This window comes from Colossoma macropomum, unplaced genomic scaffold, assembly GCF_904425465.1.
Source record: "Colossoma macropomum unplaced genomic scaffold, Colossoma_macropomum, whole genome shotgun sequence".
In the NCBI taxonomy this organism is placed as follows: Eukaryota; Metazoa; Chordata; class Actinopteri; order Characiformes; family Serrasalmidae; genus Colossoma; species Colossoma macropomum.
This window is the reverse complement of record NW_023494798.1, coordinates 2,097,290-2,204,402: the sequence shown is the minus strand read 5'-3', so window position 1 is coordinate 2,204,402 and position 107,113 is coordinate 2,097,290. Positions and strand designations below refer to the sequence as shown.

Genomic DNA, 107,113 nt, shown 5'->3' with positions numbered 1-107,113 from the left:
CGTTCTCCAAGATTAGAGATTCCTTTAATGTGTGAAAAAGCATTTTATTTTTCTTTATATAAACAATTTCATGAGAAAGTTATAGATGCATAATTACTGGGGGAAGAATGTGCAGCAGTTAGCCAGGAGTGTGATCATTTGAGAGGAATGGATTTATTTAAAAACAGTCTTTCTACATATCCTTTAATGACACAAACACATGCTACAGATGTTTCATTGCTGCTTTCGTGCTCATCTGACTTACTGATGTGTTGTTTCATGGAAAGATGCAGAGCTTTTATCTTTACAGGCAAAATTACAGGATTCTACAGTAGATAGGAAAACATGAGGGCCTGTTTTTCATCAGCAAACCCTGTCTTAGCTGACTGTACCAGATGCATGTCTCCATTGGAGAGTGTCGTAATTAGCCGCAGGTCGTTCTCCTCCGGACACCCCTCCAGACCACAGGTGGACATCCTTCCAGCAGCAACAGGTGAGCAACAGGCAGGCTAATGGTGGGTACTAGAGGTCTGCACTCCTGCGGATTCCACGACTCAACACAATAACCTGCGGCATGGGACTTATTTTGCTTGCGGCATTGGGCGGAAATCAGATCCCCTCAGGCGGGAGCGGGCAGAAGCACGCATATAAAGAAATCCTGCAAATTAATGAATAGCCTAAATAAAGTAGAATGATCAGTAAATCATACATAAACAACATAACAGTAAAACGGTTAAAATAAAAGTCATTCAGAGCAACCCGATCACATCCTGACCAACACGCAGATTCTTATAGGCCTGATTCCCACATGCTGCGTCTGCGCGACGTGAGTGACGCTGAAAGTCTTGCTTTTCATTTCGGTGTCCATGTTAAGTGGTCAGCGCTTTCAGACAGGCTGTGCATGCGAAGCAGCAGAGTCCTAAACTCCACGCTGAAGCCCCAGGGTGTTTAGAGAATAGACCTGGGGCAGATTTTCCCAAGTCATGCAGCTAAATACACTGAAATAAGACATGGAAATCAATGTAAATTAATCAGAAGACCATATAAAAACTTAAAAAGGCGATTTTTTATGTAATTCATGACGAAATTCTACTTAAACATTCTGTGCCGCAGACAGATTCCCAGTTGGTCTGCAGGCTTGAAACTTTTGCCTAATCACAAGTCAGAATGCTGTTGAGGGTAAACAAATATGCTGTGCACATTCATAAATTATATTTCTATTGAGTAGAGTGACTGGTGTGGCCATTTGTCCATCTGGAGAAAGGAATGTCTGTGTGACTTCCTTACTACACAAATGCTATATGTCGGAAAGGCCGGCGTGTCCGAGCTGTAGCGCTGGCCGCTTTACTCCCGCCACACAGAGGCAGCATGTGTGAATCAGGCGTTAGAGGGAAGAGCCTTCAGTCCGACGGCCACAGCTGCCCAGCAACACACCAAAAATCAGCACTCTGTGGTTTAATTCCTGCTCTCTGTTTACTGGGAATAAATGGCGTTTGGTGAAGTTACTCACAGTGAGCCTGATGACCACGACTGCCGTGTTAATTCAACAGAGGATAACGTATTTGTGATTAGACTGTGTCAGATATATTGCACCGGTGGGAGCAGGAAAAATTGTTTTGGTTGCGGGTGGGAGCGGGAGAAATGATTCCGATTTTCTGCAGGAGTGGGATGAAATCTCACGGGAGCGGGCGGGAGCAGGACTGAAAAAACAGTCCCACGCAGACCTCTAGTGGGCGCTCTTTTTTTCTTAGCTTTTCCCAGTGTACCTCAGCAGTCCTCAGGCTGTCAAATAAGATGTGCTATTTGTTTTATACTATAGTTAGTTCTGACAGAACAATCTGATTGAGAAGTGTTCTACTCGTGCTCTAATTTCTGATAACAACAACTGAACCATTACCAAAGTCCTTATAGGAAAATCTTCGCTCGACAGCCATCTTTGCAACATCACCAGGCAGATATTTCCAGCCCTATGAGACCAGACTTCTCTCTCTTTGACTGCCAAGAGGCCTATAAACTCGAAACTGAAGGTCAAATTACCATTTCAAAAACATTTGAAATCACTGATAAAATTTGACAAAAACTGTGTTTCCGCAAAGCTCAAAAACAAGGGGGGCTTTCGCTCCTCGCAGCATCACCAGCAAGCTGGCTAGTTCTTTTTTCCTCAAGAGTGAGGCTTTCCCCGTAAACAGACGCCATGTTAAGCGTTACAAGCTCGCCCCTTCATATTTCAACCAGTGACCGTCTCCTCGTCCTTTATAATGTCTCTGATCATATCTGACCAGTGGTTGCTAAGTTAGCTTAGCAGCTAACCATTACTAATTTCAACTTTAGCACATAAACAGAAAATGAAAAGATAAGATACCTTTATAAGATAATTTGTCAGATTGTGAAGAAGAGTGTGACAGCAGGCTGAACCTGTCGTTACCCCTAAGGAAACTTTTTGGCCAGCACCTGTAGCAGAACAACTAAACACACTGGAATTAGCCAGAAATGAACAGGTTATGCTTCAGCCAACAAGATGAGCTGTGAAATGCTTTATAGACTGACTGGACAGGAAAAGGAAAAAAATATATTCTTTATTTTTAATGTAAATCAATAGAACCAGACTTTTTTCCAAGTAATTTCTTTTGTTCCATTCATCGTGAAATGTACACACAATGTAAAGGGCAACAGGCCTTTTCAAATTGTGTGAAAAAATTGTGTGAAAAAAGCGACAAAAAAGGATATATATATATATTTACTGGTGGTTTTAGATTTGAGTACAATTTTGGTGGTTTTTGGGTACCATTTTTAAATACCAACTATATTTGTGTTGTAGACATGGTGACCCCTGGTTCCTGTCACCACCACTATAAAGAAATCTGAGACTCTACAATCAACCATTACACCTCATAGACTGAATTATTCAGAAATTTTGAAAAACTGGTGGACCTCCCCTTTTGGTAAATTGAGGCAGTTCAGGCTTAAGTTGATTTGCAGTTTATTTTGCCTGATACATTTGCCTGCCTTTTACCTACACCCACCACATACAGTCATATGCAAAAGTTTGGGTCAAATGCAAAAGTTTGGGCGTTTCTGGTCAAATAACGTGTTGATTTTCAGAATCTGCACAATTTAATACACAATTACTGTCTATTTAATGAATTCAACATATAAAACCTAAAATGTGACCTGTGCAAAGGTTATAGCACATCCTGGTCTGTCAAACTGAGCAAATAAGTAGAAATTGTGCAGCATAATCTCCAGACAAAGGCCACATTTTAGTTCCTCTAGGTATTGCATTGCTCTTGCCCTGCCAACCCGTTCATCAACGAAAAGGGACCACCATTGGACCACCGCTGACCAGATAACATTTGGATGGTGGAGTTTCTACACACTGTGTTCACTCACTTGACACTTTATTAGAAAACCCCTCCCTTGTAGCTCCACCCTGCTGGTGTACACTTAGAGACTGTAGCCCATCTGCTGATGCACAGTCCTCTAGGCCTTCATCAGTGGTCAGTTTCTGACCACAGTCTCAAGGATGGTTGTTTTTTCTTATTATTTTCCATCCTTTTGTTAATTTTTCTTACATGATTGAAAAGTAACAGCAAAAAGTAGTCAATGAATCTGCAAAGTTTAATCTCAGAATATTGGAATAATATTGGACACACTTTTAGAAATAAAGCTACAGTTCAGGTACATTTTTCATTCATCAAGGAACAGACAATGGAAATGTTCCCTTTAAGGTACAACAGCAGTTTTAAGGTCTGATTGTGAACCTTAAATAAGTGTTTCCAGGTGAAAAGTTCGTATTTGTACCTTTTCATAACCAAATGTTTTAAACAGAACAGTAAAATAAAGTCCTGGAGACGAGACGGGGTGTGTGGAGTCAGTACAGCTTAGAACATATCATTCAGTGGATTATGGTTCAGTTATGTTCCCTGACTAAAGGTACTGAGATGGACCCTTGAGGGGACCACCCCAGTGACGGTCTCGTACCTTTCTTTCTGAGAGTGCAGACCTGCCTTAGATTCGACTGTGCAGCCGTCAGTCCGGTGTATGTGAAACTCCAGCCCTGCCTAATGTCTGTCATCAGTACAGTTTAATTAATATCGCTTAGCCACGGAAACTGTCACGCGATGCTAAATGCTGCTGTCAAAGTGCCGTAGCTCTAATCCAGCAAATCCCATGATAGCGGCACTGGAAAAACCCTGGGGCCAATTCTGACTCCTTGTGAAGGATGAAAACACGTACACAGACTGAAGACAAGGTGAAGTACTTGTGAAAGCAAGCAGGAGTCAATCAGTGGTGGTGTTCATTTTCTTCACCACTACTTTTATAGACACGTCACATTATTGTTCTCCCCAAAAGTCTGAGGCCGCTACCAAAACTGTTTTTACTTACGTGGTTGTGAAAAATGAACCTATTGTTCAAAAATATATGAGACAAAACTTTACTTTAATGACAAATCAAACACTAAACCTCAACACCATTGAGGATCTTCATAGGGCTGGGCGATACGATCATATTTATTGTTGACGTGGTAAATTACATCACGGCTGGAGTGGTGGAAAGCGCCACCACTGGACACTGGAGCAGTGGAAACACATTCTGTAGAGTGACGAATCAGCTTCTCTATCTGTCGGTCTGATGGACGAGTCTGGGTTTGGCGAATTCCTAGAAGAACGTTGCCTGCCTGACTACATTGTGCCAGCTGTGAAGTTTGGTGGAGGAGGGATGATGATATGGGGTTGTTTTTCAGGCCTCTTAGTTCCAGTGAAGGGGAATCTTAATGCTTCAGCAAATGGAGACCTTTTGGACAACTGTATGCTTCTAACTTTGTGGGAACAGTTTGGGGAAGAACCTTTTCTGTTCCAGCTTTACTGAGCCCCAGTGCACAAAGCAAGGTCCATAAAGGCCTGACTGGGTGAGTTTGGTGTGGAAGAACTTGACTGGCCCTCACAGAACCCTGACCTCAACCCCATCCAACACCTATAGAAAGCTTTCCAGAAGAGTGGAAGCTGTTACAGCTGCAAAGGGGGACCAACTCCATATTAATGCCTATGGATTTAGAATGGGATGTCATAAAAGCTCCTGTGGGTGTAACGTGTAGGTGTCCCAATACTTTTGTCCATATAGTGCATGTTCTACATGCAAGTTGAACAGGTATCTTTCACCTTCATAGGTTTGTGGGCATTATTAAATGGTTTTATTGTGTTTTAATGTTGTGTGTTTGTGGTGTGATAATACAGCTTATAGTTTGGAGAAAAGGCTGGATTATTTTTCACAAAAGTTAGTCATACTTCTCAAGACGGTGTTGTATTTTATGTTAATAGCTGTCGTTCTGTTTCATCTTGGCCTACAGACTCTCTATAGGCTGTTTTTTTTTGGTTTCATTTTGGACGCAGCTGTTGTTTATCCCTGTAGAAGGTCTCATTGTGGTGATGTGCAGGTCTGAGTGCAGGCAGGCTGTGCTGAGTGAAGGTATTAAAACCCTGCCACCTTGTTTACCAGCTGACATCAGAAACAAAGCAGCTGTTTTTTTGCTCCACTTCTCTATAATAGGAATAATCCATTCAGTCAGACTTGCTGTAAATGTTTACATTAATTACAGACTCCGGTTTCTGTTCCATGAGACAAAAAAGCTGAGAATGTTTCAGATTCCACTGCGACCGACCATTCAGTGAAGCAGTCACGCTCTCATTCTCTCTCACACACACACAGGTACATATACTGTACACATACATGGACATACGTGAGGTCAGGTACTGATGTTTGTGTGCTGTTCTTCTCTTTTGGATCCTTTTGGTCTAAGAAAAAAATCTGAAATGCTAAATTCACAAAGAGAAGCCGGATTAGTGACGACACAGTACAGACAGCGTCACTAACAGAACAGAATAAACTGAATTTATCTTCCTCTCCCTCCCTCTCTCTCTCTCTCTGTGTGTGTTTCTCTCTCACTCTCTCTCTCTCTCCTTTCTCTCTCTCTCTCTCTCCCTCCCTCTCTCTCTCTCTCTCTCTGTGTGTTTCTCTCTCTCTCTCTCTCTCTCTCTCTCTCTCTCCTTTCTCTCTCTCTCTCTCTCTCTCTCTCTCTCCTTTCTCTCTCTCTCTCTCTCTATCTCTCTCTCTGTGTTTCTCTCTCACTCTCTCTCTCTTTATCTCTCTTTTCTTCTTTCTTTCTTTCTCATTCTCTTATTCTCTCATTCTTTCTCTCATTCTCTCTTATTCTCTCTCTCATTCTCTCTTGTTCTTTCTCATTCTCTTACTCTCTCTATCATTCTTTCTCATTCTCTCTCATTCTTATTCCCTCTCTTATTCTCTCTCATTCTCTCTTGTTCTCTCTCATTCTCTTACTCTCTCATTCTTTCTCATTCTCTCTCTCATTCCAATTCCCTCTCTTATTCTCTCTCATTCTCTCTTATTCTTATTCCCTCTCTCATTCTCTCTCTCGTTCCCTCTCTTCTATTCTTTCTCTTATTCTCACTCTTTCCATCCCTCTTTTATTCTCTCTCTCTCCTCCAGCAGGTGGCGCACTTTCCCCTCCAGCCCCTCTCTCACCCACTCTCACTCTCTCTCTCTCTCTCTCTCTCTCTCTCTTCTCTCTCTCTCTCTCTCTCTCTCTCTCTCTCTCTCTCTCTCTCTCTCTCAGTTCTCTGTGAGGGTCTGTGGCTCTGCTGTTCTGATGAACGCTCTCAGTAAAGTATGGAGGAGCTGAGCAGCTGCTGGACTTCCTGGCTCTCCCTCGCTTTAAGCCGCTCGGGACTAAATGAACATCCTCTCCATTAGCACCGGAGGAGCGCGCGCGGGGACCAAAGGCACGGTAAGGAAGATTTGGGGGCAAAACTGACCATAAACGACCCCCCTGTTCTCTTACTACAGCATAAAAGGCACGCACGGCGCTGTCCTGCAGCAGAGGGTCCTCTGACCTGGTCCAGCTGCGCTGCTGCTGAGCTGAAAAGTCTCGTGCGGCTCCTGTATCGCGGTGGGCTCGAGCTGCTCGGCTGGCTGGCGCGTCATTACTGCGCTTGTAAGTCAGTTTGGATAAAAGCGTCTGAAAAGTGACCACCTGTGGACATAGATCAGGACTTTACACCCGGTCAGCCAGTCAGCCAATCAGATCTTTAGTTATACACTCTTATAAAGAGACGATTCTTCAAAAGTTCCTTAGTAAACTTATTTAGAACCGTGTGTTCTATGTAGAACCTTTCCAGGCATAAATGGTTATTTGCATGATGAAATTCAGCGAAACTCACTTCACGACGTTCTTTAGTAAAGGAAGTGGTTCTCTTTAGAACATGTGTTCTGTATAGAACCTTTCCATGCTTAAATGGTTCTTTGCATGGTGAAATTCAGTGAAATTCACTTTATGGTGAAGCTCTTTAGTAAAAGGAATGGTTCTATTTAGAACCATGGGTTCCATGTAGAACCTTCTAATGCATTAATGGTTATTTGCATGGTAAATTCAGTGAAATTCACTTCATGAAGTTATTTAATAAAGTGAATGGTTCTCTTTAGAACCATGGATTGTATATAGAACCTTTCCATGCTTAAATGGTTCTTTGCATGGTGACAATAAGTGAAATTAACTTCATGGTGAAGTTTTTTAGTAAAGTGAATGGTTCTCTTTAGAACCATGGGTTCTATATAGAACTTTCCATGCTTAAATGGTTCTTTGCATGGTGACAATAAGTGAAATTAACTTCATGGTGAAGTTCTTTAGTAAAGTGAATGGTTCTCTTTAGAACCATGGGTTCTATATAGAACTTTTCCATGCTTACATGGTTCTTTGCATGGTGAAATGTTTTTTCATGACATCACATTTCAGATTTTATATAAATGGTTCTATATAGAACCTTTTAAATGATTCTAGATAGCACCAAAAAGGGTTCTTCTATTGTTACAAGCTTGACATCTAAGGTTCTATACAGAATCATATACAACACAATTTCCATCCATCTGAAGAACCATTTCACCATGCAAAGAACCATTTAAGTATGCAAATGGAGTATATAGAACTCATGGTTCTAAGTAGAACCATTTCCTTCACTCAAGAACCCTTGAAGAATCTTCTTTTTGTAAGTGTGTATATATATATATATATATATATATATGCAAAATGTAAATGAAAACAAAATGCTGTACAAATCATTTAAACCCCATATTTCATTGAAAATAGCACAAAAACAACATATTGAATTTTTAAACTGAGAAATTTTATTGTTTTTGAAAAATATATGACCATTTGAACTTGATGGCAGCAACACATTCCAAAAAAGTTGGGACGGTTGCAACAAAAGACCGGTAAAGTTGTGTAATGCTAAAAAAAAACAGCTGAAGGTTAATTGGCAACAGGTCAGTAACATCACTAGGTATAAAAGAGCATCACAGAGAGGCGGAGTCTTTCAGAAGTAAAGATGAGGAGGGGTTCACCACTCTGTGAAAGACTGTTTGGGCAAATAGTGCAACAATTCAAGAATCATGTTTCTAAACGTAAAATAGCAAATAACTTGGGCATTTCATTATTTATGGTACATACTATCATTAAGAGATACAGAGAATCTGGAGAAAACTCTGTATGCAAGGGACAAGGCTGAAAACCAGTACTGGCTAGCCAAGATCTTTGGGCCCTCAGGCGGCACTGCATTAAAAACAGACATGATTCTGTAGTGGAAATCACTGCATGAGCTCAGGAACACTTCTGAAAACCACTGTCTGTGAAAACAGTTCATCACTGCGACAAATGCAATTTAAAACTCTACTATGCAAAGAAGAAATCATATACAAACAGGACCCAGAAACACCGCTGCCTTCTCTGGGCCCATTTGAGATGGACACAGCTCAAAAGCCAGCATCCGTGATGGTATGGGGGGGCATTAGTGCACATGGCATGGGTGACTGGCACATCTGTGAAGGCACTGTTAATGCTGAATGATATTTACAGGTTTTGGCAACATATGCTGCCATCCAGACGACGTCTTTTTCAGCCTTGATTATTTCAGCAAGACAATGTGAAACCACATTCTGCACGTATTACAACAGCATTGCTCCATAGTAAAACAGTCTGGGTGCTAAACTGAATTGCCTGCAGTCCAAACCTGTCACCACTTATAACATTGGGCACATTATGAGATGTGAAATACGACAAAGGAGACCCTGAACTGTTGAGCAGCTGAAATCCTACATCAAGTAAGAATGAGAAAACATTTCACTTTCAAAACTGGCAGTCGGTCTCCTGAGTTCCCAAACGCTTACAGAGTGTTGTTAATAGAAGAGGTGATGAAACACAGTGCTAAACATGCCCCATCCCAACTTTTTTGGAACGTGTTGCTGCCATCAAATTAAAAATGGGCATAGATTTTTTCAAAAAACCTATAATTTGTGAACTGCTTTGACATCACAACCACAAGTAACTAGCAGGCTGGGACACTGTGTTAACAGTTCAAGGGTCAAGCCAGAAAAATATATGCTGGTCTTCATAGCCAAAAAAAGGCCCATACCTCAATTTGTATCTCAATTCTAAACAACTGCAATTTAAATCGTAAACACAATATTGGTCAGAAAAATCACAATTTGAAATTTTGCCAAAATCATTCAGCCCAAGGGTACATGCAGGGTGCTGTAAGACAACATAGTCCCCATTTTTTCCAGATTTATGACTACTTCACCAACATCAACATTCCATATAAAACTAAAAAGACTCGTGGAGGTTCACTGGTGGTTTGGATAGTAAATAAAATGGCTATATTTGTGTTGTAGTCATGGCGACCCCTGGTTCCCATCACCACCACTGTAGAGAAATTTGAGGAATGAAACATTACACATTAAACAGCTCTGGATGACTATGTTTACATCTCAAGCACTGTATTATGCAGAATTTTTAGAAATTTGGTGGCATTCCCCTTTAAGTCATATTTTTTGCTAAGAGGCATGACAGCAAGCGCAGCAAGAAGTCTTTTCCTCGTCTTCAGCCTGTTCCTGTTGTGCCACGATACTCTGACACCTTCACAGCCTTAAATTTACGACTCCTGTCTTCATGCCCAGTGTGTTGTAACAGCTTTCCTGCCGGAGCTGATCCTGATCAGACTGATCCTGCGGAGTTCATTCAGAGGGAAAAACTCTACAGCAGCTTCCCAACTGCAGTGTGCTGTTTGTGCTTTTCCATAGGAATAGTACTGAAAAACTCCCTTAAAGTATTACTGGCACAGGACAGCAGATACATCATTTGTAGCATCTGTTCTATGCCGTACTCCAGTTTTTTCCGGTTCCGGTCCTGCAGTCCACCTGTGCAGAACTACTTCATGTTGTTCTGCACATATAGAAAAGCTGATTGGATTTTGCAGTTTATCCAATCCAACTTATTTGCAAACCTCCGAAAAGGTAAATATTATGCTACATATCATGCTACATGAAAATCTCTTGAAACATCTTGATATTTACTTATTTATTCATTTATTCTCCATCACTCACTCTTCTACTATCACACCTGATTCTACATGATCATTAGCTAATGATGTGACTCAGGTGGAGGAAAACATGAAACTGTGCAGTGCAGGTGGACTAAAGGGAGACAGCATAGTCCCCCATTTTTTGGAAGTGCAGTTTGAAAACTGGATTGGAAGTTGACACTGAAGTCGACGCTGTCAACACTGAAGATTGTCCTTTGTCTTCTCTGTAGCCTCAGTGATCAACGTTTACCTTTTATCCCATCATATATAATAAATGTTCATTTCATTCTATAAAGCCAGGTTGGTTTGGTGAGGTTCTGTGATCTGTGATTTTAATCCAGTATGAATCTGCAGTGTGTGTAGTTTTACAGTCTGACAGTAATAATTGTGGAGTGATTTTAATCCAGTATGAATCTGCAGTGTGTAGTTTTACAGTCTGACGGTAATAATTGTGGAGCGATTTTAATCCAGTATGAATCTGCAGTGTGTAGTTTTACAGTCTGACGGTAATAATTGTGGAGCGATTTTAATCCAGTATGAATCTGCAGTGTGTGTAGTTTTACAGTCTGACAGTAATAATTGTGGAGTGATTTTAATCCAGTGTGAATCTGCAGTGTGTGTAGTTTTACAGTCTGACGGTAATAATTGTGGAGAGATTTTAATCCAGTATAAATCTGCAGTGTGTAGTTTTACAGTCTGACAGTAATAATTGTGGAGTGATTTTAATCCAGTATAAATCTGCAGTGTGTAGTTTTACAGTCTGACAGTAATAATTGTGGAGTGATTTTAATCCAGTATGAATCTGCAGTGTGTAGTTTTAACAGTCAGGACCTGCTGATAGTCATGGCTGTGTTGTCATTGTTATTGAGTGTGTCCTGTGGAGTAGCTCTGATGTAACCAACCAGGCTGTTTGTGGCATTTTATCCTGAACCGATCACCCTATTAGATCCTGACAAATTATATCCACCGTCCACTGTTTGGCCTGTGGATGCTCAAAGCAATGGAATCACTGGAAAGTAAGCAAAGAGGAGCCATGTGAGTGATTTAAATGGTCCCTAAGGAGAAATTAGCAGCACAGACTGAACTGTTTGATCTTGGTGTTGTATTTCAGTGAAAGGGGTTTTAATAGGGCCAGGCAGTCCTGGGTCAGTGACCAAAGTAAGAGCTGCTGGTCATTCTGTGCCACAGTGTTAGAGGACAAATGCCAGTGTTTGAGGACTGTAGCAGATGCTCATTCAGTGCTAAGCTAAATGCTAAATGTGGATCTGTAAACATGAGCCTTGTCTTTTGGCCTCTGTTGAACTTGATTGATGTCTGTAAATATGACACACCTGCCTTCTGTTTTTCCAGGTAGAGCCGCCCACTTTCTCTCCAGCATGAGCAGAGTCTCGAGTGTGAGGTAAGAGGCCTGATACGATGAGCTGATTTGGAAACAGTGATTTATCAGGGCTGCCTTCAGACCTACTTTGCAAAAAATGATATGTAAACAGGTGAAAATATTTTAAATGTAAAATCTAAATATCTAATATTTATCATATTTAGATGGTTGTAGGAATATTAGAACTGTAATTTAACTTATTTTTAGATTAATTTACTTGTTTTATAATATTTACTATATTGATCTCACTATGTTGGCGGATAATGTTGCTGGCTTCTAGCATATTTCTTAAAATAAGCAAAATTATTTGCTAATATAGTGAAATCATTTTACTTAATTAAATGACTTCAAATCCGTAAAATCTAGAAACAGGTTAAATAATCTTATAATAATCTTACAACAATCTCAAAATGAGAAATATTCAATGTATTTACTAGATTTAAGATAATTTCTCTTGACAAGATGAGTGTTTCTGTAAAGTCGATAATACTGTAATATGGCGTGGGCAATATGACAATATATTTATCATTATTGTAATAAATTGTATCACATATCCTCACAATATGCTTTTCGGAATATATTGTGGATATCAATAATACTTAGAGAACACTGGCCAACTGCATGTTTCACTACACAGGGAGCATAATTAGTCCTGTTTAATTGGATTTAGTGTAGCACGGCATGTTGAATAAAAATCATTGTGTTCATAAATAGGATACTATTTTTAAAATGTGGTATAACTGGTGCTTTTTGTCATTCCAACTTGTCAGAAAAACGAGATATAAATGGATCACGTTGTACGTATGTATTAACGTCAAAAACACAGGCTCAAAAATAAGGTGTGTCTCGATGTTTAGGTCTTAAATGCAAAATCATTGTTTTACTGATGAACATATGATGACGACAGTAGTTAATTCACTCACATCCTCAGAAGACACATCTTTCTCTTTGAATTCTTTTTCAATCTTCAGATTCATCTATTCGGGGAAGGGGGCTGAAACACAACCCACTCTACAAATTGTTCTTCCACATGTCACATGCAATTACACATTTCCACCAGAGAGGTCACCAAATCCCCAAAACATACATAGTGCAGCTTTAAGTAGGAGCAAAAATTGGTAAAAAATAAAAATATATGTTGATGTCGTAATGAGATTATATCAGCATATCACCCATCCCTGCTGATAGCCATGAAGCACTTCTACTTGTTGCACTCTGTGTTTGGCTGGTGCTCTAGTTTGAAATTCTCGTTACTGTACATAGCTGCACACATAGGTCACGATGTCATGCATAATTTGAACACAGCCATTGACATGGTTTATAAATATGATGAGATTAATAGGATATCTTTTTTTATAAAGTGGGTCTGAAGTTCCCCCTGTAAATCCAGCATCTTGCTGTTTGTACACAATTGCGTTCCATGTGTTGGGCTCTGGGAAAAGTCGGCTCAGTAAAGGCTGGGGTCTTTTGTTCACAGTGTCGCCATGGTTATGGCCCTGCTTTGGTCGAGCCTCACTGACTGTCAGCTCCCAGCGGACCAGAAGAAGGTAACACCAGCACCCGTATTTTTTTCCTTACTGGATTTTGCTAGGATTAGATTAGGAACCCTGAAACTGCCAACAAAAACCAGTAGATTTATGGGTGTAATACATTTTTGAAATATAATTCCAACTTACTAGAATCATTAACACTACAGTGCATTGACACAATTGTAGTTTGAACCCCTTCAACCCAAGGCTTATTATTTAGATATACATCTTAAGATTTATGATTCACTATCTAATCTTAAGACTTATGATTCAGTACTTCTGTGAAACTATGACCTTTAGAGGTTAAGGGGTTATTTCAGGGTTTAGTGGGAAGATGGGAAATTGACACGACTAGAAACACTTCATTTATTGGTCTTAAAAAGCTGTTGTCACTTAAGCACTATATTTCAGTTCGCTCTCCTGCACTAAGTATCAGAACAGGAACTAGAATTGTTTTTCGGTTTTATGGGTTTTGGTACCTACTCAAGACCCAGATAGCAAGCATATCTCGGGCTGCTGGCTTGATAAGGTCGGCATCCCGCTAACTGTTTGCCACTGCTGGTCCACCCTCGGACCACCCAGATTACTGTCCTGCATACAAGCTCTAACTAGTTCTTAATCTCCTCTAAAGGGATTTTAAATGCACACAGACTTTTATTTTAGAAAATACACTAAGACAAACATTTCAAACAACTTAGAGAAAAAAATGACTAAATAAAATTATTTTATAGACAATGTTGTTGCTGACACTGTGCTAGATTAAAATGATTTAATAAACTACTTTACAAAGTATATCTAGAAAAAAAGGAAGGAAGGAAAAAATCAGTAAATTGGACTGTGAGTGAAAAATGAGTGATGAAAAGTGGAATTTTGCCCATTACTATGCTTAACCTTGAGTGGGCTGCCCAGAAAACACTGAACAAAATGCTAGTGGGCCTCTAGCTTTGCCATTGGTGGGCCAACAGTGACCCACTATCCTCTTACTATCAGGGGACTGGTACTGACAGGACCTAATGGTACTTGAGGATACTCTCCTCAGTCTTTGGTAGCACTTGCAGCTGAAGCAAACGTCAATTTAGCAAATTTTTACTCTTCCATTCGAGGATGAAGACACCAAGCACTACTACATGACAAATTAGTTCTCCAGAGTGTGAATTAAAATGCTATGTCGATGTGGCGATTGCTATTTTTATCATTCCTACTTTGTAAAGACTCTTCTAAGATATTATAAGCTAGTTAGGAAGCTAATGCTACCGGTAGTAACATTTATGTTAGCATCCATTGTTTTGATAGTATTTTCACCCTTAATAGAAAAAAGCAGAGCTTTCTTTGATTCTATGCATGATTCTGTGTATTTGTGAGTGCAGCACAACTAGTATTAAGCTAAGCTAACTGGTAAGAAAAACAGCTAATGTGTGAAAAAGAAAAGAAAAGGAAAAAATGAAGGTTTGCTTGAGTCTGTGTAAATGTAGACATTGTGTGTGCGCACAGTATGTCTTTTCATGTCAACCTAATGTAGCCAAGAAATTTAGCTAACTAGCAAGCAAAGTGGTTTATTAGCCAAATTAGACATAGACTTGTACTACTACAGTGGCATAAAAGGCAATTCAGTTGCTGTTGTAGCTCCTAAGCAGGCAGAAAACATAGACCCAGAACCTAGAACTCATCCACAGAGTTTTGAAGCACCATATTGGAACTAAGTAGATGCTTCAGTGCGCTTAAGAACTCATCCTGCTGTCTGCTGTCACATCATTAATAAAAACAGTCCTCCAAATCCTCTGGCATCCATGAATATGCCTATGCTACCAGGTTTGACAGATGAGGTGGTTTGCTTTCTTCTTCAAACTTTCCGCATTCCATCAATCTGGTACATTTTTCTTCGTCAGCTTGTTCCTTATGTTCTCCAACACTCATTCCATCATGATGCTCAGCGTGTCTGTCGTTGAGACTTTGTTCAAGAGCTCTGCAGGAGGTTTTATTATGACCTTTTAGCAAACTCTGGGCTGTTTGGCCTTTCCTGCTCTTGAGGTTTGCCACTGTCTTGAATCCGGTACTGAACCATCTGCTGATGTTTTTCTTCTATTCTGAGTCTTCTTTGACACATCTAGGCCTACGTCTGGACATTGTTTTTGATCTCAACAGGTTTTTTCTTAAGGATTCTTCAGCCATTCATTATTGTAGTCTCCCATGGCATGTCATGTATTGTTCTTGCTTCTTCCAAATGTGCAGAATTGTGAATGGTGACCTAATATTTTAGCTGTCTCTGATTGACATATTCAGATTCTTTCCAGCTTCATGGTGGTTGATTGTTTTGGTCCTTATTTTAAGAGAGAGCAAGAACAGGATCCAGATATCAGTGCCACCTCTAGAAAGCACTATAGACCTTTTTGATAGTCTTGTACATGAAGTAATGATGCGACAGTGCACATCTGGCCATGAAACAGCAGATACTTGTAGAAGGGGCTATGATCTTTATATGATTTACCCAGTATAGAAGACCCTTGCATTAAAGCTGGTAATATGTATGTTAATTATTTGTGGCAGCCAAAATAAAAGATGCAACTTTTACTATATCTGTTGTAAACATGCATGTAAGGCAAAAACTCTTCCTATATCTGTTGTAAATAAGTCGGTAAAACAAAATTTTACTCTTCCATTCGAGGATAAAGAGACCAAGCACTACTACATGACAAGTAAGTGCTCCAGAGTGTAAATTAAAATACTATGTCGATTTGGCGATTGCTATTTTTAGAATTCCTGCTTTATAAAAAGTCCACTAAGAAGCTATAAGCTGGTTAGGAAGCTAATGACAGCGTCGCACTGTTTTGCTAGTATTTTCATCCTTGACAGAAAAAATGTGAGCTTTGTTTGATTCTACATTTGTGAGTGCAGCACAACTAGGATTAAGCTAAGCTAACCGGTAACAAAAACAACTAATTTGTAAAAAGAACAGATAAGGAACAATTGAAGGTTTGCTTTGTAGACATTTTTGTGAGTGTATTTTTTCATGTCAGCCTAATGTAGCCAAGAAGTTTGGCTAACTAGCAAGCAAAGTAGCTAATTAGCCAAATTAGACGACGTAACTCTTACTATATCTTACTAAGGCAAAATCTCTCAGTTTAACGATTTGGAAAACCGCCCTCTAATGATATATGTTAAAAGTGGGAGGATCGTCTGAAAAACTGCAGCTGCTTTAGGGTGGATTTTTGGGGAGGGGCTGTAAAATGTTCTTTTTTTCATCAGCTAATGAAGGGAGATTGCTAACATTCCTGCTTGGAAGCTAAATATCTAATTTTATACATATTTACTTGTATGTGACTACCTTTAAATCATTATTACATTAGCAAAAATTGTTTACTCAAACAGAAATTACTTTGTTTTGCTAAATGCTAAAGTTAGCAATGTGGCCACCTTGCTATCTAGTTACCTTTCCTCAGTCTGACTGCTTTTCTCTGCATGAAAGGATAATAAAAGCCTCTCTGGCGCAAGAGTGTTATCCACTATGCTAGCCAGTTTCTCTGGCTTTACCATTTGTCACATTCATCCAGGCCTTCTTCATGCTAGCTTAGGTGTATTTATTAGCCTATAGCTCAGTGGCTAGGCTAGCAGTCAGGAGTGGTTGATCACTGCAGAGATTCCCAGTGGTCGTATGATGTATGCATAATGCATGCTGGGTATTGTAGTGAAAGAACTTCAAACATTGTGGGCCACTGGCAATATCCAATATTTTTCATGTATATTATGTAGTAATTGGAACTTCATCTGGATTAGCATTATGGAGAAATATCACATTTATTTCTATAGGGTTATATATGCAGTAAAATTAATAAAATGCACATATTTTGGTTTAATAAATTAAAATGGTAATTTGAGGGTGTATGATACTGTACAATCCACAGAGGCTGAGATGTCAGTGAAAAGCCACCCAGAAGCTTTAGAAATGTAATACAAAAGAAAACAGAAAAGAAAACCAACTGACGTTTCCTGAGGTCAGCAAGTACAGGAAGACTATGTGTGAAGATACAATGCAATGATCCCTCTGATATTCAAGGATCACTTGAATATTTTGCTCCTCCAGAGTACAAAATATGAGGGCAATCAAATATTGGTCAATCTAAACATCTGTCCAACATCAATATTTTACTTTTCCACAAGTATCTGCTGATACTGTTATAGTTTCGATATTGTTGTGCATCCCTAGTAAAAACAATATAAAATTGAGAATTCTACCACACATTGAGGCTGAGCAGCTGCACTACAGTATACTGTGTAACACGACAGCGTTAAAAAAAGCTAGTTTAGGGCCGGAATGCCCCTTAATTAGCAACTCTGTTATTTCCAATGACTTTGATTGATGATGGAGCTCCAAGTGCGCATAGTTTAGTTCACTCCTGCTGTTAACTGGTGGCTAATGTTTCAGGTCAGTAAGCTTTAGGCTGTTAGTCTGTCCATTTACTGTATACATTATGGTCTTCTTGTTACTTATAGCGGATGGGGCCTGCTCTGTGTGAACACGTTCCTACTGGTAATGTGTTCGGCCTTGGTTTATCATGTTATAGAAATTTTAATTGAGTGTAAAACGAGTAAGGTAGCATGGCCCACGTTGTACCTAGTTTAACTCTGAATAGAACTCAGCGTTCCACAGTACATGCTATGGCCGTCCGAGAGCTGACACCCCCTTTGCAGTTTCGGACAAGTTTCAGGCAGCTTCAGTGTGACAGGTAATTAAGATCAGGATTCATGCTTAACCACAAAAGCTGCTGAAGGGTCCAGAGCTCAAGGGAACATGTAATCGGCCCGTGTAAGAAAGCCTTTCGGTAACCCGATCCGGGTGTAAATCTGTTCACACGCTGAGGATCAGGAAAGATACAAAGAGAATATTAGGACATATTGTCTGTAATTGGTGATTTGGCAGGTTTGGGGTTTAATGGTTAGGATTAGGGGAATAACTTGGGATGCCCTATTCACGTTTTTGTCCTATTCAATGACTAATGTCCGAGTTTAATGCCTCTAAAAGCTCCCTCACAGAAAATTATTACATAAAATGGTTATGATGCCTGATGCCTGATGCCTAAAATTTGATTTTTAAATCAATCCACAGTGCAACGGTACATGCAGGGCATTATAGGGGAAGATAGTAGCCAAAGAAAACTTATTTCAGATTTACCACTATTTTTTCATCATCAATATTATATCAATGTGCAAAAGTTAAGAGACCATTCTCAATTTATTTAAAGGGCAACTCCACCCATTTTTAAAAGCTCTAAATAATTAAATGGTTAAGATGTAAACAAAGTCATTCAGAGTGGTTTGGTGTGAAATCATCAATTTTGGAGAAACTTAAAGAATCAGAATTGTTCACAGTGGTGGTGATAGGAACCAGACATCTGAAGAATTTAATGCCTCTAAAAGCTCCCTCACATCAAAGTATTACATGAAATGGTTTTGAATGCACTGCCTGATGTCTGAGACATCATTTTACAGTAGTTTTGGGATAAAGTTTTGGTCTAAATATCTATTTGAATCCATTTATTTTAATCTATTCATGGTGGAGAGATACATAAAGGTGGAGAGATACATGAAGGCAAAATAGTCCCTGAAGAAAGCTTAATTTTTCCGCTATTTTACCATCATTAACATCACAGCTTAAACATACACAACTCAGAAGACACGAGTAGGTTCACTGGTGGTTTTGGATAGTAAATAAAATGGCTATGTTTGCATCGTAGACATTGTGACCCCTGGTTCCTATCACCACCACTGTAAAGAGTCTGTATGTTTCTCTGCAAATTAACCATTTCGCATAAAACCACTCTGAATGACTTTGTTTACACCTCAACCACTGAATTATGCAGAAATTTGAAAAACCGGTGGAATTCCACTTTCATTTTCAGCATTAGAAAATTGCATAATTATTACACAGAAGCCTCAATATCTATTTTTTTTAGTATTTAGTGAGTCACTCTTTACCTTTATTACAGCTTCCATTCTTTTCAGGAGACTCAGTTCCAGTTCCTCAAAGAATCTGCAGACACACCTCCAAAGTTCAGTCTTAGAAGCTGGTTGATCATTTTCTGTAGTAATCAAACACATTCAGTGGTGTCGAGGTCTGGACTCTGGGGTGGTCAGTCCATCGTTCAGCTTCTTTGTTTGATGTGTCCGTCTCCTTTTCTCAGTGAGGTTCTTCTTGACAGCTACACATCCTTTCAGACCCACAGCGCTGAGTTGTCTTCTCACAGTGGAAGGATGGACAGAAACACCTGTGGATGTTTTCAGATCTGAAGCAGCTTGATTTTCTCCTCTCTCTCAGAGATGAAAGCTTTAAGAGCTGTTTATCTGATGGGGGCAGTTTTGGTGGTCTAACAGGTCTTCCAGGTGGTTGTTAGGAGTCATATTTTAGTAGTTTTTTTTTAACTCCAGTTTTGAAACTTCTGTTTTTATTTAGTTTCCTTTGATTTTCTGCTTTCTAATGCAAGTGGATTGTTATTTTATATCTAATGTCCTCAGAAATGTTTTTCTGAAAAATGAATAACTTGTACTTAATGGCGGGTTTGACTGTAAATGAAAGGTGGTGGTTTGGATAAATAAATAAAATGGTTATATTTGCATCTGTAAAGAAATCTGAGATGGAAAGGTTCTCTACAATGACCCATTTCACATCAAACCACTCTGAATGACTTCGTTTACATCTCATCATCTTCTGAGAAACTGGTTTAATTCCTCCATTTCTAGAAGTTCCCAAAAGCCATTTTATCATCTGCTGATCTGCTCTGTCTGTCAGTCTCATGCTGCCAGCAGCACTGCCCAAGCCAGCGGTCCCTCAATGCATGACCCATGGCTCACCAAGTGTTCTCAGTGCCACTCTCATTCATGTCCAGAAGCACTGTCCACACTCATTTCTCTCTCTATAAATGAGTTCATTAATATTGTAATGGCCCAGAGAGCAGTGGCCGGCAGCAGCCCAACAGAGAATAAAGCTCGGACTGCAGGAATTGCTGGCATGACTTTCCCCATCTGTCCGTCATCGCCAGACGGCTATTCAGAGAGCCAACAGGCCCACCCCCCCCACCGGCTGCTTCTGTAACTCAAGCCCACTGTCATCTTCTGGGTCAGTGAAGGGTCAAACAGCTGGGCGCCCTCGGAGAGTGCCGCACTATGGCCGGAATGTCGGAAGGAGGGTCAGCGATTGGTCAGTTCACCTTTCAGTCACTGTGTCTTTTATGCTGAGTGGTTATGGCGCTTTCTTTCAGCCCCTGATCACCTCTTTACGTTGGAATGTCCAGTGCGGAATTCTTGGCCCGGCCTGTGCACCTTTCTCTCATCGTCTCCTGCTCACCGCTGAGACTTTCTCTGTCAGTCACTGCGCTCTCCGGCTCTCGTCCTCTTAACACCCAGCATGACTGCTCTCATCACTCTGCACTCCGAGGAGCAGCTTCCCGACAGCCGACTGCACTTTCTCTGCTTTATTTCACGCAGGAGGGAAAGCATCTCTAAAGCCTGACGTGAAATGAGTGTTATTCTTAGGGACAACCAGATCTGAAACATCAGTGTCACAGCTGATAAAAGAGGAGTTTTTATCAGTTTTTTACTTTTACGTAATTCAGTGGTTGAGATGTGAACAAAGTCATTCAGAGTGAAAAAAAAGTGTTTCTGCTAACTGCTTATATTCAAAACTAGCCTTATACACCGATCAGCCATAACATCAAACCACCTTCCTGTTTTGTCACTCATTGTCCATTTAATCAGCCACTGACCATATAGGTGCACTTTGTAGTTCTACAGTTACAGACTGAAGTCTGTCTGTTTCTCTGCAACTTTGTTCCCCTGTTCTTCAGTGGTCAGGACCCCCACAGAGCAGGTACTATTTGGATGGTGGATCATTCTCAGTACTGCAGTAACACTGACGTGGTGGTGTTGTGTTAGTGTGTGTTGTGCTGGTGAGAGTGGATCAGACACAGCAGTGCTGCTGGAGTTTTTAAACACCTCAGTGTCACTGCTGGACTGAGAATAGTCCACCAACCAAAAACATCCAGCCAACAGCGTCCTGTGGGCAGCGTCCTGTGACCACTGATGAAGGACTAGAGGATGACCAACAGAAACTGTGCAGCAGCAGATGAGCTATCGTCTCTGACTTCACATCTACAAGGTGGACTGACAAGGTAGGAGTGTCTAATAGAGTGGACAGTGAGTGGACACAGTGTTTAAGAACTCCAGCAGCACTGCTGTGTCTGATCCACTCAGACCAGCGCAACACACACTAACACACCACCACCACATCAGTGTTACTGCAGTACTGAGAATGATCCACCATCCAAATAGTACCTGCTCTGTGGTGGTCCTCTGGGGGTCCTGAGCATTAAAGAATAGGGTAACAAAGTATGCAGAGAAACAGATGGACTACAGTCTGTAACTGTAGAACTACAAAGTGCACCTATATGGTCAGTGAAGCTGATTAAATGGACAGTCAGCGTAGAAACAATCCCTGATCAGTGTATAATGTCTGTCTTTTGCACAGTTACATGTATCAGCAAGTTTCAAAGCTGAGAGAAAAGAGTATTTCACACATATTAGATCAATACGAGATACGAAAGTATCTCAGACATACTAAAAAGGGAGTGATTTGTGTGTTCTGCTCAAGGTTCAGTGGCTCTTTGACCTGCTCCCTTGTATAGTAGAGTAATGCACACTTTATGTGGCCGCAGGTTGCTCCTAGGTCAGAGTCCCAGTTGGCGGTTAATGATGGTGCCCCTCCAGGGTCGTGGGGCTCCTGGAGCCAATGGGGTGAATGTTCCCGCTCCTGTGGTGGGGGGGTCCAGGAGCAAACAAGGCCATGCATCCCCACCTTTAATCCTCCAGCCACAGCATATGCTCCCAGACAGGCTCCTCACACGAGGCAACAGCAACCCGGGCATGTGGTGTCAGCCTTGAGACCCTCAATGCCGCTGCATCATGGGAATACTCACCACACCATCCGCGAGCCATACAGGAAGCAGCAGAGTGACCCACGACCTGGGAGACGGTACAGCTTTTTAACATCATTCAGTTAATAAAGTTAAAGAGCACATATCCTACATTCTTCTTGTATTTTATTTTTACTGTCCTGAGGTCCATGTGTGTGGTTTTATGCAGTCATAATTTATTTTACTTGACCTTTGCCAGCCCCAGCCTGTCTTTAATCAAAATAGACAAATATCAGTTCGATACAGGGCAGCCAATCAGAACAGGCTGGAATTATGTTTAATTCTAAAATTAGTCTAAAATTTAATTCAAGCAGAATGGGTGTATAGAGAAATATGTGTGTATGTGTTGGTTTTTGTGACATCACAAAAACAGTGAATTCTAAATGAGGCTTACTTTCAAAAGTGAAGTGAGGAAAATTCACTCTTTTATTCATATGAACCCTTCGATATGGGACGTTTTTGTGACATCACAAAAATGATTTATTGTTTTTGTGATGTCAAGAACAAAGTGAAGAAAATTCACTTATTTATTTATATAAGCCCGTTGTTAGAAGACTTTTTTGGATTCAGTGTTTTTGTGACATCACAAAAATGATTCATTGGCTTTGTGATGTCAAAGAATTCTTAATGAGGCTTAGTTTCAAAAACAAAGTGAAGAAAATTCACTTATTTATTTATATAAGCCTGTTGGCAGAAGTCTTATTTGGATGCAGTGTTTTTGTGACATCACAAAATGATTCATTATTTTTGTGATGTCACAAAAACAATGAATCAATTTTGTGATGTCAAGAAAGTCTTTGTTTCAAAAACAAAGTGAGGAAAATTAACTTTTTTTTCCATATGAACCTATCGATAGGGGACATTTTTGGATTCATTGGTTTTTTGTGACATCACAAAAACGATTCATTATTTTTTGTGACATCACAAAAACAATGAATTCTAAATGAGGCGTACATTTAAAAGCAAAGTGAGGGAAATTCACTTTTTTATTCATATGAACCTTTTGATAGATGTTTTTGCAGCAATGTCCATATAATTAAGTAGACACTACAGTAATTTGTACTAAAAACTTGTAAAAATCAGTCATAAACTGTACTGAAGTCCTGTGGTAACATTACTTTAAGGACATATGTCTAGAAAACGTCTGTATAAAAGACTCTGTACTCATTCTATTATATTTTCTCATTGAAATTGAATGTAATGAATGTCATTTTTTGTGCCTTTAAGGCGAAGCCACAGTGGCCGAATCACTCCAGGGATGTATGGCTATGGGAAGATGCCGTATGTCATATCCTCACAGAGAGACATGGGCTCCCATCAGCACAGCCCCCATCAGTCTCACCCCCCGACTGATTACCGACCCCACAGCTATAGGCAGCACCAGCAGAGCCTCAGAAGTACTCACCAAAATACTCACCACAACAATCAGCAGGCAGCCTGGGTTCCTCTGCACCAGCCCAGCCCAGGCCTTCAGGCTCAGCCAGAGCAGCAGTATCCTTCTGGTACCCTGGCGTCAGGGGGTGGCCACACGTCCGCTCAAGCCAGACCCTACAACCCCCTACCAGCCTCGTCCTGCTCCGGAGAGCCCAGCCAGTACAAGATGTGCAACATGAATGTAAGAGTTGAAAGTTTTGGTGGAGGTTTTATTTTTTTGTTGCTGTTTTTTAAAAATAACTTTTTGATGCCATTTAAAGTGAAGTTAGATGATCATGAATTTATTTAAAAATAAGAAAACTTATTTAAAAAAATGCTGTCCCACATTTTCATCTCACTACCGAAACATAGTTTTCAGGTTTTAGTCTGTAGGCGGAGCCTTATTTTAGCCACACCCCTGCATTTTAGAGCAGGAAGTGAGACTGCATCCCTGTACCTCATGGCCACATGGTGAGCAGATGGATCTCATTGACAATCAGTGTGGAACAATAAGAATTATCACTACCGAAACACAAATATTACAACTTTATGTGTGTACAGCTGTGTCTGGTGCGTCTAGTGTTTTTTTAGTTCTGCTCAAAATTAGCCAGAATTGTCACTACCGAAACAGTCACTACTGAAACACTTGGCTTCTTTAGTGTTAGGATTGTTTTGGTAGAGACGACAATTGAAAGTTTAATCATTGATTTTAATAAAATAAACATAAATAAGGTATAGTCCAAGTCAGTTAAAAGAAATATGTTTTCAGCTCTGACTTTGAACCAGGTCAGTAGAATAATCCATACATTTGCACAAGGAACATTTGTCCAACCATATTCATTCATCTTAAGACAGCTGATGGTTTTTGCTATTTCCAATAGTGAAACAGTGGAGCTTTTGCTGTAGGTCATCTGCAGTTTCTGGACAGAGAGGGAATTAGAGGTGCCCTGATCATGAATTTGATGTCTGATTCAGATTTATGTCCAAATTTTATTATTTTTAAAATTATTTTTATTGTTTAAATACCCAAAGCTCTCACTGTGTGGACTAAGTGAACTCATGAAACACAGTAGTAACATTTGTTTGCTTTTTAACAGGCCAAACTTGCATTTTAAATTCATAAATTAAAAACTTATGTAATTAATTTAAATAACATGCAATCAAATAAACTGTGAGTGACTGTTTAGCACAATGAGTCATGCAAAGCTATGCTATGATATTTGGGTATCACATTAGTTAAGACATACAGTTGCAAAAGAAGATTGTCCAAAATGAAATTAATAAATTGTCTGACTGCACAAAAATATGCAGATTCCAGCCGTGCGCCCCTAGTATGAATTTAAATTGATTTAATCCTAGAAAGTGTTATGGTTGATATTGTGATGGGATGAAGATCCGCTGCTTGTTGAGGCAGAAAGGATTGCGGTATGTGTATGTGTGTGGATGTGGTGGGTGGTGACGTCTCCTCACGGCAGTCATAAAAGCAGGAATTGTCCAGAGGGAGGAATGTTACAGAGTCAGGGGTTTACACACATACACACACCTCTGCCTAACAGATTCAAGAGCATATGATATGAAAGTGCTTCTGGTCAGGAGATGATGCATTAAATTTACTCGATTCAAACATATATATGTAGCAAGTCATGTAAACAATTCATTCAGAGTGGTTTGGTGAGAACTGAGGTCAGAACTGTTCACAGTGGTGGTGATAGGGACCAGATATCCACCTCTAGAAGCTCCCTCACAGAAGGTTACAACATGATGTGGTTGTAAATACACTGCCTGATGCCTGAGACACTGTTTTATGATAGTTTTGTGAAGGTTTTGGCCTAAAATGTGTTTTTTTATATCTATTAATGGCAAATTGGTACATGCAGGATGTTCTAAAGCAAAATAGTTCCCAAAGAAAATATACATTTTCAGATTTCCCACTATTTTACCATCAGTATAACATATTAAAGCTCAGAAGTCACTCCAGGTTTGCTGGTGGTTTTGGGTCGTAAATAAAATGTCTATATTTGTGTTGTAGACTTGGTTCTGGTTCCTATCACCACCACTATGAAAGAACTCAGAATCTCTACAGTCACACCAGTCCACTCTGAATACTCTACATCTTAATGTCTAAATTCAGAAATTTTGAAAAATAAGTGGAATTCCCCTTTAATACATCACTATTTTTTCTGTATGACTACTTTCCTTACAAAAACCTCTGAAGGCTGCAAGTCATTCCTCTTGTTTATAGTGCATGGGCTTGATTTTCAATGGAGCTTTTGTTCTTAGAAAGTGCAGGAAACTCAAGATAAGTCCTATATTGGCGGAAAAGTGGACATTCTTCCAGAAAGTAACAGTGATAATGTACACAATGAAAATCCACTGTATGTCTCTAACTAGTGCTTGTATCTTTGTGTTTGTGTCCACCCATCTACAGCCTTGTCCCCCAGCCAGCAGGCATATCAGAGACGTCCAGTGTTCCTCCTATAACAGCCAGCCCTTTATGGGCCGACTCTACGAATGGGAACCTTTCAACGAAGGTGAGATTCCTGTGCTGGTTTCTTTAAAGGGCCCATATCCTACATTTTTCTGGTGTTTCGTTTTTCACCCTGATGTCCACTTAAGTGGCTTTTGTATGGGTTTATGTACTAAAACAAGCCAGAATTCATTTTTACATGACCATTTTCCTTCTTCCTATCTCTTTATCTCTTCCATTTTAATATACTGCTTTTAATTGATGCCTTTAAAACTGATATATGTAAACGATCTCTCTTCTGATTGGCTGCTGTGTATTATATAGTCCAGGCCGAAACACTCCTTATAACTTCAGCGTGAATGGGTGGAGCCACACCACTCTAGGCTGAATAGATGGCTATATGTATGCAAATGTGTGGGTTTTCGTGACATCACAAAAACAGTGAATTCAAAACGGACTGTTTTTCAAGGCTTAAGTCACTTGTATGCAAAAGTTTGGGTACATTTCTAAGTGAAGAACATTTTAATGCACAATTACTGTGTATTTGCTGAATTTTACAAATTGGGAAAAATATAAAAGCATAAAAGGTGTGCAAAAGTCATGGCACATTTTAAATTTGAATTTTTTATTTTTTCTAATATGTTAAGCTGCCATATTTAGGTTTGTACATGATGTATTAATTTACTCTCGCTTCGAAAATTAATAAAACATATAACCAGGGATGTTCAAACTTCTGCATGTGACTATGTAGGCCAGGGGTGCACAACTCCGGTCCTGGAGGGCCGGGGTCCAGCACAGTTTGGAGGTTTCCCTGCTCAAACAAACCCACTTAACCTGGCAGTTAACAGATAAGTGTAATCAGATGTGTTGGAGCAGGTAAATCACCAAACTGTGCTGAACACCAGCCCTCCAGGACCGGAGTTGTGCACCCCTGGTATAGGCCATATTAATAGGGGAGTGAATGGAATGTTTTCACACTACATCAAACTGTTTTATTTCAGAAAAGAAAGGAAATCAATAATATGGGCCTTTTAAATTTATCATCTTGGCAGTTTTGTTATGAGAGGCAATGTATGAACTGACGTATATGATGTTCATAGGGCTTTGATAGATTTCATACCTTGTTAAGCACCATAGATTCTGTGTTGGGGTCGCCAAGCAACAGTAGGGTCACAATATTACAGGGCATCTATGTTTGGATGGTAATGAAGATAGCATCCATCTGTCAAAATGCCTTTCAGTGTAAAGAGTGCTGGAGGCGTGAAAAATGTGACTCTAATTTAAGCACATTAGGTTTGTCACACTGTAGCGTCGGCCTTTAATCCCTCGGTTTCAGTCTTGCCCAGATATAAATGTTGCTTTTGACAGTCCGGTGTTCTGTCATGTCAGTGCATACTTCAGTTTACGAGTGCGTGGCTGTGTTCTGGCACCGTTTCTGCTTTACCTAACATGAGTACAAGCTCATCTAACAATGTAGAACTTGTTGGTTGAACAGGATCCAATATCGTGTATGCAAGTGTGTGTATGAGTGCTATGTTGTCTGAGGGTGGGAAAGTTGTTCCTAAGCAGCAGCACAGTTTAATTTAGAGGGTAATTCTGTTGATTTTTTTAAAATTGATGCCTCATTCAATCGTTAAGATGTAAACACAGTCATTCAGAGTGGTTTGATGTGAAATGGTTTACTGTAGAGAAACAGAGACTGTTTCTTTACAGTGGTGGTGATAGGAACCAGGGGTCACCATGTCTACAACACAAATACAGCCATTTTATTTTTCATGGAAAATCATGAAAATTAGTAAGCAAAATAGTGAAAAAGTTTCCTTTGGGGATTAATTTGCCATGCATCTACCTCTCTACCATAAATGGATTTTAAAAAGCCAGTGCCTTCTCAGAACTATTGTAAAACAGTCTCAGGTTTTATTCAACATATTCATAACCATTTTATGTAATAACGTTCTGTTAAAAGAAAACCTTGTATCACCAAAATGAGAACTTTACAGGAGAAGGAAAAAACCTACTTTACTTTTAATGTAAGTCAATGGAACCAGACTTTTTTCCAAGTCATTTTGGGCCGTTTCTTTTGGTCCATTCATCATGAAATTTACACACAATGTAAAAAGCGACAGGCATTTTCAAATTATGTCAACAACTGAAAAACGTCAAAAATGGAGATATGAGGTTTTCTTCCGACAACAGCGATATACAATCTCCATGAGTCCAGTACAACACTGATGCTAAACCTATCACCTGCAGACATGTCCACTACCGGGGAGATTATTAGTTTGATCATCCCTCAGAAGATCAGTATCGGTAAATCTGATGTTAATAACTGGCTCATCACATTGGTTTATCAGTCTACTCAGGCTCTAGCAGGAACATCAGTGTTTGTAAAGAATTGAGGTCCTCCTTAGAATTAGTCCAACAGGCATATTTGTTACATGCCGTGTGCTGATTTTATTATTATCACTGTTATTATTATTAATATATTTATTTAGGGGGTAAGTACTCTAAAAGTATTCTCCCTGAATGTAAAAGCTAGCTGTATTCTGAATGCTACTTTTGCAAATTGTGAATGAATACAGATACTTAATTTCTGTATTTTTGAATACATATTCCCAATACTTGTATTTCGTTACATCCCAGCCCTGATTATAATTTGCTACTACTAAACACAACTTTAACATGAACATGCTGCCAAGGCCATGTTGTTATAGGGACATGACCGAAAAGGCGGAGATAGCCGGTGCGGTGATGAGGCTTTTTCGCTAACAGGTCTAATTACTCTAGCTGATGGTAGCTGGGTCCAGAAACAGGGAAATATTATACTGTATTGTATATTATATTCTCTGACAAAGCTACATTTTTCACACATCATTCACTGAGGAGAAAATACCTTGTGTAGTTCTCACAAGCATCCAACGGTGTACTGGTTAGCACTAGCTCATTAGCTCCTCTGAAGATGTCCTCATGAGCAACCAGCGGTGTGCTAGTAAGAATTAGCTCATTAGCTCCTCTGAAGATGTCCTCATGAGCAACCAGTGGTGTGCTAGTAAGAATTAGCTCATTAGCTCCTCTGAAGATGTCCTCATGAGCAACCAGCGGTGTGCTAGTAAGAATTAGCTCATTAGCTCCTTTGAAGCAGTCCTAATGAGCATCCAGCGGTGTACTGGTTAGCGGTAGCTCATTAGCCCCACTGAAGAGGCAGACAACACAAAAACGCACCGATTTCCCTCAACTATTTCGGATAATAAAACATGTTTTACAAGACTTTACAAAGTCCAGTGCTATAATCTATAAAGTCAGCCTACAGCCCTGTGCTTATTTTGTCTTTTTTCTCTTTTTATTGTTGAATTTTACTTCTCTCACTTTGATGGATTGTCAAATAGCAAAATTTGTCATCTGCACAGCCCTAGTTTCACACCATCTATAGTTGGTTTAAGCACCTTCTTCTCCTTTGTTTTGGTCACATATGGTACAGTGGGGAAAACCTTGTTGATAAATCTCTTACAGTAATGCCACAGTAGCTAGGCTGGAATGTTATAGTAGCTAGCTAGCAACATTAAGGTTGGTTAACTGGCTGCTTGTGCATAATGTTTATACATAAAAACCTCAGTTACACCACAATTAAACACTTTTCCTATATAGCTTTAGGCTGGGAAGGACAGAGCACTTTGACAGTGTCTTAACTGGTTTTAAGTTATTGTAATCATAACTGTAGAGTCATTAGCATTGATTGGCACTAATGGATCTCTGATCTGCTATAACTGTTCCCTGGTCACGGTTTGATTGATGCTGTCTGTCTGAAGGTTTTATGAGACCGCACGTAAGATTGGAATATTGTCCAGGTGTTTGGTTTTAAATTCCTTGCATGTTGCTGTTTGACCTGGAATCATGCCTGTGATTTGCTCACAGCAGAAACAGAGGTTTTATTTGTTGTTTTCCCAGCAAGCGTAACAGTCAAATTGTGAGGCTTTAAGTCAAGTCAAGTCAAATTTATTTATATAGCGCCTTTTACAACAGATGTTGTCACAAAGCAGCTTTGCGGAGAATCCGGGACAGTGGCAAGGAAAAACTCCCTCAACAGGAGGAAGAAACATTGAGAGGAACCAGACTCAAAAGGGGAACCCATCCTCCTCTGGTCGACACCGGATAACAGCACAGACACAAAACAGTATAAGTGTATACAGTTTTACACTTCTGTACAGTGCGCTGGCCGCAGCAGATCCCCCTGGGATGTGATTGAGTGGTTTTTTGGGGGGGATGGGGGGGGGGCAGATTGTTAGTTCAGCACCAACATTCCCAGATTACCATAAGACTCTCTGTCCCAGATCTGCGCCTTTTTCTAACAGGAAAACTAATTAACCAAAGGCTCGACTAAACAGGCAAGTTTTTAGCCTAGACTTAAAGATGGAGGCTGTGTCTGAGTCCCGAACACAGACTGGTAGGCTGTTCCAAAGCTGGGGGGCTTTGTATGAAAAGGCTCCTCCCCCTGACGTAACTTTATTAATTCTAGGTACTAATAATGAGCTGCACCTTGTGGTCTAAGTGGGCGTGTCGGTTGATAGTAGGAAATAAGGTCACTGAGGTACTGAGGATCAAGGCCATTCAAAGCTTTATACGCCAGTAGAAGAATTTTGTACTCAATGCGGAATTTAACTGGCAACCAATGTAAGGTACACAAAATTGGGCTAATGTGGTCAAATTTCCTGGTTTTGGTGAGAACTCTGGCTGCAGCGTTCTGGACTAACTGAAGCTTGTTAAGGTTTTGGCTGGAACAACCAGAAAGCAGAGCGTTACAGTAATCTAACCTGGACGTGATAAAGCATGAACTATTATTAAGTTCAATTTTGTCCTCTGGTTTATCTGAAATATACAATTGTGTATCATTGGCGTAGCAGTGATGCCATGTTTTCTAATGATGGTACCTAGTGGTAGCATATATAACGTAAATAATATGGGTCCTAAGACAGAGCCCTGTGGAACACCATACTTTACTCTTGTGAGAGCTGATGATTCACCATTTACATTAACAAACTCATAGCGATCACTAAGGTAAGATTTGAACCACGAAAGAGCTTTACCTGTCACTCCTACTAGTTTCTCAAGCCTGTCTAATAGAATGGAATGGTCTACTGTATCAAAAGCTGCACTAAGATGGAGTAAAACCAGTAAGGATATGTTTCCTTTGTCAGCGGATAATAAAAGATCATTTACAATTTTCACTAACGGTGTTTCGGTACTATGGTGAGGCCTGAAGCCAGACTAAAATTTTTCATATATATCACTCCTCTGCAGATGGGAACATAACTGTTTTGCCACGGCTTTCTCTAAAATTGTTGATAAAAAGGGAAGATTTGAAATAGGTCTATAGTTTGATAACTCCAGAGGGATCAAGATTAGGTTTCTTAATTAGGGGTTTAATTACAGACGGATAGCTAATTAAGGATCTGGAAGGTTTTCAGCAAAGCTATTGGGTGTAGACGATGTTATAGTACGTTTAACACTATAGCGTGTGGATGAACATATATTACGACTAAAACTGATTTCATATGAGATTAAGTAGTGATCTGACACTGCTGTGGTCTGAGGAAGGATGGCCAAATGCTATAGCTAAGGTCAATATTAAGTCTAGAGTGTGGTTACAGTAATGAGTAGGCCCCATAATATTTTGAGTGAAGCCAAAACAGTCTAAAATAGATACAAATGCCTTACTTAGCGGATCCTGTGGTTTGTCTGTGTGGATATTAAAATCTCCAACAATTATTACTTTATTTGAGATTGTTATTAAACTAGATAACAGGTCAGTAAATTCCTGTAAAAACTCAGAGTAAGGCCCCGGTGGCCTGTAGACTATGATGAGCGAAAATGAGCTCTCATTTGTTCCTCGATTGCTAACATTGAGAAACTGAATTTCAAAGGAAGAGAAACTACGGTCTGCTTTCTGGTTTAGTCCTAAAGTATTGGTGTAAATGGTTGCTATGCCTCCACCTTTTAGGGTGGCTTCATTTAAAGCTAAGTACTCCTCAGGTCTAATCCACGTCTCTGTTAGACACAGAGCATCAAAGTCGTGATCAGTAATAATTTCATTTACAGCAACGGCTTTAGGTGTGAGAAATCTTATGTTAAGCAGTCCTAGTTTTAGACCAAAGGTGCGGTCATTGCAGAGTGGTACAACTGGTCTGATATTAATCAAGTTACTAGAGCAAACATTTCGAGGCTTTGTTTTATTCAGGGAACAGACACAGTCTCAATTGGGAGAAACCTATGAGCATTTGTATTTATAGAATAAGTATTTTTATCAGCACTTGCCTTGTTTACAGTATAAGTGCTAGTAATCGTCTTATTTTCAGTACTAACACTAGCATTTAGCGTTTCTATTTTTGGCGCTACTTACGTGGCCTTCGCTGTGTAGTCAGTGGATGGCCCTCTTGATGTTCCTAGAGAGGACAACAGATCCGAGATGACTAGGGTGGAGGCCATCCCTGCGGTAGAGCGCTGGCTGTTCCCAAAACGAGGCCCAGAGGCCTGAGACGTAGGCGAGGGCGTAGGCGGTGAACCGAGGGTGGCGAAACGGTTGCAGGAGGTGAATATCGGCTGGGGCGGCGGTGAGGGTCTGCGAGGCCCTCTGCGGCGCTGGCGTTCCCAGGGTCCATGTGGGGCTGGTGTGAGAATGGCGTCTACTGACGTTCAGAAAGACGAGGCTGGAGCAACCACCGAGGGGGAAACTTCCCGGGCAGCTTCGAGCATCGACTTCCGCCGAAGGAGCTCGTCCTGCTTCCTCAGGAGGGCGGTGATCTGCCGGTCCAGCCGGGCCAACTCTGAGCTCAGTGCCTGGAGAGCTCGTTCTTGGGGGGACGCCATCGTGGATGGGCTGAGGAAGTATCTGTGAGAGAGACAGAGAAAGAGAGAGGGAGAAAAACAAAATAAGAGGGAGAGGCGTGAGGGGGTTAGCGGCCTGCTAACTGCAGAATTTTCAAGTAATTTTCAAGTAAAGTTTGGACGCTGCTCGATCTGAAGTTCTAAGGTATGCTGCTCTCTGTCGCTCGCAGGTTTTTAGTAGTTGATCTCAAATTAGAAACCCTAAATTGTGCTTCATGGTATTTTAGTTCATTCATAGCAAAAGGCTCTAGTGATACCTGCCTTAGTTCTTGTCATTCTTTACCTGGTGTCTTTGCTGCCCTCCTATGGCGGCCTCTATGAACACCCATGATCCAGCACATTGGATTTAAAGTTTAAAGCGACAGTTTAGCCAAAACATTAAATGTGCACAAGAAAGTGTAGTCCATCATCCAAGACCTGCTTGGTGTCTGATGTTTGCTTATATGGTTTCTGACACTTCTTGAAGCATGAAATTTGCTCATATTTTGTGTATTTTATAGAAAACAGAACAGACAAGCAGTAACCGATCCTGTTCTACTGTTTGTACTGTACTTTAGTGATTTTGTGCAACTTTAATTCTTCACAGTTCCTGGAGACCAGCTGTGTGAGCTCAACTGTCGGGCGATCGGATACCGTTTTTACGTCCGTCAGTCGGACCGGGTCATCGACGGGACTCCATGTGGACAGAACGATACGTCCATCTGTGTAGCCGGGAAGTGTCAGGTAGGAGCTGGCTGTCACTGACCTGTGACTTTTGCTTTCGTGGATGTCAGTGATGTCATCAAGATGCTCCTCATCAGCTAAACATTAGATGCTGCTCACTGTATTGCATTAATGTTTGATTGAGAACCAAGAAGGAAAAGTCAAAACTTCTACATTTCTGTGTAACTAAATGTCTGAGATGCAAACAGAGTCGTTCAGAGTGGTTTGATGTGAAAGGCTCCGTTCTGAAGGAACTTATCAACTCAGATTTCTTTACAGTGGTGGTGATAGGAACCAGGTGGTGTGATGTCTACAACACAGAAATAGCCTTTTTATTTGCTATCCAAAACCACCAGTTAACCTACATGTGTCTTCTGACAGTGTATGCATAACCATATCATGTAATAACGTTCTGTGATGGAGCTTTTAGAGGCATTAAACTACTGAGACGCCTGGTTCCTATCACCACCACTGTGAACAATTCTGACCTGGTTCTGGTTCCCTTGCATATCATAAGTTTCCCCATATTGGTGCATCTCACTTCAAGCAATTATGAATGATTTTCTTTACATCTCAACCATTTAATTATGCAGAACTTTTGACAAATTGGTGGAATTCTCTTGTAACTATAGAATGGCTAGGCCAATATAGTCGAACTGCTGAAACTGTGTCTAATATCAATAACAGCTGCTTTTTCTGTAAATAAAAACACACTCAGAGCTCATCTAATCTGATCAGACAGAGAACAGACATCCTTATCCAAGACTGTATGACCACACTAATACATATTGTCAGTTTTCCAGACCCAGATTGATCATAAACCTTGACTAATTAGGAATTTATGGGGTTTCCCAGACAAGGATTATTCCTGCAGGGAAGAGTCTTGTGTAGTCCAGAACTAGGCTTAATCCCTGTCTGGGAAATTGACCCTTAATGTCGAAGCTCCATTGCAGCTTAGTCCAAGACTAGGCGTAGTTCATGTCTGATAAACTGACCCATAGGGCCGGTTTCCTGGACACAGATTAAGCCTAGTCCCGGACTAAATTGTAATGTCAATGGTAAAGTAACACTGAAAAGCCATTTTAGTTGAGGATTAAATTTAGATTGTTTAGTCGACTTCTTGGTCAACTGGTCATCTGGTCAACACAAATTGTCTTCTTACTCTTTATTAGAGTCTAATTTTTATTGGGCAAGTACTTTTTCCACTACTCTGCACAAAATTTGGGTTCTCCAGAAACGTTCTATTAGGATTGCAACCTGAACAGATGTATATGTCATCTACTTCCTTTATTTCAGAAACTTCAGATTCTTACTGTTTATGATATGAGTATTTTTTTTCAAATAGGTATTTTTATTTATTAATAAAAAAAATCAGGGGTTCATTCATATTCAACTTGTCAATCTTTAGATCTTCATCCTCTTAAATTTCTCACTTGTAGAGGTCAAATGGTAATAAAAATTAGCGGGCACTTAAATATATAATAGGCTTTCCCATTAGGCAAAAATTATTCTTCTTTAAAATATTACAAAAGACATTTAATATCCATACTGCAGTTGCTTTTCCCTTGTAGTCTAGTGTCCATGTTTTATTTGTTTCAGTTATTCATATATATATGTATATATATATGTAATATATATATATATATATATATATATATATATATTACTATGGATCAGGAGTTAATATGGGTGCTGCTGATTTTACGTATGTACGCATGGATGCCCTTGTACACATGCACAGCACACACATGCTTATACATGATGTTTATTTTGTATCATTATTATGTTTTGTGTATTATTGAATATACAAATTTAGGTTTTTTGCCTCTCTCTGCACTGTATATTATGTTATTTTTGTTTATTTGTGTGTATTTTAAATCATGCAAAACATAAACTAAATTAAGCCTAATCTGGGTCCAGCTAACCAGCCCATGTAGTTTAGTCTGAAACATGGCTTCTGCTTGTGAAGTGCAGTAACATAAGCAGTCAGCAGATGGCGGTAGAGTACAGCAAGGAATTTCAGGCAGTTCATGAGGCCAACAAAACATTCTTTGCTGGATCTTACAGAAGTTTTTCCGCTTTATATATTTCATCATCTGTTTGGTGTGCTCTCAGTTCATGTGAATCTCCTTTAAAGCTTGTGGGCTGGATTTCCAGACCCAGATTGAGGCCTGAACTAAATCTGACTTGTGTTGCAGTTTAGTCCAAGACTAAACCTAATCCGTATCCTCAGCGTTACAAGTCAACAATATTTTCTTTGAACGTTTCTGAGTAGTTCTGCTCGTAGAATGCATTACCTTTTCCAAGAACATGTCAAATTGTTCCAGGCCCGAGAGACGCATGCACACAGGTGTGGCGTGTTAGTTTTGCCAGACTTCCCTCCCATTTTGCTGTGCAAGCTTTTTTTCTTCTGTTTTGTTTTGCTTCCCTGCACTTTCTTTTCCTGTAGCTGAGATCCATCCTGAACCTTGAACTTCTGCTTATTAAGATTTAATCAAGATAAGTGCTACTGGAGCTCATGCTAGCCTGACGTGGTTTCCTTTCTTAATACCACCAAAACATGAAGAACACAGGTTCCCTTGTACATTAGACGGCCTGTTTTACACTGTAGCTGACTGAGGGAAGACATGGTGAGAAGAAGCACACATCAAGTACAAGGTGTCCCAAACACCCCCAGGGCCAGCTAGTATCTCAGAACAGCTCCTTAGTCACTGTTTCCCATAGTTATGGAGCGGCGGGGTTTGAATTGAGAGGGTGGCTTGGGGTCCCAGACTGGCCATAAGAGCATAGGTATCCCCCATAAGAGAGATAAACTTGAACTTAGGGGCATTCTGTGCCATTTCCTTAAATAAATTTGAATTTTTTAACAAAATGAATGCCCTCACATGAGGCGACCATCTTCTTTTTCAGGTTTTCATTGTAGTGAAGATTACATAATATGAATTTACACTGATTTTGATCTTTAATGACACAGTGAGTGTGTTTACATGCACTCAATACTCCGATCATAATCAGATTTCTGCAGCTATCTGATTATTCAAATGTAAACAGCACACTCTGATTTCTTACATCGGGGTAAGGTCTAGAAATCCGATTAAGAAATCTAATAAAGAGAGCTGGATTTAGCTCAGTAATCAGATTTCTCAGTGCATGTGAACTCTTACTCTGATTTCTTTGTCTGAATCATGTAGACCTGGAGTTTCCCCATTATCTGATTACACAAGTGTATGTAAACTCATTAATTGGATTACTGACAAAATCTGATTTCTTGCAGTTATCAGATTATTAAGTGCATGTAAACACACAAATTGATTTGGTATAGTTCTGGCAAGGAAGTTTGTCTGGAGCCCTATATGTTGTGAAAACAGGGTTCATCAGTATATTTGTGGCAAAGTTGCCAGATTCATTATAGAAAATCTCATGGTCAGACCTCCCATCAGGAGACCCCTCGCAACATGGCCTCTGTCACAAACCCTGTGTACCTCTGCACTACCCCTTTGGTAATTTTCTTGATCCAATGCATGCAATTCAGTTAAGACTCAATTGATAAGAAACATTTTATCATCAGTACTAATACTGAAATTAAAAATTCAGACAGCCAGTGATATCAGCCGCTGTAATGGTTTTAGTTAAAACCTTTTTCTACAGTAGCCATAAAGCCCCTGTTCTGGACATACTTCAGTTGATGCAGTATTTTGACTGAAATATGTGTGATATAAAGGGGTCGCTAAAACATGAATAAAGAATAGTTTGGCTTTTTAAGGTACATGGTTGCACAAAATTAAACAGAAAACAAACTAACTGATCATCTGAAAAATGGAATGGGTAATATATGGTATTCATTTGTTATTATTTGTAAAAGTGTTTTTATTGTGTTTAAATTATATTTATTTATGCAGTTGTAAATGATTGTTTAATATGAAGAAAGCTGCAGTTGTGCTGCTGTTTTATCTCAATAAGGCCTTTCATTGCTCACTAGCAGCTCAACACAGAGTTACAGCCTTTCACACACAGGCAACAGTGTCCTAATAGCAATCTGATAACAGGGTTATGAAGAAAATATTTTATTTGATTATACGAATTAAACATATTCGAGTTGATTTCCATTCAGCTGCTAAAGGACCTGCAAAAAGAGGCAATGCAGTGCTTTACAGACCCAATTTTTAGTTGTCAGTTATGATTGCTAGTTATGATTATGGTTGTTAGTTCTCAAGTTTTTTAAACTTAAATAAACAGCAGAAACTCTAACATGCTGCCTTGAATGGATAATTGCTTTAAAATTCCAGTCTCAATAATTTATTCCCACCATAACAACAGATGATTCTTTAATGCTGCTGAAATTTCAGAAATGTGTGCAGAGACCTCTGGGCTGTGGCTGCTGTGGAATTCAGTGCGTTGGAGCTCGCTGGTGGTCAACATCGTAAATTACACCACCAGACAGGCCAACGCGTGCAGCTGGCAGCGTTACCATAGCATTGAAAAAAGGTCTGCTGTTAAAGCTTGGACATTGTTGTTGGGCAGAGCCACTGAGCTCTGCTGATTTACTGAGCGGACCTGAATGATTGATGTAGTGTCTGCTTTTGTTTGTGTTTTTGTATTGTTTATTATTTATGCACATGAGGCTGTGCAATATAATGTTTTTCAATCATCACTGCAATGTTGGCCTTTGCAATCCTGATCTTGCAGAAAGCTGTTATATGCAAATGACTCTATAGTCAATCATAACAATGTTTCATGTGCTGCAAAGAATCCTGACCAACCACAAATGTTCTTCATGAGGTCTGTAGGTGCTCTGATGAAATGAAGCTTTCACATGATCCAGTAAACAAGATAAACCTTCATTAATGTGTTTTAATGTGCTGAAATTATATATGCAAATGGACATTATTCTGATTGGCTGTCCTGCATTAAGATTTAATTAAGTGACCCTTATTAGTCCCACAACAGGGAAATTTCACCTCCGCAATCCGTGCAGTGCAACACCACATACACACTAGGGGGCAGTGAGCACACTTGCCCAGAGTGGTGGGCAGCCCTATCTGCAGCACCTGGGGAGCAGTTGAGGGTTAGGTGCCTTGCTCAGGGGGCTGAATCAGCGACCTTCCAGGTGCAAGGCTGGTTCCCTAACCTCCAGCCCACGACTGCCACACGATTACTTCTTATTCAAAAAGCAGTCCGGGCTGAAACACTCCTTATAACTTTAGTGTGAGTGGGCGGGGCTAAGCTACTGTTGGCTCAGAAACAAGACAGTTTATGAGGACTGTAAAAACGTCCTTTTTTTCATGATATAGGCCCTTTAATAACATATAGATTGTAGTATAAACAGCCAGTCACCAGTCTAGTTTTTATTAACAAGCATGCTTTTTGGCTCACAGGTGCTGATAAGACAGACTACTTAGGTCTATTATTTACATGGATTTTGTCCCCACTCTGGGTTCCTAACAGGGGACAGTTGCATGCCACACAGTAGTATTGAAGTATTAGGCTATTGACAGCAAGTCTTAAATTTCAATACCCAGCCCTAACTGCAATCACAATGGAGCTACAATGTGGTATTTTATCAATAGTAAAGCCTTGAGGACACAGTTGCACCGCTTTAAAGCACCACAGGAGAGTGTGGGATTGTGCTGACTTACAGCAGAAAGGCAGCAGTCAGAGGGATAACAGACATATTCCAACTTCCAGCCATTTGGTACTAAATGCATTTTATCCCACAGGGAATTTATACCAGGATCACTGTGGTTTGTGGAACAGAGCCCAAACCAAGCAGAGAGAGAGAGAGAGAGAGAGAGCTGATGGAGTGCTGCAGAGAAGTAAAGCAAAAAACAACTTTATGACGTATCATATTTGTTTGAACAAAACCTCGGAACCTCAAAACATGCACAGTTTTGTACAGCTCAACATCAGAGAACCCACCACTGCAACTGGAATCTGTCACAGTACCACACATATATACATGCAATACATAATGAAATATGAAACATACAGTACATAATATACAATGCATAATGAAATATGAAGCACACAGTACATAATGAAATCTATTTAAGTACATGTATGGTTTTGTGACGGTTTCCAGGTGCAGTGGTAGTTCTCTCTCAGCATTATGCTTCATCCCAGTACACTCGATTTAATAGTTTCTGGACACAGACATGTACGCACAGAGCAGACGCTTTCCCAAAAGGCTCTGGAAGCTTGGCCTGTTGCCTCCTCATCTCCTTACCCTCGCTAAAACTGCCCTCCAGCCCGGAAATGGCTCTCAGATAGGGGAGCTGAGATGGGGGTATTTCACAAAGTGGGATTTCTGAGTGAAGCTGGAGAACTTAAAGTTATAGTCAAATTACAGCTTCTTCCCTCACCCCAAAGGTAGTCAGTCTGCCAAGACATCTTTAGAGTCTGACCTTTGCTTCTCTAGTTTTGTACTAGTGCTATGAGGCTAGTGAAGCTAACAAGTTTGTGCACCACACTGCAAGCTTAAGTCATCACACACATGCCTTAAAATGTGTTGAGTTGTTAAGCAGTGGTTTATGACACTGCATGACACCCTGGAGGCAGAAATAATTTAAAAAAGTGTGGAGGTCAACTTGGTAGATACAGTTTTCAAATGTGAGAATGTCCTGCCGTGTCATAACATCAATCTATAGCCTATAGCTGACAGGAGTGCAGTCATCATCCTACCTATTCCAGCCTATGGTAATATAAAACATAAACCCCAACCAAATTTTTTGAGTAGGCCTATCAGCTGCTGCTTTATTAATATTATTAATATTTATTAATACTGGTTTATTAATAATTATTTGTTAAGTATGCTGTATTTTTATTTATAATTATCTGGTAAAAAGAGTAGGCCTATCAACTACTGCAGCTTTATTCATAGTTATTTGTCACATATCGCTGTTGTCGGAAGAAAACCTTGTATCTCCAAAATGGTAACTTTACAGGAGAAGGAACTTACTTTTAATGTAAGACAATGGAACCAGACTGTTTTCCAAGCCATTTTGGGTCATTGTTTTAACTCGTTCATCATGAACTTTACATACAATGTAAAGGATAACAGATATTTTCAAATTATGTCAAAAACTGAAAAACGTTAAAAATGGTACGAGGTTTTCTCCCAACAGCAGCAATATGCTGGATTATAATGTATAGTTAAAATCAGACAGTGGAGATGTACAATGACAAAAACAAACAACACAGCAAACTGAAACATCTAAACCTAATCATCCTAGGCTAAAGCATACTGCCACCGCTGGCATGAAAAATGTTTATGGACCATTAATGTCTTATCTTTGATGGCTTTGGTGATGCGTATTTAATGAATATATTGAAGCATCTGTTGTAAGTATCAAATGCGTAGATCACTATCAACAACATTGTTTAAATTGTATTTTGGTTTTGGATATGGTTAGAAAACAGTTTTTGTCTGGGATATCAAACACTGGCATGCTTACAATGAGCCGAAGTCTTGAGGCAAAGGAAGATAGCAACTGTTGCTAAGCAGGGATTGGAGGACTGAGAAACTAAGATGGAGTTTGGGAATGGATGTTGGACTGTAGCTCACACATTGTAAGTGATGCAAAGAGTGCAATGATTCTGGCCAAAATGCAGTGACAGCACTCACGGAAAACAAATTTAATTGTATTAAAAATGCAGCCTAATAAATATTTTTTCTGCATTCGATTGGGTAGGCCTGTGATCAATCCTAGCCTGCCTATCAGTGGCATTCCCTCTGCTTCTATTTGTCAAAACTGACAAGCGTATTGACAAACGTCAGGCCTCAAGATGCTATTTTTAGCTCTGCACTGTACTTTTGTTCATGTTTACAGATAATCGTTCTGACAATACTGTGTCAGAAAGTCTGTTAGAGATTACTAAACAAGTGCATTTTGGGTAAAGAAGAAACTCTGTAGATTCAATTTTTGTTGTCAAACTATTCCTTTAAAAAAAAGATTTTCCGGTGGGGATGTCCCTTACCTCTTCTCTTTTTAGGCCTGACTTTTGGCCTATGTCGTCTGGCTAACTGAGAAATCCTGCTTTGTGAAATACCCTCTTGGTCTCAAAGAGGTTTGCAACATCCTTAGAAAAAAAGCATCACACTCTGCTTGTTGACTTTCTAGCGTGGCTCAACTGTATTTTCCTCTGTGCAGAGGCTGCCCAAATTGACTAATGCTGTCTGGCACATGAAACCAACCAGTACTGTAAATGTGTCGTCCTGTACTAAACCCTTTCGTTGTTTTTTTGTTTTTCCTTTTTTTTCTGGGTGATTTTGGCTTGTCGTTTCGATGTAGCTGCTACTCTGGCACAGCGCCAGGGATTCCGACTGGTCAAAATTTTACTTTATTCCGGCCCACAGAAACATCCTCTGAGCTTTCTCCCACTCGGATAAGCCTTAAGTGCTTAAATTCGAGACAGCCAGGCTGCAGGCTGACCGTAGGAGGCCTTCCAGAGAGAGAACAGTTGATCACGACTTTGGCAGCTCTGACATATGTTTGAAATAGCGAAATTAGCCTCGCTTCTCTTAAAGTCTTGCACTCGTTCAGCTGCGTCTCGCGGTGACAAGTCAATTTGACCCTGGCTCTGGGGTTAGGAAAGGACACAGGCCTAGAACACCACGATGAGCTGAGGGAGATACAGGAAAAAATAATGTCAATGGAGGACTAACTTTAATAAGCATAGTCTACACAGTGAATTAGGGTACTTGGCAATTGTCTTGGCAATTGAAGAGACTTTGTGTTTTGTGTTGTGTTTTTTGAGGACTGTAGCACCTTTTTTGTATTTTGCATGCTGGGTGCCTTATGTTTTATGTGCATGCCAGACTGTCTTTTGGGCATTTTTTTTCTGTTCAGATCGACAGGAAGGTGGTGAAATTTCAGTGGCTGGGTTAGCCTGAACAGTCAAAATGAGCACAACATAAAAAGCAGCTTCTGTTAAAACTACACTATGTGAGGTTTGGGGATTTGGAGACCTCACTGGTGGAAATGTGTAATTGCATGTGTTGTGCTTCAGACCCCTTCTACCGACTGGATGAATCTGATGATTGCAAGTGCATAGAAAGAGAATTCAAAGAGAACTTAGTCAAACCTTTGTGAAGGACTTGTCTTCAGAGGATGTTAGAGTACTACTCTTTTTTCATTGTTAAGTTTTAAATGGAAAGGAGTTAAATTCTTGAAATGCTGAGCAGAACACTGGCCAATCAGGAATTGTTTTTCTCCGTGGTATCTAGGTAGCTAGAGCTAAGCGAGCTCTGCTGTTGGTTAGGACTGCAAAAGCTGAAACAAAGTTCTAACTTGTTAGATTAACCATCAGCATTATTACGAAATGACAGGAATCAACCAATCACACTTTGATCTTCTGTGGGCGGGACCTATTTTGTGAAATAAAAGGTCCACTCTAAGCCTTCTGGAAGTTCTAGATACATCACTGAATGTGTTTATGTGCACATAAAAATCAGGCAACTGCAGAAAATCAGATTTTGTCAGTGATGTTTACATGCACTTGGGTAATCAGGCAGTTATCAGATTTCTACTTTGCAACCAGCCAATAAACTCACAGAAGACGACGTGACGTAAACGTAATGTAAACCTCACACTTCATGCCTTGTTTTTTCAAAACATGGAGCCACTTTACCTGAAAATATGAACATACATCATCTAGAAGATGAAGAATAACTAAATCTTTCATTTCATCAAGCATGTTTTTGGTTTCAGCATCTCTACAAAAGTGTTTTGCTGCGTCCTGCAGCAACACTGCTCGCTTATTTCCGGTACTGACGTCTGTTTTCGCACATGCACAGACTGAGAAATCCGAAAGAAATCAGAGTAAGAGTTCACACACACTGAGAAATCTGATTACTGAGCTAAAATCCAGCTGTCTTTTATCAGATTTCTTAATCAGATTTCTAGACTTTCTAGACTGAAAGAGTGTGAAACTGCTACAAGGTAAACTGTATGTTAATGTGTCTGTCGCAATTTGCAAGGAAAACATAGAAGGTCTGTTAAAAACTTCAGATATCTGTGTTTAATCTAGACCTTCTTTTTTGGAATTTCCATTCCACCTTAAATGCTGCAGCAGTTACATTCTGGTGCCTAAATGCTCGTTTAAGGAGGAACGTAACATTTGAATTTAAGGAGGAACGGAGCATTAAAATAAGAAGCTAACATCAACCTCATTGTTAGCTTAGCACTAACAAACTATCATTGACTTGGGTTGCTTCCTTATGACGATTATGGCCCAAAGTGACAGGTCATCTCTGGAGATGGGACATCATGCAGCCATTTGCAGCTGGGCTTGAAAGATCTGTCTGTGGGGCAGGTGATTTCTTCTGTCTCGGTGGAGCAAAACAACAGAAGCCATATCGCCCCCTACATTTCCTGTAGTGTACTGCATTGTATCATATGACGTGTGGAACATATGAACAATGTTTTTTTCTATAATCATAATTATTGCAGGCGTGCTGAATCACATGCTGAAGGATTGAGGTCGTATGGATGTGTGGTCAGTAGGGGGCTTGTGTGGGACTCTCTTTTTCACTCTTTCCTTTTCTGTCTGTGACTTGTTTTGATTTTCCCTCCGTTGGCCTGAATTCCTCTCGGCTCAGGGGAAACTCGAGGAGATCAGCAGGACAAATCCTGGGGTTTGGGGGTCTCTGACTTAGATTATGAGGGAGGTCTGGATGCTTGTATGTGGGACAGTCATTTTGCATCACTGTCAGAAGCACATATGGCCTTCTTTAGGTCTTTATGGGCTCATATTCATTTTCTCTCTCTTTCTCACTATTTCTCTCTATCTCTCAGTCTTTTATTTTTCCTTTTCCCTCTCTCTTTCTTTTGTCTCTTACCCTCTCTCTTTCTTTCGTCTCTGACCCTCTCTCATTTATTCCCCGCTCTCTCTCTCTCTCTCTCTCTCTCTCTCTCTCTCCCTCTCTCTCATTTGCTCACCATAACCAGGGTATGTAGACAGCATACTTTGTCTCTCTCTCTCTCTCTCTCTCTCTTATTCTCTTCTCTCACTCGCTCTCTTTCTGTCCCTCTCTGCCTTTCTCTCTCTCTCTCCCTCTTCTCATTCTCTTTCTCGCTCTCTCTCTTTTACTGTCGTTAATTTCTTCCTCTCTGTCTCAGTTCACCCTCTTTCTCTCTCTTCTCACTCTCTTTCTCGCTCCCTCTGTCCCTGTCCCTCTCTCTTTCTTCTGTCTCACTCCCTGTGTCTCTTGTTCTCTGTCCTCTTCCTCTATTTTTGTCCCTCTTCTCACTCTCTCTCCCTCACTCTCTTTTTTCTTCCTCTCCCGCTGTCTCTTTCTTTCACCCCCCCCTTCTATATTGCTCATCAAAACCAAGGGTACACAGACAGCACACTTTGGCCCAATCCCATTTCACCCCTCGCCCCTACCACTTAGCCTTTAGCCCTTCGTTGTGCGCATTCTCAATTAGGGGTAGGGTGTCCCAATTCTTGTTGAGATAGAGGGGTAGGGCGAAGTGTTAGGGCTGCATGGCCCTCCAAACAGAGGTTTTTCAGAGACTCCAAACAAAGAGTTATGAGAAAAAAATAAAAACCGGAAAGATGGCTGAGCAAGAGACCAAAGAAACCCACAGCTGTATTGTATTTTCTTAGTATTATCTCAGTTTAATGTCGTTTCAACATAATTTGGTCCATTACTTCATAATAAGCATAAAAAATAACTAGCAGTATGCTGCCCGTTCCACCTTAAATGGTGCAGCAGTTACATTCTGGCACCTCAGGCATCAGAACTGCTGCTCCATTTAAGGTAGGACGGGGCAATTCGAACAAGAAGCTGTAGAATAACTGACTTCAGCCTCATATCACTGAGGAATTAGGGGTGGGCAATAATAAATAATCCCCCCCCCTCTTTGAAGGCATATGATTCCCTAAATGTAACTAAAGTCCAGCAGTGAGGAGCTGAACTTTACCCTCCTCTGCTGTCACTGCAGTCTGGCAGGGTCACCAACAGAGCAGCGCTAGTAGCCTCTTAATGAAGTGATGCTCTTTTTTATTTGAGGGTCCCATTTCATAGAGGAAGATTTCAAACACTAACCCTTGTAACTCTGTTCTGAAGGGCAAGGGTAACACTCGAAAACAAGGGGTAGGGGTAAAAAATAAGAAATGGAATCAGGTCTTTGTCTCTCTGTTTCTCTCCCCCTCTCTCTCTCTCTCCCTCTCTTCTCTCACTCTCTCTCTTTCTGTCCTTCTCTCCCTCTCTCTTTTACTGTCTTTTATTTCTCCCTCTTCTTCTCTCTCTCTTTTGTTCTCTCTTTCTCTCTCCCACCTCTTACTCTCTTTCTCACTCCCTGTCTCTTGGTCTCTTTTATTTCTCACTGTCTCACGCCCTCTCTTTCATCTCTCTCTCTCTTTCTTCTCTCTCACTCTCTCTCTTTCTTTGTCTGTGGACAGCTACTCTTGTGTTGTTTCTGAGCTCCTCTGTACTGGAGCTGTTCTTTCTGTCAGGTCTGCCTGTTTTTCAGCGTGTGATCCCGTTTACAGCTCATTCCCGGATTTTTCCCAGAAGGGCATTGCTACGCTCCTCTGCTCAGACATCTCCTTTTAGGGAAAGTGGTAAGAAAACAAGACAATCAGACCACTTTGTTAGCACACTTCACATAGAAATCACAGTAACCTCAGCGCCAGACAGCACCACGCTGTTTCTGTGGGTCATTTTTGATTGACAGCTCTGTCCCACTCGTGCAGTTGTGGATGGATTTATGAGAAAACCAGTTCAGTTCAGCTGTGATGAATGACAGAAGTGCACAGTGAAAGCGGCGTGAGAGACGCTGGAGACTTACAAAAGTGACTTTAGAGTACCCACCTGCACTGTAACAGCAGGAAAACGCACTGCTACTCTCTGAATTAGTCCTGCGCTGCTCAGTCTAGCTCTCCGAGAGGGAAAGGCCTCACAGGACCTCCAGTTTCATAGGCTTTATTATTACTGTAATCGAGTATTCAGTCGAATATTCGATTAATCGGAACATTTTGCCTTGATGTTTTTCCTGATCACTTTGCCCCGTCACAGCACAGCAATGGTTTGATAACATTATATTTGAAAATATGGTTAAAATTAAGGTTGTCGAATTATCAAAGTAATTAATTGCAATTAATTGCATTATTGTTGTCATAAATCATCATGATTTAGCGCATTTGTCCTGTTTGCTCTAATTTGACCCTAAAGAAGAGATTTTTTGGTGTGCAAAAGTGTGAACACCCCAGCAGTCTAGTCACATATTTTGTCGAGAATAAGTCAACACAACTAAACAAACACAACTTAACTAAGGTAAATTTTCTGCAAATTTTAGGGCACAATTTCTAACAACAGGGACTTCAGTGCAAACTGGCTGAGCTATTCTTAAGTTATAGATGTGTGAAATAAAACATTACACTGCATTTACACTGCTCCAGTGCGTCAAAGCACCGCAATGTGTCCCATTCATTTTCAAAGGAAAGCGTTGGTTCTGCCAGACGTGGCTGCGCAGTGCATGATGGGTTCAGCATGCCGAGTCTGGGGGATGCGGAGTGGAGAAAAGTTGAGCTGAGCTGAGCTTTATGCAGATTAATCCAGCCAACGCGGTGCGTCTATCCAATCAGAAGATAGCTGGTGTTTGCGTGATAAGTGTTCACAATGCAGTGTATGAATTCTGTATTCAAACGTTCCAGGGAAGCATGGAGGAAAAGCTCCAAACTGTTTTAAACCTAGACATTTTTAAATATATATATATATTTAAAAATATGGAAACTTTACAGGAGAAGGAAAAAACATGCTTTACTTTTAATGTAAGTCAATGGAACCAGACGTTTTTCCAAGTAATTTTAGGTGTTTTCTTTTGGTCCATTCATCATGAAGTTTACATTCAATGTAAAGAGCAACAGGCATTTTCAAATTTTGTAAAAAACTGAAAAACATAAAAAATATATATATTTGTAATTAATGATATACTAAATTTGATTTTTGATAAATCAGTACATTTATTAATAAAAATTTGACTTAACAGGACGTTATTTAATTGGATGACGCAGGGAACGTCTTTGTTAATGCCCACATGCGACCAGCTAAAGAGGGGCGTGCGTTCACGTCCGTCGATGTGCCAGAACATCGTAAATGCAGCCTCAGGCCTGCCGGTGGGCCCTGGCCATTTAAGGTCATTTGTTTTTCTCTCTGATTTTTTTTTTACTCAGTTTTCCCCCCAATTTAGTCGTTCTAAGTTAGCTAACAGCTAGCTTATAGCTAACCACTAGCTAGGTCACCCTGTATTACACAGTGCTAACAAGATAGGAGGGTGAAGACTAGCACAAGCATCGTCTGACACCGTGAAACACCACCGTATCTTTTCCAACTGCTGCATCGCAACATCAGTGGACAGCTCAACACGCTTGGAGGAGAATGCTAACTGCTAATTCTGTTATATCAGCTGATAGCCACCCGTGTTGGCTAGCATCATGCTGAGAGAGGGGAGAGAGGGAGGGCCATCCTACCCAGCCCACAGAGCGAGGTCAGTAAAGCTGTCTTGGACTCCTGGCCATGCCTGGCATCACCCGGCGTTTAATTCTGTTTCCAACACTGTGGATCCCTCCTTTCCCTCAGGTTGGATCTTTAGCTGAGCTGTCTGGGGTGGATTCAGGATCACACTGCTGATTACCTTGACCTGCCGTTAATCTCTCCCTCCTACTCCCCTGTGGGGGGAAAGAGCGGGAGGGGTTTTCTGTTTTCCAGAAGCCCCGAGAGGAGCGCAGCGGTGATTGTGGGGTTTATGGATGTTGGTATGTGTGTTTTAGGCTCAGGCTCAGACAGATGGCCACAGAAGGCTCTGCTGCTCTGGCGCTCCGCTCTGGAAGAGATGTGTGGAAGTGATTTGTTTTGTTGGCGTGTAGCTTCTTCACTCGCTCCTTCTGCAGTTCCCACACGGTGTGATCATGATAACATGTGCTTTTGGACCTTCTCTCTCTCTCTATCTCTCTTTTTTTCTATCTCTCTATTTCTCTATCTCCCCCCCTCTCTCTCTATCTCGCTCTCTTTTTCTATCGCTCTCTTACTCTCCTATCTCTCATTCTCTTTATCTGCTTTTTCTATTTCTTTCTCTCCCCTCTCTTTCTCCCTCTCTTTTGCTCTCTCTCTCTCTCTCTGTCTCTTTCTCTCCCTCTCTTTTGCTCTCTTTATCTCTCTCTCCATCTTTCCTCTATCTCGCTTATTCTCTGTCTGTCCCTTTTCTTTCTCTTTTGCTCTCTCTCTCCTTTCTCTCGTCTATCTCTCTCTTTCTCACTCTCTTTATCTCTTCCTCCCCACTCTTTTCTATCTCTCTTACTCTCTCATTCTCTTTGTCTATTTTTCTATTTCTTTCTCTCTCTCTCTCTCTCCTTGTCGCTCTCTCTCTCCCTCACTCTCTCTCTCCCTTGTTTTCTCTCTCCCTCCCCTCTCCTCTCACTCTCATACTCTCTTTCTCTCCATTCTCTTTTCTATCTCTCTTACTCTCCTATCTCTCACTCTCTTTTTCTATCGCTCTCTTACTCTCCTATCTCTCATTCTCTTTATCTGCTTTTTCTATTTCTTTCTCTCCCCTCTCTTTTGCTCTCTCTCTCTCTGTGTCTCTTTCTCTCCCTCTCTTTTGCTCTCTTTATCTCTCTCTCTCCATCTTTCCTCTATCTCGCTTACTCTCTGTCTGTCCCTTTTCTTTCTCTTTCTCTCCCTTCTCTCTCTTCTGTCTCTCTCTCTCATTCTCATTCTGTCTTTCTCCCCAATCTTTCTGCCTCTCTTACTCTCCTATCTCTCACTCCCTTTCTCTATTTCTTTCTTGCTCTCTCTCTCTCTCTCCCCTTCTCTCTCTTCTATCTCTGTTTGCTTGTCTCTCTCTGTCCTTTCATTCACTCTCTCTATCCCTCCCTCCCTTGCTTTCTTTCTCTCTCCTCTATCTCTCTCTCCCTCCTTTTTCTCTCTCTCCCTCCCCATCTCACTCTTTCTCTCTCTCCTTTCTCTCTCTGTCTCTCTCCATGCATTCATTCTCTTTTTCTCTCCCTCCCTCTCTCTTTCTCCCTCTACTCTCTCTCTCCCTTTTCTATGTCACTCTTTCTCTTTCTGTCTGTCCCAATTCTTTTCACCTTTACTTTCTCTCCCTTTATCTTTTCTATGTCTCGCTCACTTTATATCTCTCTCTCTTTCTCTTATCTTACTCTTTCTCTGTCTGTTTCTCCCTCTATTTTCTCTCTTGCTCTCTCTCCCTCCCTCTTTTCTATCTTTCTCTCATTCTCTTTCTCTATTTCTCTCTCCCTCTCTCCTCCGCATCCATCTGTTTTATGCATTCTGTCCTGTGTGTGGGATGGGGGTCCTCTCGCCCCGCTGAGGGGTCCGGGGAGGGATGGAGGGGGCTTGGTCATCTCTGATGGAGAGAGCATCGTGGGCATTATAAATAATCCCAGCAGAGGCTGGAACGGCCCGAACGAGAGTGAAATATGGCCGCTGTTGTAGTTCCCACTGGAAAATGCTGTGGGTGTTTAGAGCAGGATTTCTGCGCTCTGGATTCTGAGAGCGGAGTGGACAGCAGGCGGATTCAGAGCTCCTCAGGCGCTCCAGTCCTTCCTTTCTGTCTCCTCCTCCAATCTGAGTGAGGAGTGCAGGTCAGGATGTGCTCCAGGTTCGGGCTAGAAACACCAATCAGAGTAGGTCCAAATTTTCCTCGCTCAAAGAGCGCATAAACATGAATGGGTCACTTTTCAGGTCTTGTTTTACATCGATTTATTTAATAGTGTTAGCGTTCGTGTGACCCTGCTGATTTATTGCAGCTCAAATCGGATCCACCTGGTTCCTCCATTCAGAAGCTTCTGAGGAAACATCAGCTCACTCAGTTGTGTCACATTAGGAGTGTGGAAGGAATTGTGATCAATGAAAGGACAGATGTCAACAAAGAGCTAAAAGTAGGCTTTTAGATTAGATTAGATTAGATTAGATTCAACCTTATTGTCATTGTGCAGAGTACAGGTACAGGGCCAATAAAATGCAGTTAGCATCTAACCAGAAGTGCAAAATACAGTATTATTTACTTATAAAGTGCAGAAGGACTGTAGAGTGGTAAAAAAATATAGATATGCAAGTATAAAATAATAAACAAATATACAGAGTGGACAGAGTGCAAATGTAGGTTGTTTGTACTGTGAGAGCAGCATATGTAAAAAGATACGCATGCAGAGTAAAACATGTACAGTAACTGTCTGTGCAAATATGAAGAGTGCAATAATACCAGGACATAAAGTTTTAAAGTTATAAAGTTATTAAGTTTTTTTTATAGAACACAATAGAATACTGCTGTAAGCTTGTGACTCGGAATTTCCGACCTCCGACTAGGAACACCAGAGAAAACCTCCACTGGGAATCCCTACTCGGAAAGTGGAAGATGTCCTCAGCTTTGAGTTCTGCATATGACGCCATATCAGAAAATGTGTTGTGAGGAGAACTGCTACTCAATCATGTCCTAAGGGTCCAAAATGAATGGAGTGCTATGGAGCTTCTGTGCAAGCACTTTTGTACTCCAGTTATAGGACTTATAATGGTGCCTCATGTACGTTCATGATGCAAGTGAGCGTGAACCACTTCACTCAGCCAAAGAGCTAAACAGTCTCTCCAGCCAATCAGCACTCAGTAGCAGTAATGCCAACCAATCAGCACTCAGTAGTAGTGATGGCAATCAATCAGCACTCAGTAGCAGTGAAGCCAACCAATTAACACTCCGTAGCAGTAATGCTAACCAATCAGCACTCAGTAGCAGTAATGCTAACCAATCCACACTCAGTAGTAGTGATGATAATCAGCACTCAGTAGCAGTAATGCTAACCGATCAACACTCCGTAGCAGTAATGCTAACCAATCAGCACTCAGTAGTAGTGATGATAATCAATCAGCACTCAGTAGCAGTAATGCTAACCGATCAACACTCAGTAGCAGTAATGCTAACCAGTCAGCACTCAGTAGCAGTAATGCTAACCAGTTAGCATTCAGTAGCAGTAATGCTAACCAGTTAGCACCCAGTAGCAGTAAAGCTAGTTACTGCCTAAAACCCTTTTGCTGTAGAAAATCTAACCTGTTAGAAAGACCAGCACAGACCAGCATGCCTGGTCACCAGCAAAACCAGCAAATGTTATGTTTGGATGCTGGTATGCTGGCTAACATGTTGGTCACCAGCAAAACTAGCATGTGTTGTGTTTTGGATGATGGTATGCTGGTCAACCAGCAGGACCAGCACCAGACCAGCATAAACCAGCTTAGACCTGCGTACACCAGCGTGGAATTCATGCTGGGTAAACTGAGGACTTGCTCACTGGCGCCCACTAGTCAGTCAGACAGTGTCTTTGATATAACAGGCTCCCCTTAAATCAGCTCTCATATCAACAGTAAAGAAAGTTCCTACTTTTAAATGAGCTGAGCTTCAGATCAGTCAACATACAGACACAGTGGTTGAGTAAATCTGTAACACTGACAATAAAGTTCTCTGTTTTGAGAAGGTAAATACATCATGAGTGTTACGTTTATCACTTATATCACCAATGTTTGCTGGCTAGCTTGTTGCTATGCTTATGTTTATAATATAATACACATGTAGATTCTTCATAAGACATTGCTGCCGAGGACTCTCCTGTTTTTGCTGCTGTCTAGCTTTTGTAATGCAAACCCAAACATCGTTTTGAAAGAATTGTATGGCAAACAAATCAAACGAACACATTTTTTTTGTACCCCAGTTGCAGTCAATGAGCCAAGACACGATGAGTGTCCAGTTTCCTTGCAAGGTTATGCTAACGATTAGCAGATACATTTATCTGTTTTTATAGATAACAGTATGTTATACAGTGTCTACATAAGAAACCACATAAAGTTTATTTGAGGTTATTTAACAGGTTATTTAAGAGGAGGTTATTTAAAATACAGGGGGTCCTGAGGCTTCTAGGAGCCCCTAATTAACCTCTTTGACTCCTTGAATGTCTCAAAATCAAAATTCTGAGGGGTCCCTGAAAATAAACTTATGGTATTATGCTGTCATTGTTTAGCCGCTTTACCCACAGTCAGTGAGCCTCTGTCTTTGGTATTCTTAACTAACTAGAGATGCAGCTCTGGTCTGCCTCAGGGTGGCGCTGTAGCAGACTGGTTCACCCAGTTGGTCCTTCACAGCGTAGCAACAGTAACTATGCCCAGTATACCATTGAAAAACTTGGAAAACATGCCCAGTTTTCCCAAGAGACTGGTTTAAAGAGTGAACTGTTACTCATTTCTGAAACTGAAAACAAAAGAGCTGTGTATTACTAGACCAGAAAAGAGCATTTCCAGATGAAGAATTGTTAAACCAAGCATTTTGTTGCCATCGAAGCTAGCATCAGGGCTGCTATGGCGACCAGCCAGCCAACGTGGGACACCCTGAATACCAGAGGGTGTTTCACACACTGGACTGGGTAGAAGTTTCCATTACTTGTTAGCTCCAGTGCAAAACTGAAGAAGCAAACTTCAGTCTTGGCTGATCTCCTACATTTGGGGTAAGTTGGGGTAAGTGTGTAAATGAGATATTTCACCAAACTGTTCCTTTTAGAGAAATCATAACTGTGCTCTATGTCTCTTTCAGTAAGTTTGCCCCTCGGGGTCCGGACCTCCCTTCTTGTTTCCTGTAGCTGCTGACTTGTTGAAATATTACCCCATACACAGTGGAGCCCTGGAGCTCTGAGGCTCTTTAATAAACACTGTAGGTTTACATGCAGAGAAACACATGAGACGGTGCCACAAGGCAGACGAGTGTTAGACACAATATGGGACGACAGTTCACACCTCCCAGTGTTATGATACTCGGTTTAATGCTAATAATCACACTGTGAGATCAGCAGTGGTGAATTAGCTGAGTGGTTTACACTACTGTAAGAGTGAATTCATTACTGTGGACAGTACTGACTGTCTTTTGATAAATCAATGTGATGATCAGTTATTAATCTCAGTGTTACTGAGCTCTGCTAAAGCCTGAGTAGACTGATAAATCAATGTGATCAGTTATTAATCTCAGTGTTACTGAGCTCTGCTAAAGCCTGAGTAGACTGATAAATCAATGTGATCAGTTATTAATCTCAGTGTTACTGAGCTCTGCTAAAGCCTGAGTAGACTGATAAATCAATGTGATCAGTTATTAATCTCAGTGTTACTGAGCTCTTTTAAAGGATGATCAAATAAATAACAGTTGTGGAGATGTTTGCGAGTGATAAGTTTAGCATCTGTGTTGCACTGTATTGCAAATGTATTCTAAATATATTCAGAATACATTACTTTTTGTTATATTGTAATAGAATATGAATCCACTGTCTTAAATGTATTTAACATTCAGCTATCACTGCTTTTTAAAAGTATTTTGCCACACTTTTAAAAAGATAACACTCAAACAACCCTTAGCATGACAAAATGATTCTTCGCATGGTGAAAGCGTTCTTCGGATTGATAAGGAATAGGCTGTTGGTGGTTCCATATAGAACCTTTTTGAAAAGGATTCGGTATAGCACCAAAAAGGGTCTGCTGTAGTTGCGCTGTCAAGCTTGTAACGAGAGAAGAACCCTTCTTGTCCATGTTTATAAATACCAGTACATCATACAGTGTCATAAACCACATGAACAAGTCTATTAGAGTTAACTTGACATGATTTGACTCAAGTGTGTTATGATTTACACATGCAGTTAGCACAATGCTAATTCATGGGGTATTAGCTTTCATTACTTGGCTACGTTAGCCTTTCAGCTCCAGTACAAAGCTAAAGCAGTAAACTTCAGACACCAAACATGTCTTGGGAAGGGAAAAATACTGTGTATGAGCTGCCAAACTATTCTTTTCATGTCACTGAGCTTCTTAGTGTACAGTAGGGTGACTTTACGCCAAGCTTCCATTGCTAACCTAAGAGCCGAGCTGCATTCAGCGCCGGCGGCAGCTTTCAGAAATGTGACAGTAGTGTAATTCCTTCTCCGTCTGGTTTCCTCATTGCGACTGGCCACACGTTTGGCCTTGCTGAGGCTGATACGTCTCCCAGATGCAAGCACAAGTATTTCTCTCTTTTACTGTATGACTCCATCTCCAAACTCTCAGCGTGTGCACTCATTCACCAGTGATTTGGATGGATACAGATCTCACTAGATCGATATGGCGATATGGCAAAAACACAATATCGTGATACTTAAGGACATTTTCAAGATACACAATATAGATTTTTTTCTGACATTTGACAAGATGGAAAAGACAAAGTATCTCCTCCGTTTAAAAATACCATAAAAAAACTATGAATCTAGTTATTTGTGTTTAACACACAGCACACTATGCTGCGCTAAATCCAATTGATCAGGCCTAACTATACTCACTGTATTGAAACATGGAGTTGGGTAAGTGTTTTTAAGTATTGAGGATATCCACAATATAATCAGAAAAGCATATTGTGTCATATTGTGACATCATTTATTATGCAAATGATAAATATTGTCATATTGCCCAGCCCTAGACCCAATACCTTGTATGCCATGCAGCATAAAAGACTGGGTTGGATATTGGTGGGAGAAATGGATGAATCTGCTCTGATACTCTCACAAATCTGTCCTGAAAAACAGCACAGAACCACTTCTAGCACTGCAAAATAAAGCAAAGTAGGTCACGTGATAACATCAGTCGAGTGCTAACAGAAAGGTATTTGAGCATGAGGTCTAAATATAAATAGAGCTGTAAAGTGGGACAGTTTTGCTAAACCAGTATGCAAAATAATTTACCTGCATTCTGGTCAGAGCACTGCAGCATTAGACAATATAACTTAGCAGTTAACAATATCAGTATTGGAACAGAAAAAGTAGTACTGAGCCATCTCTTGTAAAAATACCTTGGTACACTGTTATGCATCAATCTGATCTACACTCTTAAAAAATAAAGGTGTCAAAAAGGATTTTTTGGTGCAATGCCATACAAGAACCACTTTGGTTGCCTGAAAGAACCTTTCAGTGGATGGTTATTTAGTCCTTTTTCAGCTGCCGTGGCCATCTTTGTGGACAGATGTGAATTGTTTTCACAGCAGGGGTTCTCGACCCTCACCTTCCACCCCTGATTATTCACTATCAGCTAAATCTTTCATACAGAGAGAAACAACAGCATCCTAGTTCATCTGAAAACAGAGTTATGGGGAAAAATATTTTTGTTTGAGTAAATTAAATGAAATATATTCAAGTCAATTTTCATTTAGCCTGCAGAATGGCCACTAGGGGGCCTTCAGAAAGTGACTACAGGGCTGGGGGCGGGGTGTAAAGCATGCTGCGACTGGACTCTGGAGCAGTGGAAACGCATTTTGTGAAGGGACGAATGACGCTTCTGTATCTGTCAGTCTGATGGACGAGTCGAACGTTACCTGCTTCTCTGCACTGTGCCAGCTGTAAAGTTTTGGTGGAGGAGGGATGATGCTATGGGGTTGTTTTTCAGGGGTTGGTCTAGAACCCTTAGTTCCACTGAAGGGAAATCTTAATGACTCAGCACCAAGACATTTTGGACAATTGTACGCTTCCAACTGTAGGACCAGTTTGGGGAAGAACCTTTTCTGTTCCAGCATGACTGAGCCCTCAGTGCACAAAGCAAGGTCCATAAAGTCATGGCTGGGTGAGTTTGGTGTGGAAGAACTTGACTGACCCTGCACAGAGCCCTGACCTCAACCCCATCAAACACCTTTGGGCTGAACTAGAACAGAGATTGTGAGCCAGGCCCTCTCGTCCAACATCAGAGTCTGACCTCACAAATGCTCATCTGGATGAATGGACAAAAATTCCCACAGACACTACAAAATCTTGCAGAAAGCCCAGAAGTTATTATAGCTGCAAAGGGGGACAAACTCCATATTAATGCCTACGGATTTAGAATGGGATGTCATGAAAGCTCCTGTAGGTGTAATGTGTAGGTGTCCCAATACTTTTGTCCGTATAGTGGCATACTGGCTTGCTCATGTCCTTTGCCTTTTCATCCTTATTTGCTTCCAGCCAAAGTATGTCCACACAGCACTCCTGCTGTTTTCTCTGTCGACTAAGACGGGTTGCAAAGCCCTCATCACAGCTGACATTTTAGCATAACAAACCGAGACCTCCTCGCTAGTGGTTATGTTACGGAAGCCTATGTGGGTCAAAAGAAAGCGCAAGCAGGAAAGTACGTTTGATATGAATAGTATCAATACTGCAGGAACGAGTATTGTACTGTTTCAAAATGTACAGTATCAATATGTGGCAATATATCGACTTTTTTGGCAACACTAATCCAGTGTGAGTGCAGCTTTTGTGAAACTGACTGGACAGAAAATCGTCTCTGTAGCAGTGAAGGCCTGTTGTAGTCTGTAGTTCTTCATGTAGGATTTGCACGCTGTTCTGAATACTGGACTCTGGAGAAGGAGGTGTGGAAATGACCGCCATGCTCTGTGAAGGCTTTCTACGCTCACAGGACCTGGTCTACTGTGTGTGTGTGCGTGTGAGGGTGTGCATGTGTGCGTGTGTGTGCGTGATGGCTGTCAGTGCGACAGTAATGGATCAGTAAGAGTGTGTTTTATGAGCTCAGAATGGCCGTTAAGGAGGAGGCTGACTTTTTGATGGTGATGTGGCACCTGTTGCCTCGGGGTGAGAGGGCGCGCCAATTACTGCCTGCTGCCGAGAATAACATGCACACAGGGAGGGGTGGAGTAGACGTAGGGGTGCTGAGGGGGCTGCAGCACCCCCACATTTCAGTACTGTTTAACTGCAAATGCTAAAAACAATAGAAAAATAACACAGGAACAGAACTTAAAAATGATGTAGGCTTATCAAAGATCTGTGCGTGGTTTTTAATGTGTATTTGTAAGGTTGTACTATTATTTTATGTTGTTTATATGGCTCATTCTACTGAATTAGTGCAAACTACAGTCTCAAAGTAAAAAAAAGATTAAATAGTATTTAGATCTTAGATATTTACAAGGACTATTTTATGATATATTTATAGTCGAGGCATTACTTGAGATAATAATAAGCTAAATATGCACAAAACCATTATTTATAGGGTACTTTCTATTGGGAGGCGCATGTCCCAAACCCTAACCCCTACATTTCATCTCGTGAACGTATTACTTTCGCCTTTTTGCAATGTTTTTAAAGATATTTTTGATTTCTTAGAGCAGGAAGTGAGACTACATTCCTGTCGCTCATGGCCACATGGTGAGCAGTTAGATCCCATTGTTTTGATGTAAATGTGTCCCAAAGTCTGAAAATCAGTGTGGAACATTAAGAATGGTCACTACCGAAACACATTTTCTGCAATTACGTGCCATAGAATGGAAAACTGTATTTATATTGAAATAGTTGAATAAGAAGAGGTACAAAGAACCTCAAACACTGCTGTCTCCTCCTTCAAACACAAATTCTGCATTTGAAAAAGAGGGCGCTAAAATGGGCTGTGTCCAAAATCCTAAACTGTTACATCACAGTCTTGACTCATTAATATTTACACCCCCAAAATTTACATACAATGACAAAGCAGCGACAGCAGAGAATGGTCGAATATCTACTGTTCCAGGCTGTGAAGGTGATGTCGGCACTTTTTATACCTTTTCCAAGGAACTTGCAACTTTCTTTCTGAAGGCCCAACCAAGGTCAATGGACGTGGTTGATGTTCATCTCTAAACGAGGTTGAAGTTGGCTTCCTATTCGCCAGCTTCTTAGCCAAATGTTCTGTTCCACCTTGAAGGCTACAGCTTGTACAGCACCAGAATGTAACCATGGCACCATTTATATGAAACCAACTTCAGCCCCCACATCTTTAACACTATCCTGGAAAAAGTTAATGCAAAGTTGTTAGTTTGCTCTGCACATTTCAGTCTAGCAGTTTCTCAAACCTTGGACAGTATCGAGCAGCTTCGCTCAGCGTTTCACACTGAAGAGCCAGAGGGCAGTTCCACCTTTATTAGCATCACAACCCCAACACCAACCTGTAATTAGCAGCCATGCTGGGTGATTTTATCAATTTTTGTCAGGTGAATCCAGATCATCTTAAACTGTAAGTTTCATAGTGAGATAGCAACTTTGTGTTGTTGTTGAGATTGAAAGTAGCTAGCGTAGGTAGCGTTAGCTACTAGCAAGCTCCAAGTAACTAGCATAGCTAACTAAACAGTATGTTGACCTAACTTATTTACACGGAGGTTCATTTTATTTTCCTACCTGTGTGTGTTTTACATGTTGCTTTAGTTTGAGCCATCATGGCGCCTCACTGTTAACCAGCCAATCAGAGTAGAGCTCATCAGATTATTCATGAAACCCCCCAAAAAAGGGAAAACAGCTCATTCTAGGGCCAATCATAAGGCTCCAAATGGGTGTATAAAGCTGCATCTGGGCCTTTTTCACTCCAACCAAAGTCACAAACCTTCTATGTAGACATCAGAGAACAGCTTAAAATGCTGAATACATGCATTCTATGGCACCTTTAAGCACCCCTTTTCATGTTTTAATGAAAGAAAATGATGATTTTATGTGCTAGTCATGTAGTGGCTAGCGTTTTTGAGTTCTGCTCAAAGTGAGCTAAAATTGTCAATACCGAAACGGTCACTTCGGAAACATCTGGTAAAGTTTCAGTATTGCTACGATTGTTTTGGTTGTGACAAAACTGAATGTACAATCATTTGTTGTAGTAAAAGAAACATAATTAAGGTATAAGAATTGCCATAGAAAAGCATCTTAGTCTAAAGTCCAAGTCAGTCGGAAGTCCGAAATGTGTTTTCAAATCCATATATTATATAAGTTATTATTATAATATAAATCCATACATAGTGGCAAACATTGTGTGCTTTAGTGTGTGATTAACCCACGCTATGCAGTGTGTCTACACAGCGCTGCAATAGGAAAACCATACGATGAGTCGAGGCGCTTTGGCTGCGTGCGGCTCTTTCCGTGCCTGTGTGCGGATTACTCACTGCGGTAAAGCACGTGTGGGGAATGATCAGTGTGTGGATGAAACTCTGACAGTTCCTCCTCTACTCCCTCTGACAGCAGCTCCTGCTCCCTGATTGTGTGGTTGGAGGGCGGACCCGAAGTGGATTATGCATGTAGACTGTTATATGTGCGTCTAGGAATCTCGCTGCGGCTCTGGAATTTGATTGCTGATTGGTTGTGACTGGAATAGCATGACGTGTATATAACTCTCGGTTACACATGGCAATCAGCACCGTCCATAGCAAATTAAATTTAACAGTCATTTTTGGACCAAATCATGGAATTTTCCTTGCTTTTTGAAGCAAGTTTGATGTAAACTATGTAAACATTCTTCCCCCATTCCATGCAGTACATATATGGAAATATAAGCTAGCTTGTTTGAATCCGTCACAGCTTTGATGTCACAAGCATTAAAACATTTCCATATGACTGCCTAGTTAAGCCTACAGAGGTTTAGCCCTGCCCATTCCTGTTGAAGTGATGTGGAGTGTTGTTCCTGCTGACAGTCTGTAGCAGAATTATTGGAGTGGGTGATGTGGGAAAATGATTAAACGTTGTGCTGTTCCTGGCTGTCAGGAAGCAAATGGATCATCACGGCCTTCCAAAGGATCCTGTGTTCATTATGATTTCAATCTAGCTACTAGGGGTGGGAATCTTTAGGCACCTCACGATTTGATTCGATTACGATTCGGAGGGCCACGAAGCGATTATAAAACGATTATCGATGCTTTTTTCTCTAAACAGGATTTCTATCTTCCTACTGTCTGAGGACTCGGTAGTTTTAAAGCAAAGTATTTGTAATGATCCAGAATGTAAATGCATTACGGATTATTACAAATACTTTGCTTTAAATATCTAAAATATCTTTTATTAATAAATCAAATGGAAGTGATGTGGCAAGTGAACTAGAAGGCTCTCATTCAGAGACGCTGCTGCCGCTCATCTGCGATAAAATGCGCTGTTACCCTGAAATAAGGTCCAGTGGTGATGGGTGTCCACGCAGCACGTTTCAGCCATTTTTCCCGTTTTCTTTAGTGATCTTATAACTTCGGTTTTGGTCTCGTTGTAGAGGGTGGGGGTGGGGGACTTCGAGACTGGACGCTGAATCTTGGCTCCAAAGTGTGTAGCATAGCCCTGGTTCTCAACGACCGAGAACAGACAGCAGACAGCAGGTCACATAGCCCCGAGGTCTGACCTCGCCAGTAGCGAACGAAAAAACAGAGATTAAGACGAACATTTGGAGGACTTATTCGCATTTATAAGCAGCGCGGTTGGTTAAATCTGCAACGAGAGTTAAAAAAAAGTTGTGAAAATGAGCTCACTTCTCTTTCGAATTTTCCCGTTCCACCTTAAATGGTGCAGCAGTTACATTCGGCGCCTAAGGCAGAATTTAAGGTGGAACGGGAAAATTAGAACGAGAAGCGAATGAGAAGCGACTTCAGCCTCGTAAAACAGCCGGACGCTGAGACATTTTACAAGAAACTCTTCTAGTTTTGAGGAAAGGTGTCCTGGCGGAGACGGGAGGAAAGCGGCAGTAGCTAAAGCTTAAAGCAGAGCGGAGTAAATCTGCGCTCTCATTTATATTTTTAGCCCATACTACGACATTAACACATACTGGACATTATATGTTGTGGCTCCCAAGGTGGGTTGAAGGCAAAATGTCTCTTCTTATCATTTGTGCTGTGACTCCTGATCTAACCTGGCTTTAATGCAGAGGGAGCCGGTCGGATTTCTCGCTCATCCAGTAGTGTTTTTGTTATGTGCCGCCTCAGACTGTCCGGGCGCTGCACTTACCCACTTCCAGTTCCGCCTTTTGCGTTCCATTAACATTACGTTATAAATTAAATATTTAGAAACTCAATTTTTGACATTTGTGAATCGATTCAGAATCGTTCACGTCCGCATTGCGATGCATCTAAGAATCGAGTTTTTCCCACACCCCTACTAGCTACATTTCCATTGACTTTCTTTGCAAATTGCGGAATGAAAATGCGTATAAAGGTTCTGCTGCTGAATAGCTTGTTTCCACTAAACTGCCTTTTTGCGCTAAAATCCTTCTGTAATATCATAGCTGTTTAAAACCTGTTGTTGCATATGTTTTTGTTTATAAAAATACTTTTAAAAGTTTGATTCATTCATTTGGATTTCATGTATGTTGCAACCTGTTTGCCTTCTATGAGTACCCCATAACCTACTGATAAGGAAGTTCTGCTTTTATTTAATTTTATTTTTTATTCTGTATTATTTTATTTTTATTGTATTATTTTTATTTTTAAATTTAATTTGAATTTATTTTATATTTTATTTTTTGTATTTATATTTATTTATTTTATATTTTAGTTTTTCCTGGAAAAAAAAGACATTTCCAATGTAGCTTTTCGGGTCATTTACTCACAATTTTTTTCAGAAAACATTTACAGAAAAAGCAAAAAGTTACGCAATATTTATAAACAGATATCAGTCATATATCAGTATTCAAGATACAAACTTTTTTGAATCGTTAAAAATATGTATTAAAAAATGCTTTAAGTGGCTACGTAGCTAATATGTTTAGCATTTCAGCCAGCATCCAATCAGATAAGAGGTCAATTAAATATATCAGGTTTTTTTTTTTGACGATTTTTGCCCCCAGTTTAGTCCACCCACTAGTTAGGACTCCCCCAATCGCATGATACCACCGGCACTAGGAGTGTGAAGGCCAGCACAGGCTTCCTGCAAGACCTGTGAAGCGTCACGGCATCTTTTCGAACTGCCGCTAATGCAACATAACTGGACAACCAAACGCGCTCGGAGGAAAGCGCCAGCCGCCATTTCTGTTACGTCAGTGATGGAGGGGGCCATCCCTCCCATCCAGAGAGCGAGGCCTATTGTGCTGTCTTGGACTCCCAGCCACGGGTGGCTGTAGCATCACCAGGGGATCAAACTCGTGATCTCCTGTTAACAGGGTAACAGACACAGTCACAGGAGCAGCCTGTTTAATTCCAAAGATACGGATAGGTTGGAAAATGGTTGTGTAGAAATGAGTAAAGAGTTCAGGGCTTCATGCTAACAGAGCTGCTGTTTGTCTCTGAAGCTCAGCTGAATGGTGTTAGTAGGTCTGTGTGTTCCTCAGTGCTGAGTTAGGCGTGAAGGCGCTTCCTCCTCCTTCCTCTCGTCCTGTTTCTCTTCCCTCTATCCCTTCACAGCCTGTTCTCTCCTCTTCCTCAGTTCTTCTGTCCTTTTCCTGAAGGACACACAGCTCACACTTCCTCTCCGATTTGCTGATTTCCTCTCGAAAGCAGATTTACCACCTGCTCTGCTCTCTTCCTTCCCTTCCCTTCATCCTCTTTCCTCTCAGAGACACATACCTGCTCACTCCCTCCTCTTTCTCACTTTTTCTATTCTCTCATTCACTCCCTCTCTTTTCTCTCTTTCTCTCTCACTCACTCACTCACTCACTCTCACCTCTCTCTCTGTCTGTCTCTCTTCTCTCTGTTTTTCTTTCTCTCTCTGTCTCTCTCTCTTCTCTCTTTCTCTGTCTCACTCACTCTGTTTCTCTCTCCCCTCTCTCGGTTTCTCTTTCTCTCCCTCTCTCTTCTCTCGCTCTCCCTGTCTCTTCTCTCTCCTCTCTTTCTCTGTCTCACTCACTCTTTCCTCTCTCTTCCTCGGTTTTGCTCTCTCTCCTCTCTGTCTCTCTGCTTCTTGTTCTCGTCTCTCTCCTAACTCTCTGTATCTCTCTCTCTCTCTCTCTCTCTCTCTATCTCCTCTCCTCTTTTTCTCTGTCTCACTCTTTCTGTCTCTCTCCTCTCTCTCCCTCGGTTTCTCTCTCTCTTTCTCATTTCTGTCTCTCTCCCTCTTGCTCTCTCCTCTTGCTCTCCCTGTCTCCCTCTTTCTCTCCTCTTTTTTTCTGTCTCACTCACTATTTCTCTCTCCCATCTCTCCCCTCTTTCTGTCTCCCTCTCTCCTCTCTCCTCTCTTTCTCATTCTCTCTTCCACTCTTGCTCACATAAACTTTCTCTTCTGTTTTTCTTTTCTTACTCTCTCTCTCTCTCTCTCTCTCTCTCTCTCTCCTTCACACTCTTATTCTGCCTTGCATTCTTACAATCTTTCACATACAGATTCACGCCTCTCTTTTTCCATCCTTCTCACTCTCTCACCTTTCTTTCTCTGTTACTCTCCATTTTCTCGTTCTCTCTTCATCTCTCTGTTTCTATCTCTTTCTGTTTTTCTTTCCCCATTTTCTCTTTCTCTCTCTCTCTCTCTCTCTCTCTCTCTCTCTCTCTCTCTCTCTCTTTCACCCACACACTCTCTCTCCCCTTTCTTTCTTTCTTTCTTTCTTTCTTTCTTTCTTTAAGCCCCTCTTGCTGTCTCTCTCCCCTTCACAGTCTTTCTCCCGTTTGTTTCTCTCTCCTTCTCTCTCTCTCTCTCTCTCTCTCTCTCTCTCTCTCTCTCTCTCTCTCACTTAGCCCCCTCCCCCCTCCCCTCATTCCTCCAGCTGTACCTCCTCTCTCCATTCCCCCTCTTGTGCTCTCTCAGTGTTTTTGGCAGTGGTAGAGACGCTGGCTGAGGGACGGGGCGGCTCCTGGACTTGTCTGAATGTGTGCTGCACTAAGTGGAGGAGCGAGCGAGTGAGTGAGTGAGTGACTGAGTGATCGACACTCAGAGAAAGCTGAGGAGGACGCTGGAACAGTCTGGATAGCTGGTTTTCTGCCGTTTCTTTTGCTGCTCTTCTGCAATGCTGTCGGCTCTGGTCCTTCTGCTGCTGCTCTGCCTCCACACACGGATACTGGTCAAGCCCTGGCCACAGGTGAGCTCCCAGAGCGAGCTGAAGTAAGGTCCTGGACCGAATTACACTGTCAGTGAGAGGTCTAGTCCGGAACTAGGTTGAATTCATGTGGAAAACAAAACTGCGGCCATGTGAACATTCTAGGATGGTGGTGATCTTGTGGTTAGTTTATGGGCCGCAGATCAACAGTCCATTTTTGTGGGTATCCCATACAAAAATATACTACATTGAAAAAGAATGGCAATGTGTGCCGTTTTTCTATTTTTAAATTTATTGAAAACATATTTCATTTTCGTAGGGGGTAAAAATTAGGATCTAGCCTAAGAACTAAGAGCTAGCACTGGACTGAATACTTGGGGTCTTGTTTGCTACTCTAGAAGTGAATGTCACAAAAACATAATTGTGGTGGGCTGGGAAAATCTGGGATGGTGGAGATCTTATGTTTGGCTCACAGACCACAGATCAATTACAGGTCTACTGCAACTAGAGAGTAAGACCTAGTCTAAGCATAGACTTGGATTACACTGTCAGTGAAGAGTCTTGTTTGTAAATCTAGTCTAAAGCTGGGTTTAAAATGTCTAGGAAACTTGTCTGGTGGTTTGGGATTCGATTTTGTCTCCAGTTTTGACTGGTTTGAGTGGTAAATCTCATTTGTTTGAGTTGAGGGGACTTTACTGGAGATGTACATTTGAAATATATGGTTGTGAACCATGGCTATTAGAGCTAGGCCCTCTGTTTGTCCATAATTGTTAAAACGCTTCTATGGGATTTCCAGTAGTATGTTAGTGCGAAGCTAACAGTGATTCACATGAACATTTTTTGGCTGTTCTTCATTAAACAAGGACATTCTAAGCTTGCAAAGACATTTCATATGATTAAATTGAAGCTTTTATCAGACATACATAACATATATTTGAGCTTGTAGCAGTTTTACAGTGTCTGTTTTACATTCCTAACAAGTAACTGAAACCGGGTTAGACTACAGCTTGGATTCACAGTCATTGACATATCTAGAACTTCCATAATGCCTAAAGTGATGTTTTTTCTCATGAAATCTAAACATGATTGATTGATTTCTCTGTCAGTTCCTAATTATGTTGGTGGTTAATCTGACTTGTCCTAAATTCTAACCAATGGGTGAGCTAGCTTGGCTGTATCTGCCTAGATACCACAGAGAAAAACATTCTGATTGAATAGTCTTTTGTTAGGTGTTTCCAACCTAACAGTGAGTGATTGCTGTGAGGATTTGATGGCCACCACAAGAGCATTAGTGAGGTCAGGTACTGATGTTGGATGATCAGTTCTGGATCACAAACTCATCCCAGAGGTATTAGATGGAGCTCCATCGATCCAGAGAACGCAGTCCCACTGCTCCACAGCCCAGTGCTGGTGGGCTTTTTACCCCTCTAGCTGACACTGGGCATGGTGACCTTAGGCTCATGTGCGGCTGCCCCGGGGCACCCCATTCTACTTTTCAGTGCTTACCTATGGAGATTACACAAGCTGAATATTCTTGTATTATTAGACCTATTTTTCCTTGGGATGGTCTGTTAGCTCCCCCCCCAACCCCCTGGATGTGATGTCACTCAGCTTGCTGTTTCCTTTTAACAGATGGGTCCTGAAACAGTTTGACCCCTCAGTGTCGTTAAGCTGTCACTGCTGGCCTTCCCTGCCAACACGGCATGGCCACCCAAATGGCAGCAGCACATCGATTTTTTTAAACCTTGCCTCATTAAAAAGAGCAATGCTTTGAGTAATGCTTTGACAGCATTATATATATGTACATATATATATATATATATATATATATATATATATATATATATATGTATATAAAAATTTTTTTTGAGAGCTAATGTGGGATCATATCTACCCTGTTTACTTAATTATCTTTGGGACAGCGAATCAGAAAACAGAGTGGGTATTTCACAAAGCAGTGTTTCCCTGGAAAATGTAAGCCAAAAGTGAGGATTGCCTAATTATGCCTCTCATCTCTTCTCCTACTGGGCACCCTTGACTTTGTAAGTGGCCAAAGTAATTATTGGCCAAACATACACAATTTTCCCCTTTTCCCCAAGTGTATTCAATCAGCCAAGACATGTTTGGTGTCCAAAGCTTGCTTTTTTAGTTTTGCACTGGAGCTATGAGGCCGTTTTAGCTAATAGGAGTGGGTAATGTTGATATTTTGATAATGATATTTATTGTTATGATGACAATTTGTCACATGATGCTTTTCTATGCATTGTGAATATCATCAGTACTTAAAGAACTGCATATTTCATTGCTAAGCGAACACAGTAAGACCTGATTCATACTGCAGTGCAGCATATGAAACCTTAATAGAATTCATTGTATTCATAGTTTTTTGGCACAACTGGTGCTTTTGTCTATTCCAATCTAATAAACCTCAGAAAAACTAATTATTGTGGTGCATATTGTGTATAAATTAAAGTGCCGCAGTGTTATATTTTTGCCATATTGCCTGTCTCTAGTAGTAATCATGTTATAAAAACTCAACCACTCTTTTGCATTGCTTTTAACTTGCTTTAAACTGCATCGTGTTAAACAGCGTCATATAGACTTGTTTATATGGCACCATATGACACTATTATCTATAAAATCAGCCCAAAACATGGCCAAAATCTGAATATGAATATGATTCTGGCTTCTGGCCTGCAGCAGCTACTACTTTTAGCTATGCTAACATACTTTTTCCTCCACTTTTAGACAACACCATGTCATACAGTGTGAAAAAACATAGCAAGTGTATTTTTTAATTGTAATGTTTGGTCCAACCATCACTTTAAGTTGTCCCTAACATTTTCCCCTATTGGGCAAGTTTAACTTAAGTTATCTGACTAACTGAGAAATCCTGCTTTGTAAAAATATCCCATCTCCTTCATTCTGAGCTACATGGCACATTAGGAATGACCTTTTTGGGCTTAAACAAACTCGCTGTGTGGTTTCTGTCTGAGCTTTGGGGAACCCGACTCCAGTAATAGCCGTAGGATCAACAGCACGCTGGCTATTTTAGCCGGGTTTTACTAGCTGTGTGTTTTTATGGTGTGGTGGTAGCCTTGGCCTCGCGCCTCAGAGCATGCCCTGCGGAGCTTACGAGGGCTCGTTACCGTGGCCGGAGCGCTAACGAACTGATCCATCCTTCCAGAGAGAGGAGGTCTCCTCGCTGCTGACGTCAGGCCCCAGAAGCCTAATGAAATGCATTGCCGCTAAATCATCCCCCTGCTGCAGTGGACGGCTGCTTAAGCTGGGCGCATAAATGCACGTCATGACCGGCTCTGTGGGAAACGTCATGTATTCAGAGGGAAGGGCAGATTTACCACTTTCCAGTAGTTCCTAACAGCTTATGTTTCTATTGGCGGCGATGTGCTCGGCCCACTGTTTTGGTTTTATTCCCAGTGTGTTCCATTTCTTAAGTTACAGCGGAGAAATGTGAGGGGAAAGTTTTCTTGTTGGCTGATGGACAGAGGCTCTACACTGCCTTAAATATGGAGTGCCTATATGGTGAGCGATGAGTAGAACCGCTATTGGTTCCTTAAAGATTTTTTAAAGAACTGTAAACACTGAAGGAGATGTGATAGTGTGAAAAACCCTCTTCTTACAACCTACAACCTACAACCACCCTCCATATTTTTATTTCCAGTCAGAACAGCCACAAGTTATTCACTGGAGTTCCAATATGATTAAAAGGTGTAGACAAAATTGGACTCTTATCAACCATGCAAGACCTGGTAGACACCAAAGCTGCCCCCATCAGATAAACAGCACTTAAAGCTTTCATCTCTGAGAGAGAGGAGAAAATCAAGCTGCTTCAGATCTGAAAACATCCACAGGTGTTTCTGTCCATCCTTCCACTGTGAGAAGACGACTCAGCGCTGTGGGTCTGAAAGGATGTGTAGCTGTCAAGAAGAACCTCACTGAGAAAAGGAGATGGACACACCAAACAAAGAAGCTGAACAATGGACTGACCACCCCAGAGTCCAGACCTCAACATCACTGAATGTTAGGAACCTTTGAGTTAGTTTAGAATGGAATTGAGGCTCATTTAATCATAACCATTACTTCACCTGTTTTTCCCCTTTTCTGCATTTTAATATTTAATACTAACGTTAAAATCTTATTCTCTGTTCATATTGGACTTTTGTTATGGTTTGCTATCCGGTGTCGACCAGAGGAGGATGGGTTCCTCTTCTGAATCTTGGTTCCTCTCAAAGTTTCTTCCTCTTGTTCTTGTTCTTTGCCACTGTCGTCATTGGCGACGCTCATGGGGGCTCGGACCCGGATTTTTCTGTAAAGCTGCTTTGCGGCAACACCTGTTGTAAAAAGCACTATATAAATACACTTTGACTTGACTTTCTCACCCTTGAATTCGGAATGGAGGGTATACTTGTCTTTTTAAGTGTTAGGCTTGATCTACAATATTGAAATAACTAACAGAGAAACATTCTGAAGATGGAGTTTGTGCTTCGGTACCTTTTCCATCTGAGAGAAAAGTGCTTGCTTTTTCCTGTTGGGTTTCATATCACAGAATACTGCATGGCACCGGTCCTTGACAGAGTATGGCAGGTTACAGCAAGTCTGGATATTCAGATCAAATTAAATGAAACTTACCTACTAACCTACTGTATCCACAATGGTTCAGCCTACAATAGGAGCTTCAGTGGATGCAGTGGGTGCCGCACACCCATGACCAACTACAGGGATGCAGGAAGGTGTTTTAGGTTGGGGGAGCTGAAATTTTAAGCAGCATATATGTGATGTGAACAATGACGTTATGCAAAATTATTTGTCTTTTTATTCATGTGAATTTTTTGATGCTTTGCTACAAACAGAATGTGTCATACTGCACTATAATGCGACGTTGATATATATGTATAATGAGACGAGAGACGACAATGTATACACACAACTGACACATCAGACTCTGATTACTAAAGTCTTTAACCAAATTTTGGGAGCTTAACTAACCCAGATGTCTTATTTATACCTCAGATATTTAGTTTGATTTGCTCTTGATTGTTGAAGTGAGTGGCATCACCAATGGCGAGTTCCAGAGAGCTCTCTAAGGCCTTCAGAAAAAAGGCTGTGGATGCATATGGGTCTGGGAAGGGATTTAAAAAGATCTCAAACGATTCGAAATCAGCCATTTCACTGTACAGAAAGTAACTTACAAGTGGAGATCATTTAAAGCAACCGCCAACACAGCCAGGTCAGGCCGTCGTAGAAAGTTCAGCCCGAGAGTAGACCCCAAGATGCTAAAGAAGTCTCTAACGATCCTAAAATGACCCACAAGTAGCTCTCGCCACAGTTGATGTCAAAGAACATGCATCTAGCATCAGAAAGAGACCCAACAAGTTTTATTTTCATGTGAGGTGTGCAAGGAGGAAACCCTTGCTGCTAAAAACAAACAAACAAACAAAAAAAAACATTAAGGCAAGACTAAAATTTGCCAGAGAACACCTCAACAAAGACCAGGACTGCTGAAACGATGTGCTTTGGGCAAAGGGATCCAAAGTTGATTTTTTTGGGCACAGTAACAGAAAGCACAAGAACCTTTATACCAACTGTGAAGCATGGAGGTGGAAGTGCTTTGGGGCTGCTCTGCAGCAGCGTCTGGCAAACTCTCCATTGTAGAATCTCCTATGAATTCTTTATTGTATCAGAGGGTGCTTGAGGAAAATGTAAGACCATCTGTCCGAAAACTGAAGCTTAAGTGGAGGTGGACCGTGCAACATGACAATGACCCAAAACATTCCAGTAAATCCACCAAGGAATGGCTCAAAGGAAAGAAATGGAGAGTTCTGGTAAGGCATATTCAAAGCCTGGATCTTAATCCTATTGAGATGCTGTGGGGTGATTTCAAACAGGCTGTGCATGCAAGAAACCCCTCAAACATCACACAGCTGAAGGAATTCTGCATGGAGGAGTGGGAAAGACTTCCTCCCAGTCAATGTCAGAGATTGGTAGATGGTTATAGGAAACGTCTAATGGAGATTATATCAGCCAAAGGGGGGAATACCAGCTATTTTTTTTTAAATAAATAATAACAAGTCAAATTTTTTCTGCAAAGGTGATGCAATTACATCAGCCTTTACCTATAGATATTGATATATCCATATTGCCATATATAAGAACTAAATATTTAATGAGGTTTCTTCATTTTTTCACATGACTGTAGCTATGATATAAATGTGAAAATATATAAGTGTAATTAACAGATTGAGCATGAGAGAGTTCACTGTTATACTGCACATTGATGACAGGGTATCATCAAACATAATTAAGAAATTAACAGGTACATTGTTTCGTTAACTGCATGGCTGTGTGCAGTGTTTTAAAAATACCAGTGTCCAAAAACTGAGCTTGCTAGGGGGGTTTGGGGGCAAAATGTATTAAAATTAATTTAGTAAAATTATCTGCCCTTTCTATAATTCATCTTTGTGCTTGAGTTTGCATTGTTTTGGATTTAAATTATAGAAATGTGTCTCAAACAGTATAGAAACGTAAACAGAATGTGTTTCATACAATAATCTATGTATGAAATAATGCTATATTATGACACTGTAATTATGCTAGGTTTGCATTGTTAAATTGAGCCTATAGTTTCCACTGTAATAGCCAAAGAACATGCATCTGTGTGGTAATTAGGCCTGCACTGTTTGAATGTGATCAGGTCAGTATTGAACATCACAAGGACATAATACTAATCCTGTCCTGGGCTCAGTGGGCAGTACCTGCTCTTCCTCTCTCATCTCCATCACCCTCTTTTCTCTTAGTCTCCTCATTTGTTCCCTTCCCAAAGCTGAGCTTTGATTGATGTAGTCTTTTTACTTTCATCTGTGTCAGTAAAGAAGGTAAACACAGGCTCAGTTGATATTAATATATAGGATAGTCTTGCAATGAAAATAAAAATATATACGGGTACCTCATTTTAACAAGCATTTCAACCCTGTACACAAACTGAATTGAAAGAAAAGAGGTTTTTGTTGAATGTTTATCAGCCTGACATCGGATGTATGTAGGTAGCGAACATTAATTCCACCATCCAGTGTTAGCTAGCTAACTAGCTGTCACTCATCCCTCCGGCTCAGACTCTCTTACAAACTCCATTTGCCAGAACTTTCTGGGAGATCACCACCATCCACCAATCACTGCTTATCCTCACCTAAATATTGATCTGTTTCACCTGTTCTCTGTATCATGTGATCATACCAAGTTAGGATATAAGTCCAAGCTTTAGACTAGATCAGTGTGAGGTACTGACCTACTGAGCGGTCATTCTTGTTATCTTTGCCTTACTATGTATTTTACTTCACTTTTGTATTTTCGACTTTGCCTTTTGTCTGGCCTGTTTTGTACCCTGTTTGCTGGTTCCTGTCCCTGTTATGTTTTTCCTGATATTCCTGAATTTGACCTCTCCCTGTTCTGTGACCACGATGTTGGATTATGTTCTAAGAAGTAAAGCCTTATTCACTAATTTTAACTGCACACGTCTGGCCAGTTCTGCCTCGTTACACTATCCAGCTAGTTAATTCTCTCATGTGAAACTAATTAGCCGGTATCATGATAGCTCACTAGGAATTTGGGCACACCCGATGTCTGGGGATGAATGGCATTGTACCAAGCAGTCTGCTAATAAAGTTCCAGTTACCTGTATCATGTTTTGGCGGATGCCTTGGCCTGTCCTGTTTGTTGACATAATCAAAGAACGACTGTGTTGAGTAAAGGTTTTTTAGTAACGAGTAACAAGTTTAATAACAAGATCATTCACTCCACCCATGGTAAAGTAATGACGCCAGAGATGACATGAGAAAGTCGGTTATCTTGGCGTTGTACAGTATCTTTGCGGCACCAAAGTAGAGTTATGTTCAGGCAATTATCAGTCTTTTATTATATACACCTTGGAAAAATTACTGCAGTCCTGACCATGGTGACCTCAGTGGTGGGTATGGCTGTGGTTAACTGTACGAGCACCGTCTTTTCCGTTAGCTGGGGTTTGATAGAGACTGCTAGTGGGCGATATACTGGTTCATCCGGTATACCTGCTGAAATTAGGTATTAGTTTTGTCCTTGCCATTGAACAGGTATGCAAATGAATTCAGACCGTGCGATGTAAAAACAGTGCATAGCACGCTGGTTTCCTCACCTCTCATGTAGTGAGCTGCAATCTGAGGTAAATTAATCCAGTTCATTGTTAAAGGAGCAATGTCAGATTGCAAAGAGTTTCTGGAGGGGGGAAAGCCAGTCTCTTGGGGTTTACTGTAAGCCATTAGCCTAATATGGAGTATAGCTGGCTTTCCATGTGCAGTGCTCCTCACTCATCCAGCTGCTTCAGGCAACGCCGTGGTCTCGACCTATTAGCTGAGAGACTCTGGAGCTTCTCAGCTAAAACTGATAGTGTGAATGGCTGTAATATTTCCTAAGTTCTAGCAGCATCTGGCACTCAAGATGCATATATGAGACATGATGACTTTCGAATGTAAAAGCTGAAGTTGGCTTCCTATTCGCCAGCTTCTTTTTCAGATTTTCCTGTTCCACCTTAAGTGGTGCAGCAGTTACATTCAGGCACCAGAAATTTGAACAAGAAGCTGGCGAATATGGAGGTGACTTCAGCTTCGTACCATTTTTCCATGCTTAGAGAAGCCACTGTGGGCTCTACATACACTCACCTGTATCTCGTTAGGGTTAGAAAGCAATGCTGACAACTGTCTATATATTGTTCATTTCTGTTTTTTCTATTTTGTCCAATAAAAGTATTTTAGATTTACTTTAGTTGTTAAATATGGTTCTTACTAAAAGTGAATGGACATCTTGAATAATATGCCATTGTTAATCTACAAAAAAGGTTTACTTAAGCATTCAAAATGGGTTTATTTGAAAAAAATCCATGATCCACACAATACCATGATATATATATATATATATATATACACATATATAGAAACCATCAGTAATTTCAGTTATACCATGATGTGAATCTTTGCTCATACCGCCCACTACTAATATACACAGACTCTAAGTATATGACCTCATATATGTTTAACGTATGCTTTTCAGCAATCAAATACTAAAATCCTAAGGAGAAAAAGAGAGACAGAGAGAAAGAGGTATATTAAATAAAATCAGTGTGATTTAGTAAAAGTTTCAATGTATATTTTCGGATGAAAACAAATATGTAAGTTAATAGTCAAATGATTCATTAAATTTAATTAAACAGGGTAACGAGTCAAATCAGTTAATGGAACAGTAATAGCAGATAGAGTGATAGGAAAGATCCATAACAATTATGAATGGGTAAACAAGGAGCAATGATAGATGAATAAATGAATGAATGAATGAATGAATGAATGAGAAATGACGGTTGGTCAATTTTCCTCAGTTAGTTTATTCATTATGTGACGTAGGTCACTTTCCAGCAAAGTGGATCTGATCCTAGTTCTGGTCCTGGCTGAACACGAGGCAGCGAGTAGTCTGTAATGTCAGCATTAGCCACAATGTTCACTCGTACTGTTTGCTAACTATGGGAAAAAAACACTTTTTTTGGTTCATGATTGAGTTTAAATGTGTTTTTAACTGTCAGAGCTCTTATCTTAATGAGTAAACGTTGGCCTACGTATCGTAAAGTTGTTGTAAACAAAGTTAATGTCATTGTAGTGCTAGCAGCAGATGTGGCTAAATGCTAACCGTAGCAGAAAGTGGCTATCCCCTTCCTCATTAAGAAAGCTGTGGTTTGACTCCTAAAAGCAGTACAGTGTGCCTCCCATGTGGAGGCCACATGCCTGTAGCCTTTGCCTGCCATATGCTTTACACATGGATCAGTTCTGGTGGGGTTTTGGGGGGTGGGGGGATTCTGCCATGTCATGACTCTTTTAAGTATAGAGGACACAAGAGCATGCAAAGTATGCAGCAGCATACATCTTTCATTTATCTGTTTTGCAATTGTTTTAGCAAGACCGACATGCTCGACCTTTGAGGCTTTGAAAGGCGATATTGTTTGTAGATGAACACACTTACAGTTTTAGAAGCTTAAAAAAAAACAGTATAAACTACAGAGACTTTTGGTTAATGCTGCGTTTTATGTTTATTCTGGTTCTTCTTAAGCTAGGAATGCAGGAAGTATTCCTTTTCCCGTTCGCCAAGCGTATTCCTTAACCCCGCAAAAATAAGCTCAGTTTTCTTGGGCCTGGTCCTTCCTCAGATTCCACTCTGGTGTTGTTCTGGCCCCTGTTCACCACTACGCTGCTATGGGCAAGGTCAGTAGAATTGGACGCAGATCAGATGTAATGGATCGGAGGGATGGGCGCTCAAGAGCATAACTGAGGTTTCATGCTCCGTTCTGGGCCAAACCGCACTGCCTTCATACCTCCGGATGGAGCTTCCGCTAGAAGCTGGAGGCTTGAGCAGTAACTGCGGTGGTAGGGATGCCCAGCGGACCTAAAATGTAGTCAAGTGCCAAGCCAAAGGTTGTAAAATAATGGGAAAATCCATGAGCCTTGTGTTTATGGTAGTGTTGACTGTGTAAAAGCCTCATTATTTTTGAGGTTGATATCATCTGACAGGCCAAATAAAAAGTTATCAAGGGCCACGTTTAGCATGCGTTGGCGTTCGGAACCAGTTCTGGGATCCCTCGCTGTAAAGCACGGTACATTTTTGTGTTTTCCTTTGCTCTAGCACACCTGACTCAACTCACAAAAAGGTCTGGGGATTTGCTGATGTTGAATCAGGTGTTTTAGGGCTGGGAAAACACAAAATCGTGCTGTGTAGTGAAAGAAAAGCAAAGCCGCCCTGGTGGAACAAAAAGTATTACAGCCGTTCTAGAGCCCTTGCTAAATCAGACATCGTATTAAATGCCATAGGTGTAGTCTTTGTGATATGAAGCTACACACCATATACTTACTAGAACACCTTGAGAATTTGGGTATACTTCATTTAAAAAAGCAAAATGATATGTTTGGCCATTGCTACCATTGATTATGAAATTGTAATGCAAGAAAGAGAAATAATTAACACCAAAACCAAATTCTGAACAGAATTCAAGAATTAATTATTCAGAGTAGACTACACTACTGCTAGTCGTGTATACTACTGTAGGTATTTGTGCAGCCAGGTTAGTGTTTATTGTGTTGCTAAGTTCTCAATAAGCTAGTCTTGCTAGCAGCCAATCCTATACTCACTACTTAAGACTAGACTACAGCCTTGCTGATTGTAGTTATTTATGTAGACAGCTTAGTGTTATGTGAAACAACAGCACAGACCAGCTTAGACCAGTATGAATTCAGATCATGTTGGTTTATGCTGGTATGGTGCTGGTTTACCTGGTTATCATGCATTGTCCTGCTGGTTAAAAAGCATACAGAGTTGGGCAAAAAGTACTGATGGCTGAATGCTGAATAATGTAACATATTCCATTGCAATACATAATAAAGTAATATATTCAGAATACATTTAGGATGCACATTGATAAGGCACATAGGATAAACACTGCTGTTGTAATATTTATTTCATTCTCACTGTTCCTCGCTATTACTTGTTGGCAGTTTTCTTTGTGTAATTCGCCTGTTAATATGTTTACTGAAAATTCCATCTCATCACATTGGCTCATCACATTTGATTTACATCTGCTAAAGCCTGAGTAGACTGATAAATCAATGTCATGATCGGTTATTAATCTCAGCTTTACTGAGCTCTGCTAAAGCCTGAGTAGACTGATAAATCAATGTGATCAGTTATTAATCTCAGTGTTACTGAGCTCTGCTAAAGCCTGAGTAGACTGATAAATCAATGTGATCAGTTATTAATCTCAGTGTCACTGAGCTCTGCTAAAGCCTGAGTAGACTGATAAATCAATGTGATCAGTTATTAATCTCAGTGTTACTGAGCTCTGCTAAAGCCTGAGTTGACTGATAAATCAATGTGATCAGTTATTAATCTCAGTGTTACTGAGCTCTGCTAAAGCCTGAGTGGACTGATAAATCAATGTGATGATTAGTTATTAATCTCAGTGTTACTGAGCTCTGCTAAAGCCTGAGTAGACTGATAAATCAATGTGATCAGTTATTAATCTCAGTGTTACTGAGCTCTGCTAAAGCCTGAGTAGACTGATAAATCAATGTGATCAGTTATTAATCTCAGTGTCACTGAGCTCTGCTAAAGCCTGAGTAGACTGATAAATCAATGTGATGATTAGTTATTAATCTCAGTGTTACTGAGCTCTGCTAAAGCCTGAGTTGACTGATAAATCAATGTGATCAGTTATTAATCTCAGTGTTACTGAGCTCTGCTAAAGCCTGAGTAGACTGATAAATCAATGTGATGATTAGTTATTAATCTCAGTGTTACTGAGCTCTGCTAAAGCCTGAGTAGACTGATAAATCAATGTGATCGGTTATTAATCTCAGCGTTACTGAGCTCTGCTAAAGCCTGAGTAGACTGATAAATCAATGTGATCAGTTATTAATCTCAGTGTTACTGAGCTCTGCTAAAGCCTGAGTAGACTGATAAATCAATGTGATCAGTTATTAATCTCAGCGTTATTGAGCTCTGCTAAAGCCTGAGTAGACTGATAAATCAATGTGATCGGTTATTAATCTCAGTGTTACTGAGTTCTGCTAAAGCCTGAGTAGACTGATAAATCAATGCGATTATCAGTTATTAATCTTAGTGATTCTGAGCTCTGCTAAAGCCTGAGTAGACTGATACAGATTTCAGCACATTCACGCAGCTGATCTCCACATTGATTTATCAGTCTGCTCAGGCTTTATCAGAGCTCAGTCTAAACAGTGGGCTGTGATTGGTCATTTGCATGTCAGTCAAACAGCCTTTTTCTCAGTCGGTTCTTGGCCACATTGCAGTAAAAAGCACCGGACGCTCTGCTGATAGGCTGAGACTGAGTCTAAAGTGCTGGTCTAGTTGTGTCTAGTTATTAGCAAGACTAACCGAGCTTAGCAACATTACAAAGACTAAGCTATCTACAGAAATATGTACAATTAACTGTTGTGTACATATGTGACTAGTTTTTAGCATTTTTCTTTAGGGTACAATCTCTATAGCTCTAGAAATGGGTTAAGGCCTACTGTACTGGCTATAGTATTAAAGATTTTCATGATGGCTAATGAGGTAAGCAGAAGGTTAGCGTTGTTTACATTTAGACTTACACTTTAGTTTATTAGTCCTCAGGCTAGGCCTCAGCCCATAAGGTACCAATATATTTTCTGGCATGTTCTTATGGTTAACTCATTTTCACTGGATGATTGGGCTCTCAGACACCATCATCTATAAGTGTAAAGTTGCATTCAGGTGCAGCTAATGTATCTCACTCTGTGAGAAGTGTCCCGCATGGTAATCTTCAACCACAATCTCTCTCCATGGAGAGCATATTAGAGACAGAGTGAAACCAGAAAGCCGGATTTTCTTTGATCACGCAAATGATTGTAATGAAAGAAAGCTGGGAGAGTACTGCATCTCTTTTTTATGCCATCTTTAGTTCGTAGAATATCATACGGTTATATCATTACCATCGCTAAGCTATCGTAGTATAAGGTCACCTCCATAATAAATTATTGGCTGGAATGGTCTTGCTAGCGCATTTTTCAGTTTGAGCCGAGGTAATGTAAATATTGCATTTCCAGATGAGCTGATGCTTCCCAGTCCCGCTGATAGGGCTCTGGATCACTCCAGTTCTGTGGATAAAAGTGCTGTAATGCTCACCAAATGCTTCCTACTCTCATGGATTTTAATATGTGAGATTTTCTGTGTCTTGATGTAGAAATTCCATAGAAACCTTTTCTTTTATGGAAACTTGAAGCTTATAGAGGGTTAATGCATGATTAACAAGCGCTATTGCGGGGTTAAGACCTGCTGTATTGGAGAATATTGGCTGGTTTTGTGTTTTCTCAATTTAGAGGTACCATAGAATGGAAGACTGTATTTACATTGGTATAGTTGAATAAGGAGAACATGGTACATGGAACTGACATACTGTGAACCTCAAACAATGTTGTCTCCTGCTTCAAATACAAATCCTGCATTTGTAAAAGATAGCACTAAAATGGGCCAATTCTAAAGTCCTGAGTCTTCAATATAAGTATTTATAAGTATAAATATTTATACCCACAAAATGTACATCCGACAACAGAGCAACACCAAGAAAGTGGCATACTATGTGCAGAAATGTACGGTTCCAGGCTGTGAAGGGGATGTTGGCACTATTTATGCCCTTCCCAAAGACCACATTCTTTCTGAAGGCCCAACCAAGGTCTGAAGTTGGCTTCCAACTTCTTAATCAAATGTTTCGTTCCACCTTAAATGCTTCAGCTTGTAAAGGCGCCACATGTAACGCTTGGACAGAAAATCAGACGTGTGCGGATGGTGAGTGCAGGTGGTTTAATATAAACCAAGCAGCCGTAGTCAAAAGGGAAAAACAGAGACCATAGTCAAAAAACACTCCAAAAGTCAAAACACAGATCATACACACAAGCAAAAGTACCAAAGGAATAGGCAAGAGGCAAAAACGGAGTCAAACGAAACAAAAGGTCAAACACGGTAAACAATCAGATCAGGATGAAAAACGCTCAGTAGTCTCAGAGAAACAATACCTCGCAGTGATTCTAACTAAAGCCCGGGCTTATCTACTCTAAACTACCTGTCATACGATCATCAACACAGGTGCAAGCAGTCAAAACTCAGGGGATTGTGAGCGCTGATAGGAGCGCCTGTGAGAGTCCGAAGTCACATGAGACTCCATTGTATCCTGGGAAATGGAGTTCTCGTCAGAGTCGGATTCCGAGTGCGGCTGCTCAGTCACATGATCTCCCAGAGAATTCTGGGAGATGATGTCCGTTTCCTCCGTAGAGGGAGCCGCATGCATGACACCACAATGTAAATGCAGCACCGTTTAAGTTGAACTGAAAATTCGCAAAACAAGATGTTACCGAGCTCTGCTAAAGCCTGAGCAGACTGATAAATCTATGTTTATGGAGGCGAATATGAAGCTAACTTCAGCTCCCACATCTTTTACAGGATCCTGGACAACTTTAATTTAAAGTTGTTATTTTGCTCTGCACATTTCTCTCAGGACAGTTTCTCAGACACTGGGCAATATCGAGCAGCGTCGCTCAGCATTTCACACTGAAGAGACTGAAGAGAGTGGCAGCTCCACCTTAGCATCACAACCTCAACAGCAACCTATAATTAGCAGCCATGCAGTGTGATTTTATCACTTTTTGCAGTTGATGCCAGGTTATCTTAAAGTGAAGTTTCATAGTAAGATAGCAACTTTAATTTACTTTGTTTTGTTGTCGAGATCGGAAGTAGCTATGGTAGGTAACTTTAGCTTTTAGCAAGCTCCAAGTAACTAGCATGGCTAACTAAACAGTATGATGACCTAACCTATTTACACGGAGGTTCATTTTATTTTCCTTCCTATGTCTATTTCGACATGCTGCTTCAGTGCCACACTGTAAATTAGCCAATCAGAGCAGAGCTTATCAGATTATTCATGAGCTCCACAAAAAAACAGCTCATTCTAGGGCCAGGAAATGTGTGTTTAAAACCAAAATCTGGGCATTTTTCATATAGCTTCTATATAGACATCAGAAAAAAAAATAAAATACCGAATAAATGCATTTTCTCACACCATCAATGAAGCAAACCAGTCTGGATTTTTTGAGACTGTCATTAGCCTGTTGGCTTCCTGAATATCTCATGGCCTGAGCAGACCGGAAGTCTGGCCTGATATAAAGTAGGGATGTGCGCGGACACTCGAGTACTCGGTTAACCGTTCCAGGATAGCGAAATCACTGTTTGGATACTTATACCAGTGCAACACATGCTAACACACCACCACCACCATGTTGGTGTCACTGCAGTGCTGAGAATGATCCACCACCCAAATGATACATGCTCTGTGGTGGTCCTGTGGGGGTCCTGACCATTGAAGAACAGGGTAAATGAGGGCTAAAAAGTATGCAGAGAAACAGATGGACTATAGTCTTGCATTCTAGATCTGCTAGGTGCTCCTATATGGTAAATGTAGCTGAAAAAATGGACAATGAGTGTAGAAACAAGGAAGTGCACTTAAAGAAGTGGCCGGTCAGTGTATTTCTTTGCCATATCGCCCATCCTTAAGTGGTACCATTCAGCTGGATGGCCATCACAGCCACACCTTGGGTTCAAGCCAGCATTTCCTGTCATATTGCAGTGGATAAGCTTTAGCATTAGCCTCTGGCCTTTTTTCCTCTTGTGATTTTTCATGTTTTAATGTCATGGGTTTACTGGAGCCTTGGAGTAGAAGCAGTGGGCTTGTCCCTTCCTTTGATTTACATCTGAGGATAATGTTGCTGTCATTAATGGAGTGTAAACAGTGTGTGCTGAATCAGCAGAGAGGACATGATAGAGATCCAGATGATGATTTATGAGATTCATATACTGCATGGCGAGAAGCATATGGACACATCTGGACTCCCTCTCTGACTTTTGCATGTCTTGCCCTATGGCTGTGTGTAATCAGCCGCAGTGCTGTCTGAGTAGTGCACTTTGCTGAAAGTATTGGTGTGAACACAAAGCCTAGAGCTGTTTCACCTTTAACTGTCATCGAGGAATAATAGTAAGGAGATAAGGTTGCCATGGTGACCTCTAATCAGATCTTGATTGTTTAGATGTGGGTATCAGTATTCATTTAAATGCAGTATTATTCAACCCAGTCTCTGTCTACTGCACCTCTATCACAGCACTGATTGCAGTGGCCAACAATTTTGATGTCATTTCCCTGTATTTAGAAAACATGTCGGGTCAGCGCTCACTTATGATAGAAGCCAGTGGTCAGTTGCTTGTCATTATTTAAGGTGGAAGAGGAAATTTGAATAGGAAGCTAGCAAATATGAAAGTACAGTCTGTGGGCACCAGAATGTAACTGCCACACCATTTAAGGTGGAACAGATTTTTTTCGAGAAACTAGCAGGTACAAATTCCGATCTGTGGGCACCAGAATGTAACTGTCGCACCATTTAAGGAGGAACAGAACATTTTTTCAGAAGCTAGCAAGTACAAATTCCAGTCTGTGGGCACCAGAATGTAACTGCCATATCATTTAAGGTGGAACAGAAAATGTGAATAACAAGCTACTGAATGCAAGTTGCAGTCTGTTGGCACCAGAATGTGTAACTGTCACACCATTTAAGGTGGAACAGAAAATTTGACCAAGAAACTAGTGAATACGAATACAAATTTTGGTCTTTTGGGCACCAGAATGTAACTGCTGCCCCATTTAAGGTGGAACAGAAATTTTAATAGGTAGCCAGCGGATACGAATACGAGTTCCAGTCTGTGGGTACCAGAATGCAGCGCACCATTTAAGGTGAAGTAGAAAATTTGAGTAAGAAGCTAGCAAATAATACAGATTCTTGTCTGTGGGCATCAGAATGTAGCTCCTAAATTTGTATATGTATTCAGAAATATCTTTGGGTAAGGAATTTATGAAAGTGAAAACAATATATGGTTATAATATAATTATAATAATAATATAATCACATAAGATAATATGATAATAATATAATAATATAGAGATGGCTTGATACCACTACTTCTATTCCAATGCTGATGTTGATATTGAAACCTTGAATATTGACCAACACAGATACTACTAAACATTTCCGTTTAATGAAGCACTTTTTGTAACATGAGTGGCTAAAAGTAGGCCCTCAACATTACATCAGAGTGTAAATGTGTGCTATTTCAGGTTAGATTTGTTACAGTACTGACATCCGACCCAGCATTTTCTGCTCATATCGGCCCAATATCAATACCTGGTGTTGGATTCCATCTCTAGTTGTGCACAAACATTTACTGACAGAATTCAGCAACTGTCAATTGACTTCTATTATGAATATATTTAATGTGAAAAAAGTTTTCTGTTCTTTTCTGTATGCAGGAAAACATTTCAAAGATGGCTGCAGATGTAGCAGATAGGGATTTTGTTGAAAATCGCTGGAATATTCCTCTAAGATACGTTGGAGTTTGCTTGTGATCTTGACTGGTCAATGGAAGAGCTATTTCTGAGACACCTTGACCAACCCGACACAAACGTTCCTTGTGTGACCTTGTAAGCAGAACTCTGTAGAAGCAAACATCCAGCACTGGATGGTCAGCAGGTTGGCCAGCTGTGTACGATCCTTGGCCTCTCCTGACTGCACAAATGAGGCTGCATTTTGGTAACTCTAATCAGGAAGTATCTCTGATCATTGACCTTTCTTTGCTCACACAACTGAGTCCCTGCTGGAGAGCCACAGAGTGTACCCCCCAGTCAGAACAAAGAGCTGCTATATTCTGAGGAAAGAACCCTGAGGCCTGCGGCAGTCGGAATTAACATAACAGTAAAGTCTGTACGGCTCATGTTAATGTGAAAAGCGCTCAACACATCTGACAATCTCATTTTAATCTCGCAATTTGGCAGTTACTGAAGGTTTTAGGATGTGGGTTTTGTGAAGGGAGGCTATTATGTGGTATTGCTGGGAAGCAATGGATTTAATTACATCACTGCTGTATAAATTTAATACCGTCATTTCACACAACGGCTAAATTTGTCTCTCCAGTAATTTTCTGACATTCAGAAGCCTGTAGTTAGACCAGACAAATAAGCAACTGGCCTAAAACATTGTCTTGATGATTATCATATCTGTTATCATTAACCATCTAATGTATTTCTCTGCTTTCCTGTGACATAAGGAACATTTTTATTGGCTGGCTAAGGTGGCAGTACTTCTGGAAACTACTTGAATAACTGTGCTTCCTTACTAACTTAATAATTATTTTTGAAGATTTGTACTTTATTCAAGCATTATTGCAGTTGAATACTTGTATTCATAATTATGTTTCCAAGAACAAAAAAAAAACATTTTTTACTCCTTTCATTTTGATTTAGATCTTCAGAGTGCTTGTGACAAATCTCAAAGATTAAGAGATTTTTAAAATGTCCAACCAAATTAATCCAGTCCAACAAAATTAAACTGCCCACAGCTATGCTAATTCTTCTTTGTGGACTAGTAACACCCATTACACACCGCCAAACAAAGAAAACATTTCCTTTTTTCTTATGTATACTCAAGTACGTTTGATAGTACATACGTTTTTGTCTTTCACTCAAGTATTTCTTTTGCTTCACACTTTCGCTTTTAATTGGATGGTGTATCATGACTTAGAGCTAGGCCTTCAATTCAGGCTATAAATGTCAATGGTAAAATGTAAGTAAAACCCACCTCTATAACGATGCTAACTTCTGATACACATATAGGGCTTATAGGGCTTGGAAATAGACATCGCATTGGGCTGTATGGTGGGATCATTCCACCATATTGGCAGGGTTCTTTCTATGTTTAATGCTGCAAACCCTCACTTGCATTGTGAGAGCCTAAAAAGATTCTGTTTTACTGTGTTTTATCAAACTTGTCATGCTTCAAATTTAACCAAATGCAAAGGGAGTGTATTCTTACCAGCTCCACACAGATGCCAGGCAACTATATAATGATAAATTTAGCCTTATTGACGGACGCAAACTGTCAAACTGACAGTGGAGTAATGAAGATGCTAACATTACCTCCTCTTTCATTCACAGACTTATGCAAGGCCTGACGTGCCAGTACTGCAGAATTTTCAAGTCACTCAAAGCCCATGTACAGTTTACATAGTTATTCCGCTCAGCTACAGGCCCAACTAACCCTGCCACAATGGCGGATCAACCATGCATCATGACATCACATTCCCAAGCCCTATAGCATTCGTATAGTTTATTAGCCCTAAGCTAACGGCATTTCATGTAAACAGTTTTTTTGCCAATTCAAGATCAAATACAAACATTTGAAGCTTCTAAAACATCCTATGTTTTATTAGAAGCTTGTGACAGACATATTAGCATATATTTTACCTTGTGGCAGTTTGACAGTGAAGAGCCCTGGTATAGAGCTGCTGCCACTGTTGTCCATCTCCAGAAACCCACTGATTAGCATGTATTTATAATCAGTGTTAGTCTACGTCTCTTCAGCTCCTGAAAGTCCTAACCAATAACAGAGGTCATTTATCTATTTTTACCTATATAGCACAGAGAACAGCAATTCCTGATTGGCCAATTTTCCACTGGGCATTTCAAGATTTTAACCCTCTTGTTTCCAACCAAAACTTAACAATGAAATAAGATTATTGCTACAATACTTACAGAGTTTTGTAGAAGGCCCTGAGTGTTCCCCACTGATGACTGGACACAGTATCCAAACTTTCACTTAACAGCGATTACTCATTAATCTGGATGTGCTGATTAAACTGCTGATTGATCTGACTGCTCATTGATACGAAAGTGTTGATTAATCTTTCATTTTATCATTATTTCTTGAAACACACAACATTATGTCAATAGCCTGAGTCAGTTTCACTAAAACAAGTAGCACAAGTAAAAACATAAAAAATAATAAACAAATAATAAAATAAATCATAAATAATAAGCATTAACTTTTTTCAATAATTTACTTTTTACAATAGTTTTACAAAGTTGAAACTTATTACAATAAAAGAAATGAAAAATCTTCTGACAGCAATCTCTTAATGAGTATTAAATATAGACGTTTATATGAATAGCTTTAAGAGGTCTTCACTTGCCAAGATATAATTTTTTGCAATGTGCCGTACCACCTTCTGACAAAATAACCCCCAAACTGACAACTTTTAGAATTTATTAGGCAAATTCAGCAACAAAGCCCAGTCATTTAATAGTGGCTGTGTGCAAAGTATAAGCCCCGCCCCCTCCCGCTCATTTTACTGATAAGATGAACCCCTACGCCTAGTTTTGATCACTAACAGATGGTAATTGAGTCTCCCTCAGAAGAGAGGGAGCAGCTGGAGGTTAGGGAACCAGCCCTGTGACCGGAAGGTCGCTGGTTCGATCCTCTGAGCCAACAGTATGTGACTGAAGTGCCCTTGAGCAAGACACCTAACCCTCAACTTCTCCCGGCTGCTGTGGATAGGTCTTTTCCTGGACTGTACATCACACCCCGTCCATGAGCTACTGGTCAGACAGTGGAGCACTTTCAGCAACAGACTCTATCTATCTATCTATCTATCTATCTAAGTATTACACACTTCATTTACAGTGTTGATACCCTTCCATAATTTTGATAGAAAATAGCACATTTAATGCACTTACAAACAACAATTTACATTTACAGTACCACAAATCAATCAAGGCAGCCATTCCCATCTGCGTTTGGTCTGAGTTTCCTGCATGTGGAGAGACACCGCTGGTATTTATTTCAACACTAATAGTGAGGAATTCTTCAGAGGGCTGCTCGGAGACCCCGACCAGTCTAACCATTTCCAGCTGAATGTGGATTTTAGAGCTGATTTTAGAGCCTTAGTCTGGCTCATCAGAAGCTCCTTTGGTGCTAAACAGTGTACGCCACCCACAGAGAGTCGCTTAGAGAGAGAAATGAAGTGCTTTTGAGGTCGAAACTGGTGCTGAAAGGAAAAGCCATTAGATTCTTTTTGAGGACTTTGAGGTGCTTCTGGGGCTTGTTGTCACAATGAGACTCATCGGAGTCTCCTGTTCCACATTCATTCTGACTCATGATAGGATAATTAGCTGAAGAGACTCTTTATCCGTCCATGAAGAAAAAATAAAAAGCGCTCTTTTCTTCTAACCAGGTGTCAAAATTAATGATGAACTTCTCCAGGAGCCGGATTTGGGCCGAATGCTTTACCAGCTCTCATCCAGCAGTCCTTGCGTGTGTTTTTCTTGGCCTCTGTGTTTTTGTTCTGTTATACCTGTGCTGAATGAGTTTCTTTCATTTCATATGTAAACACTGTAAAGCTGGACAGCTCTGTTTCTGCTGGGGTCTCTCATTGCTATTCCAGCCCTCATCATCGCTTGCATTTCCTAAAGGGGGAAAGTCTGTGTGTGCAGAGGAGTAGCCTAAACCCATATTCCATTAAAGTGACAGCAGTAAAAGTAAAGTTTTAGGCCTTTGTGGGTTTGCAATATATACTATATAGTATTGGGACACCCCTCCTAATTATTGAGTTCAGGTGCTTCAGCCACACTCATTCCTAACAGGAGGATAAAATTAAGCACATAGTCTTGCAGTCTTGATAGACAAACGCTGGTGGTAGAATGGGTCGTACTGAAGAGCTCAGTGTCTTTAAACATGGCACTGTCGTAGGATGCCGCCTCTGCCACAAGCCAGTTTGTGAAATTCCTGTCCTGCTAGATCTGCCCCAGACAACTGTAAGTGCTATTATTGTTAAAAGGAAGCATCTAGGAGCAACAACAGCTCAGCCAGGAAGCAGCAGACCACGCAAACTCACAGAGAGGGGCTGCCGAGTGCTGAAGCGCACAGTATCTATCCTCTGTTGAATCACTCACTAAAGAGTTCCAAACTGCCTTTGGAAGCAACATCAGCGAAGGAACTGCGCATTAGGAGCTTCCATGGCCGAGAAGCTACACACAAGCAACCTAAGATCAATGCCAAGTGTCAAATGGAGTGGTGTAAAGCACGCTGTCAATGGACTCTGGACTCACTGGACTGGAGCAGTGGAAATGTATTCTGTGGAGTGGCGAATCGTGCTTCTCGTCTGATGGGCAAGTCTGGGTTTGGCGAATGCCAGGAGAATGTTACCTGCCTGACTGCATTGTGCCAACTGTAACATTTGGTGGAGGAGGGAGCCCTGAGCCCCGACCTCAACCCCATCAAATACCTTTGGGATGAACTAGAATGGAGATTACAAGCCAGGCCCTCTCGCCCAACATCAAAGTCTGACCTCACAAATGCTCTTCTGGATGAAAGGGGAAAATTCCCACCGACCCTAAAATTCGAACAAGAAGCTAGCAAACGAAAACTCAGATTAAACATATCAGGAAACCAGCTGAGTGCTGAAATTAAAAGTGGAAAAGTTTCCTGCTGGAGATGTGAGAAAAGCGCTATAGCTGAGCTAAAGCTTAAAGCAGAGCAAAGTAAGTGGGCGTTTTTGTTTATAGGCTATTATATTTTTAGCCTCTACTAGCGCATTAACACATACTGAGACATATTTACAGCCAAAATGCTGTGGCTCCCAAGGTGGTTTGATTTTTGTTGAAAGGACAAAATGGCTCTTCTTAACATTTGTGTTGCGGCCCCTGGTCTAGAGGATACCTAACTCGAATTATATATCAACAGATGGTGCTACACCAGCAAGGAAGTAATTGATGGATTTTAGAGTAGTATTGCTATTCAGCTGCTGTTAATCTAGGCAAAGATAAGTATATTGATGAAAACAGTACGTCGGCCCAGGCCAGATGATTTAAGCCCAGTTGCCGCACCATAGAGGAGCACGTATATGATCCTCATCTGTTAAACGCTGGTTTGAGGTATGCTCTCCCTGAGGTGATGTGTGCTTTAGGGCTGTGCATGTGGAATGTAACCGCATGGGAGTGATTCAGTGAGTAAAGGCTCTGTTTATTCTAATACATTACAGCCACCACAGAGACCACAGCTACTGACCAGGGACTGCGGTGGTATGAGGGCTTTGTGAAGCGGTACAGTTCAGAGTCCTGGATTGGGATTTGTAGGGAAACACTTTATGACAGTGTAATGTTTGGGAACGGCGTAGATCCTTTGAGCTTGTAAACTGCATCTGAGGCAGGCTGACCGCACGCTGTGAGGAATGGCTGGGGTTGCTCCAGACCAGTGGGTGGCGCTGTGCTTAGCAGCTCTGCTATAGTCATTTTCTCTTCTCTTCTCTTCTCTTCTCTTCTCTTCTCTTCTCTTCTCTTTTCTTCTCTTCTCTTCTCTTCTCTTTTCTCACCTTGTATTATTTTCTCTCATCTTCTCTTCTCTCTTCTCTTCTCTTCTTTTCTCTTCATCTGTCCCATTTTCTCTTCTCTTCTCTTCTCTTCTCTTCTCTTCTCTTCTCTTCTCTTCTCTTCTCTTCTCTTCCATTTAATTATATTTCCTCTCCCATTTTCTGTTCTATTCTCCTTTCTTCTTCTCTTCTCTTCTCTTCTCTTCTTTTCTCTTCTCGTCTCTTCTCTTCTCTTCTCACCTTGTATTATTTTCTCTCATCTTCTCTTCTCTTCTCTTCTCTTCTCTTCTCACCTCTCTTCTCTTCTCTTCCATTTAATTATATTTCCTCTCTCATTTTCTGTTCTATTCTCTTTTCTTCTTCTCTTCTCTTCTCTTCTCTTCTCTTCTCTTCTCTTCTCTTCTCTTCTCTCACCTTGTATTATTTTCTCTCATCTTCTCTTCTCTTGTCTCTTCTCTTCTGTTTTTCTCTTCTCTCATTTTGTCTTCTCCTTTTCTCTTCTTCACCATGTCTCTATCCCTATCTTTCTCTCTCCCTCTCCCTCTCCTGCCCTTTCTCCTCTTTTCTGCACCTGTTCAGTGAGCTCCGTTGGTTTTACTGCTCAGAAGGTTGAATTTATGACCTGCTGATGTGAGAGCGCTATACTTACTGCAGGCCTGGGCCAAAATTTAGCCCACTTTCCACTGACCAGGGTCCAGTAGGAAGGATGCGAGCTGCAAAGAAGACACACAGTCTTCACAACAAGTGGGGATCCAGTGGAGAACTACAGCAGACAAATTTGTGAAACATATGAGAATTAATGTTACAGCAGCTGAATCATAACCGAAGTGTGGCCATCACGATACTGACTTTGCATGCCGAAAACAATACTGTGACACATAATACACTGTCTCAGGAGGGTCACTACACAGGAAGAGCTTGGCTGTTTGTCCTGCAGCTGTTAGCCAAGTTGGTGTTGTAGTAGAAAGTTTTATAAGACGTTCTGCTTGCTGGTTTTGTTGGTTGTGTTGACTGTCATTCTTCTTCCAAAGCAAATTATGCCCAAACCTCACTCTGTGACCTGGTATCATGGTTCTAGCCATGATAGGAAACGCCCCTTTACATGCTCAGTTTAATTCAACTTATGAACGTAACTGCCCTACATGCTAAAACACTAAGGGCTGGTTTAAGCCTAGCCTTGGACTAAACTTTAACACCAGTAATGATTGGCTATTAACAATTTTTTTCAAGAGAAATTTTTTGCAGCATTTCCAAATTGACTCCAAATTCTGTGATTATCTTTTACTTGACTTTTAAATCAGGTTAATGAAATATGGATCATTCCAACAAATTGGTTCAAAGTCAGACTTGCAAACACTGACTTTGACTTTAGGCTGAAATCTCTTTGCTTTGAGTGACCATATACCTTAATAATGTTTATTGTTTTAAAATAAAAGGTTGAACGTTTCATTTTCTCACTACCAATACAATAACAATGCCTCCAAAGTTCCAACAATGCTTCCCAAATGTTCTGGAAGTGATAATTTTAGCTAATTTTGAGCAGAACTCAAAAACGCTAGCCAGTACATGACTAGAAAACACAGCTTTGAACAGCTGTACACACATAAACACACAAAAAGTTTACTTAATTGCGGAAAATGTGCTTCTGTAGTGGCAACTTTTAATGATACACACTCATTTTCAGACTTGAAACACATTAAGTCAAACGAATTGGTTCAAAGTCAGACTTGAAAACACTGACTTTGACTTTAGACTGAAATCTCTTTGCTTTGAGTGACCATAAACCTTAATAATGTTTATTGTTATAAATAAAAGGTTGAACATTTAGTTTTGTTACTACTGTCTCCGAAACTTTTCCAAATGTTTCAGTAGTGACAATTTCAGCTAATTTTGAGCAGAACTCAAAAACGCTAGCCAGTACATGACTAGAAAACACAGCTTTGAACAGTGGTACACTCATAACAACAAACAAACAAAAACAAAAAAACTAAAAAAGTTTACTTAAGTGCAGAAAATGTGTTTCAGTTGTGACAGTTCTTAATGTTACGTACTCATTTTCAGACTTTGAAACACATTTACTTCAAAACAGTGGGATCTAATTGCTCGCCGTGTGGCCATGGGGACACTTCCTGCTCTAAAATGCAGGGGCGTGGCTAAAATAAGTCCCCACCCACACTTATGCATCTGAATTCTTAATATTTTTTTTAAATAGTTGTATTATCAGGGTACTGCAGTCCGTATTATGAGGTTAGGTAGGTTGTACATGTTTTAAGAAAAGTAGCATCCATCTTAGGCTGGTTGAGGCCCCCCAGAGGGTTCATGCACCTGGTAGGCACGACTAGTCATCAATCCACCCCTGTGAATTTCTCAGATCTTTTCATTTTCCTCTTTGCCATTGCAGCTAAGTAGAAGTCTCTCTTTCTCCTCCTCTCTTGTCTCTCAGAGTCCTGGCTGTGATGAGTACCTGGGCTCAGGGAAGGTGATGGATAAGTGTGGCGTGTGCGGAGGGGATAACACAGCCTGTAAGCTGGTCTCCGGCCTGTTCCAGCACAGCCTTTCTAAAGTGGGCTACCACAAGATTGTGGAGATTCCAGAGGGAGCCACCAAGATCAACGTCACAGAGATGGTGAAGAGCCAAAACTACCTCGGTGAGTGAAACACGCAAAAACTAGGACAACATTTCGATCAGTTTTAAGAAATTAACAATTCTGCTAAGTGATAAGATCAGTAACCAGAATAGAACATTTCCTGAAGAAAATGCAGAGTGATGGCACAGTTGCTAAGGTGTTTCTAGGCAGTTGCTATGATGTATGGATTGTTTACTGGGTGGTTTTTAGGGGTTTGCAGAGTGGTAGCTACGTGTTGTTGGGAATGAATGGTAGTCTATGAGAGAAATGAGGGATGAAAAAACAACACATAGAGGAGTGCAGGCTGTGCAGTAGAGTTTGAAGACCTGCCCTAAGTGAGTATGTGTAGTTTGGTGGCTGTTGGGAAAAAGTAAATAACTGGGCTTGTGAGGGAGCAAAAATGAATGGGATGGGCATAGATGGGCAGATGGGCATTGAATAGATGGGCAGATGGGCATTGAATTTTTTACCCCATTCATTCCTACTGATCGCCGCCACTTCATGAACAGGATCTAATTACTGAGCTACACATTTTGCAAAGCGTGCCATTGTTTCTGCAAAGTTTTGCATTGTTTTATTTTTCTTTTTTTCATTGTTATGTTAATAATGATATGCACATGCTAAAAATGCATTCATATGTTCATTTTAACCGTGCTGGTGTGTTCAGGTTGACCAGTTTGGTGTTTTATCAGTGACATTTTAATGCAGATACTGATAAATCCATAAACCTTTCCCTAAATTTTACAAGCCAAATGATATATCAGTCAGACCTATTACACAAACTCAGAGCAGCATGCGGAACTTCTTAGAGCTAGTCTTACATAAAGTTGATTTCAGAAGCTAAATTCCACATTTGGGTTGGTATACAAACTTTAAAACGTCAAGCAGCTGTTTCAGGACTCTGGATTCACGTTTCTCGCTCTCTTCTCTTCTTTTCTTCTCTTCTCTTATTTTCTCTTCTTCTGTTTTATTTTATTTAATCTCTTCTCTTCCCTTCTCTTCTCTTCTCTTCTCTTCTCTTCTCCTTGTTGCTTGACATTCTTTAAAACATCAAGCAGTTATTTCAGGACTCTTGATTCAGTTTTATCTCTCTCTGCTTCCTTAAGTAAGTTCAGTTGGCTCATCATGAACTTCTGAAATTTTGTAAAATAAAAGCCACTTTAAACACATAAAAGAACATCCTTTTATTTCTAGGTAGCGGTTCTCAAACGTGGCCATCATCACAGACATTATCCTCAAGCTTTCATCCTTACAAAGCCCACCCGCTAAAAATGACTCAGATGTCAGGAAAAAAAACTATGGCTCTAAGATTACGTTGCCTGACTGATAGAGAGAGAGAGAGAGAAGAGAGAGAGAGAGAGAGAGAGAGAGAGAGAGACAAAGAGAAAGCGAGGCAGAAAGAGCCGCTGCTATTTCAGGAGTGACTGGAGGAATGTCAGTGTTTTATTGTTGGAGACATTGCTTTAATGAGAGCCATGCTGAAGCCCAGCGTGTGTCTGGCTCCCTCTTTGGCCTCCGGGGGCCACGTACATAAACAAGCTTTCATTAGTGTCCCCTTCCCCTGAGCCCCACCGGCCGCTTTAACCCTTAAAAGCATGAGTTCTTAAAGGAATAGTTGGGACAAATTTGCCTCCCTTATGCCAAATGTAGCCGATCAGCCAAGACATGTTTCAGCAGTGTGCTAATGTACTGTAATGTAGCTAACACATAATAGCCCACCAGTAAACTTTGCAGGTCACTGTGCTGGACTGGACATTGGAAATGCTCAGGTGGTTTCAGACATATCTGACTGATAGACATTATTTTGTTCCCTTTGGAGGATTTGTATCCGACATTCCGACATTCGTTGTGGTGTACCACAAGGGTCTATCCTTGGGCCACTTCTTTTTTCACTATACATACTGCCATTTGGCCATATCATCAGTGAATATTCAACTTGTATAGCTATACAGATGACACAAAGCTATATTCTTCTGTTGCACCTGATGAAGTAAGTGCTTTTGATCAGCTTGTTAACTGTTTATCTAGTATAATAAATATAATAAACAGTAATTTCTTAAACATAAATGAAGACAAAAGTGACATTTCATACAGGGATTGTCATTGTTTTGTATTTTCTCTCATTTTTTCTTGTGTAGATTATTGTTATGTATTCACTGCCTTACCCAAAAAGAGTGCAGACAAACTACAGCTTGTACAAAATGCAGCAGCATAAGTTCTTACTTGACCATGGAAGAATGAACATATTACTCCAGTCCTGGCAGCACTTTGCTGGCTTACTGTTCATTACAAAATACTATTTGATGTCCTTTTATTTGTTTTTTTAAAGCCATTAATGGACTAGCACCTTCTCATATGTCAGATTGTCTGACTGGCTAATATAATCAAACACAGTACTTTCTGTTCCACAAACAAAACACAGATGAAGCAGTGCTTCCCTCCACCAGACAGTGGAAGCTTAAAACGTATCTTTTTAATTTAGCTCTTCTCTAGTTTTATTCATTGTAAATTAATTCACAGCAAAAATTTATTTTATCTTTTTTTTTGCTTATTTTAATTTAGTTTTTAGTCAGCAATTTTTTTATTTTAGCATTTTATTTTGCTTCATTTGTTTATTGATTTTTTTTTTCCATTTCATTATTTTCTTGTCTTTTATACTTATTTATTTTGTTACTGTTACTTAAATTTATTTTTTGAATTTATATTATATTTTTTCATTTTTGGTGTTATGTACTTTTTTATATTATACTTTTTTGTTTACTTATCTTAATGTACAGCACTTTGAGCTGCATTTTCCTGTGTGAAAAGTTATTATATCAATTATTATTATTATTATTATTATTATTATTATGAATGTGCAAACTGCATGCCTGAATTATCACACTCTCAATCTGTTGAGCAATCTCAAGACTTGTTTATGTGGTTTCTGATACTGTATGACATACTTTTATCTGTAATAACTGAGATTACTGAACAACTCGGATAGTTTTGACAAGAGTTCCAGACAAGTTTATGATATTTAGCATGATGCCCTTTACTTGTTAGCTACATTAGCCTCGTAGCTCCAGTGCAAAACTAAAAAAGCGAACGTCAGACTCCAAACATGACTACATTTGGTGCAGCATGAATATTTGAATTTTGGCCGAACTGCTACACTGTCGCAGACGTCTCTGGGGTGATTTTGCAGAGCGCGAGACAGCTGTGGGCGAACTGTGGACAGTGGGGACAACGAGACAATAGGCCCATTCAGACCCTGCGGGGGCCGTGTTTGTCATTGTTGTTTGATCAAATCAGATGTTTGTGAGAGCGAAAAGGGAGGAGGTGGAAAGGCAACATCCGCAGGATCATCAGAGGAGCTGCAGCGTAACGGTGGTTGGAAAGTTCTGGAGGAATTCCCCTGCACTGCCACATTCACTGTAAAACTATTCAAGCTTGCGCAACAAAACAATCCATAGTACCGGTCGAGGGTGGAGCTATGAGGGGAGCGGGGGGAGCTAGGCCTCCTCGTTTGGAAGCCAGGCAAACGGCAGGTTACTGACTCAGAAAAAGAAGTCGTCCGATTTGAATAGAAATGTTCCAAAATGTAATTTGTACTGAGACCAATGAAGATCTCCATCAGCGCTCTCCAGTTTCTGGCGGCCGTGATCACCATGCCCAGATAAAAGGCATATATCAGTCTGTTGGCTTGATAGTGTCCACCTCGCTGACTGTTTGCCACTGCTGGTCCACTCCCAGACCACCTAGGTCATTGTCCTGCATACTAGTTTTTAATCTCCTAAAACAGATTTTACATGCACAAAGTCTTTTATTTTGGAAAACAAATATTACAAACAATTAAGCAATTGAGAAAAAAATTATGACTAGGCCTAAAATTAAATGGCTTTGTTGAAAATGTTGTTGCTGACATTGTGCTAGATTGGTTACAGCTTTATAACTGACTTTATTTGTGGTATTACTTTTGAAATTATTTACTAAATTAATTTACAAAGGATGACAATGGAAAGAAATGAAGTGGAAAATGGCCACCAGACTGTCCAGAAAACACTGAACAGAAAGCCAGTGGGCTGCCAGCTTTACCGCCACTAGACCAAATGGCAGCGTGTTATCCTCTTGTTATCTGGGTGGCAACGTTCACACAGCTGCACGCCGCCATTGATCACATACCGATATTGCTTTACACCTACAAATGAGACCCTGCTTGACTGTTTTCAGACTGTGAGCTTTGCTAGTTCCTAGCGTGGCTACTACTGACTTAGATAGGCCAGTAAATAGTGGTAGTCCTAGTGCTGTAAGAGGCAGTACATTGGGGAATGAGCCTCATGCTACGCTGTCAGTTATAGTAACTAGACAGTTAAATCCAAGGTCAGCAATCGTGTTTTGTGGTTTAATGTGATTAAAGTAGCTAGTTGGCTAGTTGGAGGTTGTATTTTCCTTTTCTCACTACAGCAATTTCTATGGGACATAATGCATCCTAGATTGCCCTAAAATGAAATTCTGGCTATACCTGTAGTCAAGCTGACATAGTGTATGTTAGTAGGCAGATCAGCTGAAAAGGGCTGAGCATTACAGTTATTTTACCACAACACAAAGCATAGTGATCCTCTATAGCTGTATCGCTGTAACTCAAGAGGCTTAGCGCTTCAATAAAATGAAGACAAAACACAAGGCAATTTTTATGATTCTGATTTCTTTACATCCAGTTTATTTAATTATTTTATGGCCACTTTTATTATCACGGCAAATATTTGTATTGCAGGACGTCTTTCATGTCTTTTGAGTAACAGTCTGTGTGTCCTGCAGCTCTGCGGAGCCGTTCTGGACGCTCCATCATAAATGGAAACTGGGCCATTGACCGGCCTGGAAAGTATGAGGGAGGCGGGACCATGTTCACATACCGGCGGCCCAATGAGATCAGCAGCACTGCGGGGGAGTCCTTTCAGGCGGAGGGTCCAACCAATGAAATACTGGACGTTTATGTGAGTGGTTGTGGACATCATCTTTAAACAGGGATGTCATCTTACTCGATTCAGTTAAATCAAATATTTTAAGGTAGTCGAGTTTCTTACTTTTCTTGAACAATAAGTTGGAACGACAAGTCTCTTCTCACAGTGCAGCATACGTTTATCAGTTGCCAGTTAAAGGTGTGAAAATGCATCAGTGCATTGTGATGCATCATTCTAAACGAGGTGTTTCAACTGCGTCAGCTTTGGAAGTTTAGACGTTTTAGAATGAATTGTAATTGATTAGATAATTTAAAATATCCAACATTATTCCAAAGAATTATTTGCCTGTATTTTGGCTGAAATGCAAGACTATTTTCAAATGTAAAAATCTTAAAATTAGCTTGCTGTATTGTTGTTTTTCATATTCCACTAGTGTGTAAACAGCTTATCAGACATATGTAAAAGATGTGATGCAGTCAGTCAGCTTGCTGCACAGAACTGGAGCCAAAAAGTGAAATCAAAAGTTCCTGCACAGCATCAAAAATGAGATACAATCATCTCTCTAAACTCATTCTGGCTTGTTTTTGCACTGAGTACTTTATTTCTTTGCCTCAGGACTTAATTAATCAGTTAAGACTGAGTTAGTTTGGCTTAAATTGTCATTTGTCTTTTGGAGGTTAATGACAGGATTTGCTTGAGCAGTAGTTTAGCTAAAGTCCTGTCACTTGTGTGGCTTATTTAACTTTATTTAACTTGTTTAACCCCTTAAATATGACCAGGATGTGCCTCCAAGTCTAGACCTCCATTCCTCACTCCTGTAACTTAAAAATAAGTCAGTTTGCATTGATTTCCATATAGTTATTGAATAATAAGCCTTAGGATGTAATACGGAGTTAAAGGGGAATTCCATCGATTTTTTACATCGTGTTTGCGATGTAAACACAGTCATTCAGATGGGGTTTGGTGTGAAATGAAACTTACTGGCTCATATTTCTTTACAGTGGTGGTGATAGGGAACCAGGGGTCACCATGTCTACAACACAGATATAGCCATTTTTATGTACTGTCCAAAACCTCCAGTGAGTTTTCTTCAGGGACTATTTTGCTTTACAACACCCAGCATGTACCTCTCCACCATCAACAGATTAGATTAAACGGATTAAAGTACGTTTTAGGCTCAACAATTATCACAAAGGCATTATGAAACAACGTCTCAGACATCAGTATTCATAACCATTTCATATAATAACTTTTTGTGAGGGAGCTTTTAGAGGTGGACGTCTGGTTCCTATCACCACCACTGTGAACAATGCAGAAATTTTGAAAAATAGGTGGTATTCCCCTTTAAGAACCTTATGTATTATCGATTGATGTCTTTTCTATTTGTTTTAATGCTTAGATGATCTACCAGCAGCCCAACCCAGGAGTGCATTACGAGTACATCCTTCCATCAGAGAACTCGGTCAGCACGGCCGGTAACACAGAAGACGGTCAGCTGATTGTCGACACTTCAAGAGTTAAAATTCTCTTTAACAAATAATGTTTGTAATAGGCTATTGATGTGAATACAAGCTGTTAAATGAAACATTATCTAATCATAATCATATTTCATCAAAATTGAATAGTAGTATATATCAACTGAGTTTTACTGCTCTGTCCTCTGCAGGTAACACAGTGACCAGTGGGGCGGGATATGACCAGCACAGACGGCCATCCCAGGAAGGATATGAACAGACAGGTGGGCACAGTTACCACCCCCATGCACCTGACAACCAGGTACCCGCAGCCCAGCCGCCCCGGCGAAGCAGAGAATATAATTGGAAACTCACGGGCACGACTGACTGCAGCGCCTCCTGTGGCAAAGGTCAGAACTGCACAGCTTCAACCTTAAACGTCACATAGAATTGCAGAGAATTGTAATACTGACCACTATTTCTATGCCTTTTTTGGTCATTTCGTCAAAGCACCAGACATTTTTTCCTTGCTTTTTTAAATAAAGGAGTCAAACTTCAAACCTTCAAAGTTGTACAGTCAGTGTTGGTCCTGCAGACAGACTTTTTGCCTGATTATATCTGATTTGCTGATCAGGATGTTGTAGTCATGTCGCTGTATGTCTGCTCTGCAGGTAACAGGTATACAGTGTTTGGCTGTGTCCATCGCCTCACTCATGACCGGGTGTCGGACAGTCTGTGTGACAGCAGTACCAAACCCAGCCCACAGGAGGAGCCCTGCAACGTCCAGCCGTGTCCTGCATTGTAAGAACTTTGTCTCATTTCATCTCATAAACATATAAGCACACACAGTGTGAGGACCTTAAACAGTGTTTAATACTGAAACTGATGGACTGGCACAAAAATATACTGATGTGTAAGTGAGGGTCAGAAAATGTATCAGTGCATTGAAATGCATTGATTTGAAGATGGTGATTCAACTGCATAAATGTACATAGAATGTTAGAATTCACTGCATTTATAATGTATTATAATGATATTCAGTAAAGTATTGACTTTGAATTGTTACCTTCCGAAGTTTTTTCCTACTCCTGAAAAGTTTCTGTTTTGTAGATAAGAGGTTTTGTCCTGGCGCTGATGAAATATAAAAATGAAGAAAATAATAATTTATTGTTTTTAATGTTGCCTTCCACCCAATGATTGCTGGGATGGGCTCCAGCTCCCCCTGCGACCCAGGAGGATAAGAGGCTTAGAAGATGTGTGCGTGTGTGTTTAATGTCTGTACTTCACTGTGTAGATAGTTCATACTGTAACCATTCAGCAGAATCCAGACGTGTGCGGATAAAACTGACAGGATTGGTTTTATTAACACTAGGCAAAGACGTAGGCAAAACACAGGCGTGGGTCAAAACCGAGAAGTGCAAAAAGATCACGAAAGTAATCATATCACGAGGCGAACAAAACAATAGGGCGAGACAAAAGAGGAGGTCAAAAAAGCAGGCAAAATAGTCAAAACACAGATCCAAAATATCAGGCAGCAGTACAAAAGGGAACAGGCAAAAGTCGAAAACGAAGCAGTGGTCAAAAAACAGAATAATGCAGTCAGAAATAACGCTCAGAATGTTCTCAGGGAAGCAATACCTCACACTGCTACTCACTAAAGCCCGGGCTTAGATACTGCTCTAACTAAACACATGACTAGGCACACAGGTGAAACCAGTTAACACTCAGGAGACTGAGATCTCTGACAGGTGTGTGAGAATGTGTCAGAAGTCACATGACCCCCGCTTGGCTCTCGGGTAGTGGAGTCCACTTCGGACTTCGATTCCGGAGGGAAGTTCGAAGTCACGTGATCTCCCAAGGGAGCTTGGGAAATGAAGTCCATTTCAGTCTGCGAGTTCGTACCAGGTGTGACACATACGGTCACATTTGTGTATTCATTGTATTTAAAATAAGCAAAAACAAACAATTGTGTTGTTCAAAAGGCAAAAATTGTCTCTGATGAAAAAAATATCATTATTACATATACAAACTTGTGTAGGTTCACTGGTGGTTTTGGATAGTAAATAAAGTGTCTATATTTGTGTTGTAGTCATGGTGACACCCTGGTTCCTATCACCACCACTGTAAAGAAATCTGAGTCAGCAAGTGTCTCTAGAATGAACCGTTTCACATCAAACCACTCTGATTGACTGTGTTTACATTTCAGTTATCGAATTATGCAGAAAATTTGCAAAAAACTGGTGGCATTCCCCTTAGACCTCTTATTACATCATAAGGCCTATTATCGTTTAGTAACTGCTTGGAAACTACTTAATGCAAACTGACTGGGTTAATATCAAGTTACAGGAGTGAGCAAAGGAAATCTGGACCTGTGGGCAGATCCTGGTCATGTTTGAGGGGTTAAGAGAACCGCCTTAGGTAATCGGGGACAGGACTTTAGTTAAACTCCTGCTGAATCAAATCCTTTTTGTTAAAGTGTTAATTTGTGGCCTAAATTTAATCTGAGGCTGAATTTGATTGCAAAGCTCAACAAAAAAGCTTGGTATATTGTTTTTATTGTTATTTTTTAAATAATTCTGAATCATAACAGAGAATCAAATCAAACTGTGGTGAAATGTGAGATGTTGTGACTGAATTGTTTCCTAAAAATAGTAATGTAATCCGGTCACTGTGAGGTCAGAGATTAATGACTCAGCTTGTGCTGCTTCTCTAATGTTTCGGCAGTTGGGACATTGGCGAGTGGTCAGAGTGCAGTAAGACGTGTGGCCTCGGCATGCAGCACCGGCAGGTCCTCTGCCGCCAGGCCTACGCCAACCGCACCCTCAACGTCCACTCCAGCCGCTGCCGCCACCTGGAGCGTCCCGAGAGCAGCGGCACCTGCCAAATGAAGATTTGCAGCGAGTGGCAGATCCGCTCCGAATGGAGTCCCGTGAGTGGCCAGTGAATCAGTTATGAACTCGGTTTCAGTTTTTTTCATAGGACTCTTATAATAAGTTGTGTAGTCAATAGCATTTATTCACTCGTTAGTCAAGGTGTTTGTGTCTGTGTGTGTGGTCTCAGTGCTCGGTGCCCTGCGGGGTGGGTCAGAGGTCGCGGGAGGTGCGCTGTGTCAGTAACGTGGGTGATTTTGTGGAGGATGAGGAGTGTAATATGAAGCTTCGTCCCAGTGATGTGGAGAACTGTGACATGGGGCCGTGTGCGAAGAGCTGGTTCCACACAGACTGGGCCAACAAAGTGAGTTCAGCACCAGCATCCACTCTCTACTGGACTGAAATACTGGACACAGAGCTTTACTACTACTGTCCACTCAGGGAGAGAAAATAATTTAAGAGATCAAATAATAGGCAAATTATTATTATTAGTATTAGTAGTAGTAGCAGCAGCAGCAGTAATAATTATCATCGTCTTGCATCCTGAAAGTGCAAATGTATAATGATCATTAATAACAATATGTGAAACACAGCATAATATATATAGTTTAAATTATTGCATATTATTACTTTATTAATCATTTAATTTAGTCAAAAATATACTTGTACTTTCAGTAGTTTTTGTACTTTTTGTAAATTTTAGAAACATATTTTATCATTTACTTAATAAAAGAAAATATTATTATTATTATTATTATTATTATTATTATTTGGTAAAGATATCAAGGTCATGCATCCAGGATACAAATAATTAAATCATTTTTATCTTGTGTATCCCACCTGTATCTCTCTCTCTCTTATTTTTTTTTGTCTCTTTCTCTCTATCTTCCTCTGTCTACTTCTCTCTCTCTCTCTCTCTCTCTCTCTCACAGTGCTCTGCTGAGTGTGGGATGGGCGTGCAGAGCCGCAGTGTGGTCTGCCTTACTAACCACATCAGCAGTCTGCCTCTGGAGGGCTGTGGGCCAGATCGCCCCCCAGAGGCACAGGCCTGCAACAACGGGCCCTGCGAGAGCCGCACTGAGTGGTTCAGCGGGCCGTGGGGGCAGGTGAGCACGGCACAATGTTTAAATGCACTACATGCACTGTATAAATACAATATATGTGCAGTAAGTAAGATGTTCATGATAGAAGTTGTGCATGTCTTTATATATTAAGAAAACTTGATGAAAACAAAAAAAATAATAATAACAACACGTTTTTAAATGTGGTATTCAGTATTTAATTTCAAATGTAAAAATTGTATTGTGTGTAATTTTTTAAATATATATTACTGACTTTCAATGCAGTATGTTGTTTATAAGCTCCTTCCTCGCTGATTGACGGGTGTTATTAACTGGATCTTCACTGGTCACCACTGAGATTAAATCAGGCGTCTCAGAGCAGGAAAGACTCTTAACTGTGTAGTGCTGTATCAGTATCAGAAATGGGGGCTGAAAATCAATGTTCACCATATTAGTTTATTAATTTTACTTTAGAAATTATAATACACATTTCATAATTTCAAGTTAATTAATCAAAATGATCAGTGTGAGTCAGTAACTGTTTCCATCCACAGGACTTATTTATGACAAATGTTTATCGATGTGGGCTGTGGAAGCGAATATTGCTAATAATATTTTATGACTGTTGACAAAACTTTTTTCCTCTTGTGGGTAAATTGTTTTTTGACCCCTGAAATGTTGCAGAAAGTTACAGTAAGAACTTTTTTAAATGTATACATTTAATATCGTGACAGATTTCCCTCTTACAGACACTTTTCAGGGGGAAAATATAATAAAATGTAATGGATACTTAAATAAAAGAAACAAAATTTTCTTATTATGTACATAACCGATAAAGTAATAAACAATCCTTAAATTGTTTCAGCTCTAATGTTGTGCTGAATTACAGTTGCAGTAGTATTAGCAGGCCTCAAACCTTAAAATAAGCTTAAGTTTCTTGAAGAGCCAGCCTTTTAAAATGATACCTTGAAGCACCCAAAAGGTTTCGAGACCATGCTGGATAAATGAACATTGTAAATGATCCTAAATTCCTCAGAAAAGGGTTCCTGAAGGGTTCCACCAGTGTGGCTAGCTGAGGAACCTCAGAGTGTACCTTGAGTACACTTTCATGTTTATGTATACACAAACACACCTTGTTTTTATTGATAAACCAAAACGTATGCAAAGTCTTTCACATTTAAAGCATTTCATCACTAAAAGTCAGTTTGATGGAAACAAGTCTAATATTTTTTATGTATTTATGTTACTGCATGCAGTTTGCTCAGAAAGTCAATGGAAATGTAGCTAATGAAGACTAGAAAGGTGCAATGTCCATAATCAGCCACCAGGAGGTGCTGCAATCTTTACTGAATAGTTTGAGCTCCTCAGCCTGTGTAGATGGGCGACACTCAGCCAGACAGCTTCTAGTCTTTCACTGAGTGATTAGTGTCTGTTTTTAATCTTTGGTTTCTGCTGTTTGGATTGTCAGTGCTCTGCTGAGTGTGGCACAGGCAGCCAGCAGAGGGCAGTAGTGTGTCTGATGAAGTCAGAAGAGGGCTACACAGTGATGCCACCATATGAATGCTCTTCTCTGGACAAGCCACTCGGTCAGCAGAGCTGCCATATGAAAGCCTGTGGAGCAAAGTGGTACTACACGGCCTGGAGTGCGGTGAGTGACCTAAAGTCGGACTGAAGTCTCTCTTGTCCAGATAAATGGTTCTAAACAATTTGCATAATACTGCATATATATATATATACACACAAATATGCATATTATAGCATTTATTCAGTATGTTCCTAAAGCTCTGATCAGCCAAACCAGCCCTGATCTCAGCCTTTTTTTCTAGACAACAGTTTTGTAATGATCTATACTGAAAACCTCAGAAACATTAATGTAGAGAAAACAGACGTTATAAAAGTCAGCACACCCTCCACGGCCACTTTTAAACTTTTTCAGATTTGAAATCGTTTATTTCTCCGTGTATGCAGTGCTCGAAGACATGTGAGGGGGGATTTCGTGTGCGAGAGGTCCGCTGTCTCTCTGATGAAATGACGCCGAGTGAGGGGTGTGAAGAAGGACTCAAACCGGAGGAGAAAGAGGAGTGCAACACCGAACCCTGTGTTCCACACATAGGTTAGCTTATACACTCACCTGTTCTCACAGCCAGGCTTACAAATTACTCTCATCTATACTCTCAAATATACTCACAACCCTGCTTACAACTGTCCTCTCAGCTGTACTCCCAGCCAACTACACTCTCAGCCATGCTTACATCTATACCCTAAGCTGTACTCACATCCATGCTCTCAGCTATTATCACAGCCATGTTTACAACTGTCCTCTTAGATACACTCCCAGCCACGCTCACAACTGTCCATTATGACCACCTCCTTGTTTCTACACTCATTGTCCATTTTATCAGCTCCACTTACTATATAGGTGCACTTTGTAGTTCTACAGTTACAGACTGTAGTCCATCTGTTTCTCTGATACTTTGTTAGCCCCCTTTTACCCTGTTCTTCAGTGGTCAGGACTCCCATGGACCCTCACAGAGCAGGTACTATTTGGTTGGTACCAGCACAACACACACTAACACACCACCATCACGTCAGTGTTACTGCAGTGCTGAGAATGATCCACCACCCAAATAGTACCTGCTCTGTGAGGGTCCATGGGGGTCCTGACCACTGAAGAACAGGGTAAAAGGGGGCTAACAAAGTATCAGAGAAACAGATGGACTACAGTCTGTAACTGTAGAACTACAAAGTGCACCTATATAGTAAGTGGAGCTGATAAAATGGACAATGAGTGTAGAAACAAGGAGGTGGTCATAATGTTATGCCTGATCGGTGTATATATGTGACAGTGCACATTTTTTGTCATCTGTTTGAACGTATTAAATCTTAAAAAAACATAAATATAGTGATGTATATTGTGTATCGTGACACAATTTTTGCCATATTGCCCACCCCTGCTCTCAGCCATGCTTACAACTATACTCTCAGTCATGATCACAACTATGATCTATGCTGAACTCACAAATATACTTAGTTATATTCACAACAATACTCTCAGATACATTCGAACTCACTCTCAGGTGTACAAATTACTCAGTTGTTTTCACATCTATAGTTACAGCTATACCTACAACCAGAAGCTATTCTCATAGCTATGTTTATAGCTATACTCACAGCTAAGATTTCAGCTATACTTAAAACTATACCCATGACTTTTTACTGTTATACCGACAGCATACTCACGGCTTAGTCTACAACTCTACTCACTATACTCACAACTCTACTTGGCTAATAAGACATCTCTAATGTAACTAGTTAGCCTCTGAAAGACTAACCATCTTAGGAACATACAGCTGTGTTTACATTTATGAAATCATTCATTTCCATTCTAAGTTATATTTTCAAGGTAAGAAATGATTCAATCGTCCAACTGAAGATATGTATCTTACATTCACCTTCTCTTTTTACGTCCAGATGAAAACTGTCATGACAAGTACTTCAACTGCAACGTGGTGGTCCAGGCTCGACTCTGCGTGTATAATTACTATAAGATGGCGTGTTGTGCCTCCTGTACACGCGTGGCCCAGCGACAGTCGGCATCCAAAAGCTACAGATAGGACTAACCACTGGGAACCTCACCCACCTCGAGCCTGCCACAAGAGGGTGCCATAACCAGACACAGCACACTCCAAGAGAACCAGCTGTGGGTGCTGTCAACAAACAGTGTGATCAGGTGGAGAAAAACTGTGCTTGGGAAACAAAGGGGAATCCCACAGAACTAAAAAGTCAGACGATGCTCTGAGGAGACTGTCCAGAGAACCAATTTGTGGATGACGACTCTGATCTGAGCCACAGAAGCAGGACGTCTTGGATTCTCCTGGATTTTACTAACTGTATTTGGTCATGGGACGCTTGTGTAAGAGCGATGACCACAGTGGCCCACACGCGTCCATCACACGGTGCTTGGTTATTAACTCAAGTTGAAGATTCTAACAGGATTTCATATAATGTGTGTGTATAGTGATCTACAAACACAAACACAAAATTCAGCAAAACACAAAACATCATGCCTGGTGATAGAACTAATGGGCTGCACATCGAAAGGACAAGAAGATTGACTCACTCAAGTATCAGCAAAGCGTGTCCTGCCAAAACTGGCTCTAGCCACCATCACTTCTTTTAAAATAAATGAATCTTCAGTTGGCATTTTTTACATCCACCCAAAGTTAGATTGTCATGCTTATAAAATGGCCAATAAAGGAATTAAATCCATATTTGGATAACAAATCAGGCTTCTACAGATACTGAAGTCTTGCTAGCATTCTATCATGCACTGCTATTTACCTCTAAGCCTCTAAGGAGCTTTTTACTTTATAGTCCATCCGAAGTTCATTTTGGAACTAGAATCAGGACACTTTTGATATTATTGTCACAGCCATCATGGAGAAACGATAATTTTAGCATTCCAGTGTTCATGTGAGGTGCAAAGCAGATGAGAATTAACACTAAGATAAGAACTGCCCTGAAAGAGAACCAAGCTTTGATTTGGCACCATTATGTGGCATGGAATTATAGGGAAGTCTCATTGATGTTAAAAGGCAGCAATATGTGTAACGATGACAGATTTTTATGTTAAAATAAAAAAGTAGCATAACTGAGTAGATAGGAGGAAAAAAAATATGCTAAAATTGTAATGTGCCATTGAGTTTCACCGTATAAAAGCTGAAATATTTATTAAAAAAATCAGAGGTTTGGTGGTTAAAATATTGCATTAATCGCGTTCACACTGACCGTTAACATGCGTGATTGGCGTGAAAGACTAAACTGATTAACAAAGCACAAAAATTTGCTTTGGGTCCATTTTCAACGCATGCCAAGTGCAGTTTCTAGACAGAAAAGTGAAAAAAGGCAGTGTTTATGTTATTATATACAGTCTAGGCCAGGAGTCGGCTACCCAAATGTTAAGAAGAGCCATTTTGTCCTTTTAACAAAAATCAAATCACTTTGGGAAACACAACATTTTGTGTCCATTTTACCTTCGTGCCTGAAAATATGTCTCAGTATGTGCTGATGTACTTGTAATAAGCTAAAAAATGTAATATAAATGAAAACACAGATTTACTTTGCTCTGCTTTAAGCTTTAGCTCAGCTATAGCTGCTTTTCTCTGGCAGGAAACTTTTCCTGAAAAGTAGAACAGTTTCTTGTGAAATGTCTCTTAGCATTCAACTTTTTACGAGGCTGAAGTCGCTTCTCCATCGCCAGCTTTTTGTTTTAATTTTCCCGTTCCACCTTAAATGAATGCACCTGCGAATTTGAACAAGAGGCTGGCAGATGAGAAACTGACTTCAGCTTCATGACTGTTTTGGTGTTTGAGAAAGTTGTTTCTCGTTGCGGATTAAACGTATCAGGAAAGCAGCATAAGTCCATTTGTCTCTAAAGTGTCGATGTTCGTCTTAGATCTTTTTCATTGCTGTTTCGTTAGCTACTAGCTAGGCAAGATTCCTGTCTGCATTGCTATGGTGACCAGCAGTCTGTGCGCCAACTTTCAGGGGTAAAAGGGTGAATCAGCAGTTCTACATTAACTCCAGTGTTTAAGACCATCTGTTGTTAAACTGTGTTGAACGATCAGCAGAGCTTTATTTTACTGTAAAGGAGGATTATTTTATTTTTACCTACAAATCTAATTCTGCTGTGGCGCCACAACAGGACAGTGAAAGAGCCGCGTGTTGCCGACCCCTGTTTTAGGCTAATAAACAAATTGAAATGTTGTCTTAACTCTGGCAAGGTGATAGAACCCGCATTATGTGATCACTGCAGCTATTCAGGTTTTTATCACTGACCTCTTTATGTCATCCACATAGTTTATTTCAGCA

The 107,113-nt window shown here is 40.5% G+C and overlaps 1 protein-coding gene across 2 annotated transcripts; it reads left to right on the top strand.

Annotated features, from left to right (window-relative positions):
• The first annotated feature begins 6,592 nt into the window (after positions 1-6,592).
• On the top strand, positions 6,593-106,311 carry LOC118818095 (thrombospondin type-1 domain-containing protein 4-like). 2 transcript variants are annotated; one of them, XM_036585219.1, is made up of 18 exons: positions 6,593-6,781; positions 11,757-11,805; positions 13,262-13,331; positions 22,016-22,332; positions 23,501-23,888; positions 26,115-26,217; positions 33,619-33,755; positions 90,731-90,935; positions 95,715-95,890; positions 97,257-97,347; positions 97,524-97,721; positions 97,983-98,112; positions 100,036-100,240; positions 100,372-100,545; positions 101,114-101,287; positions 102,711-102,890; positions 103,211-103,355; positions 104,714-106,311. In XM_036585219.1, exons 2-18 carry the CDS (start codon positions 11,783-11,785, stop codon positions 104,854-104,856), a joined length of 2,859 nt encoding a protein of 952 aa, XP_036441112.1. In that variant the 5' UTR covers positions 6,593-6,781; positions 11,757-11,782; the 3' UTR covers positions 104,857-106,311. The 2 variants fall into 2 exon arrangements, with proteins under 2 accessions (XP_036441112.1, XP_036441113.1); XM_036585220.1 differs by lacking the exons at positions 6,593-6,781; positions 11,757-11,805; positions 13,262-13,331; ... (2 more) ...; positions 26,115-26,217; positions 33,619-33,755 and adding an exon at positions 64,146-64,476 and having other exon boundaries at positions 104,714-106,310.
• Positions 106,312-107,113: the final 802 nt, after the last annotated feature.

Bases quoted from the DNA above. Each gene is read 5' to 3' on its own strand.
- LOC118818095 (XM_036585219.1), top strand. From the start codon at position 11,783: ATGAGCAGAGTCTCGAGTGTGAG. The intron at 90,936-95,714 runs GTGAGTGAAACA...TGTGTCCTGCAG, and splicing joins GAAGAGCCAAAACTACCTCG to CTCTGCGGAGCCGTTCTGGA. The intron at 100,241-100,371 runs GTGAGTGGCCAG...GTGTGGTCTCAG, and splicing joins TCCGCTCCGAATGGAGTCCC to TGCTCGGTGCCCTGCGGGGT.